The sequence below is a fragment of the Sus scrofa genome, chromosome 9 (assembly GCF_054392235.1).
Source record: "Sus scrofa isolate SSC_HxYL_T2T_F1_AM1 chromosome 9, Sscrofa_HxYL_maternal_Yorkshire_Landrace_v2.0, whole genome shotgun sequence".
NCBI classification, from domain to species: Eukaryota; Metazoa; Chordata; class Mammalia; order Artiodactyla; family Suidae; genus Sus; species Sus scrofa.
This window is the reverse complement of record NC_139391.1, coordinates 19,864,089-20,008,267: the sequence shown is the minus strand read 5'-3', so window position 1 is coordinate 20,008,267 and position 144,179 is coordinate 19,864,089. Positions and strand designations below refer to the sequence as shown.

General features: G+C 36.6%; 1 protein-coding gene and 1 long non-coding RNA gene across 42 annotated transcripts; both read left to right on the top strand.

Annotated features, from left to right (window-relative positions):
- Positions 1 to 31,847: 31,847 nt before the first annotated feature.
- Positions 31,848 to 142,884, top strand: PICALM (phosphatidylinositol binding clathrin assembly protein). 41 transcript variants are annotated; one of them, XM_084974279.1, is made up of 23 exons: positions 31,848 to 32,299; positions 65,601 to 65,743; positions 69,571 to 69,646; positions 73,012 to 73,114; positions 80,944 to 81,037; positions 86,565 to 86,676; positions 92,827 to 92,933; positions 94,959 to 95,000; positions 98,282 to 98,367; positions 100,219 to 100,342; positions 100,614 to 100,750; positions 103,430 to 103,533; positions 108,919 to 109,068; positions 112,440 to 112,520; positions 117,010 to 117,117; positions 119,110 to 119,226; positions 119,322 to 119,352; positions 119,512 to 119,611; positions 122,503 to 122,526; positions 123,883 to 123,942; positions 126,200 to 126,304; positions 139,715 to 139,817; positions 140,992 to 142,354. In XM_084974279.1, exons 1-22 carry the CDS (start codon positions 32,170 to 32,172, stop codon positions 139,805 to 139,807), a joined length of 2,127 nt encoding a protein of 708 aa, XP_084830405.1. In that variant the 5' UTR covers positions 31,848 to 32,169; the 3' UTR covers positions 139,808 to 139,817; positions 140,992 to 142,354.
- On the top strand, positions 53,736 to 54,902 carry LOC146399771 (uncharacterized). Its single transcript, XR_014814855.1, has 3 exons — positions 53,736 to 53,876; positions 54,392 to 54,531; positions 54,767 to 54,902. It is a non-coding gene; the product is annotated as an uncharacterized LOC146399771 (long non-coding RNA).
- Positions 142,885 to 144,179: the final 1,295 nt, after the last annotated feature.

Below are 144,179 nucleotides of genomic sequence, written 5' to 3'. Positions count from 1 at the left end.
ATCTTCTAACTCACAAACACAGAAAGCTGATGGTTCATCTTGCTCTCATCCATTGGAGTTAGTTTGAGAGCAACATGCTTTAGGACTATTAAACCAGATATTAGACACTTTCTAGAATCTAGATTTGTTTGTAAGTTGCTTTCACATTGTTTTTTAGTTATCTCCTATTAAAATAATTTTTTTCAGAGTTCCCATTGTGGCTCAGTGGTAAAGAACCCAACTAGTATCAATGAGGACACAGGTTCCATCCCTGGCCCCTCTCAGTGAGTTAAGGATCTGGTGTTTCTGTGAGCTGTGGTGTAGATCACAGACATATCTTGGATCTGAGGTTGCTGTGGCTGTGGCATAGGCTGGCAGGTGCAGTTTTGATTTGACCCCTAGTCTGCGAATTTCCATATGCTGCAGATGTGGCCCTAAAAATAATTATATTAATAATTATTATTTAATACATTTTTTTCTTCAGCTAGTTCCCTTCTATAATTTTTTCTATAACGTAGTGCCTAAGATAAAACAGTATGTGGAGAGTCCTAAATGTCAGTTGGAAGTGAATAAATTAATTGCACTATAGAGTCTTGTTGGTGACCATTTCTCTTCATTTGACGTTCAGTAGGAGACATTGATGAAGATTTCTGTAACTTAAAAAAAATCTGGCATGTAGTGCTTTAAGAAAGTTTTGAACTACCAAGCATATGAAAGTCCGAACATGGTCAGTAACTACGATCAATTATATTCCAAATGATTAGGGTATTCTTTTTTCTCATTCTGGAAAAATTAAAGAATACAGAAATATATGAGTTTGAAATAAAGGATTTCTGTTACTTTCATAACTGTCATGCATTTGTTTATATGTTCTTTGGAATTATTCTTTCTTTTCTATTGTTTGCATTTTGATGTGAAGTTTTCCACACCTGCTTTTATGCATCTGTACATTTTTCCATAAAAATAAGTGTACACTTCTGTTGTAGTTGACTAGAAGCATAAAATCTCTTTTTATAAAGATGCTTATTTTTGATGGAATAGTTGGCTGATGAGGGCAAGAGATAGAGATGGGGCAACATCTACAGTGAGACAACCTCTGATGAAGAACTTAGAATTGTTCCTCCGTTTCATAAATAAGGTGTCTCTGTTTTCCACTTGGCTTTAAATCCTTTCTAAGGTATAGACTGTATCCTTCACATCAGTGTTTCTTAGACTTTAAAACAGTTCATAACTGCCTGAGAAGCTTGTTTTTAAAAATACAGAAAACTCCCAGCCTAACCCTCATTGACTCTGATTTAATGGCTACTCAGGCCTTTGTCAGTTTTGACTAACTGGCACTTAACTCCACTTCCCATTCTCATCCTAATTTCTTTTTAGTGGAATAGCCCTTTGTATAGTCTTTGGAAGAGTCACCTGGGCCTGGGATGTAGGCCCTGTCATTTGGAGGCTGTTTTTCATAATGTTCAGTCTGGAGCAGGGATACAATGACTATGTTAGAACTGGGGATAGTTACAGTGTCGGCATGCAGACCCCATTGCTCCTCCATTACAATTTTTACGTGGTTCCTCTAAAGCTGCCTTGGTTCCAATCTCTGGTCAATTCTGTGAACCCTTCATATCCTTCCAGTCAGCTCCTTCTTTGTGTAAGGTAGCCCGAGTTAGTTTGTGTTGCTTGCAACAAGGACCTATAACCAACAGGGAAGATCTATACTAGTGAAGTCCAGGAACTTATGTTTTTAGCAAGTTCTCCAAGTGATTCTGATGCAGGTGGATCCTCAAGCTACATTTTGAGATATACTGTTCTATGCCTGAAGTATTCTACAGAGCTCCCGATGTCATGGTATTCATGAGGAAAGCACTCAATAGATACTCGCTAGATGAATGAATGGATTAATCGACGGATAGGTGATGGATTCCTTGTAAGGCAGCCTGACCTCAGGGCTACTAATGCTAGGCATTTGTCAAAAATAAATGTAGGGATATTGATGTTGTTTCCTAAAAATTTTCTTGTTAGGTATATGTGCTGATTTGACTTTACTGTAGTTGAAATCCACAATGCAGTTTAGAAAAGACACAGACAGGTGGAAATTGACAAGAAAGAATTCATGTTAGCATCTTATCAGTAATAAAGAAATGAGATTTTATAGGTGTGGCCTATAAAGCCTATTTATTTGGCTTTGCTTTTGTTTTTCTTTCTGAATGATGGCATAGGTCTTTGAAATCTTGTATATATCTTCAGTACTTTATATACTAAAGAAATATATAAATGTATGAAAACAGCTAATTAAAATCTCCTTTTCTTGCTTAAGTAGGTTGAAAAGTATGCCAGCAGTTAATGGAATTTTTCATGACTTTGACCTTGATGGCAACTTCTTCAAAAGTTGGGCAAAGGCCAAGCTATCAATAGTTTTCTTTGTAGGACTTTTCCATTTGGGATTTCCTCAGCATTCTAAGAAGTCCTTATAATACCTAGTGAAAGATCTTTGTAAGAATTTTCTTTCATCTAAGTATTGAGCCCTCTTTATCACTCATAGGTACTCAAGAAATGTGGATAAATACCTGTGCGACCCAAAGACTGAAGCTTAGTTGACATTAATTTATTGTTGCATCATATCATTTTGGCCATAGCTCCCCAGTACTAGTTTCTCAGGCCTTTTTTTTTTTTTTTTCTGCTTTTTAGTGTTATACCTGCAGCTTATGGAAGTTCGTAGGCAAAGGGTCTAATTGGAGCTGTAGCTGCTGGCCTACACCACAGCCACAGCAATGTAGGATCCGAGCCATGTCTGTGACCTATACCACAGCTCACAGCAACGCCAGATACTTAACCCACTGAGCAAGGCCAGGGATTGAACCCACATCTTCATGGACACTAGTCAGGTTTGTTACTGCTGAGCCACAATGGGAACTCCTCAAGCTTTTTGATTTGGGAGGCAGGGTGAGGTGGGGGACAGATACTGGCTTAAGAACCTGGACAGAGTTTGAGTCCTGGTTCTGCAACACTTTAACTGGAATTCAGATTTATTTGTCGTCCTTTCCCACCACTTGGACAGGGATCATGTTTCATTTGCCTTCTTATTCTTACCACCTGGCATATAGTTAGTATTCAGCTAATATTTACTTAATGAAGCTTGAATGAATTCCTAATCTTGGGCAGCTCATAGTCTTTCTGCATTTCAGATTTGTCATTTGTAAAATAGACCGGTTGTTCTCTAGCGTTATTTCTAGCTCTGACATTCTGCGATTATATGATCTGTGTATTCTGAAGCCAACTTCCCTAAGCAAGCTCTCTTGTTTGGGGCATTGAGCAATGGCATTGCATTACTTGCTTTGTTGTAAGTGGCTTCTTCATCTCTGAGTCATTCTTACTGAAAACAGTTTCAAAGAGCCTGCAGAATTGCTGTATATTTAGCATAGAACAACTTGGAGAATTGCCCATTCAGTATTTACTTTTATAGTTTCAAGCAAAGCTCTTTGCTCCATGGGGACTGTTAAGATAGTTCATGGAGCTTCTTAAAGACATCTTCTGTCTCAAGGAGTTTGGTGCTTAGCTGGTTAGACTGACTTGCCTGCATTTCAATAAATCTGTTGATCAGCTGCCAGGGCATCTCTCTGTCTATAACATATTACAGAATTTCTTTACCCCTTTAAAGTAGAGAGGGTTTGCATGAAGAATCATAGAAACTTAAGGGCTGAAATTATAACATCCAAAATGTAGAAAGTTAGAGTAGAAGGATCCACAGTTTGTTGGGAGGGGCTTCAGTGGCTGCCTGAGTAGGGTATAACGGGGCGGGGGTGGGGGGAGTCTATTAGACAGGATCCTGAGTTCTCCTCATTCCAGCTTCAACCATTCCAACTAAGAGCAAACCTGTCCATTTCACATGCTAATCTTCTGAATACTTTTATCTAACAACTTTTTCTGCTGCTAATTTTGACCTATCAATCTAGTCTAACTCATTATTTATGATAAAGAGGCTCAAGAGGGTAAGGGGTTTGCTTTTGAGAGAGGTCATTGAAAGATCTATACTGGCTCTTAGTTTTGGAAAATAAATGTCACAAGTAGATCTGAAACTATAGGTAGAAAAGACTTTAATCTTTATAGAGTACAAAGCATTCATATACTCACATCATTGGATCTTCACAACAGATTTGTGAACAAGCAGTGCACTTATTACCAACCTCTTTTACGAATGAGAACTGATACTGGGCAAGGTCAAGTGGCATTCCCAAGGCCAGTAAGTGTACGAGCCTGGCCTGGGGCTCCTGTCTGTTGACCTTGAACCCAATGCTCTTTGCATTACACCATGTAGCAGACTGGAGAAAGACACATGACAAATAAGTGTGTCAACATATCTTAGAGACATGAGTCGGTAGTGGATAGAGGACTCACATACAATCTGGTGCCTGGGGATATGATTTAGCAATTGTGTGCATTTCCACAAAGTCATTGTAAGCTGCCATTGCTCATTCTGAATCATACACATTGTTACCATGGGGGGGAACATCTGAACATACTTTTCCATGTGCTATTTTAACAAAATCCATTCACTAATTATAAAGACAAAATTATCTTATTAGAGCATAAAGAAGCTTACCTTTTGGTTTTGTCAGACTTTTGCTCCTGCTGGTTAAAAAATCTTTTGGTATCCCTTATTACAATTTTCTTAGCCAAAATGTTTAATGTGCGCTTCAGTAGGTTTTCTTCTGTGTTAAAAACCTACTTTTTAATTTCATATTCTTTTCTGCTCCCATCCTCTACTCTTTTCTACTCCCTAATAATTATTCGCTATTGAAAATGTAAAATATCTTTTCAAAGATAAAAAGCAAACTTAAAAGAAATGATTTTATAACCTTATGACATAGGGCTCAATATATAATAATAGCTTCAAAGACTTTAGAGATTAGATTATAAAAATGAGAGAACATTTGAAAAGAAAAACTAGGCTTTTGGCAGAAATGGCTCTGTGGTTCTTTTCAGTGTTATGTATAAATGAAGTTAAAGTTTGAGGTCAAAAGTCACATTGGCTGGCTTACCTATCTCAGTATTCTAGGAAAAGTTCCAAAGCCTTTAAAGGTGTAAACTTAATGACCTGTGTAAAGAGCAGGGAAATCATTTAAGCTGATTTCATAGAACAAAACCCAGAATATTTAATTAGGTCATCTTGGGAGACTATAAACACATTACTTGAGAAACTGCTACTATATTCATAAGTTAGGATTTATCTTCCCGAAATTTCATCTTCTTGAAGTTGTTTGGGTGTCTTTGGCTTCTATGGGCCGGATGGAAATAGGAAGATCATTTGGGGTGGGGAGTAGAAACCGCAGATGATCATGGAGAAAAGGTCAAACCCTTCTCTTTGCTTTGCCCAAGAGGGAAAAATACATGAGGACTTCAGTAATAGATCCTTCTGTGTCATATATCCTTCTGAATTTTAGGACTAGGTACAAGTGAGAAAGATGGAGAGCAGCAACTAATAGCATCTTGCATGGGATATAAATTCATTTCTTTCTTACACAAATGAAGTCTGGGAGTAAACAGCCCAAGGTTGGTAAGGCAGATCTGTGATCAGCCAAGACACAGATTCTTTTTACTCTCTTGCTCTGCCACCCTCAGCATGTGGCTTCTACCTGAAGTTCCAGAATTGGTGCCATCAAAATTTATTTCCAGTCCAAATGAGGGAGATAGAGATGAAGAAGGTGGCATGATTTTCCTTTAAGGAGATTCCCTGGAAATTCTAAAGGACAATTTTCCTAGCATCTCACTGATTAGAATTTAGTTAAATGGACACACTGCAACGGAAGCTTTTCTTTTTTTCTCTCCCTTTGAGTGGCTAAAAACCTAGCTTAAATAAAGTTTCCTTCACCAGGGAAGGATAAAAGACCAGATATTTGGGATTATGTCTGACACAAGTCTTCTTCTTCCACCCCCATTTTGGTTAGCTAATCACTTGGGCTTACACTTCATGAATTTATGTGAAATCCCCTTATTTTCCTAGTCTAGGCTAACGTGTAAATAAATAGCTGCTGGTCCAGTAGAAGAGAGGCAAACTTGAAAGTTTCATTTTTTTCCTCCTACAACTTGCTAGGAAATGCATCTTAAGATGTTGTTTAGTACTAGGTGCAAATTGCTCCTTGTAGAACTCCGGACAAACTGAAACTCAGAATCGAACGCTGTGGAATCATCACTGTGTCCCTAAATATACAAACCTAAATTTAAATGTTATTTAAAATGGCAGATGGGCAAATAACCACAGTCCAAGCTGGCGTGACCCTGTGTATACCACGAGATTTTTCTGAGAAAAATAGAGCCATATGCAGTTAGAATCTAAATAAGGAAAACATCTCCAAACATCCTGCAGTTTGTTTTCTAGCAAGAATCATGGGAATAACAGTGGAAGCCAGAAAGAATTTGGATTTTCCCAGTTTTCATTTCAAAAAGATTCATGGCAGAGTCAAGGCCTATACACCCTGGGTTAAAAATGTCAAAATAAGAACTAAGAGTGTAGAGATGACTGAACTTAAAAAATCATTATTCAATCATATACAATTTTGTTACCTGAAGCAGAAATAGCTTTGCAGTTATCTTAGTGAATCTATTTTAGACTATCAATTCACAAAATATTACAATTTTCCTAACCTGTTTTTGTCTCCAGAATAATATTTGTTTGTCAAATATATATATATACACAATATGTTAGTTTCTGGTATACAGCAAAGTGATTCAGGTATATATATTCCACACATACACACATATATACACACATATATATATTCTTTTCCATTATAGGTTATTACAAGATATTGAATATAGTTCCTTGTGCTATGTCATAGAACATTGTTGTTTATTTTATATATAGTAGTTTGTATCTGCTAATCCCAAACTTCTAATTTATCCCTCCCCTACTCTTTCCCTTTTGGTAACCATAAGTTTGTTTTCTAAGTCTGTGAGTCTGTTTTTGAGTTTTTTAAGTAAGTTCATTTGCATCATCTTCTAGATCCACATACAAGTGCTATCATGTGATACTTGTCTTTCTCTAGTTTGACAAGCATATGTGTTCCAGGCATTGTGCTAAGAGCTGAATAAAACAATCTGTGCCCTCAGGGAGCTCAAAGTTTGGTAATGACAAATTACTCATCATTTTCATCCTTAGAAATAATAGTACCATTGTAGTCTGTGAACTTGGAATTCAGGAATAAGAGACATGGTTGATGCATCAGGAACAAAGTGAAAAGAGCACAGACTTAGGAGTCAGAAAACGCCTATTTGAAGCTCATCCCAGTAACTAGTTACCTGTCCCTTGAGCAGATTAGTTAACTATTCTTAATTTCAGTTTCTCCCACTGGAAATTGAGAATAATGCTTACATCTCAAGATTATCTAAGGATTAAATGACATAATGTAAATTCTGTGATTGGCATATAGATGGCACTAAAAAATTGATTATAATTATTATTAATTATTGTATTATTTCCAAGAGTGAACTGATTCTACACAATATATAGAATAATTATATATATTGAATAATAAATGATGTCATATATTTACTAATATATCAATCATTGTATACTATTATATTAATATATATGTAGAACTTGCTATAATCCTATACTGTTCTCAACACTTTACTCAGTGAGATGAGTGTTTTTAAGTATTGCAACCATCCTTCAATGTAGTTATTGTTATCATCATCCCCATTTTACAGGTGAGGATACTGAGGCATAAAAAGTTTAAGTAACTTACTCAGGGTTACACGACTAGAAGCAAAGCTGAAATGTGAACCTGTCCTATGTCTCCAGAGTGTGTGCTCTCACTATCATACTATATCACTACAAATAACTTAATTCTTTAACCCATGAATCATATATGGAACTAGAATGAACTTTCTTTCCGTGATTGACTTTGGTGCAATGGTGCTACCAACCCTGCTCCCTGGGCAAGGTGGCCCGGTCTTAAGCTTTGTATTTTAGGAGGCCCCACTTATCATAAACACACACACACACACACACACACACACACACACACACAGAGTATTTATTAAATAGCACATGAGGACCTCTGGCACTTGAGCCCTGTGCTCAGTGTTGGCACAGTGTGTCCTTAAACATCCACTTTGATGTTGACAGTATTCAGACCCCAGGGAAATGCTTCTTTATGTCCCTTGGCCTCTGTCCTTGAATGAAAAGCCAACTGAATCTAAATACTGTGAAGTCCTGTGGATTGTATTGCCTCCAAACTTGGAGATGAACACCCACAATTTGGGCATTTCAGTAGCAGGACATCTAGGGAAGAGAAAAGACAAACTTTTCAGATACTTCTCAGCATAAACAAAAGAAATTCTTGCATAGCGCAGCATGACTTTCTAGTGCACCAATTGTTCGTTTTCTTGCTTTTCCTCACATTTTAATTTGTTTCCGGACACTCTTTTGAATTAGTATATTATTTGCAATAATCAAACATGATGGTAGAGGAACATTTTGCAACATAAAACAACTCATAGTACTCTTAACATGGGTATACATGTAGGCAGACATAAATGCAATGACGCATGGTATCTGTTCCTCAGGTTGCCACTGGATGGTCAATATGAGAATCAAGAATACTTTTATTTATTTATTTATTTTTAGTTATGTATTTTTAGGGCCGCACCCATGGCATATGGAAGTTCCCAGGTGAGGGGTTGAATTGGAGCTGCAACTGCTGGCCTACACCACAGCCACAGCATGGCCAGATTCTAGCTGTGTCTGCAAGCTACGCCACAGCTCGTGGCGACACAGGATCCATAACCCACTGAGCAAGGCCAGGGATCAAACCCACATCCTCATGGATACTAGTCAGGTTCATTACCACTGTGCTACCAGGGGAGCTCCGAGAATACTTTTATTTTTATTAAAATATTTATATAGTGCAAACAATTTCAATTTTTTTCTATAATTTTGATTTAAAATTTTGTTATTTAATAATTAAGCTTTAATTTTTTCCTTTTCAATTTTAAGAGAGATAATTTTGAATTCTCTAGAAAAATCATTTTTAAACATATAAAATATTGTAGGGCATTCCCGTTATGGCTTAGTGGGTTATGAACCCCACCAGTATCCATGAAGATGTGGGTTCAATCCCTGGCCTTGCTCAGTGGGTTAAGCTGTGGTGAAGGTCACAGACAAGGCTCGGATCCTGTATTGCTGTGGCTGTGATTTGACCCCTAGCCTAGGAAATTCTATATGCTGCAGGTGTGGCCTAAAAAGCAAAAATATACATACACACACACACACACACATACACACATATTATTCCATATTATTTCCAGTTTTCTTGAGATGTAATTTGCATGTAACATTGTATAAGTTTAAGTGTACAACACAGGGATTTGATACACAACCACTCCTGAACTGGTTCCCAGACTCCCTTGGATACCAAAATCCAGGAATACTCAAGTCCCTTACATAAAATGGCATAGTATTTGCAAATAGCCTACAAACCTTCTCCATATATTTTAAATCATCTGTAGATTACATGTAGTACCTAATACACTGTAAATGCTTTGTAAATAGTTGCTGGTGTAGAGCAAATTCAAGTTTTTCTGTTTGAAATGTTCTGGAATTTTTTTCCCTGTGAAAAAAAATTTTTTTTTTTTTTTTTGGTCTTATGTTTTTTTAGGCCTGCACCTGTGGCATATGGAGGTTCCCAGGCTAGAGGTCAAATCAGAGATGTAGCTGCCAGCTACAGCCACAGCCACAGTCACGAGGGATCTGAGCCATGTCTGCGACCTACACCACAGATCGCTGCAATGCCTGATCCTTAACCCACTGACCAGGGCCAGAGATCGAACCTGCATCCTCATGGATACTAGTTGGGTTCGTTAACCACTGAGCCATGATGGGAACTCCTTCCCTGCGAGTACTTTTGATCAATGATACAGAGGGCCAACTGTATGTATATATTGCAAAATGATCACTGCAATAAGTTCAGTTAACATCCATTATCTCACAGTTACAGATTTTCCCCATTTGTGATCAAAACTTTTAAGATCTACTTTCTTAGCAACTTTCAAATATGTAAGACAGTATTTTTGACTATCGTTGTCAGTCAGTACATTATATCCCCAGAATTTATTTATCTTATGACTAGAATTTTGGAGTTCCCGTCATGGCTCAGTGGTTAACGAACCTGACTAGTATCCATGAAGACATGGGTTCGATCTCTGGCCCTGCTCAGTGGGTTAAGGATCCAGCACTGCCATGAGCTGTGGTGTAGGTTGCAGACACAGCTCAGATCCAGTGTTGCTGTGGCTGTGGTGTAGGCTGGTAGCTACAGCTCCGATTCGACTCCCACCCTGGGAACTTTCATATGCCGAGGGTGTGGCCCTAAAAAGACAAAAATAATAATAATAATAATAATTTTGCACCTTCATCCAAAAGTAATTGTAATTTTTCAATTGTTTATATTTACTTTATGTTTTTGATGGACAGTATATTCAAAATTTGGACAGTTTAAATAAATACAATTATATTTTTGTTTTTTAAACTTTTAAAGCATTAAGAACAAGTACAAATTAAGGCCAGAATAGACATAGAAAATATAAAAGTGAAATTTAGGAAAGAAAAAAGAAAAGTTGTCAAGGTAAAAATATAGGATGTTCTTCTCTAAAAATTTGAGAACTTGATGTGCAACTTTTAAATATGTAGCTATGTGGGCTCTATGTACTGTCTCGTGCCCCTCCACTTAGGTTACAGGTGCACCTTTCAGGCAGAGCCCTTACTCAGCAAGTTCTTTTCTGCCTAACTGGGATTTTAGCCTTTCTAAAATAATATAATTAAATCAGTGGCCTCATGAATAGACAAGAGTCACAAATTAAGAAACTGGGAAAGCAAATTGACAACCCCAAAAATGTAGCACATTTCTGAAATGCAAAGAACTTGAAGAGGATTGCAGAAGGGATTTAGGCATTTTAAGTACTATACAGTTTTCTTGGGGAAAATAGTCCATGTGAAAAATCTCCGTACTATGTTCTGAAATCAGGATTGATTTCTGAGGCAAAATAATCTTCAAGGAGGAAAAAGCACAATAAATGGGTTTTTCTTGAAGAAGTGTTCAAGAGTAATTAATTTTGGCCAATCAGTAAATGTGTAATGATGCTCATGTAATGTGCCCCAACATGGTTGGCCAACACTGAGAATTTACACTGTAATTGAAGAGGTAAATAATGCATACTTTAAAAATGTATGCTTAGAGAACAGACACTAAGAATTTTGAACTGTGAGGTCCAAACAAGTGTTAAGGTGGATCAAAGTAAGGAAAAATCGGTGTGATCTTGAATCATCCAGCATGGAGGTCTTCATAGAGGGGCGCTAGAATGAAATCAATAATATAATCCCTGGAATGGACTTAGAGTCTTGTAGGTCCAGGAGAATTACATGAGCTGTAAACAGTATTTTAAAACAAAATGCTGTCCTTTTGTCTCCTTCCTCTCCCATAATAGTGCTGTAAAAATTCCTAGAGTTACCTAGTTTTATTTTATTTTATTTTTTAATTTTTAATTTATATATTTTATTTTTTATCAATGAGGGAACTGTGGGGGGGGGGGTGTGTGTGCGTGACTGTGTGTGTGTGTGAATGCTATTAATAGCACTCTTTTCCCCTACCTGACTTTGGAATCAGCTGAGAGGCAGATATAGGAGTCAGATAACTGAAGATTAAAATGGCAGCTTTATTAATGGTAAAAAGCTAAACTGGAAGATATGGCGTTGATATGTGGCTGCATTTCATCCCCAAACTGGGTAGATTTACTCATCAAAACATGGGTCCACTGAGACCCCAGGCCTCTCTAAACAGGTCCAGTCCCCTTACCATTTAGCAGAGAACAGACCAGACACAGGGTCTCTGCAGGCAGGCAGATCTAACCAGGCAAAGGCTACACACAGGGCTAGAGATAGAGTGGGGTGAACGGGCACCTGGAGTGCAAAATTAAAAAAGGCCCTCACTCATAGGCTCATGAACATGTCTGTCTCCTGGCCCTCAGAGTGAGGGTCTTCTTTAATTTTGTGCCCCAGATGCCTCCCCGGCCTTACACTGTCCTGGCTCTGGCCAGCATGTCCATTTCTTTTTTCTTCAACTCACCAATCAAATACATCCTTCCTCTTGCTCTAGGGAGAATGAGTATGGAGGAAAAGAGAGGCCAGGGGTGTTACTCTAGTGAATATCTCAGCACATGGGGAAAGCAGTTTCCCCTAAAAGAGGTCATAGAAGTAAAGCATTTTGCAAGGCTGTATCATTAGTGGCAGCTGGAACCCAGGATTCCTGATTCCTGTTCATTACTATTGTTATTATTTTATTATTATTATTTTGCCTTCATGACTCTCTTAGGTGACTTAAGAAAATTATATATTAAATTATATCTAAACTCACATAGCATGTGGTAGTTTGAATGGTGCACCCCCCCCCCAAAGATACGTCCACGTTCTCTGACATGTGAATGTGAGCTTATTTGAAAAAAAAGTATTTGCAGATGTAATTATATTAAGGATCCAGACATGAGATCATCCTTGATTGTCTGGACAGGCTCTAAATCCAGGTGTCCTTGTAAGAGACACACAAAGGGAAGACACATGGAGACGAGGAGAAGGCCATGTGAAAATGGAGGCAGAGAATGAAGTTCTCCCACTTCAAGCCAAGGAACACATGGAGCCACCAGGATCTGGAAGAGGCAGGCAAGGATTCTCCCCTAGAGGCTTAGGAGGGAGGGCAGTCTTGCCAATGCCTTGGTTTTGGACTTCTGGGCTCCAGAACTGTGAGAGAATAAAATTCCATTGTTTTAAGCCACCCAATTGTGGTAATTGATTACAGCAACCTTAGGAAACTGATATATAGGGTATATATGTACAAATTTTAAAAGGTCCAAATTAAGTATCATTATCCCCAAACATAGCAGCTTAAAACAACATCTCCCAGTTTCTGTGGATCAGGAATTTAAGAACAGCTTGGCTGGGTCGTTTTGGCTCAGGGTCTCCCCTGGGGTTGCAATCAAGATGTCGGTCAGGGCTTCTGAAGACTTGGCCATGGTGCCAGAGGATCTGCTTCCAAGATGGCCCACTCATGAGGCTGGCAAGTTAATGCAGGCTGGTGGCAGGAGGCCTGAATTCTTCGCCACATGGACCTCTCCATTGGGCTGAGTGTTCTCATCGCATGGTGGCTGACTTCTGCCAGAGTGAGTGAGCCAAAAGACAGCAGAGTGGAGGCTGCACTAGTTTTCACGATCAAGCCTGAGAAGGCACACACCATCATTTCCTCGATGTTCTGTTGGTTACACAGGCCATTCCTGTTCATTGTAAGCGGGCACCATACAAGGGGACGAACACCAGAGGTGAGGATCACTGAAGTCCATCCTGGAGGCAGGCTGACAAAATCCCAGATTTCTCCAGGAGTTTAGGGAACCAGAGTAGTTCCTTCACAGTCACTCAAACCGCCTATACTTGAAGACATAATGCAAAGCTATATAAAATACTCTTTGGAGTGATGAACTGGAGTTACTACGCATTACTCAAATATTCAGTTCAGTTTACTTTCATATATTGAATATTTCATATTTAATCACCATATGAAATGTGTAATTTTTGTGGGTAAAATAATTATGCAATATCAGCAATTTCATGTTTTCAAACCTATAAAGGTGAGATTATGAGCTCAGACACCTTAGGTCCATTTCTAAGCAGTTATAAATATAAACACACTTTTCTTTCCAACCATTATTTAACCATAAGTTTGAATGCACTAGAATAAACTATTTTTCAAGCACTCTGGTTATATGAAATGTTACCATGGTCCCCATCAAGTTTTTGCTACATGAGCCAATGGGTCTGTGAGGGCTGTCAGTGTGACTTTGCGAAAAGTAATTTAAAATCCTGGGACCAATTTTCCTCGTCCATAAATGAAGGAATTTGACTAGAACATCTAGACAGATTTTCTAAGCAGACATTTTCTTTTTTTTTTTTTTTTTTTTTTGTCTTTTTGCTATTTCTTGGGCCGCTCCCGCGGCATATGGAGATTCCCAGGCTAGGGGTCTAATCAGAGCTGTAGCCACCAGCCTACACCAGAGCCACAGCAACTCGGGATCCGAGCCGCGTCTGCAACCTACACCACAGCTCACGGCAACGCCGGATCGTTAACCCACTGAGCAAGGGCAGGGACCGAACCCGCAACCTCATGGTTCCTAGTCGGATTCGTTAACCACTGCGCCACGACGGGAACTCCTAAACAGACATTTTTAACCAGTCTTTATATGTTGGGTATGAGATACTACTAGTTCCTTTCTTAAACTCATGGCAAGAAAAACTGCATGTTTAATAGCGTTGTAGGAAAGTCTTTAACTAAATGTGTTTATTCATTAACATATAGCATTTTGGGGGGCCACACCCATGGCACATAAAAATTCCTGTGTCAGGGATGAAACCTGAGCTATAGTAGTAAGAACGCAGAGTCCTTATCCTCTAGGCCACCAGAGAACTCCAATATATAGAATTAATAGTTAAACTCAAAGTACTGGTCATTTTTAATAGCCCAGAGAGTCTTCCTTCCTCTTTTGTTCTCTAGAAAGCATAGACTGACCTTCAGTAAATCAATTTTCTTAATTTGACTTGCTATATTTGACAACATTTTTTGGGTTCACATATTTTTTTCTTGTGCCAAGTACTGCATTTTTCATTTCCCACAAAATCAGGACAAACTGTACATCCCCTGCTGTGTCCAGGGCAGATCTGGCTAAATGTCAACTATGTTAATTGGTATAGAGAAAACAGCAGCCCTATTTTTATCTGATTAAAAATCCCCACAAACATTCTCCTCTAAAGTAAAGCTATGTCAGTACAAAGTGATTTAATTACAATATAAAGTTTGGCAGCTGTATCCCTCCTGTCTTCATTTTAGTGTAGCATGCAAAAATGCTGCTGCTATTTCCTGGAATCTTTCAGTATCTAAAATTTTAATCCAGCTTTTGGAGGTTTAGAACTTGGTATGCAAAACTTTCTGTGGACTACCATTTGGAATAAAATATCTTTGCTTTAGAGTGATATTTTTAAACCAAAGATTTGCAGACCAATCCATAGATCCCAATTTAAAAGGTAGTTTAAAATATTTTATTATACTTAAAAAAAAACTCCATGTTAAAAATTGCCCCAGGATGAGAAGATTATGTAATATAATTGCTTTAGTTAATTGGGGTGTGGGAGGTGTGGGTGTAAAAGAATAAAAGGTAATGAACTTTGATAAATTTATATGAGCAATAACAAGGTACCAGAGAAAACTTAATATTATCAGAGAGTGGCTGTATCTTCAGTGCTCCTTCAAAATTGTATGTGGCCTCTTTAATGTTGGAATTCCCCAGGACTCTGTCTCAGTCCTGGGAGTTCACTTCCAGATTAGCTACATGTACGCCATGATTTCACCAACTACTTGTACACCTATATTGTTTGGGTCTGTATCTCCAGCTTACTGAAAGCTACATTAATATCCTTAGTGTTTTTTGGGTGTCTCATGAGCACCTCAAAATACACTCTTCTGGTCTCAAATATAAGGAGCTCAGAAGTCACCATTCTGTCATAACAAGCAAAAAGCTGAACAAATTGAAAAGTCAACTTTTCGTATATCTGTCAGAGAAGTGAGGGGGTTCCCTGAAGTCCTAGCAATTAAGGACTCAGTGTTGTCATTCCTGTGGCTCAGGTTTGATCCCTGACCCGGGAACTTCCAAATGCTGTGGGCTCATTAAATAAACAAACAAACAAACAAATAAATAAATAAATAAATGGTGAGGTCACAGAGAAAACTGTCCTCAGAGTTGGAGAGGTGCACACATAAATCACAATTTGCTAGAGCAGAAACCACAAGGAGAAACTTCCGCAGGAACCAGTATCAGGGTTGGGAAGCCTAAACTATAATGGACAGACTACTGGAGGTTCAGTGTGATCAAGTCTGAGAGCTAAAAACTCCAGGGGAACTTGGGCATAGGGTGCCCCCCACCTTTGTGCGTTTTACTTCTAGGAGCTTCTCCAGGCCCACAAAGTGAATAACATGGAAAATTCTCCTGCTGTTTCCAGCAAGGGGAGAGGAAAGGAACCATTTTGAAATACTCTAGTGCATTCTGTTTTTAATAAAATCTACCCTCAGGAGAAACTATTTAATCAGAGTCTAACCTGCTGGAGTTTTATCAGAGCACAACCTTCCTGGGGGAGGGAAATGTGCAACTCCAACCCCCTTGGTCCATCAAGTGCCACCCAAGGTGGGGGTAAAACTGAGAAGCACTGGTAGGTAAAGCTCACAATCCATGGGCACCGGCTTTCTAGGAAATGGAGACCTACACATAGGATTATAGAATGCCTTTCCTCCTCCAGTACTTTACCACCATACCACAAATGGTCTAGTCACTGCAGTTTCTTTCATCCAGTACCTCATATTTGGATTTCAACCAAATATTACAAAGGAATATGAAAAGATATAAACAGAGTTCAAAAAGACTAGAACAAACATTGGACTAGAGTCAGATATGGCAGGGATTTTGGAATTATCAGACCAGACTATTTAAACAACTATGATTAAAATGTTGAGGGAAAAAGTAGACGACACGCAAGAACAGATGGATAATATAAGCAGAGAGATGGAAATTTTAAGAAAGAATTAAAAAGAAATGCTAGAGATTGAAAACAATGTGATAGAACTGAAGAATGCCTTTGATGGGCTCATCGTTAAACTGGAAATGGCTGAGGAAATTCCATGACTGGACTCTGAGCTTGAGGATATATAATAGAAACTTCCAAAACTAAAAAGCAAAGAAAAAAAGACTGAAAGAACAAAACAAAATATCCAACAATTGTGAGACAACTACAAAAGGTGTAACGTATATGTAATGGGAATTCAGAAGGAAAAGAAAGAGAGGAAGGAACAGAAACATTATCTGAAGCAATAATGACTGAGAATTTCTCCAAATGAATGTTAGACACCAAGCTACAGATCCAGGAAGCTCAGAAAACACCAAGCAGGATATATGCCAAATAAAAAAACAACAGAACAAAACAAAAAAAATGACATCATGGCATATCATATTCAAACTTCAGAAAAATCAAGGATAGAAAAAAAAATTGTGAAGGAAGCCAGAGGAAAAAAACACCTTACATAGAGAGAAGCAAAGAAAATAATACTTTGGTAAGAGTTTTTACCATAAATGGATGTTGGATTTTGTCAAATGCTTTTTCTGCATCTATTGAGATGATCATGTGGTCTTTGACTTTTTTTTGTTAATGTGGAGTATGACATTGATTGATTTGCATATGTTGAACCATCTTGCGAACTTGGGATGATTCCCACTTGGTTGTGATGTATAATCTTTTTTACACATTGTTGGATTTGGTCAGCTTAACTTTGGTTGAGAATTTTTGCATCTATATTCATCAAAAATATTGGCTTATAATTTTCTTCTTTGGTAGTATCTTTGTCTGGTTTTGGTATTAGGGGTGATGGTGACTTCATAGAATGTCTTTGGGATTATTCCTCCTCCTTCAACCTTTTGTAAAAGTTTAAGAAGGATGGGTATAAGTTCTTTATATGTTTGGTAGAATTCACCTGCAAAGCCATCTGGTCCTGGACTTTTGTTTTTAGGGAATATTTTTATTACATATTCAATTTCATTTCTAGTGATCAGTCTGTACAATTGATCTATTTCTTCTTGCTTCAGTTTCGGTGGGCTGTAAGTGTCTAGAAAGTTGTCCATTTCATCTAGGCTGTCAAATTTGTTGGCATATAATTGTCCATAGTATTCTCTTATGGTTTTTGTATTTCTGCAGAATCCGTTGAGACTTCTCCTTTGTCATTTCTTATTTTATTTGGGTTCTTTCTTTCCTCTTCTTGGTGAGTCTGGCCAGAGGTTCATCAACTGTATTTACCCTTTCAAAGAACCAGTTCTTGGTTTTATTTATTTTTTTTTTCCTATCGTTTTTTGAATCTCTATTTTATTGACTTCCTCTCTGATCTTTATGATTTCCTTCCTTCTGCTGAGTCTAGGTTTTGTTTGTTCTTCTTTTTCTAATTCTTTTAAGTGGTAGGTTAACTTGTTGACTTGAGATTTTTCTTCTTTTTATGAGGAAATCTTGTATTGCTATGAACTTCCCTCTAAGAACTGCTTTTGCAGCATCCTATAGATTTTGAATGGTTGCGTTTTCATTATCATTTGCCTCAAGGTATTTTTTAATTTCTGTTTTGATTTCCTCATTGACCCATTGGTTTTTTAGTAGCATGTTGTTTAGTCTCCATGTAGTCAATTTTTTCTCATTTCTTTTCCTGTGGTTGATTACTAGTTTCATGCCATTGTGGTCAGAGAAAACACTCAAAATAATTTTTTTACTCTTAAATTTGTTGAGGTTAGTTTTGTGCCCTAGTATGTAGTCAATCCTTGAGAATGTTCCATGTGCACTTGAAAAGAATATTCTGCTTTTTGAATGGGAGAAAATCATTTCAAATGATACAACTGACAAGTACTTACTCTCTAAAATATGCAAACAGCTTATACAACTCAACAGCAAAAAAACCAACAACCCAATGGAACAATGGGCAAAAGACCTGAATAGACATTTCTCCAAAGAAGATATTCAGATGGCCAACAAGCACATGAAAACATGCTCAGCATCACTGGTTATTAGAGAAATGCAAATCAAAACTACCTGCAAATCAGGAACGACCTCACACCTGTCAGAATGGCCATCATTAACAAGCCCACAAATAACAATGCTGGAGAAGGTGTGGAGAAAAGGGTACCCTCCTTCACTGTTGGTGGGAATGTAAATTGGTACAACCGCTATGGAAAACAGTATGGAGGTACCTCAGAAATCTATACATAGAACTACCATATGATCCAGCTATCCCACTCTTGGGCATATATCCAGACAAAACTTTCCTGAAAAAAGACACATACACCTGCATGCTCATTGCAGCACTATTCACAATAGCCAAGACATGGAAACAACCCAAATGTTCATTGACAGATGACTGGATTAAGAAGATGTGGTATACATACACAATGGAATACCACTCAGCCATAAAAAAGAACAAAATAATGCCATTTGCAGCAACATGGATGGAAATGGAGACTCTCATACTGAGTGAAGTTAAGTCAGAAAGAGAAAGACAAATGCCATATGCTATCTATCACTTATATCTGGAATCTAATATACGGTACAAATGAGCCTACCTACAGAAAAGAAACAAACTCATAGACTTGTGGTTTCCAAGGGGGAGGGGGAGGGAGTGGGATGGACTGGGAGTTTGGGGTTAGTAAATATAAACTATTGCATTTGAAGTGGATAAGCAATGAGATCCTGTTGTATAGCACAGGGAACTATATCTAGTCACTTATGGAGCATGATAAAGTGAAAAAAAGGAATGTATACATGTATCTGTGACTATGTCACCTTGCTATACAACAGAAACTTGACAGAACACTGTAAACCAGCTGTAATGGAAAAAATAAAAATCATTATTAAAAAAACAAATTAAAGGAAAAAAGAAACAATTATATAAGGAAGATCCAAATAAATTACATCACATGCTTTCATTGTTCAGTTTTCAAAATCTAAGAATATGGCTTTGAAATGCCTTGCAAACACTAATAATTTTTGTCTTAGTGTCGTCTGCATTGCAGTTAGCAGATATATGATCTTCAGAATCTTAAATGCTTCTGCACAGCCACTGATACACTAGATGATTTACAAAGGATTGTTCAACAAAAAGAACAAGACAGTCTGATACTTATAGAGGTTGATATGACTGCCATGAAAAACTCGTTCCGTAATTGCAACTTGTTAAATAACAACGCAGATCTGGATTCATCATGTCCCCAGAAAAAGAAGTGTCTTTCTTCCACCTTAGACTAATGAGTGACCAAAAGAAGAGGGGCTCAGAAATGAAGCAAAAACTGTAGTGATTTGCAAAATGAACTGAAGCAAAAATTGAAATGTCTACTATACCATTCCATGATACATAACAAAAACTATTTAAACTCTTATTGTTTTAACAATAGCTTGTTTAGGCCCATTGTTATAAGACCACAAATAAACAGATTTAATTGTAACTGCACAGATTCATAGGTTCTAGCAATTCACTTAGTATATAGATTCTAGCCAATCCCTGCCCATGCTGCTAATATCCACCACAAGGGCACCCTATGATTAATACCAATCCCCTTCCAGATCCTACAGATATCTTTCCCTTACTACCCCCTTTTGAGGCATTTTTGAGACTCTTACTGTGAGGCTTCCCCTTATCAACAACTTTAACAAATCCAGATTTTTATGAAGACCAGTTTTTCTCATGATTTTTGCATGCAATGTGGCAGACTAAAACATACCACCTCCCACTGCAAAGATGTCCATGTCCTAATTTCCAGAAGCTGTGAATTTATTATCTTACAGGGTAAAAAGGATGTAGCAGATGTGATTAAGTTAAGAAGGGGGATGGAGTTCCCATCGTGGTGCAGTGGAAATGAATCCAACTAGGAACCATAAGGTTGTGGGTTTGATCCCTGGCCTTGCTCAATGGGTTAAGGATCCGGCATTGCCATGAGCTATGGTGTATGTTGCAGACATGGCTTGGATCTGGTGTTGCTATGGCTCTGGCATAGGCCGGCAGCTATAGCTCCGATTCGACCCCCTAGCCTGGGAACCTCCATATGCCACAGGTGCAGCCCTAAAAAGACAAAAAAAAAAAAAAAAAAAAGAGGGGGAGATTATTCTGGCTTATCTGCAAGGGCACAAGGCAATCACAGAGTCCTTATAAGAGAAAACAGGAGGTCAGCGGGAAAAGAAGACTATGTGACAGTAGAAACATTTTGGAGTGATGTGACACAAGCCAAGGAATGCCAGCCACTTCTAGAAGCTGGAAGAAACAAGGAATGGGTTCTCTCTGGAACATCTACAAGAACCAGTCCTATTGACACACTGAAGTAAATTCTGGAGGTTACAGGTCTAAATAAGACAGAAGAATAAATGAGGTCTAAAATAAGACAACAGAATAAATTTCTTTTGTGTAAGTCACTGAGTTTGTGGTAATTTTGTTAAAGGAACCATAGGAAACTAATACAGAGCTGTGGCAGGAATTTGGATTTTATTCTAAGTGAGATGAAAAGTCATCAGATGTTTTAAACAAAGGAAATAACATGATTAGATAGACAGACAGAGATAATGTACATTCTCGCTTTGTAGAGAACAGTATTTAGAGCAAGATTGGAAACAGCAATGCAAAATCCGAGCCGCATCTGAGAACACCACCACAGTTCAACAGCAATGCCAGATCCTTAACCCACTGAGCAAGGCCAGGAATTGAACCCACATTGTCATGGATACAAGCCAAATTCGTTTCTGTTGCACCACAAAGGGAACTCCTGTTTGTTTGTTTGTTTCTTTGTTTGTTTGTTTGTTTTAAAATCCTTTACTAGATGGGAGTTTCCATTGTGACTCAGTGGGTTAAGAATCCAACTAGAACCCATGAAGGTGCAGGTTCAATCAGTGAGTTAAGGCTGCAGCTCTGATTGGACCCCTAGTCTGGGAACTTCCATATGCCATGAGTGCAGCCCTAAAAAGACAAAACAAAAAAAAAGTCCTTCAATAGAGTTTGTGGTTTTCCTCATATAGACATTATAAATATTTTGTCAGATTTTCTTTGTTAAAAATCTAGCACTTTTCTGAGTGCTAATATAAATGACAATGTGCTTTTAATTTCAAATTCTACTTGTTCATTGCTGGAATATAGGAAAGTAGCTGACTTTTGTTTATTGATCTTGTATTTTCGGGTGTACTATAATCACTTCTTAGATCCAGGAGGTTTTTGTCTTTTGTTGATTCTTTCAGATTTTTTCTACACAGACAATTGTGTGATCCAAACAAATAGTTTTATTTCTTCCTTCCCAATCTGTATATCTTTTATTTCCTTTTCTTATCTTCTTCACTACCTAAGCTTTTTTTCTCTCTCTGCATTTTAACTGTCTTGCTCCACTTTCTTCTTGCTCACATGGTTTCTGAGAAGTCAGATGTAATTATCTTTTTTACCCATTTTATTTTTTTTAAGATTTTTATTTCCTCTATTATAGTTGATTTACAATGTTCTGTCAATTTCTGCTATACAGCAAAGGGACCCAGTCATATCTATACACACACACACACACACACACACACACACTCTTTTTCTCACATTATCCTCCATCACGTTCCATCACAAGTGACTAGATATAGTTCCCTGTGCTATACAACAGGGTCTCATTGCTTATCCACTTCAAATGCAATAGTTTATATTTACTAACCCCAAACTCCCGGTCCATCCCACTCCCTCCCCCTCCCCCTTGGAAACCACAAGTCTATGAGTTTGTTTCTTTTCTGTAGGTAGGCTCATTTGTACCGTATATTAGATTCCAGATATAAGTGATAGATAGCATATGGCATTTGTCTTTCTCTTTCTGACTTAACTTCACTCAGTATGAGAGTCTCCATTTCCATCCATGTTGCTGCAAATGGCATTATTTTGTTCTTTTTTATGGCTGAGTGGTATTCCATTGTGTATGTATACCACATCTTCTTAATCCAGTCATCTGTCAATGAACATTTGGGTTGTTTCCATGTCTTGGCTATTGTGAATAGTGCTGCAATGAGCATGCAGGTGTATGTGTCTTTTTTCAGGAAAGTTTTGTCTGGATATATGCCCAAGAGTGGGATAGCTGGATCATATGGTAGTTCTATGTATAGATTTCTGAGGTACCTCCATACTGTTTTCCATAGCGGTTGTACCAATTTACATTCCCACCAACAGTGAAGGAGGGTACCCTTTTCTCCACACCTTCTCCAGCATTGTTATTTGTGGGCTTGTTAATGATGGCCATTCTGACAGGTGTGAGGTCGTTCCTGATTTGCAGGTAGTTTTGATTTGCATTTCTCTAATAACCAGTGATGCTGAGCATGTTTTCATGTGCTTGTTGGCCATCTGAATATCTTCTTTGGAGAAATGTCTATTCAGGTCTTTTGCCCATTGTTCCATTGGGTTGTTGGTTTTTTTGCTGTTGAGTTGTATAAGTTGTTTGCATATTTTAGAGAGTAAGTCCTTGTCAGTTGCATCATTTGAAACGATTTTCTCCCATTCTGTAAATTGTCTTTTTTTTTTTTTTATGGTTTCCTTTGCTGCGCAAAAGCTTGTCAGTTTGATTAGGTCCCATTGGTTTATTTTTGCTTTTATTTCTGTTGCTTTGGGAGACTGACCTGAGAAAACATTTGTAAGGTTGCCATCGGAGAATGTTTTGCCTATGCTCTCTTCCAGGAGTTTGATGGTGTCTTGTCTTATGTTTAAGTCTTTAAGCCATTTTGAGTTTATTTTCATGCATGGTGTGAGAGTGTGTTCCAGTTTCATTGATTTACATGCAGCTGTCCAGTTTTCCCAGCACCACTTGCTGAAAAGACTGTCTTTTTCCCACTTTATGTTCTTGTCTCCTTTGTCAAAGATTAATTGACCATAGGTGTCTGGGTTTATTTCTGGGTCCTCCATTCTGTTCCATTGGTCTCTATGTCTGTTTTGGTACCAGTATCACACTGTCTTGATTACTGTGGTTCTGTAATATTTCCTGAAGTCTGGGAGAGTTATTATGCCTCCTGCTTGGCTTTTTTCCCCCTCAGGATTGCTTTGGCAATTCTGGGTCTTCTGTGGTTTCATATAAATTTCTGGATTGTTTATTCTAGTTCTGTGAAAGATGTCGTGGGTAATTTGATAGGGATTGCATTGAATCTGTAGATTACTTTGTACCCAAGTATGGCCATTTTTACAATATTAATTTTGCCAACCCAGAAACATGGAATATCTTTCCATTACTTTGAATCCTCTTTAATTTCCTTGATTAATGTTTCATAGCTCTCATCATATGTCTTTCACCTCCTTGATCAGGTTTATTCCCAGATACTTGATATTTTTGGGGTATAATTTTAAAAGGTATTCTATTTTTGTATTCCTTTTCTTTCATTGTTAGTATACAGAAATGTGATTGATTTCTGAATGTTAATCTTATATCCTGCTACTTTGCTGTATTTTTTTTTATCCGTTCAAGTAGTTTTTGGGTTGAGTCCTTAGGGTTTTCTATATATAGTATCATGTCATCTGCATACAGTGACAATTTTACCTCTTCTCTTCCAATTTGAATACCTTTTACTTCTTTTGTTTGTTTGATTGCTGTGGCTAGGACTTCCAATACTATATTAAATAATAGTGGTGAGAGCAGGCATACTTGCCTTGTTCCAGATTTTAGTGGGAGGGCTTTCAGCTTTTCTCCATTGAGTATTATATTTGCTGTGGGTTTGTCATAAATGGTTTTTATTATGTTAAGGTATGTTCCCTCTATACCCACTTTGGTAAGAGTTTTTATCATGAATGGATGGTAGACGTTGTCAAATGCTTTTTCTGCATCTATTGAGATTATCATGTGGTTTTTGACTTTTCTTTTGTGAATGTGGTGTATGATGTTGATTGATTTGTGTATGTTGAACCATCTTTGTGACCCTGGGATGAATCCCACTTGGTTGTGGTGTATGATCTTTTTTTACATGTTGTTGGATTTGGTTGGCTAAAATTCTGTTGAGAATTTTTGTGTTTTCCTTTAATTTGTGTAGAGTTTATTCAACCTTACCACTGTATGAAAAATACAGGTCTTGGGAATACCATGAGTAAAAGACATGGGTACTTATTAACTGTCTAGGACTTTAATCCAGAAGAGGGGGAAGAAAATAGCTGAGGAGATAAAGATACAAAGGGGATAAGCGCACAAAGAAGAACATGGTACCCAATGAGGTATTGTTCCAGTTGTTTTGGTTAGACGCCTACTTCATGCACTCATCAGGTTGTTCCAAGGATCTAGGGTAAGCTCTCTCTTCTCATGGGACATCTTCCTCTAGATATTTATCTAGACTTCTGTACATGCCTTATAAAGCCCTTCATAATGTGGTCACATCTCTGAGGTCATTTCCTAAGTCTTTTCCTCTCTTCAGTCTTTCTTTGGCAGCCACACTGTCTTACTGTTCCACAAACAAGTTACTCTTGTTCCTGTCTGAGAGCTGTTGTACTCATTTTTCCCTTTATGCAAAATGATCTCCTCAGTATTTGCACTGCTGACTCCCACAATTCATTTTAGTCATCTGTCACCATCTTAGAAAGGCTCCCCTTATTATCTAATTTAAAGTCCTCCCGCCTTGTCATTCTCAATTCTTTCACCCTGTTTACTTTTTTCTTCATTGCACTCTTCACTCCCTGTGTCTGTTTCATATTTATTGGTGTGTTATATGCTCCGCTTGTATATACACACCATTCAAGAATGCGGAAAACGTTTTTATTTTGTTCACTGATGGATTTACAGGACCTCGAACACTCTTCAGCCTATATAGGTGCTCATACATAACAGTGTATATAACAACTTGCTGACTGAATGAATAAAAATCTCACATACACTATGTTTCAGCCACATATAACTGCAGTCCCCCAATGGCTTCTCCTTTTGCATACGTGGATTTCCTCTACCTGCAATAACTTCTCCTGGATTCCTTCAAGAGTCCTAATCATCTTTTAAGACTCAGTTTATGTGTCCCTGGCCCTGATAAACCTTCACTGATCCCTTCAGGAAGAACTAGGTGTCATCTTCCTTTTTCTTACAGTACTCTAGGCACACCTCTATCATATTACTTAATACAGTTGACCCTTGAGCAGGGCAGGAGCTCCCCCTACACCCACTGCCAGGTCAAAAGTCCATGTATACCTTTACAGTCAGACCTTAGCATCTTTGGATTTAAGCAACCAGGAATCATGTAGCCCTGTCGGACATATTCACTGAAAAAAATCCATGTATAAGTGGACCCGTGCAGTGGAAACTCTATCATTCAAGGGTCAGTTGTACATTGCGTTACTATTTTGTCTAATCTATGTCTGTATGCTGAGACTCCAGCAGAGTGCTTTGGTCATAATAAATTCTAAGTAAATGTTTGCTGAATGATTTTATTCACTGAGTGACTACTGTGTGTCAAGCATTGTACTAGCTGTTTATGTACATTATTTTAATCCTGGCAAGAAATCTGTAAGATATGTGCTATTATCCCTGTTTTATATATGAGGGAACTGAATAACTTCGCCAGAGTTTTGAACCTAAGTATGTCTGAATACTGATCTGGTATTTCTTCCATTACCTCAAATGAATTAATAAATCTCCTTCATTTGTCTGATACTTACTGGTCAAAAGTGATATCCCAATTTATCATTAACATTAAAACTCTTTTAGTTTAGTGCATTTTTACTTGATTCAGCCTCTTTTTTTTTTTTGTTTGTTTGTTTGTCTGTTTGCCTTTTTAGGGCCACACCTGTGGTATATGGAGGTTCCCAGGCTGGGGGTCGAATAGGAGCTATAGCCGCCAGCTTACACCACAGCCACAGCAATGCCAGATCCAAGATGTATCTTTGACCTACACCACAGCTCATGTCAATGCTGGATTCCCAACCTACTTGGTGAGGCCAGGGATCAAACCCAGATCCTCATGGATACTAGTTGGGTTCATTACCACTGAGCCACAACAGTAACTCCAATTCAGCCTCTGTCAATTCCAGAGAAGAATGGACCCCAGGTATCTTAACAGCTCAGGTATCCTATTTTTATTCTGCTTCATAATTAGAGTTTTTGATGACAATTCAGGGTCAAGGTTTGTTTACTCTTTCAAGAGAAGGACTGTATTTAACAGCTAGTCTACATGTCATCTTTCAACAGGTATAAAAGGCCCAAAAACACTGTATGTCATAATGAAATTGTAAAATTAATATACTTGAAAGAAAGGAAGATGTGGCAAGAATGAGTTAAAGAGAGTAAGAGAGCCTCATGTATGGGAGAGAACATGATGGTTGCCCTAATTACTGCTTTTTTCCACATGCTGCGTGAAGTAGTGTCTATTAAAGGCCACATGGAATTTTATGACGTTTTTAGAAGTGTATGAAATAGTATCATAAGAAACTTAAGCAGTGAGTGCCCACGCTCTGAAGTCAGACAGACCTGAGATCTAACCCTGGCTTCCCCCACAACAGCAGAGCAAATTTAAGCAAGTTACTCAACCTTCCCTAAGCCTCAATTTCTTCATCAGTAAAACAGAGAGAAGAGTATTAGAAAGGGTACCTAATTACTACCATAAGACATGGCATCAAAATTTTAGAGGAATGATTTAAAAAAAAACAAGAACCATCCAACACAGGTGTTCCTGGTCATGCAGTTCTCTGGAGCAGGATTCCTCTAAGGATTAACTTTGGGCTCCAGGCTTCTTCCACTTTGTGGTTTTGACTTGTAGATACTTTGAAATCTTCATTCATCTGGTAGGTAGAGGAAAAAAAGAGAGTGTGGATCATGTGTAGGTGGTTTCAGAGGTTTGTGGGTCAAAGCTTGAATGGCTTTCATCATTTCTGTCTACATTCTGTAGGGCAGAGGTCAACCACATGACCCCAACTTATTACAGAGGAGGCTAGGAAACACAGCGTGTGCTCAGGAGAAAAGGAGACAGACTTTGGGGAATGCAAAACTGTCTCTGCCCCTTTAGGTCATCAGGTTGTTTTAAGGTTTAACTGAGATAATTCATGTTATGTGCTTAGCACAGGGTAAGTAATCAATAATCAATAGTAATTACATGTGATTGTGTTGAGAGCCTGAATAAAGGTCCCACAGTTGGAAGTGGAGTCCTTGTCTGGAGGATCTAGCAAAAGAAATCAGCTACATTTGAAAAAGTTCCTTACCTTTTTGTAAGGTTATAGAAGATTATGATCTTTAATTGATTTGGCAGCATCAGGAAGCATAAACATAGAAAAGTCAGGGATGAAGTGGTGGCCAAAATGTTCATGTCATCTCAGCTGAACGAATGTCAAAAGATTATAACCTAGATAACCCTAATGTCCAAGAAGAGTGGGAACAGGGAACTAACAGTCCCTTTGGACTTGGGAATGGGCTTAAGTCAAACAATAAAAGGTAAAAATTCTGGTCAATCCTCTCCGCCATATTCGTTTCCTCCCTCACTTTCTTACTTGAAAGTTACAGACACCATAAAGATTCTTCAGGTGCACCCTATTTTTTCCTCCCCATTTATTCTTCTCCTCTGTTGCCATTTAAAATAGCATTAAGAGCTGTGAGAAGAGACCATGTGAGTCTCACACATTGTTAAATCTTAGCTTCAAGCAATGTCTAGCATAGAGTATGCAGGAAAGAAGTATTTGTTGAATGAATTTAATCTGTATGGTAGTTGCCTCAGATCTTGGCTAAAGGGTCCAGATAAAGTAATGGAAAAATAATGAGTTTTTAAATCTTGCTTCTACCACTTGAGTATCTGTGGGATTCTGGGACTTCTAAGATTTAATTTTTTTAAGCAATAGAAAGCAGTATATGAGCATTTAACCTCTAAGACCTTTTCCCCTTGTATTAAGTCACGTCATATTTTTTAGAGTAATGAGAATTAAATGAAAAAATTTATGTAGTGATCCTAGCACACAGAAGGCATTCAAAAAACTGTTGCTCCCTCTCCTGTACCTCACACCTCTCTACAGTATACTTTTTATTTTGCAGAGCCTAGGAAATATCATGTACTATTCAAGTTTTTCCTTCTCTTTTTGCTTCTGTTCATTTGTAATTAAAGCACATAGGCTTTCAAGTTGGTGACCAAAGTTGAGCTGATTAGTTCTCAAAGGACTCATGGATTCACTGTTAGAACAGTATTTAGCACTTAGAACAACGCCTGACACACACTAGGCATTCAATATCTATTTTTTGAAAGGGTGAATGAATTAATGAAGTACTGAAATAAGGATGATGCTCCATATGGCTAATGATGGGATGGACATAATTATGTTTATCTGCAGACCATTATCCATAACCATGGCCCATAATCTGCCCATGCTCTAAGTGTGAAGAAAATGGGCAGGTTTTGTTAAATGAGAGGTTTGGAGTGGTGTTTCCAAATGGGTGACTTTGGAGTGTTTTCATTCATTCATTCAACTAGCATTTGTGTGTCTACTATGCATCAGCCACAATACTAGCAAGAAGATATTTCCATCAGCACCCATCCCTGCTAGTGCAATTAAATAATTAAAATAATTAGATAGAAGAAGGATGTATAAGATACTACATGAGTAACAAAAGGAAACTGCTAACTGCATGACACATTTAAGTATGGCCAGTAGTGTGATACTGGCTGTAGTGCATGTGGGGGACTGGGTAGAGATGAGGCTCAATGAGCAGCAGTTAAGTGAGGGCTACTGATCATAAAGGGCCTGTATGCCAGGCTAGAGTCCTGAATTTCATCCTCTAGACTAGTGATAGGGTGCTACAAAAGGGTTTTAATGAGAAGATGATCATATTTTAGGTTCAGAAAGATCTGCAGTGGAGGATTGAGGTATGAGAGACAGAGATATCAGGTAAGTAGTTATTAGAATAGTCTACACTGGAAAGAGAGTGTAAAGGCTGGACTAAGGCAAGAAAGGTTGATGTTAGAGAGAAGATGGGTTGGAGGGATATTAGGCTGGATGAGAAGAAGGAGAGCTAAGAATGAGTCACAGTTTTCTGACTTGGACTTCTAGGCAGGTAATGAAGACATTATAGAACAAGGAATAAAGAAGTTCAGTATGGATTCAGGATGTAAAACAGGCAAGGAGAAGAGTTTAGTTTTGGCCATAGTTTAAGGCATCTGTGGGATTTCAGGGGAAGATATTTCTTGAATACACCAAGTAAAGTAGAACACAAAGAAAACTTAAGCATATAAAATAGGGTAAGTCAGTAATTTCTATCCTTAGAACACTTCCCCATCATCTAAATTTCTTCATGTCTTAGTTCACAATTATACATAAACCTCTATAATGATCACTAATTGTTGACATATTTAGATACTTCTAAAATATACCCTTGAAAAAAGTAGTGATATTTCCAATAGAAGCTAGTTTATTAATAAGGTGAACATGTCCACAGTTATTTGAATAAAGGTGGCTTGTAAGAACCCCTTTGGCAAAAGTAACAGTGAAATACTTTCCTAGAAATTCATTCGCAGTAGTGCAAAAAATACAAGTTGCGTGGTGCGTGTTTAGGAATAACTTTTACATTTTCCCTAAGGATGAAATATGTAGCTAGTGATGATAGCTAGATGCCATGGTCCTGGGGACCTTAGAGAGTTTTAGCAGTGAAGCTCAGGCCAACCTGTAACTTATTAAGTGGAACTCATAGAAGCACAGCAAGTATGGCTGACAAGATGTCTTGAGAATTGGATAACTCCACTGCCCAATAGACAAAGGGCAGCAAACTGGGCACCAAACCACAGATGGATTGCAGATGCACTGAAGGAAGTCATTACAGTTTTCAGAAATTTGGGGCTGACTTGACAAAGATGAAGCCTGCTGGTTTAAGCACTTTATGTCCTTGGCAAAAACATGTTGCTGCAGAATTTCATCAGCCATAGTGAAAAAAAAAAGGGGGGTAAAGGGAATGGGAGGAGACCACAAAATTCACGATGCTACATAAAATGTTAACTATCTATTAGCTTTGCATCTTTTGAGAGTCACCAGATTGAAGCACAGTGTTTTGGACTGGCTGGCAGATGGTGTACACAGACTGAGTATGTTAGCATTTCATTCAAAACTAGCAAGAGTACATAGGACTATTACGGTAATTTAATATTCATGGAGACTTAAAAATTTATCTTTAAACTTGTGTTGAAAGTGGGGCCCTAATAACATTTAAAAAGACTTTGTTAATAGATCTGGATCTTCTTGAACAGAGCCACAGGATATAACGATTCCTCTAAAATGCCCACAGGACAGGGTCAGTGTCTTCTTTCACTGGAAATCTGGTTTACACAGAGAAAAAAGAGGCCAAAGAGAACAAAGACCAAACCAGGGGAGATGGCAGGTAGTGATGTCTGGGTTCTCTGAAAGGGACTTCTTCATTTACCACCCTCTCACTTCCTTCTATGGTCTGAACCTTTAATCACCACAGCAGTCAGCCTTGTAGGGTCAAGCTAATCTTTGTTGACATCATCCTACTACTTCCCTTTTCAAATTCCAGTGCAGCTATGTGTTTCCTGTCCTATTTGACACCCTAGAGGAACAATACTGGCTCACTGGTATCCAAATTTAGACTGGCAGTTTTCAGAGAAGGGATAAACAAATACAGGTGACAATGCCAAACCTCTCAAGAAAAAGGGGAAAAAGCCCAACCCTTCTGGGGGTAAATAAGCAGGGACAGCTTCGATATCCACAGCAGGGAGAGGCCTGGTGGCAGGTTCTGAGAGTGGGCCAGCGGAGACCTTCTCCTTCAAGCCTGGAGGCTGGCTTTGGGGGCATCCCTAAACACATTCTGGATCCCGCTAGGAACGCCCGGGGAGCTCTGACACCCCTTTCCTCAGCGGGAGCTGCGAAGTCAGCTGCATCTCCTCTTTGTCAAGACGTTGGTTCCAACCGCAGACACTAGGATACCCTTGGGATGGGAGAGGGAAGAAGCCATACGTGCCTCCCCAGCGCGCCGGACTCGCCGCCCCTCCCCCGCGTCGCCCCGCCCCCCTCTGTGACCCCCGCGAGACCGGCCTCGGGCGACCTGTTGGCAGGGAACGTCACGTGACGCGGCGGGCCGCCGCACTCCGCCCGGGAGGGCCTCCTGTTGCGCCCGCCGGGCGGGTTCCATCACGTAACGCGCGGGCGCCGCCCCGCTCTTCCCTCGCCGAGCGAGGGAGGGCGGGCGTCGAAGAGGAAAGAGAAGGGAAAAGGGGCGGGAGAAGGAGAAGGCGGGGCGGCGCCCGAGTCACGTGACCCGGGCAGCCCGGAAAGCTCCGAGGAGGAGCCTGGCGCCGCCATTTTCCTGCAGCTGCCTGTCCCTCTTGCCCTGCCCGGCTCCAGCTGACCAGGGAAGGGGTGGGCTGAGCTGAGGCGGGGGCAGGGGAGTGCCCGACACCGTGCCTGACCCCGCGGGTGACAAGAGCCGGTTCTTGCCTGGCTGGGTGGCAGCAAGCGGCCCTGAGCCCCGCCCCAGGCCGGCAGGCGGAGAAGGAGCCGGTGGGGGTAGGGGGTGCGGTGGGGGGGTGGGGGTCCTCCGGCGCTTGGGGGTCCCAGTCCCCGCCGGCTGCCGAGCGGGAGGGGTGGCGGAGGAGCCGCAGAGATGTCCGGCCAGAGCTTGACGGACCGAATCACCGCCGCCCAGCACAGTGTCACCGGCTCTGCCGTATCCAAGACAGTATGCAAGGCCACGACCCACGAGATCATGGGGCCCAAGAAAAAGCACCTGGACTGTGAGTGAAGCCGACCACGGCCCCCCGCGACCCGCGTCTGTCTTTCTTCTCATCTCTTTTCTTCTTCAGCTGCCTCTCACCTCCCTGCGTCTCATCCGGCTCGGCGGGTCCTGTGCGCGTCCGAGCTGTGTTCTTTTTGCTTCCATCACACCTGCCTTCACGGCTTCCGTTCCCTGTCTAAGAATCCCTGACAAGCCACTCCCCTCCGGGTTCCTCGGGGACCCTCGCTTCCCTGCCCGGTGCGCCGCGATACCCTCTCACCACCGACCAACTTGCCTCTCCCTCTGGCTCCCCACCTCCCGGCCTCTATCTCTCTCCTGCAGCCTTCTGCTCTTTCATCCCACCCGTCCGGTGCTGCCTAGCCGCCCTCTCCCGTGCGTCTCCCCGCTTGCTCTCCGTCTCACCGCCCTATTGTTTCCCTACGAGCCGCCTTCGGGTTTCCGTGAACGCCGGGTTCGGTGGACCCGGATCCCAGTTTCTCTGCCGCTCTGAGGGCTGCCTCCTTTGAAGCGATTCCCACTATCCGCCTCTGTCCCTGTCCTTCCCGGGTTTCTCATCCACCTCCCCCCCCCCCCGCCTTGGGTTACCTTTCTTTGCCTCTGTAGCTTCCGTTAGGTTCCGTCGTCCCATTTGAAATATCATGGTCAATGCCCGACTTTTATCCCAGACCACTTTTCTTCAAGGGGGGGGGGGTGGATGTAAAGGGATTCCGTTGGGGTAGGAAAAGCTTTGTGGAACGTTGGCATTTTTAAGTCACCTCTAGTGGAATTTAATCTTTGTGTTTTCCATGCTTTTGACTAGGATAAGTTGTGTCAGGCACCTCCCTCGCCCCCTTTCTTTCTAATGGGTATATGGAAAAGGGTTTGCTGATTTTTGCTGTCATCTCCTAGAGCTGTTAAACCTGACGGTTTGAATGTAGAAACTTGAGCGGAAGAGTAGACTATTGGCATTTATGATAGTCTACTATTTTAATAATCTGACCTACAGATAACGTACATCTTTTTAAAAACTGGTGAAAAGATACTTGGTGAGGCTTGAGTTTGGACTCCGTTTTAATTTATGCTGGTTATCTTTTGGAGGACTAGCTTTTCTTACACGGCATGGTATTACACCATTCACTAACTTGTATATACCATTACTAGAGCTAACTCCTCCCAACTTTTTCCAAACCTGGAAGCCACCTGTAATATCCTCCTTTTTCATAACACTCCTTTACCTCAAGGTACAAAGATCAGTGATTACTCAAGCTTTGACTTAGTGGAGTTTTGATCTGAAACTTTTCAAGGAAACATAGAGAAAAAGGCATAATAATAAGTTCTTTTAAAAAAAATGGCTGTTGGACACGTCCTTTCATTCTACATGAACGTTACTTTGCTTTACTATTTGAAGCAAGAGTGAGCATGTTCTGAAAGGGAATTCACTGATGAGAGAGTCCTGTTTTGATTTCTCGTTTGGACTTTGGCAGTAAGGTTTGCGCTTAAAAAAAAGTGTACAAAATGTGAATTCTTCCAAGATACTTTGCTCGTGAAGTACTGTTAGAACAAGTTATTGGTACAGACAAACCCATTATTCATTGTGACTTGTTCCTTCCTTGTGGAAAAGTTTAAAAAAACATCATTACTATTTGGTTCTTCTCTCTGATATGTGGATGAGGCAGGCTGCTTATTAACCATCAATCCTTGATTGTTTTAGATAATTCAGTGACACTCTTATAAATGGAAAATTCTTTAAAATGCATTGTAAAGCCTGAAGTGCTTTTTGGATTATCTGATATTTGGAGTAAACATTTCTGTTTACTTCTCTTCAAATGACTGCTTGGCTTTCTCTACCCAATCTGTGGTTTGCCCTAACACTGTTAATTCTTTTGTTAGTTGGGTTTTTGTTTGTTTGTTTATTCCTGATGCTGAGGGGTGGGTGACAAAACCTACTTGTGACTGTTACCCTCTTCTCTCACTTCAAAATGATAAATTATAACAATAGATTTTGCTTTTAAAAGTCCTTTACAAAGTTTTTGTTTTATTTCAAATGTTGCAGTTCTTTTAACACGTTGTGGAAAATAGGCTGGGTAAGTTTAGCAAAGTGATACTTCCTTGTGGATCTATAAATGTTAGTCTTTTCTCTTGTGGAAGCTACTGCAGATAACAACTGGGATTAGGTTTGGTATGGATAATCTCACATTTGTGGTGCTTTTTCTCTGCCACTCTTGTGTTTATAAATTTCCACTTCTTTAGAACTTGAATGTTCCTGGTAACATTTGATTTTTTTTTAATCCATATAAATAAGGAGCCACTACTCTATTTCTTTTAAATGAGGTTTTTTAAATACAGTAATACTATTTTCCGTATATTGTTGTTTAAAACACCTTTGGCACCAGTTCCAGTGATGAAATAAATTTAAGTAGAGCCTTATCAGTGAGTTGTTTTCCTAAACACCTTCTTCCGCCGTACACTTTAGCATTATTTGAGAAAATTGAAAAGGCTTTCATAAACAGTTCTGGGTCTTGACACTATGAAGTTTTAGGCCTTCAATGTAGAGATAATTTTTCCTCTGCTGGGAGAGTTTTTCCTTCTATTGAAGGATTAGTTCTGTTTCACCATTTAACGTCCTGAAAAACTGTTTCCTAATTGGTTGAGCCTAATGAAAATGATTTCATTTTTTAAATGTTAGTAGTTAAAGAAAATATGCTTAGGACTGTGTTTTCCTATAAGCCTTTACAGTGTAGAGGTGGTTTCTGTGTACTTTGCCAAGGTCTTTCCATTTTAGGAAATGGTTATTGTAATCCATGAATTACGGTTTAATTCATTGTATATTTGTTTAATAATGAGCTTTTGCTTTGCTTATGGGGTCAGTAGGTAATAATGTTAACTAGTGTCCCTAGAGTGAAATGAGTTGTCAAACCTGAAATTTATTTTTAAAAATAAACATGATTTACATAGAATTCCAGAACTATGATGGCCTCAAGATAGAAGAATAGTCAAGATACAAGGTAGAAGAATTGTATTTGACAGACTTTAGTTTGCTCTGCACTTATTAACCATTATCTAACTTAGTCCTTTATAGCTGTGGGAAAGATGAGTAATATGCATGGAAAGTAGTCTTTAACTCTTTATATTAAATAGGGTGTAGAATGGTGCTTAAAACATTAATGATTGAAGTATAGATAGAGCAGAGTTTTAAAATTTATAAATACTTTTTTTTTAATGGCCCCACCCACCGCTATGGCAGTTCCCCAGGCCAGTGATAGAATCCTAGGCAATGCCAGATCCACACCAGATCCTTTGCAGGGTTGGGAATCCACCCCACCCCTCTCCAACAACCCAAGCTGCTGCAGTCTGGATTCTTAACCTGCTATGCCCAGCAGGAACTCCCTAAAGTTTATAAACTCTTAATTTAAGAATGTTTTGATCTGATTTTGCAATCTACTATTTTTCTTTTTTTCTATATTAGCTTAATATGCTGTCCTTGGGCATTTATATTTTGAACTGTTTCACTGACACTGTGTTGTGGGAACCTGCTGAGCCACAATGGAAACTCCAGCTTCACTGTAATGTAATACTATTTTAATGGCTCTAATATTTTCACTTTTTTATCCGTATTTTTCCTGGTTAATTTCTAGGGACACTTTTTCCAGCTACCATCTGCCTCACATTCTTTACAACAAAATCAAGATCATGTTCTTTTTTTTAAATTTTATTTTTATTTTACTTTTTCTAAAATTTTTAAATGATTTTTATTTTTTCCATTATGGTTGGTTTACAGTGTTCTTTCAATTTCTACTGTACAGCAAAGCGACCCAATCAGTCACTCACACACACACATTTTTTTTCTCACATTACCCTCCATCATGTTCCATCATAAATGACTAGATACAGTTCCATGTGCAGGATCTCGTTGCTTATCCACTCCAAATGCAGTAGTTTGCATCTATTAACCCCAGACTCCCAATCCATCCCACTCCCTCCCTCTCAGCAACCACAAGTCTGTTCTCCAGGTCCAAAGAGTCCATGAGTGTTTCCACAGGTTCACTTGTGCCATATATTAGATTCCAAGATTGTGTTCTTATTAAGCATCCCTTATATCTCCAAGGTAGATACAGTGTGGGTATTTGTATGTTATGTACCAGATCTAGACGCTACCTTATTTTAATTGTGGAAACCTAAGTTTCTTGAAGAATTTGCGAATGTTTTGAATAGGTAGAAGGTGGAATTTGTATGGGCTAGTGGCATATATAATCATTGAAAGTACGTATAAAATATTGAAATATGCCCGAAATAATTATCTTTTTAAGCACATTACTGATTTTTAATGTCTTAGTTAATGATATCCAGTGAGTGCTTGGTTTACATATTGTCAGGGAAGTATCTGGTAACTGGAATCTGATTTGCAAGAAGGTGCATGTGAGGATGATAGTAAGTGGAAAATCTGCCCCTTGTTTAGAAGCAAGGTAACTGGGGCTTTCCAAATGAATCTTGTTTTTAAAGAGACAGTTATTTCGTAGTTATGTATGGGCTTACTGTTCTTTCCCATTAGAATTAACTGTATGATTTGTATTTTTATTTTCATTATTTGACCGTTCTGTTCCATACTACTTTAATAGTTCTGAAATTTAAAAAGTGGTAATAGTGAGATTTGACTGCTTTTGTCAAATGCTGGAGGTATATAGTAGAACTCCACAAATGCAAGTTTTTTCCTCTTTTATATGTTTAGTTATATTTCTGAATAGTATGTATTTAAAAGAGAAACCCTAAAGAGGATTTGACATATAGCCATTTTGGTAGCTGCCTTACTCGTAATTAGCAAATTAATTCTGAAATATTTTTGTAAAGTAATTAGGTGTCACTGGTGGACTTGTTATGTTAAGAAATACCATTTAGACTTCAGTCATCTATTTTTGTAGCAGTGCTTTTTATGTTTATATATTTTATATATCTGAATAATTTTTAGAGATGTTTTAGAATTTCAACTGAAAAGTAAGAAGTGAAACTTCATTGTGAAGTGACTTGCTTTTTTTTCTCATTTGATTTGCAAGGCATGTGCATGAAATTCTTGATTAGATGTTTTAAAATACAGTGTATAAAATAATTCATTTTAATTAATCATCAAGATTACTTTAATTTAAATAAAATTGTTTACTTTGATTTCATTTAGAATATTTAATGTGAAGGTTCACCGTAATGACTAGAAAGTCTCTTCTGTTCTATTTTCTTCAGTTTCAAAGTGCTTGGTTCCATGATTTCGCCCTTAAAGTCAAAGAAGAAAAATAAACTGAAAAGCTTCTTGGCGAGAGGTTAGAGCCCTACCAAGAAGAAGTGGGGTTAGGTTTTCAAAGTAAAGGCTTAATATTTGCTCTTCCTGTTCTTTTGGTGGCTGAAGTGGCATTTCCGTTACTTTGTGTTCTGTCTCAGTGTGTTCCCAGTTAAACAGCTTTATATATTTCTCTAGAGAATAGAAATTGTTGGATTTGACCTTTGGAATTTTGTGTATTTATTGTGTATATATGGTTCTTTTCATGGAGAATGGTTCGTAGGCAGTTAAAATTTACTAATGATATTCCTTTAAAAGGGAATTTTGATGAACCTAAACCTTTGTATTAAAAATTATATTCAGAATTGTAATTTGCCAGGTTATCAGAATATTAAGGATTTCTCAAGTTATGTTACAATAGTGGCAATACTCACAGCTAGGCTTGTTCTTTTTTTTTTTTTTTTTTTTTGTCTTTTTGCTATTTCTTTGGGCCGCTCCTGCGGCATATGGAGGTTCCCAGGCTAGGGGTCGAATCGGAGCTGTAGCCACAGGCCTATGCCAGAGCCACAGCAACGCGGGATCCGAGCCGCGTCTGCAACCTACACCACAGCTCACGGCAACGCCGGATCCTTAACCCACTGAGCAAGGGCAGGGACCAAACCCGCAACCTCATGGTTCCTAGTCGGATTCGTTAACCACTGCGCCACGACGGGAACTCCATAGGCTTGTTCTTATGCCTAGATTGTGTTTGTATTTATTTAACAAATATTTGTTTGTGCTTGCTTTGTGCTGGACACTCATATTACTAAACCCTTTACATTTATTAACTTGCTTATTCCTTTCAGCAACTTTGTGAGAGAGATTTTGCTATTATCACCATTTTACTAAAGAGGAAAGTAAGACACTGAGAAATTTAGTAATTTTCCCAAAATCACCTAGCCAGGAAGAGGAGAAACTGGCATTTGAACCCAGGCAGTCTAACATTAGGTCTGTGCTTTCATCTCAGTGTGACTTTTTATATAATACTTTTCTATTCCAGGGAATGAATAAACCATATTTATTTATTCATGGCAGTGTTTCTTACAGTGTGGTCCTAAGACTCCTAGAAGTCTCCAAGACACTTTTGGCATATTTGTGAGGTCAAAACTAATGTTAACGCATTACTTACCTTTTCCATTTTCATTCTTCCACAATTGTACAGTGGAGTTTTTCAGAGGCTATGTGAAAATGTAACACATTGAATGTAGTAGCAGATAAGAGAATCCACCTGTTTTCTATTAAGCCAGATAGTAAAGAGCAATCTTTACTCCTTTAGAATAGTATCTCTGTTCTAAATTCTGGTTTTGGAAAATACAGGTTTGTTGGTTTTTTTTTTTTATGAAAAATGCTAACATACAGTTTTATTACTTTAAAATGAATTAATGTTTAAAAATGTCTCAGTTTTAATTTCAAACGCAGTAAATATCAATAGCGGAAAAACCACATAAACAAAAGCTCTTTGGGGGTCCTCAGTTTTTCAGATTGTAAAAGTTCTGAGAATTAAGAAATACAGTTCTAAGGAGGAGTATATATTAAGAGGGGGGAAAAGGATACTCAGAAGTTAAACTTAAGTAGTCCCTTAAATTCTCGAGAGTAATTTTGCATTTGATATAATGGGTAATAGTGACCCAATCATTGTAGGAGTTTGAGCAAGAGATGTGACATAATCCTTTGATTATGTCATACTGTTGAGTAGGTTGGAAAGAATGCTCTGTGAGTTGGAAAGGAGACCACTGAGGGGCAAAAGAGTCTCTAACAGTAATAATCTAAATTTTCCTGAAAGGCCTTGATGAAGTGCATCATTGATAGACTCTTGATCTTGATCTATTTTTTTTTCACTATTTCTCCTCACTTTAAAAAAAGTGTGTATATATATGTGTGTGTATATATATATATATATATATATATATACACACACATATATATAAATTTCTTTTGAGCCAGGCAGACTAGCAGTTGTGCCAAAATAAGTTCTTGATCCCAAACTATTAGCTAGCCTTTGCAAATAAAAATAGTAGTCCTTGGACAGAAAATATCTTCATTTCTTTGCCAGTACAGATCCATCCTTCCTTTTAAACCTTTTGTAAACTTCTTTCATAAAGATGTTACAGAATAACCCCCCCCCCCCGTTCTGTCATTCCAACATTATTACAACCATTTAAAGTTTATGGGGTTTTTTTGGTTAAACTGTAGTGAGTATCATGCTTTTATATGTATTTTGGGTTCATGTGTGTTTTCTCTGTATCTCTAGTCAGTGATCCTTTGGTTCACAGTTAAGTTTTGAACAATTGCACGTTATCTCTCCTCACAGCTCAGACTATTCCGTGATTGAGCAAGGTATGAATGTAGCGTAGAGATTTCTTCCAGTAGGCATTTTGCTAATGTTTTTATGGCCATTATCTTAGTTGTAGTGAATGGTAATCTCCTGGTTACAAATTTATATGTAAAGTCAGTCAGTAGTATTGATTTAAAAAAACCATTGTAACAAATTGTTAATGTGTTTCATGGAGCCTGTGAGGCATTGAAGTTTAGTTTTGTTTAAATACTATATGGTTTTTCCAATTATTGTCATAGCAAAGAGTTTTTTGGCTACAGCTACTCAGTTTGAAAACTATAATAAAACTCATGTTTTTGAGGATATATTCTTGAAGGTAGGGATTAATTTTAAGAATTAAACAGGGGACCAGAATTAGACTTGAAATGATGATCAGAGCTGCTTCCTTGTACAACTCCAGGAAGTGCTGATCACATTATAATCTATATGTAGAGTGCCTCCAGTATATAACTGTATGGGAGCCACACTTTAGATATAAGGAAGGCTAAAAAGTACACTTAAAATGCAAAACAAACAAACGACTGTTAGAATGAAGCCTTATGAGGTATGAGGCAGGGGTTGGAGTGATGATAGTGATGGCTGTGATGATAAGACCACTAAATCTAGATCATCAGTTGATTCCAGGGGCTGGTGGGAATTGCTGAGAGTTTTCTCTGAATGCTTGGAATTCCAGCAGTGATTTCTGAAGTGAAATAAAAAAACTTGGTTGAAAAGTTGTAAAACTACTAAGTCAGAAAATTAGTAGTTGAAAGCTTGCTATGGGCGCCTGATTTTACTCAAGGGACACTTTTTCCAAGTAGTGGTTGAGAAAGCTAGATAGGCTCTCCAAACTTCTTCCCTCACTAAAGGTTGCAGGTGTACTTTACAAGCGACTTCATAGGATATGTATACTCAATTGCTATATTTTAATGTACTTGTTTCTGCCTCATGATGGTAAGATCTGAGAACAAGGGTCATAGTGTGTGTGTGTATATATGTGTATGTTAAAACTTTTATGTGCTGGTAATTGTGTTAGTTATCTTGTGGACGCTTGAGAAATACAAATGTAAACATTTTAAATACATCTAATATGCAAAAGTCTTATTTTAATTCATATATGTACCAAAAAGTAAATAGGGTAGTATTCACATTGGAAAGGAGTTGTGGACCTTTTTGGTGTATTTGAAACAGTTGTGTGCAGAAATTTGATTTCTACATGGTATTGACTGATTTGAAATGTTGTCATCTAACCAATCCAAAGCTAATGTGAAAAGAGCGTTGTGAGGTAAATGGATTTTTTTTTTGTATGTGTATAATCTTTAAATTGAGATGTAGTTCGCATAACAAATATATTCACAATGTTGTGTGTCTCTGTCATCATCATTTTACATGCCCAGCAGCAATGTATAAAGGTTTTAGTTTCTCTACATTCTTGCCAACACTTGTTTTATTTTTTCAAGGTTTTAAAAATTTTACTTAAAAGATACTTTTTTTTTAAATTGTAGCCATCCTAGTTAAAGCGGTATATCATGATTTTGGTTTGCATATTTCCCTGATGACTCATGGTGTTGAGCATCTTTTTAACAATGTTGAGCTTATTGACCATTTGTATATCTTTGGAAAAAATGCCTGTACAGATCCTTTGCCCATTTTATATATATACACACACACACACACGATACATATATTTCTTATACATATATTTTTGTTATTTTTCACGGTTTTAAAAATTTATATATAAAAATTTATCGTGTGTGTGTGTGTGTGTAAAGGCTGCCCTGAGGCATGTGGAAGTTCCTGTGCTGGGGATCCAGCTGTAGTCACAACCTATGCAGTAGCTGTGGCAAAGCTCATCCTTAACCCACTGTGCTGGGCCGGAATCAAATCTGCATTCCAGCGCTCCATATAGGCTGGTGATCCCTTTGTGCCACAGTGGGGACTCTGCCTTTGCCCATTTAGATCCTTATATGATTTGCAGATATTTTTTCCCATCCTGTGTCTTATCTTTCCACTTTTTTTTTTTTTTTTTTTGTCTTTTGTCTTTTGTTGTTGTTGTTATTGTTGCTATTTCTTGGGCCGCTCCCGCGGCATATGGAGGTTCCCAGGCTAGGGGTTGAATCGGAGCTGTAGCCACCGGCCTACGCCAGAGCCACAGCAACGCGGGATCCGAGCCGCGTCTGCAACCTACACCACAGCTCACGGCAACGCCGGATCGTTAACCCACTGAGCAAGGGCAGGGACCGAACCCGCAACCTCATGGTTCCTAGTCGGATTCGTTAACCACTGCGCCACGACGGGAACTCCCTTTTTCCACTTTTTTGATAGTGCCCCCTCCTCTTTTTTAAAACAACTTGTAGTTGATTTACAGTGTTAGTTTCAGGTATACAACATAGTGATTCATAGTTTTTTAATAGATGATAGTGTCCTTTGATGCACAGTTTTTAATTTTGAAGTTCAGTATTTCTGCGTTTTCTTTGATCATTCATGCTTTTGGTATATTTTAAGAAATCATTGGCTAATCCAAGGTTACACAGATTTATAACCTCAGCTACTCCTAAAAGTTTTAAAGTTTTTACCTCTTTTAGGTTTGACCAGTTTTGAGTTAATTTTTATACATAGTGTGTGGAGGCCAGGTGATATTAAGGAAAATTAAGGATATTTGAGTTTTCCCCCTTCTTTTGAGGTTGATATGGTCTGACTCTACTACCTCTGTGTACTAGGGAAGCAGAAATTAGCGAGGGAGAAGCAATTTTCCTTGATGGCGTTCTCCAGTGCTGGTGTAGTTCATTGACTATAGAAAATATGAGTCAAACATTCTTTCAGCTGGAAGAACCACTTAATCTAATCTAACAAAAAATTTTTATTTTAGGTTCCCAGGATCGAGTAAATGTGTGAAGAGATAATACATAGTTGCATGGGTATCAATACACAGTTATTTTGTTGACACGGAATGGTGTGTATGTTTCCATAGTATCTTTTACTTCCCCATAATGACACTTCATGTGGTGTAATTCTTTGTAGCTTCTATAATTGTGTGTTTATAGAACTTTACTGTGTCTCCTTTACTGTGCTGAGTAGATCATATAGCAAGGATGTAATAAACAGATGCTGAAAGAATGAAGGAGGTATGAAGTTTTCGTGGGGGTTTCTAATGTGTTATTAAACAGTATTTTAGGATTTTTTCTGTAAAGAAAGAGGAATATTACTCTAAGGGTAGTAGTCTTTGCTATAAGTTGTAGCTGTTTATTTAAACTTTTTTTGTGTTTCCATATAGTAAATTTTTAATCTTTACTTGTTGAAAATGTAATTATGGACATTGAGAAATAATTTTTTTTTTTTTTTTTTTTTTTTTGTCTTTTCTAGGGCTGCTCCCGCAGCATATGGAAATTCCCAGGCTAGGGGTCTAATCGGAGCTGTAGTCACTGGCCTATGCCAGAGCCACAGCAACGCGGGGTCTGAGCCGCGTCTGCAACCTACACCACAGCTCATGGCAGCGCCAGATCCTTAACCCACTGAGCAAGGGCAGGGACCGGACCTGCAACCTCATGGTTCCTAGTCAGATTCGTTAACCACTGCACCATGAGGGGAACTCCGAGAAATAAATTTTTAAAGTTAGATTATGTAAACTAGAGAAGCTTGACACACTAGAATATTATTAATTCCAGGGTCTACCTAATACTGATATATTTCACTTCAGACAAATATTTCTTCTGCTTTCCTTCTTTTTTTTCCCCTAGTATTGTTGTAAATATTATTTGCTGATGTATGATTATTCTAAGTGAATTCCAGGAAGTCCTTGGAGGCTTTGTGTTATCTGTGATAACAGAAGACCTGACAGCAGAATGACAGCTTATTTGCTAAATGTTTGTATATTTTGTTATAAGATGTTAACAAAACATGTAAAGTGCAAAGAAAGTTAGAAATGAAGTATACGCGGCGTTCCCGTCGTGGCGCAGTGGTTAACGAATCCAACTAGGAACCATGAGGTTGCGGGTTCGGTCCCTGCCCTTGCTCAGTGGGTTGACGATCTGGTGTTGCCGTGAGCTGTGGTGTAGGTTGCCGACGCAGCTCGGATCCAGCGTTGCTGTGGCTCTGGTGTAGGCCAGTGGCCACAGCTCCGATTCGACCCCTAGCCTGGGAACCTCCATATGCCGCGGGAGCGGCCCAAAGAAATAGCAAAAAGACAAAAAAAAAAAAAAAAAAAAAAGAAATGAAGTATACGACTTTAATAGGCTATAAGGAATGAACTGGATGTTGGCCGTGGTTGGCTTCTTCCTACTGCCTACTTCAGCTATGCCCTTTCTTTCCTCATTTTAGGACTCTGGTGAATTGCCTATGGAAATCCAAGTTAATTTTCTCTTGAAAGTGAAATGTAGAACAATCTTAATTCATTTGTGTACCTAAAGACCCAAGAGCTTATTATTTTGTGTGACTTTATTTTTCTTGGGTAGGCCTGAGTGGAAAAAAGATAATTATAAGATCAAATCTTTTAAAAATTTTCTTTTATTTTAGTAAAATTATCTAGGAGGCTGTTCGCTCTATGAGCGAGAGTATGGGGTGAGAGTTCTGAGATTGAGTTCTCTTAACATTTGAGCAGTGCTGGCAAAAACTCTGGTTAGAAGCAGTAAGTGGGTGCTAAGGTCTAAAAAAGAATGTAAAATGAATGACACTTGATCCTTACCCAAGAAAGGAACATGAGATCCAATGTTTAAAATGTGTAAACAGGAGTTCCCCTTGTGGTACAGTGGAAGTGATTCCAGCTGGTGTCCATGAGGATGCGTGTTAGATCCCTGGCTTCAATCAGTGGGTTGGGGATCTGGTGTTGCCGTTAGCTGTTCGTGTAGGTTGCAGATTCGGCTCGGATCCTGTGTGGTTGTAGCTGTGGCGTAGGCCAGCAGCTCTGATTTGACCTCTAGCCTGGGAACTTCCATATGCCATGAGTGTGGCCCTAAAAAAACCCAATAAAATAAAATGTGTAAACAAATAATTACTTAATACATTGAAATAAATGCATAATTTTTTTTGTATAAAGTATCAAAGTAGGGGCTGGAGTGATTAATTTTGAAGGAGTTAGTGACAGCTTCATAGAGGAGGTGACAGGAATTTTAAGGATGATTAGTGATTTGCCAGATGGACAAAGGGATTCCTCCTAAAAAGATTAGCACATGCAGTAACATAGAGGCAAGAAAGAACATTCCAGTGTGTTTGGGGAAAACTGGTCTCTTCAGCCCTCTTCCCTAAATATTCATTTTAGAATCCCCTTTCCTCCTGTTTGTTAGCTGCTTTTCCTAGCTTTAGATGCCAGTGCTATGTAACTGGAGGTGTACTCTTTGCTTTTTCCTGGTAATTTGTGGTAGGGCTGTTGGAAGGGATAGGAAGGAATGAATGTACAATCCTGTTGCCATTTGTGTAGGTGGCTAAATGAGCATTGCACCTCAGATCAGACCTCTAAATAATGTAATACGTGGTGGTTTGGGTCTTTAAATAAATTAAATCATGTACACTGATCTCATGGCTTTTGTGGGCTTGTTTGCAAGTGGAGTTTTTTTGTTTGTTTTTGTTGTTTTATTTTTAGTTTCAAAGTTAGGAATGTTCTTCAACTGTCTTTATCATCCAATGATGGTCATTATACATAGGAAAAATTTGTTAGGGACGTGTTTGATTATATGGTTTAATAATTGTTATCAGTTGATCTTCAAAGGGTATGTTAATTTCTTGTATCCTTGTTTCTTGTTTTTAAAGCCTGATTTAGTCTAGTGGAAATTAGTATGCTCGTTAGCAAATGCATATTGAATATCTGCTATATATCCAACTTACTGTGTTGAGATTACTGAGAAATCTAAATGTAAAATTGCTGATCATGTCCTCAGTCTAGTAAGGAAGATGAAGTACAAATAGTTGTATTACCAGGCAATGTATGATAAGCTTAGATCAAATGTCATTGAAAATTAAAGGGAGAGATAACTGCTTTTGATAAGGGGGAGAAATGGACCTTAAATTAGCAGCAGTAAGCATTTCAGATGGAGGAAAGAGCGTGAACAAACATTTGTCAGTAGGAAAACTGCAACTGTGTTTGGGGAACAAAAGGAATCTGTTCCTTTTGGATGGAACAGTAGATGGTAAATGGGACAGTTTGAGGCCAGAAGAAAAACAGGTTAGATGAAAGGAGAAAAATAGTTGGATCAGTTGTCTGAGGCAAGATCGTGGAGGGATTATGGATTTTAATCATATGATCTTTAGATAGATGTCATCTCCTAGTAGCTGTCGGTAAAGTTGCACCATAGTTAGAGCTGATTTTCAAAGTTGTGCTATATTTTCTGTTGCCAGTGATAGGGAAGGCAAGAAATTTTGTTGATCTGGAAGTGGAGAATGAGATTTTTACCCCTCTAGCTTTTTATATTTACTTGATTATTATGGACTGCATCAATAGTAGCAATATTTAAGGTTTTGGGGATTTGAAAGTCTGTAGCTTGCACAGGAATAAATTATTTTAAAAGTCTTCTAAACAATAATAATATATTCCTAATTTTGATCTGAAGATAGAGATTTTATAAAAGTTTAGGGGAACTTTTCAGTCTTCAGTGTTAGACAAAATCTGATCAAATCAATTTGGTTTAAGACATAACCTGCATAATGGGGATAATAGCTAAGATTTAAAGAATCCTTTCTGGAAGCTCCCTGGTGGCTCAGCAGGTTAAGGATCTGGCATTCCCTCTGCTGTAGCTTTGGTTACAGCTGTAGCCTTGGTTTGACCCCTGGCCTGGAAACTTTCACATGCTGTGGGCATGGCCAAAAAATAAAAATAAAAAGAATCCTTTCTGTCTTAAGCACTTGACATGCATTAACACAGTTGATCTTTATAAAAAAACCTACTGAGGAGTTCCCAGTTGTGGCTCAGTGGTTTATGAACTCAGCTAGTATCCATGAGGATGTGGGTTCAATCCCTGGCCTCACTCAGTGGGTTAAGGATTTGGCATTGTCATGAGCTGTGGTGTAGGTTGCAGACTTGGCTCGGATGTGGTGTTGCTGTGGCTGTGGCATAAGCTAGCCCTTAGCCAGGGAACGTCCATATGCCATAGGTGTGGCCAAAAAAAGCAAAATAAACGAAAAATTTAAAAAACCTATTGAACAGATAGAAGAAAATTCGCATTTTTGGCCATTTTTTCCGAAAACAAAATCACAGGAAACAATGCTGCCCCTCCTTCCCAATGACAGATATGTAAATTAGAATTGTTTTTCAAATAAAGATGAAGCATTGGTAGGTGAGCTCTATTGTACAGATACATAAACTGAAACATTACTAATAAAAGGAAACAATAAATTTGATACTAAAATGACAAAAACCTGAGTGGAAGTCAGGCAATCTGGGGGATCTCTTAGCTCACAGAGAACTTTTGGGGAATGGGCTATAGTTAGGAGAAAGCCTTTCTTTGAGAAATATAATTTCTATAAATATGTACGATTACATTTAGAAATGGCATCTTTTACTACTACTTATACTTTCAAGAGGAATTAGCCCTGAACTGAAATGTGGTGTGCTGGCCCCAGCTCCATATTACCTTAGGAAAATCTCTTACTTAGATTGCTTATTTTCTAAAGTACCTCCCTGTCCTGCTATTCTGTGATGCTATATCTGTGCCCCTGTAGCTTTTTTTGTTCTTGTCTTGATGTTTTGGAAACTAAGATTAAGGACAATTTCTCTATGAGCTTTTGCTTTATTCTCCTTTTTTTTTTTTTTTTTTTTGGTCTTTTTAAGGCCGCACCTGCAGCACATGGAAGTGGGCTAGGGGTCTGATCTAAGCTGCAGTTGTGGGTCTATGCCCCAGCAACACCAGATCCAAGCCACATCCATGACCTATTCTGCACCTTGCGGCAGTGCTGCATCCTTAACCCCACTGAGCGAGGCCAGGGATCAAGCCTGCATCCTCATGGATACTAGTTGGATTCTTAACCCATTGAGTCACAATGGGAACTCCTGCTTTATTCTCCATTAATTAATTAATTCTCCACTGTCATCTTTATCTGAAAAACAGTTTTAATTTGCATATCTGTCATTGGGAAGGAGGGGCAGCATTGTTTCCTGTGATTTTGTTTTCGGAGAAAATGGCCAAAAATGTGAGTTTTCTTCTATCTTTATTAAGAATATGTAAATTATGTACAATATTAAAATACTTGATAATGAAAGACTTCCTGTTAGCCTTTCCAACAATGTTTCAGATGCTTGCTTTTTTGAATTTTTCCCTTCAGTCAGCGAGATTGACCACAGGATATTTATCTTCCTTTCAAGTTTGTTCCCTTTGGGCATATATGTTTGGGTTGGGTACCCTTTTTGGTGAAGGAGTGTAGGACCCTTCTGCCCCCTTTCCCTTACCCATTTGGTCAGATGAGCCATACCTGGCAAGCCATTGGTAGCACTTGTAATCAGATTGTTCTTCTATCCCTCTGCAGAGGCCTTTTCTTTTTTCTGTTTTCTTTTTTTAAATTCTTGTAGCATCTTGAACATGTTTATTTTTCCTGAAAACAGAGATTCTGCTTTATTCATCTCTCTTGATATCCCCAATACTCAGAATATAATGCCTGGTGCATAATAGTATCTTAGTAGATACTTGATAAATCTTTGATGAAGATAATGGACTTAATATACTGGGGTAGTGAATGAATATTTAGTCAGCGCCTTTTTGTTTTATTTTTAAATGTGAAATTCTTGAACAGAATTAATATTTATTGCAAATATTCAGATATAATCTTGGTCTTTAGCTAGTTGGTTCACCTGATAAGTTCAGTGTTCATCCTAGGATTATGAATTTGATACCTGATAAAGGGTGATGGTGGTTAACTCTTGCCGCAAACTTAATTATCTACACTAGCTAATGGTGTTGCTTCTGTTGGCTGTTGGTTATAATGGGAGATCAATTGGGTGTATATAATGGAGCATTACTAATCCATCACCATGTGTTAATTTGCACAGTAATTTAAAATTATTTGGTTAAATGATGAGTTTGTGAATTAATGCCTGAAACCTTATTTTTATCCCTTAATTTCAGAGGACCATAGAAATATAAGCATTATCATTCATTATTTTTGTTACAAATATTCTTAATTTTTTTGTTGGTGGTTTATAGTTCTTGAAATGTGTGTATACTGTGGATAAATATTGTGGATAGGAGTTGCATATATTTACTTATTAGTGCCAGAACATGTAATAGGCATCAGTTTTTCTGACTATAATTGCTTTTAATGTTTGGCCTGCAACCTTTTGTGTACTTAGCACACCAATTAAGGGAAGCGGGGCAAAAAAGTTTGCTTTTCCATGCAGGTATGTGTACTTGTAGGTAGTTTTGAGTTAAGTAACTTGTCTAATACATTGTGAGCTATCTTTCTCTTTGGTCACCTTGTATATGATAAAAAATTATACCTAGGAAACTTGTTTTTTATATTTGTTGGTACCTTTTTTAACTACTAAGTTTGTCTGTTTTCAGAGAGCATTTTAGGAAAGAGATGGGCAAGATTTTAGAAATGTGTACACTTATTAGGTGAATAGAGAAAAAGCATTTCACTAATTGCACTTCCTAGCTGTATTTTTCAGGTGAGATGTTCAAGGGATATTGGTCTAGTTTTGATTTATCAGGCCATTGTGAAGATTGATTGGTAAATACAAAATTGGATTGATTGCTTTACAGTGAATTTGTTTTTAGAACCACATATACAAGAGGGTTATAAGATCACTGCATTTGATCTTCTGATATGAAAAATCAAGGAAAGATTTTTTTGTTTTTTACATTATCACCTTCTGTTTTCAGATCTTGAAGAAATAACCACATCCATATTCCCATTTGTGCATTTCTTTTTAGAGGTAAAACCAGCTGTTTAATGATGGAAGAATTAAGGTTTAGCAGGTAGTATTTCCTCTTTGATTTTTCTTTTCTCAGTATTAACTTTTGTAACTTTTCTTCACAGAGTTATGTAATTATATATTGTCAGGTTTGGAATTCGTGTTTGGTATCACTTCAGTGTGAGATTTTAGATTGGGTACAATGTAAACAATTTATTTTTGTTCTTCATATTCTTGCAAAATATTATTTTGATTTGGTGACCTAGAGTGGACCAAGATGTTATTTTCCAGGTGATTTCTGTAGCACATCCTAGAAACACTGCATAAACACAGCTCAGTGGCAATAAACTATATAACCATAGGTACTGAGTTAAAAATTAGTTTTAGAAAAAAAAGATTACAGAGTTGCAACTGTCAGTTAAGTTAGAAATCTATAAAGTAGCTCAGGAGACTGAGACTCTTCTTGACTAACTACAAGGAAAAAACTGTTTCTTCCTCTTAGGAGATGGAAACCTTTTTTGCTTTTTAGGGCAGCACGCACCCACAGCATAGGGAAGTTCCCATGCTAGGGGTCAAATCTGATCTACAGCTGCTGGCCTACACCACAGCCACAGCAACACTAGATCTGAGCTGTATCTGCAACCTATACCACAACTAGCAGCAACACCAGGCCCTTGACGTGCTGAATGAGGCCAGGGATTGAACCTGAGTTTGGTACTAGTCAGGTTTGTTTTCGCTGAGCCATAGCCGGAACTCCAGAAACGTTTTTTTTAAGAGAGAAGCTTAAACTGTTTCCTAATCTTTGGTTTGTAGACTTAATCTAGAAGTGCTTTTTCTTTGACTTTTTTTTCATCAGAGTTAGGTTTTCCTAACTTAGCCAGAGACCAACCAAGAAGATATTGTAGCTTTTAAGCGTCCCCTTTCCCCCTTTTTAAACATAGTTTACTTCTCCTATTATTTAGAATTGGGAATGATCACATCTCCAGGGCAGATGACTATAAAACTGCTTTATGTGTTCTTCTCATGTAAAATCATGTAGGCCCTACTTCACTTGAAATCTGATGAATTGACTTAGTGTGTTTTGTAACATTCTTGACTTTTTAAACCTTTGCTTATAAGTTAAGGCTTGCAGTTTCGGAGGTGCTTGGAGATGGGGATGCCAGAACTCTTGAAACATGTTCCTTGTGAACTTGGGTTGAATAATATGATGCCTTCTTTATACCCTGTCAACTTTAGTTCCTTGTGGTCAGGATGAAAATGAGGATGCCATTGAGTAGAATATGCCATACTAGACAAGAGGTAGTTACTGTCTGAACTAGAAATTAGACTTGTAAGGGTAAAAGAAATGCGTGAATTTTAGAATAATTAGAAAAAGTGATGCTAATGAGAGAATGAAAAGAGTGGAATGAAAAGAGAGAATTAAGAGAAAACATGTGAATGTCTTCATCCATCCATTCCTCTAGTGGAAAGATTATTGTTCTAAAGAATCTTAATTCCAGCTCAGCTACTAGTTTGCTTTACTTCAGGTAGGCATGTATTTAAATCTTTATAGTGGAACAAACAGATCATCGCTTGCCTTGTCACAAGGCTGTTGTAATAACTAAAGACTAAGGAAATAAAAGAAATTTGTTAAAAAATAGGAAGAAATCACGCATGTAAGAATTTTGCCACTCTTAAGATCAGGTGCAAGCAACTGTGGTTAACACTTCCCAGTGGAAGAAGTTGGGCTTTATAAACATTCTGATGAAAAGTTTGCAGACATCATTGAGTTTGAGGTGGCTTCATAGTATTGTATTGGAAAAGTGATGGAGTAGTAGTCTACTAAAATGAGGGAAAACTCATCAATAAAATATGATAAAATAAAATATGATACATTTTAGTAGTAGTTTACTAAAATGAGGGAAACTCACCAATAAAATATAAAAAACTCACCAACAAAAAACTAACAATATCTAATATTTAATGGTGCTTTAAAGCTTATAAAGTACTCTATATTGTCTTATGATGTATTGGGAAAATTAATTTCTACTGTTCCTATTTTTAAAATGAAGAAATTAAAATCGTAATTGTAAATAGTGAATCTGGAATTTGATTCTTGAGCCTTTGCTCATTCTTATATCACTTCATCCTGTGTACAGTCCTAGCACATGGCAATGATTGTGGCCATGAATGGGAAGTATTGGAAGGAGATCCTAGAGCAGAATTTTAGTGATGGTGGAGTTAGCATCCTCACCATTACTGTTTGAAGCAGATTGGAAATGAGTGGCACTTAGGATGAACTATCAAATACGTGTGAGTCAGAGAGAACTCTAATAGTGAGTAGTCAACTTTAAGGAATAGAAATAACTAAAAACATACCACTTCTTCCTACCTGCCAATCCCAGTCATTCTCAAAGTTATCCAGTATAGTAGTGAAAAGGAAAGCTACTTAATGTTCTCCAGTATTTGTCAAGTTTAGCAAAGATCATACCCTAAAAGGAGTAGTATTCAAAGTAGTAGTGTTTTAGATGGTTACCCTTGTCACAGTAGCAAAAGGGAAATTGGCAAAAGATTGGTACTGTAAAATGAAGAAAGGTGTTTAATATTATTGAAGCATGATTTACATGGAATCTTTAAGTTAAAAAAAGTTAACGTCTTCACTTCAATTTTGGCAGCTTTTATAAGTAGATTTTTATCTCAGAAGATATTATACCTTTTAAGAAAATCATTTGTCAAGGAGGTGAAATTTTAAGGATTTTTTAATGCTGAGAAATAGGCAAACATGGGTTATAGTGAATTTTATAATAACAGTTATATGGTTATGAAATGTGTGACTAGAAATTTTTTTTCTATTTTTTGCTAAAATACTTCTAGTGATTTTTTTTTTTTTTTTTTTTTTTGTAGAAACCTAAAGGCTTAGGTTTAAACTTACTAGGAAAAATATTTTAGCTTTATTTTAAGTTGACTTGTTAATGTATTGCTCACATTTTCCACTTAAAGAGTATTATTTTAAAACTTAAAGCTATGTAAGTGGGTTATTATTTGCTGCTTCCTATTTTTCACTATTTATAGCAGTTTAAAAAAACAGATTTTTTCAGAAATGGCTTTCACTTGTTACCCACGGGCTTAGAGGGGTCTGCTTGCCAAAGATGTGGCAGTTCATGAACTGTAGTAGATGGCTGGTGCCATTTTGACTCACTGAAGGTGAACATGTTGCTTTGATTTAATCGTGAAGTATGTGAATGAGTTAATTATGTACATAAAACTAGAGGCTTTGCAGAAACACCGAGAGAAGATTGCTCTTCAGCATGACTGGTTTGGTGAGGGTGATGAAGCAGACATTTGATATAGGATGAATGGTATGCCTCCAGTCTTACTGACTTTGTGGAAAATGGTAATTGATTATGGTGGTCAGTTCCATAGGCCTCCAGGCCACTGGTGACATACTACCTAATTGTTACTGTAATTTTCAAGTCTCTTTATCCCAGACTCCTGATTATCATGTATAATTAGCAACCTCCCCCAGGCATATGCCCCGTCCTTCATAAGCTCTAAGTCCTTAGCACTTCGCACTATCTGACGTATATTTGTTCATTTGTTTATTGATTGTCTCTCCTACTAGTATATAAGCTTCATGAAAGCAGGAAGTTTGTCCAGTATTGTGTATTTCTAGCTCTTAAGACTATTTGGCATGGTACATATGCAATGTGTATTGTAGAATAAATGAGATTTCTGTTTGTCCGTACTTAGGTTTGTAAAGTTGTGAGAAGATGAAATCTAAAGATTCTATTGTTCTGATTACACTGGGGACATGAAACTTGTGTTTTCTGGGTGAGGTAGATTCTGGCACAGAGGTCCTGCAGTTCATTATTATCTCTGTCTAGGCAGATTTAAATTTTTAAAAGAAGCCATGAAAATTCTTTTGGATTTCTACTTTTTAGATGTGGGCTTGGCTGTTACTGAATAACATTAACCTAGCTTTGGGGAGGACTTTTTACCTTCTTTTCTCTTCTCCCCTCTCATCTTAGAGTGGAGAAATGGACTTTTGTTTCACCTATAAAATCTACACATGCTTATACCATCATATCAACACATGTACGAGGAAGGCGCCGTGCCACACATTCTGGAAGATAAAAGGAAACAAGAGATTCCTGAATTTATTTTAGCAAGTAAAGAATGAGTCTTGATCACTTAAAAAATGGTGGACCAGTCAAGTTACAATTAAGATTATATTCTCGTTTTTTTTAAGCATGGGATATTTTGGACATAGGGGTGAAAATTTCTAGTATTTCCAACTCCCCAGAGAAGAAATTTGAGAATCATTTGCTGGGGTGAGAGCACAAAATAGAAAGGAAGCATATCTGTATAGGCCGGCTCGGAAAGAACCAGAATATAGTTCTCATAGAAAGAAGAATGCAACTACACCAGGAATAGATGGTGGTAGTGTATTAATTCCTTAGCCACATGTAGACTTTTATTAGGTCACTTATAACTAGGGTGAGATATAATTTATATTCCAAACTGGGTCACTTTTGAGAGTGAAAGTATGTGCTACCTGAATGAGACACTGGGACAACAGGTGTAAACGAGAACTGTTCCAGTAAAAACCGGGACACTTCATTACCCCCCTGCTAATAATATACTTTTCTCCAGACTTAGTCCCAGTTCTTGAACCTCTCCACAGGACTTGTTCTCCTTTAAAGAACTCTGATGTACATTTGCAGTCTTTCAAGCTTTGGTTCCTTTTTCCGGGTCTTGGTGAATGAAAGAATTCTTTCCATATTTTCTGCAACCTGGACTGTTCTGGTTACAGCATTGGTGGAGGTGAGTGAACTCTTAATATATTGTTTGATGACCTTTATTTTGCTTAGGAAATCAGGTGTGTTTCTGATCTGATGTTAGATTGTTTTTGATACTCTTGGTTATATCTCCTTAACTGGGCTGATGAACTGTTATTAAGTTCTTAGATTGTATTACCAAAAAAAAAAAAAGAATTTGTAATTTTGGCATTTACTCTTAAATTGCTTAATACATACTTCATGTCTTTTCTTTCCTACAGGTGGGATTGTAATTCTGAAACTGCTCAAAATGGAAGAACACCTTGTGCTCATGTGGACTTTTAATGTTGGAACACTGTAATGCTTGTATTTTGTTTTCCTGTTCAGTTTAAATAAATGTTAAAATTCTTATATTAAGTGATGTGTCTTTGTTCTACTAAGTAACTTTTAAATATCATCTTCCATTACCTGGTAAATTAAACATTAACACAAATAATAATTACCTTTGAGGTAGTGCTTACCAAAATATGATTCTCCTCAACCCTAAGATCCTTACTCGGAATCTTGGTTGGGCCTAAAGTGTCTAGGTTTGGAAATCACTGGGAATCCTAAACAATCTCAAAATTAAGGAGTTTGTTTTATAGCTAAGCTTGGACCCATATGTTCTTTCCAGAGCCCTGTTGTTTTTCTGTACAGTCTGCCATCTAGTGGTAGGAATGCAGACTACACCACGACATTAAGGAGAGAGCTCTGGGTTATCCTGGCTAAAACATTTTGATAATGGGAGGGGAAAATGACCCTTTCACTTGAAGAAAGAAGGTGGTGGCGGTGAATTCTGAGAGTATTCTAGGAGTATATGTTTTTCTAAGGAGTGCTTTCATGACTTAAATTTTCCTTGCTCTTGTAAGATTTTTATGTTTATGACAGATTTGTTGGCAAAGAGGCAAATGCATAAATAATAACAGATTATAAGAGACAATAGGTTGAGCTGATTTGAAAAAGATACTTTGCGTGTGATTAAAATTTTAGAGCAACGATATGTTGGTTCCATTAACTAAAACAATTTATTTTTGCACTTTTTATTTTTTTTTTTATCAATTTAAACTAAATTTAATCTTTTTTTCCCCCAATACAATTTTTTTTTCTTCTGTACAGCATGGTGACCCAGTTACACATTGTATTTTTGCACATTATCATGCTCCATCATAAATGACTAGACATAGTTCCCAGTGCTACACAGCAGGATCTCATTGCTAATTCATTCCAAAGGCAATAGTTTGTATCTATTAACCCCAAGCTCCCCAACCACCCCACTCCTTCCCCCTTCCCCCTGGCAACCACAAGTCTGTTCTGCAAGTCCATGATTTTCTTTTCTGTGGAAAGGTTCACTTGTGCTGTATATTAGATTCCAGATATAAGTGATATCATATGGTATTTGTCTTTCTCTTTCTGACTTACTTCACTCAGGATGAGAGTCTCTAGTTCCATCCATGTTGCTGCAAATGGCATTATTTTGTTCTTTTTTATGGCTGAGTGGTATTCCATTGTGTGTATATACCACATCTTCCTAATCTAGTCATCTGTCGATGGACATTTGGGTTGTTTCCATGTCTTGGCTATTGTGAATAGAGCTGCAATGAACATGTGGGTGCATGTGTGTTTTTCAAGGAAAGTTTTGTCTGGATATATGCCCAAGAGTGGGATCGCTGGGTCGTATGGTAGTTCTATGTATAGATTTCTAAGGTATATCCATACTGATCTCCATAGTGGTTGTACCAGTTTACATTCCCACCAACAGTGCAGGAGGGTTCCCTTTTCTCCACACCCTGTCCAGCATTTGTTATTTGTGGACTTACTGATGATGACCATTCTGACTGGCGTGAGTTGGTACCTCATGGTAGTTTTGATTTGCATTTCTCTAATAATCAGTGATGTTGAGCATTTTTTCTTGTGCTTGTTGACCATCTGTATATCTTCCTTGGAAAAATGTCTATTCAGGTCTTCTGCCCATTTTTCAATTGGGTTGTTGGCTTTTTTGCTGTAGAGTTGTATAAGTTGCTTGTATATTCTAGAGATTAAGCCCTTGTCAGTTGTGTCATTTGAAACTATTTTCTCCCATTCCGTAAGTTGTCTTTTTGTTTTCTTTTTGGTTTCCTTTGCTGTGCAAAAGCTTGTCAGTTTGATTAGGTCCCATTGGTTTATTTTTTGCTCTTATTTCTGTTGCTTTGGGAGACTGACCTGAGAAAATATTCATAAGCTTATGTCAGAGAATGTTTTGCTTATGTTCTCTTCCAGGATTTTGATGGTGTCTTGTCTTATATTTAAGTCTTTAAGCCATTTTGAGTTTATTTTCGTGCATGGTGTGACATTTTGCACTTTTTAAAATTAAAGTATGGACAACTCAGCAAACTTGGCTGGTGTTCCTCAGTGACATAAGAACTAAATTTCAGCCAAATATTAATGTAGAGTACTTTAGAGATGACTTTGTTTACCTAGCTCCATTCAAATTCTTTCTTAGATATTCCCTTTTAGGTTCTGCTGCTTTCCTTTGTCACAGATATGGAGGTCAGTCCTTTCTCTTCTGTTGGTTTTTAAAATGTTCTGAAGATACCCAACAGCTCCTAAATATCTTTTATTTGTTTTATTACTTTTCCTTAAGAAATTAACCCTAACCCTTGGAGTTCCCGTCATGGCGCAGTGGTTAATGAATCCGACTAGGAACCATGAGGTTGTGGGTTTGGTCCCTGCCCTTGCTCAGTGGGTTAAGGATCCGGCGTTGCTGTGAGCTGTGGTGTAGGTCGCAGACGCGGCTCGGATCCTGCGTTGCTATGGCTCTGGTGTAGGCCGGTGACTATAGCTCCAATTGGACCCCTAGCCTGGGAACCTACATATGCCGCAGGAGCGGCCCTAGAAAAGGCAAAAAGACCAAAAAAAAAAAAAAAAAAAGAAATTAACCCTAACCCTAAACCCTAATCCTAATTAGTGTAATTAGCACTGATGGAGGTGTTTTCAGGTTAATATATCTTCTTTAAAAAAAACTTTGTTTAAAATAAACAGAGCCAGATAATGAGGGAATTTGTAAAGGTTTATAAGCAGCTTTTCTGTCGAATAGTTTTTATGAGGGGGAAAAAAACTCTCCTTTTACATGGTGATTTAAAAAATAGTTAAAATGGAAGAAGAACTTACTACTCAATAACCCAATGTAACTGTACTGTACTATTCTACTGTTAATGTAACTATACTCAAATGTTATCAGATTTTAGCGCTCTCTACGTTTTTTAGTTTTCGCATGTGTGAATCCTTATTAGTTCATTGATTTTGCAGAAAAGTAGTGACAGAAATAGCATATCTAGTTGTGCTAACAGGTTGATTTTTACTGCAGTTGCAAATTTTTTTTTTCTTAATGAGAGCTTGCCTTGCTTCTTTTGTGGATTCTGGAGATTGCTCAAGACTCACCTTGCATGGTGAGAGATTAAACTTGTGTTCAAAATATTGTCTTAGCTCTGTAACAGTGGCTGCCAAATGTTACACCATGCAAATCTTATGCTTTTTTACCTCTTCCTCACATCCTTGAGGAAGTAAAGGGGCTTGTCTTTGCTGTCCTTTCTGCCACTGATTGCTTCAGAGGGTCTGGAGTGAATTATAGTAAAGGATTGGTGTTTGCTATGTAACATGAGAAGTCCTTACTGAAATTCGTAAAATTATGGACATAACAGTGATATAGTTCCCTTACGTATTGGTTTAAGTATGTATTTGTATATAACTTAGTTGCTGAGTAGTTTTGTTAAGTGTTGAATTCTTTTTATGTCACTGTATATTTGGACAAATACAGTATACATCTGTGACTTTATCAAAATGAAATCTTATTCTGTTGTGTTCCTTTTTTTTTTTTTTTTTTTTTGTCTTATTGCCTTTTCTTGAGCCTCTCCTGCAGCATATGGAGGGTCCCAGGCTAGGGGTCAAATTGGAGCTGTAGCCACCGGCTTACGCCACAGCCACAGCAACTTGGGATCTGAGCTGCATCTGCAACCCACACCACAGCTCACGGCAACGCCAGATCTTTAACCCACTGAGCAAGGGCAGGGATCGAACCCGCAACCTCATAGTTCCTAGTTGGATTCCTTAACCACTGTGCCACGACGGGAACTCCTTCTGTTGTGTTCTTTAATGTGGTTTTGATATGATATACCATGAGCGTTTTCCCCTCTCAGCTTTTTTTGCCATGTATTTATTGGCCTTATAGTGTTTTATTGTCAGACTAATTAATGAACTATTCCTCCATTATTGGATGCATCCACTTACATTGTGACTTATATACCTTATAGCTTCATAGTTCATCTATCAAAGCCATTTGGATATCTTTGTCATTTCAGTATTTTGAATGCCCCTTTCTCTCATCTTAAATTAGTTCAATATTTGTTACTGAGCATTCTGTATTATATGAGTCTTCCCCTAGTTTTAATTTTAACATCCAGTTAGAATGTTGGTTAGGAGTTCCCATTGTGGCTTAGCGGGTTAAGAACCTGACTAGGGAGTTCCTGTTGTGGCTCAGTGGTTAACGAATCTGACTAGCATCCATGAGGACGTGGGTTCAATCCCTGGTTTCCCTCAGTGGCTTAAGGATCTGGCATTGCTGTGACCTGTGATGTAGGTCACAGATGCGGCTCAGATCCCGAATTGCTACGGCTGTGGTGAAGGCCAGCAGCTACAGTCCAATTGGACCCCTTGCCTGGGAACCTCCATATGCTGCAGGTGCAGTCCTACAAAGACAACAGCAACAACAAAAAGAACCTGACTAGTATACTAGTATCCATGAGGATGATCTCTGGCCTTGCTCACTGGGTTAAGGATCCAGTGTTGCTGCAAGCTGTGGAGTAGGTCATAGATGTGGCTGGGATCCAAGGTTGCTGTGGTTATGGTGTAGGTAGGCAGATGCAGCTCCAGTTTGACCCTGGACCCAGGAACTTCCATATGCCACAGGTGCTGTCCTCAAAAAAAAAAATGTGAGTTAGATTTATTTCTTAAGATATTAATCAGTCTGTAAAAATTATATTTTTCAGTTAATTTTAGTGGAAATTAGGTGAAAGTATAACATATTTCTCACAGAGGACCCCACAGACTTTAAAGATAAAATTGTGACAGTTACATCTTAATTTGGACCATACTTTGTGACACTTTACACAAAAAACTGAATGGACTAAAATAAAAAACAGTTAATTCTGCTTTCTCAGACATCTTTCGGCTAAAGTCTGATATCAACTTGCCTTTTTCTAAGTGCTTTCAGTTTTTTGCTAAGTGAAAAAAATTATGCTGATAATTCATAGCAAAAGTTCAGAAACTATTTCCTTATCCTCTAGTCACTAGTTCTTGGTGAATACTTATACTTTGTATTTGTACTCCTACCCAGGAAAAATTTCAAAGATCTGGTCGGTGAAGCAACATTTGAGGAACCACTTAATTTGCCTTCCAAATTGAGTGCATCTTCAGTTTTCTAGATGATTGAAGAAATCAGTCTTATGTTACTAAAATTGATTCTTAAGGCATTGGGAACATCTTTCAAAGTGATTCTTTTGAAAGAGGTGTGACTACATGATGATTATATGTGTGTGTGTATATATATTTTTTTAAAGACTATTTTTAGGCAAGCTCATTTTTTAGAAAATTTACTTGGGAGTCAGCATACTTTTGATATAGCATAGTAGGTGCCTGTTTGGATGGGAATTTGAGGCCTCTACATTCTGCTAGAGGTGCCTGCCACTGGCAGAGTTGCCTGACTTAACTGCAAGTACACACCAAGGCACACAAATTTCTGAAATGGGTGAACTCTCTGGGGAGAGCTATACAGGTTTGTGGCCTGCTTTAGGAATATGACTGTAGGATTAATGAAACCATTTGATAGTGTTGTTTCTAAATTTTTTTGTACTTTGCTGAACAGTCTCCTCTGAGTACAAAAATACTTTTTTTGCATTTCACTCCTTTTCTGGTTTTTTTAAAGTTAGAAATGTAGGACTTAAGTTGGCTAGTTGGGTATTTCAAAGCACCCTTATCTTTCATGAAAATTTAATTCTCTTAGCAAATTTGTTACTTGGTAGTGAACTCCTCTGACCTTACCTGTGAGCAAGCACTTTATATGTATTAATAAAATTAACATGTACTTTATCTGCCCTAGATCTTGTTTGTTGGAGAGGCATATTATATATCGAATAATAAAAGAGCATTTTGTTTGTATAGTAGGAATTGGTTCCTTCTATCTCTGTATGGAAAAATGCTCTTCATTTCCATAGTAGGCCTTGTTCTTCCTGCCCTTAAATACTTGAAATCCTCATGAATTCTCACCTATATCTAAAGCGGAGAATCTGTATGCCATATAGTAGTTATTTTTTTGAATGTCAGATTTAGGATTTCTTTTTTTTTTTTTTTTTTTTTTGTCTTTTTGCCTTTTCTAGGGCCGCTCCCACGGCATATGGAGGTTCCCAGGCTAGGGGTCTAATCAGAGCTGTAGCCACCGGCTTATGCCACAGCCACAGCAACGCTGTATCTGAGCTGAGTCTGCAACCTACACCACAGCTCATGGCAACGCTGGGTCCTTAACCCACTGAGTGAAGCCAGGGATCAAACCCACAACCTCACGGTTCTTAGTCGGATTCGTTAACCACTGCGCCATGACAGGAACTCCTAGGATTTCTTAATAATATCATATTACATGTTTTTTTGGTTTTTATATTCTTAAAGTAAGTAATAACAAAATAAAATACAAAATGTGTTTCTACTTCGGAAGCCTTTTGATTGGTAAAGGAAGTTTAATGCCAAGCACCAAGTTTGTGCTTTTTGAGAAATGAGATCTGGATTGAGAATGAGAAAAGCAGTAGCTATCAAGATTCCCATATTATGCTCAACTTGTTTGAAATGATTCGCTTTTGGTTAGAGGTGGGGAAAATATTTTCCTTCCTGAGATTTTGGAGCTCAGACTTAGAAGCACTTTCAAGTTATTGCTGTTAAGTAGAAACATTGTTCAGAGAAGAATCACAGGTGGAGAAAATGACTGGTTGAGTTCAAATACTAGGGGGAAGAGTGTTCTGCAGAGTTTGTTACTGTGCAGTATTTTTTTTCTCCCAATAATGTTTGCATATCTTTGGTTTTTGCATTTGATCCACTCTGAACTCATGCATGTACTCTGTCTCATTTTTCCTGTTATATGTGAAGTGTTATATTTTGGCTTCTGGAGTTTTCCTTTAGTTTTTATGTGGTCATTTCTAAAGCATACTGTATAGTTTTCATACCATTATTTGTTAGATCCTCTTTAACTTGAAATTTGAAAGTATTCACATTTGTAATAGGCTCAGCTTTGTTTTTTCAGCCTTTTGGGAATAGCAGGTTGCGCAAAGAGTTGTAGATTTTTGGTTTAGTCTTTGTATTAAATAATGCCATTTTGAATGTTTTTTAAAAGTCCGGCTAGGACTATCCATATACATACTAAAATGAACATATTTATTGAAAAACTACGAGTGGCCATTATATGCGTTAAACTATTCTAGGCCTTTGGGGATATAGCAGAGAACTTAGTAGAGCCCTGCCTACATTACTTTAATTAGGAGACAAAGACATTAATTAAAGTAAGTTAGGTGATGATAAGTGCTTGAGAGAGAAATAAAGCAGAATAAGGGGGTATAGTGAGGGTTTGGAGGTAAAAAAGAGTGCAAGCCCTTATTATTTTTAATATTGAGAGCTGTTCATCTGCCTAGGATGTCATTTGAGCAGAGATCTGTAGGAATAAAGTTGAGGAGTAAGAGAAATGTGGGTTTCTGGGAGAAGACTGTTCTGGGCAGAAGGAACAGACACGCTGAGCACCTGAGGTGAGGGTACTTGGTTGATGGGAGGCATTGCAAAGAACACATCAGTGTAACTGAAGCAAAGTGTCCAGAGAAGAGAACTGATCACAAAGAGAATATAGTGTAGGTAGAATGAATATATATATATATATATATATATACACACACACACAGAATATAAAATACTGTGGTTGTTGGCTTCATTTGAAATCAGGTTCTGTCTGACTGATCTAGCAGTTTACTTACCTCCCTGTGAAATTACTCACAAAAGTGTTTGTGGTTCCTTTTAAGATCTCTCAATCTAGTAGAAGAGAATGATGTGGAAGTCAATAGTGAAAGTATGGGATCATGTGACAGCTTTAGTGACTGTGTGGCAGGTACTTTAGTCTGTGGAGGGAATGATTTCACAAAGGAGAAGACGTCATTCATTTTGAAGAAAAAGCAAGAATGGAAGGTTATGGGTGTGAGGCAACAAGGTACCTTACAGAAAACTGGAAAATGGTTCCATGTTGGAAGCCAAAATTCAAGGAGGATATTGACAAAGAGGAAATGTATGCCAATCCTGTAAGCAGTGGGGACATCATTGACATTAGTCAGTGACAGTCAGTGTTGTGTTATAGGTCATTCTTTGTCCAGTTTAGAGAATGTTTGGGAGTGTGGGGTGGGTGAAACCCCAAAGTAGATGTCCTTAGAAGTGAAGAGGACAGTCGGTCCAGCATTTTCTCAGTGGGGTTAGTGTTAGGTGGGGCAGGTTTTTTGGGGGGCGGGGGGCATACCTGAAGCATATGGAAGTTCCCAGGCTAGGGAGTAAATTGGAGCTGTAGCTGCTGGCCTATACCACATCCACAGCAATGTAGGATCTGAGCCATGTCTGTGACCTACACCACAGCTCACAGCAACGCCGGATCCTTAACCCACTGAGCGAGGCCAGGGATTGAACCCGCATCCTCATGGATACTAGTTGGGTTCATTATCACCAAGCCACAGTGGACACTTGGAGCAGTTTTTAATTCTGCAGTATTAATTGTGCATTGCCTGACAATCTCCCTTGTCCATGATGTTAAATGCCAGAAAAACCCTGCAGAGAGTATGATAATCTTTCTCCCCAATTTCTGCATGCTCCCCGAAGTGGTAACTTCTAGTTATGGAAAAACAGGATTTCAGCTCTGGCTTTGGGTAGTGATAGTGGGATGGAGAGGGGAAGGATGGATTGCTAGAAGTTTAAGAGACTTGGTTACTGATTGGCTCTAGGGAGTGTTTATGGACAAAGGCATTCAGATAGGAACACCCTTGGGCGGTATTGTGACAATTTTTTGATAGGTTCAATTTTGAAGACTAAAAAAAATAAAATGACTATCAGTGTCATTGTGAGAAAGTATTGAATAGCTTAAGATAGGATAGTTTCTGGAAGGATATAGAAAATATAGATAAATTGATAGAAAAAAAAAAGCTAGAGATATAATTAAATTCAGAACTTGACCAGTATGCTTGAAGTTTGAAAGGATTCAGAATGAGCAAGACATAGGCAGGCCTTGCACCCAGTACGTTATGTTTTGAGAGACACAGCAAACTTTAGCTTTGGGAATACGGCAAGCACAGTATATTAATTGCCGTAATACAGGTACAGAGTGCTATTCAAGAAGTTTCAGAGAAGGCAGAAATGAAATTCTAAAAGACCTCAAGTAAAATATCAGAGGCTGAATGGTACAAACTGAGTTGAATGTACTATTTAATTTTTGTTGCAAGTAGTCTGAATTGTGAAAGCCTTTCATTCTGTGGGCACTCTGTTCGGTGCTTTGTTCTTCAAGCCTTGTTTGCTAGGGTGACTGCTTATCTGAAATGCATTTGCTTATCAAATATTACTTTGTATAATAATTGGACCTGTTAGAACAAACATTTTTGAAGGCTTATAGGTATGGTCATAGTTATATTTATGTTTCTTGCAGTCACAGCCAAGTTAGGTCACTTGAATTCATATTTCATCATTAGGTATTGAGGATTAAAAGTGGAGAAACTGCTAATGAGGCAGAAATAATTTTTTCCTTTTATGGTAGTTATAACTGAGGGATTTATACATTTTGTTTCATGCATATTTTAAAACAACTCATTTCTTGGTCTTCCTCTTCATTCTCTAAATTGAACCATATTTTGTATTTTCTTCATTGAATTTGCTGCTTATATCTCTGAAGCAGATTGGAGGTGAGCCTGAGTCATATTAAGAATTCGTTTTCGGAGTTCCTGTCGTGGCTCAGTGGTTGACGAATCCAACTAGGAACCATGAGGTTGCAAGTTCGATCCCTGGCCTTGCTCAGTGGGTTAAGGCTCCGACGTTGCCATGAGCTGTGCTGTAGGTCACAGACGCGGCTTGGATCCCCTGTTGCTATGTCTGTGGAGTAGGCCAGCGACTACAGCTCCGGTTAGACCCCTAGCCTGGGAACCTCCATATGCCATGGATGCGGCCCCAGAAAAGACAAAAAAAAAAAAGAAAAAGGAATTCGTTTTCAGTTTTGGTGCTGAAACAATTGTATATTAGACTCTTTATGGTAATGCTTTACACTTATTTGTATTTTGAAATATAAAATTAGAACCTACAGTGTTTTAACTGTTTTCCGAATAATAATTGAGTATGGTTCTTGGATCATTTTTTATTTGGAAATTTATTGCACTGTGAAACTTTTAGTTTATTTTCAGCTTTATTTGTCAATGTAAGGTAGTTGATATTAAGTGAAAACTGAGCTAACTCAACAGAACTGAAGGGAGAAAAGAATGGGAATTTTATATAAACAGAATCTTCCCACTCACAGACCACATACCTGCTGTATCTTTCTATTAATGCAAACACAGCATTCTGGGGAGGATATTAGTAAGGGTGTTTGATACTCAGCTCGTTCATGCTTCCATTTATAGGAATTTTTAAGGTTTTTTAATGTGCAAATTATTAGTGTTGTAACTCTGAAGGTTTATGAGTAGTGAGAGAACTGAAAATTCCTCAAGGCTTTGAAACAGTTCCTTTTGAAATAAGTAAAAATACTCAGAAGGTGAAGGGAGTTTGATTTACTTTGGTATTATTGATCAATTATGTGATATTAATCAATGCCCTCTTTACTTCTCAGGTAGAAGTACTATTTCAATTGTTCTCCTGAGAGATTTTTTTAACAACTTCTCCAAACTATCTATTGTTGTTCCACTCTGTTAGATCTTTACCCCAATAGGATGTAGATCTTACATTAACAATAAATGAAAGCCAGAGTAAATTAATCTTCTTTTTTTTTTTAATATATTGCAGACTTAATTCAGTGCACAAATGAGATGAATGTGAATATCCCGCAGTTGGCAGACAGTTTATTTGAAAGGACTACTAACAGTAGTTGGGTGGTGGTCTTCAAATCTCTCATTACAACTCATCATTTGATGGTGTATGGAAATGAGGTAAGCAGTATATTTGGTTAACAGGTGTGCTTGTATGTTGACTGATTTTTCAGCTTCTCCCTCTGACACTTCAGGAATGGCTATAGCAACTGAAAAATACAGGTAAAAAGGAAAGGTACTTATGCGGAAATATAATTGTGGACCCACTACACCTTGAGGAGAGATGGCCTCTAAGTCAGAAAGCAGAAAGTGAGTGAGAGCATAGAGGACTTCAGTAATGGGATTAAGAAGCAAAGAATAATGCCTAGAGATGGATTCTATAAGTAGCACTTGTTTTTGCAGGCCTTTGTGTATAGATTGTCTGTATTCATTTTTTTAAATAGCCCAGTAAGATTTCATTCTGATCTCATATAGTTGTCCGTAGAAGCTTTGCCTAGTTCAGGGCTGTGATATTAACACTAAGATGGCATTTTGCTGAGAGTGACTGTTAGAAGAATGCCTTCTTCAGCAGAGAGTTGTGTTGAGAGTCTTTGTTGCCCTAAAGGGTAGCAAATAAGATGTATAAGCTTGTACAATTTAATGTTTGGCAAGTATCATCTTATTTTCTGTAATAGCCTAACAACTAATTTTTGAGTTCTGTTTTTGTCTTTTTGCCTTTTCTAGGGCCTATCCCGAGACATGGAGGTTCCCAGGCTAGGGGTCCAATTGGAGCTGTAGCCACTGGCCTACGCCAGAGCCACAGCAATGTGGGATCCGAGCTGCCTCTGCGACCTACACCACAGCTCATGGCAACACTTGATCCTTAACCCACTGAGCAAGGCCAGGGATCGAACCTGAAACCTCATGGTTCCTAGTTGGATTTGTTAACCACTGAGCCACGACAGGAACTCCTAATTTTTTAGTTTTTAAGTGATTTTCCAAGCCAAGTATACTGACTTGTAAAATTGTATCAAAAGGAAAATTTTAAATTGGCTTAAAAGAAAATTTGAGTGGAATTAGGTAAATCTAATATCTTGGAATGTGCCTTAGAAAAATGTAAACCGCTAGTTGCTGGGAGATAGCTCCCATGGAGATGGGGAGGAACTTTATTCATTGGTGTCAAACTGGGGAGCATAATGACTTTTTGACATCCATTATTTTACACATTACTTTGGATTTTTCAGTCATGAGACTGCTGTCAGCTTCGACAGATACCAAATAGAACATCATTCAAGCTCAGAATTGGAGCAGAAATTTGCCCACAACTCTTACATTGCAACAGTTTGTTGCATGTTTTGGTATTCCCTTCTGGTCTTGTCCAAAAGTGTTTTTTTGTAGCTATAATCATAATTTAGATAAAATATTATATTTAACTTTTCTTATATATCACATCTTAATAAGCATCTCCATGTTGTGTTCTTTGTATTTATCATCTTTAATGACTACATAATTGATTATATGTTCCACAATTTTCTTTACTCTTCCCTTTGCTGGAAATTTAGTTTTCTGGTTAGTTACTCATTGTTACGGCATTACATTGAATGATTTTATTTGTAATTTTTAAGTTTTAAAAATCATCCAGAAGTGTTACCTGAAATATGATTACTTAGGTAACACACCATGACCATTTTTAGGACATATGTTTTCAGTTGCTTTCTAATTCATTATTAGCAGTGTACAGAGTCAACAGAAAAATTTGGTTATACTAGCTTCAAACATTTTGATCTTAACTAGGATAATAGTTTCTGTTTTTATCAGGAATATATTTACCTAAGATCATGATCATTTATTCAGAGGAATTTCAGGCTTACATGTATTTCTTAGATTTTTTTTTTAATATGTAGTTTATTCTTTAAAAAGAAAACAACAGGTATAACCAGATATGCTGGATAAAGATGAAAATTATCAGTAGTGGCTAAGGCGATAGTACCAGAAGCAAACCCTTATAAAGACAAACAGAAAGTTGACTGCCATCACAGTTGCCTGACAGGAAGAGAAAGGTAGTGTTTCAATGTGGTTTTTAGATTAAACTCTTTTTTTTTTTTTTTGCATTTTGGGGCTGTACCTGTGGCATATATGGAAGTTCCCCGGCTGGGGGTCGAATCAGAGCTACAGCTGCCAGCCTACACCACAGCCATAGCAACACAGGATCTGAGCCATGTCTGTGACCTGCACCAATAGCTCGGGGCAATGCTGGATCCTTAACTCCCTGAGCGAGGCCAGGGATCAAACCCACGGATCAAACCCACATCCTCATGTATCCTAGTTGGGTTTACCACTGAGCCACGACGGGAACTCCTAGATGAAACTCTTCTTTCCCTTCAGCTAAGACAAATCTTATGCTCTTCTCATTTTTTTTTTTTTTTTGCTGGTTTGTACAGTCTTCAGGTTTTTTCATTGGCAATTGTTATTAGTTTGTGAGAGAACATGCATAGGATTTCAGTAACCTATGTTGATGGAAATTCCATGAAACAGTGGTTCTCAAATAGGGCAAGGGGAGGAGGCGATTTTCACCCCCAGGGGACTTGTCACAACTGGAGGGGATGCTACTGGCATGTAGTAGGTAGAGGCTACTGGCATGCTAAATATCTTATTATGCATAGGCAGGCCCCCACAGAAAAAGAATTATCAAAACTTATGAAAATCATAGAGTATAATACTATCTTAGGATATTTTAACACCTTTTTCAAACAGGTTGTTTTAGGATAAATGATGAAACATGGGTCATAAATTTACAGATTGCTTTTCAAAATTCTGGTTAGTTTGGCATGATCTCAGATGAGCAGCAGGATTGAGTCAGGGAAGTGATAGTGTACATAAAATTGGTAGTAACCCTCTGCATACGTTTACAAAAAAAGGTAATCCTTTTAAAGGAAATTGAAAGGAGTTGCTTTAGCTGTTTCAGAGGTTGTATGTAAAGGGAAGTTAAAGTAGAGTTTTATGGTAAGCCATTTGAGGACTGTTTTGACAGTATTTTGAGATGATGAACATAGGCTGGCCCAACAGTTCAACCTTAAGTATCTTGAGAAACTCTTGTATTCTTGCAGTAGAGATCAATACAAAGATGTCAGTGAAATATTATTAATAACAGTGAAATTGGAAAGAACTTAAATATCCATAAAGAAATGGATATATAATGATAGGGTAGTTTATTGAAATACTAGAACATTGTTTAAAATGAATGAACTAGATGTACATATATTAAATGGATAATTCTTGGGAAGAAGTTGTTAAAAAGCACATTGGAAAGAATAAGTATGGTATGATACTTCTGTAAATTTAAAGTAGAAAATAATTATGTACAGTTTAAAATAATGAAAATGTGTGTGGGAGTGATATAAATCTACTTCAGAAAAGTAATGCCTCTGAAGAGGGAGGGAAGGAAGGCAATGAGATTGAAGGCATGTGTCTGTAATTAGATTCTGTAAGGGGATCTAAAATGACTATGGTAATGTGTTTAATCTGTACAGTGAGTAAGAGGATGTCTGTAATACCGTACTCTTGTATGATTACAAATAGATATGTATCTTAAAGTCATAAAAATTCGGATCACCAAGTATCTGTTTAATATAAAGGTGCCACCTGAATATGATTGGCTATAGCTGTAATATGCTCTAGTAAAGCCAGATTTATTGGTTCTAGTTTGTTTAAAAGTACCTTTTTCTTTTTCTTTTAACTTTTACACCATAGCTGTGGGCATTAGGCTTTAATAAATTCCTGCATGCTAGTGGAAAAACATGTTATTACATTTTTGGGTTTGATAACAGGAAAGCTAAAGATGACAGATTTAAACTATAAGATTAATGGAGTGTGTTAACCATCACTTTCTCCCCTGATTTTTAAATAAGATTTTCTTAGATGCCAGTACTTAAATTTGACTTAAATTATTTGTTTTCTTTCCCCCTCAGCGTTTTATTCAGTATTTGGCTTCAAGAAACACATTGTTTAACTTAAGCAATTTTTTGGATAAAAGTGGATTGCAAGGTAAAGACAACTTATTCATTGTAGAGAATTGAGAGTGACCCATTCGGGGATTACTGCAGAGTTGAATCCGTCCTTTAGAATGTGTGTTATGGAGGAATATCATGCTTTAGTGATGGTTGTAGGGAAGGAAAAACTGTCTTTAAATGTGATTAAGATTGACTTCACTGCTTGACACGTAAAACTCTTTGACAGACAGTATAGGGTAGTGGTTTGAAAAGATGGATTCTGGAGCTGGAGTGCCTGGGTTTGAATCCTGTCTCTATCACTTACCAGCAGCATAAACTTGAGCAAGTCACGTTACCTCTCTGCATCTGTAAAATAAGAAATAATGATAGCACTCACACTATAGAATTGTTATGAAACTTATCCTGCTTAATAAATATAAAGTGTTTATTAGACTGATGCTTGGCACATAGGAAACACTATGTAGGTATCTGCTTTCATTGGTATCGTTATTATTCTATGCTTTATTCCAAGAAATGTATTTGGGGATATCATACGTTATAGTAGTAAAGGTAGGTATAATATGTTACTCAGATGAATTGCTCTTTGATACTCACTTGTTATTTTATTTGTTTTACTTTTAATTAACTTGAAATCACTACAATCTGCTATTGTACCTGTCCATGTGTATTGTCTTAATGAGATCTGTTATACTTATGTCTAAAACTAGACCAGGAGCATTATAGAGTGTTAACTCTAGGAAGAGCCTCATAAAGGATATGCCAAAGGACTTGGGAATATTCAGCAATAAGGTTCAGTCTGGGAAGTATCTTTAGAGAAGGTGAGATTTGTGCAGTGCTCTGAAATATGGATGGAGACATGAGTTGGCTTAAGCAAAGGTACATAGATGTACATAGACGCAAAAGAACATGGAGTACGTTCAGGGAGAGTTACAGAGCAAGTGAGTGTGAATAGAATGTAGAGTGATGATTGGAGAACATGTAGTTGCAGATAGCCCTCAAGAAATTTTCGGAGCCAAAATCATGCACAGAAGATTTTGATAGAGTTAGGATTTTTATAGTGCAGTGAGAAACCATCAGTCTTTTGAGTTGAGGGGAGAGGAGGAGTGTGTGTGTGTATTATAAAGAAAGCACCACAGCTTAGTACAGACTGCATTAGAGTGAATAAAGCTCTAAAGACCTCGAGACTGCTCTGGTCATCATTTTGGCTCTCTAGAAGAGGGTTAATGAGGGCCTGAATTGAGGCTTTTGTGGAGATAAAATCTTTGGAATTTAGTGGCTAGCTGTGTTTGTGTTTAGGAACTGTCCATTTCAATACTTATTTACTTTTGGCAGATGGAAATATTAATTGGAATGAATTGAATACCCAGTCTTCCAGAGATTTTGGAAAGTCAGTAATCTATGCTTTGGACCAAATGTTCTAAGATTGATTTTATGTTAATGCGAGATGTAATGCTCTAAATAGTTTAGAATTTTCAAATAAAATCTTAAATAGAAGCTGGATATATATAACAGATGAAACTGGAGCTGCTCTGTTTTCCAGGACCTGGAAAAAACTCTGCCTGCTCATCTTTTTATTTCTGCTTTCCCCCTTATTCAGTTAATTTGAACTTTAAGAGTGTATGGAAAATACTATTCAAGCCACTACTCTAGAGCAGAATATATGCATATGTCCAAGTGGGTTTTTTTCTGTCTTACTAACTACTCATTTTCTACTTTCTTAAGATGAAAACTAAGTACTTCTAGGGGTTAGGTTTTAAGGCTTTCATTTATGTAGAGAAACAATTTTTAGGCTTTTATTTAAAGCATTTTCTAAAGAGATTTTAAAAATAAGACTGAAATGATCATTAAAAGCATATAATTCAATGGTATTTTTGAAAAGTAATTTTGATTGCTAATGTATTTTGTTGGATGGAGTCTTGTGTGTTTTATTAAATACATACTGAGTGTTATACTAGGTATGTATAATATAAACAAGCTTCTGGTCTACTGAGATAGACATTGTGTACATCTAATAGCTTTGAGCTGTACTTGGAGTAAGATTAATATGGGAGCACGAAGAGATGAGGCAGAGTTTCAGAGATTGAGCCTTGATGGATAAGAGACATTTCCCTGTTAGGGAGGATGGAATAAAGAGGATTAGAGGGAACAATCTTATTAAAGAGATCTGAAGAATGTGGTATGTAATACCTTATAAAATACACTAGTAGCTGTGAGAATATCTGAAGGCAGTAATTTTTTTTTTTTTTTTTTGTTCACTGATTTTTCTCCAGTGGCAAATTAGTAGCCACTGAAGAAATAATTTCTGAATAAATTAATTGGTGGTTTTGTTAAATTCAGTCACTTTACTTTTGGGAGATTGTTTTGATATTGTCTTTAAAGTATTAGAGACCATCAATTAAAGTTAAATTTATTAGATGACGATGAACTAAAATAGAGTAGACCTGCTTTGACAGGAGCAAAATATAGTAGACTTCCTTCAGCTGGGCAATAGCTAAAACACAAATTTTGTTTTGTTTTGTTTTTTTAAACAATATTAATTAGATTTTATGTTGCTGAAGTTTTCAAATCTTATGATTGGCGATAAAACAAAACATTAGGAAAGTTTTGTTGAAAACATTCATGTAATTATTTTTTATTATACCTTAACTTGCATATTGCCATTTCTTTCATTGTACTGTGCAGTAATTTTCTTCATTGCTTATAATGTTGGCCCACATAAATTATGGTTGTTCTAAATAATATGCAATTAAAGATTCTTAAGTATGAAGGTTATTAAATCAATGATTTGAGGGTTGTAGTTCCATAGAATGTTAGGAGGTTATCAAGAAGTGTGAGAAAACATTTTTTTGGAGTTCCCATCATGACTCAGTGGTTAATGAATCCGACTAGGAACATGAGGTTGCGGGTTCGATCCCTGGCCTCGCTCGGTGGGTTAAGGATCCAGCGTTGCCATGAGCTGTGGTGTAGGTCGCAGACGTGGCTCAGATCCCATGTTGCTGTGGCTGTGGCGTAGGCCGGCAGCTACAGCTCTGATTAGACTGCTAGCCTGGGAACCTCCACATTCCACAGGTGTGGCCCTGGAAAAGACAGAAAGACCAAAAAAAAAAAAAAAAAGAAGTGTGAGAAAACATATTTTTCTAATTCCTGATAAGTGAAAGAGGAATGTTGGTCAGAAGTAAAGTAGAATTATTATTTTAGTGAAATTCTAGGTGGTGGTGGGGTTTCTAAGCCACATGATATACTTTAAACATATTAGAGATTTCAGTGTCACTTAATTTACATCACTAAATTGAGGGTGGATGTCGAGACATTATGGCCAGTGGAAGAAATGAGTTGGCTTTCTAAGCAAATTGGCGTTTTAATAATTTATGAAACCATTTTTTATTTCTTTTCTTATAGGATATGACATGTCTACATTTATTAGGCGGTATAGTAGGTATCTAAATGAAAAAGCAGTTTCATACAGACAAGTTGCATTTGATTTCACAAAAGTGAAAAGAGGGTAAGTTAAGCTTTCTTTGTCCCTTTTTTTGACATCTAATAGATTTGAATGTTTTAAAACATAAGTTATAGGAATTACTGATTATGAATTATGGAATTTCAGACCAATTTTAAAAGATGAATTTTATTCTTCTTCGAAGTATATCATATACTTTTTGCACTAAGATTTTTAAAGTTCTTTTAAGGTTCACAACAGCTTTTTTGAGGTAGAATTCATACAACATAAAATTCACCTTTCTGAAGTGTACAATTAAATAGGTTTTTAGTGTATTTACAAAGTGGTGCATTGTCACTGCTCTGTCATCCCAAATCATTTTATTGCTTCCCGTTTTCCTCTCCCTCTAAACCCTGACAACCACAAATCTACTTTCTATCTTTATGGATTTGCCTGTTTTGAACATTTCATACAAATGAACTCATGCATTATGTGGCCCTTTGTGTCTGGCTTCTTTCATTTAGCATAAGGTATTCAAGTTGTAGCTTCCTTATTGTAAGCATGTTTCAATACTTCATTCCTTTTTATGGCTAAATAATATTGTCTTTTATAGTTTTATACTACATTTTCTTTACTCATCAGCTGGTAGGCATTTGAATGGTTTCTAGTTTTTGGCTCTTAGGAATAATGCTGCTGTGAGCATTAGTGTATAAGTTTTTGTGGATTATATTTTCAGTTTTCTTGGGTACATACCTAGGACTAGAATTATTGGATCATATGGTAGCACTTATGTTTTGCTTTTTGAAGACTAGCCAGACTGTTTCTTTTTAAAAAAAAAAAAAATCTATTTTTAAAAAGTTGGAGTGTAGTTAATTGACAATGTTTTGTTTTAGGTGTATAGCAAAGTGATTCAGTTATGTACTCTTGTGTGCATGCACATAGTTCCTTTTCAGATTATTTTACAGTATAGGTTTTTACAAGATACTGAATATAGTTCCCTGTGTTTTACAGTAGGTCCTTGTTGATTATCTATCTTATATATAGTTTTTTTTTTTTATAATTTTTTTTATTTTCCCACTGTACAGCCAGGGGGTCAGGTTATCCTTACATGTATACATTACAATTACATTTTTCCCCCACCCTTTCTTCTGTTGCAACATGATTATATATAGTTTTATATATAGTAGTGTGTATATCATTAATCCCAAACTTGTAATTTAAGCCCCCCCAACCTCATCCCCTTTGGTAACCATAAGTTCGTTTTCTGTCTGTGAGTCTATGTTTGTTTTGTAAATAAGTTAATTTACATCATTTTTAAAGATTCTATATAAAACTGATATCATATGATATTCGTCTTTCATTTACTTAACATGGTAATCTCTAGGTCCATTCATGTTGCTGCAAATTACATTATTTCATTCTTTTTTGTGGCTGAGTAATATTCCTTTGTGTATACATTATCTTCTTTTCCATTCCCCTGTCAGCGGACATTTAGGTTGTTTCATGTCTTAGCTTTTGTAAATAGTGCTGCTATGAACACTGGTGTATGTATCTTTTCTTTCCTTTTTTGTTTAGTTTGTTTTGTTTGCATTTTAGGGCTGTACCTGTAGCACATGGAAGTTCCCTGGGCTAGGGGGAATTGGAGCTGCAGCTGCTGACCTGTGCCACAGCAGTGTGGGATCCAGCCTGCATCTGCAGCCTATACTGCAGCTCATGGCAACACTGGATACTTAACCCACTGAGTGAGGCCAGGAATCAAACCCACATCCTCATGGATACTAGTTGGGTTTGTACCCACTGAACCACAATGGGAACTCCCTATCTTTTTTTTTTTTTTTTTATAAGGGCCACACCCGTGGCATATGGAAGTTCTCAGGCTAGGGATCGAATCAGAGCTACAGCTGCTGGCCTACACCACAGCCATAGTAACATGGGATCCAGGCTGTGTCTGCGACCTACACCACAGGTCACAGCAACATCAGATCCTTAACTCACCTAGCGAGGTCAGGGATCAAACACGGATCCTCATGGATACTAGTTGGGTTCATTACGGCTCAGCCACGATGGGAATTCCTCTCTATCTTTTTGAATTATAGTTTTTTTCCAGATGTATGTCCAGGAGTGGGATTGCTGGATCATAAGGTAACTCTTGTTTTTAGTTTTTTTAAGGAACGTCCGTACTGTTCTCGTAGTGGCTACACCAATTTGCATTCCCACCGATAGTATGGGAGGGTTCCCTTTTTTGCGAGCCCTCTCCAGCATTTATTATTTGTAAATTCTTTAGTGATGATCATTCTGACTGGTGTGAAGTGATTCCTTATTGTAGTTTTGATTTACATCTCTCTTATAATTAGTGATATTGAGGATCTTTTCATGTGCCTGTTTGCCATCTGTGTTTTTTGTCTTTTTTTTTTTTTTGGAAAAATATCTATTTAGGTCTTCTCATTTTTTGATTGGGTTTATTTTTTTTTATATTAAGCTGTATGAGCAGTTTGTATATTTTGGAAATTAATCTCTTTTTGGTAGCATCATTTGCAGATATTTTCTGCCAGTCCGTAGGTTGTCTTTTCATTTTGTTTATGGTTGCTTTTGCTGTACAAAAGCTTTTAAGTTTAATTAGGTTCCATTTGTTTGTTTATATTTTTAAATTTTCATTACTCTAGGAGGTGAATCTGAGAAGATATTGCTGTGGTTTATATCAGAGAGTGTTTGGCCTATGTTTTCCTCTAAGAGTTTTAATGTATCTGGTCTTATATTCAGGTCTTTAATCAATTTTGAGTTTATTTTTGTGTATGGTGTTAGAGAGTATTCTCATTTCATTCAAATTATTTAATAAGAGTTATAATAACACTATTCTTTCATCATCATGAAGATATCTGATTAGGCATTCATTTTATATTGGTTGATTGACTAGTTATTGAATAGTTATATTTATCCTCTGTCTTTTCCAAAATGCTATCCATGATTTGTTAATTGCCTTTCAATGTGCTTTGCTTACTCCTCGATTCGGTTTTTAAAATTCTTCTCTATTTTGTTAAGAGTTCATAGGCTGTTTAGTCAGATAAATCTAGGTTTGATTTATAGTTTCACTCCAGTTAGATGAGGGATTTTTCAGCCAGCTTGGTAACTTTTTAAAAATAATTTTATTTTGAAGTAATTTCACGTCTTGAAATGTTGGGAGAATAATATAGATGACTCATACACTTTACTCAGATTCACCAAATTTAAACATCTTGTCACATTTGCATAGTTATTCTGTGTGTATGTGAGTTTGCACACTTTAAATCCATTTAAGAGCGGATTAGTTACCTCATGCCTTTTTTTCAGCTTGTACCCTTAATACTTCAGTGTCTCTTCCCTTAGAACAAATATCTTTTATTACTTATCCATCAGATTGCCAACTTTTTCCACATTGTGTCACACAAACTGAGGTTATTTATACAGGACAGTGGGTTACATGGAGAAGACTTCTTGAGGCTGAAGGGTTAGGGATTAATGTCTTGGCATACGTATAACCCATATTTACCATAGTAGTATATTGTGGCACATTTGGGAAGCCTTGACTTAAGCTCCAGGTTATTTCATCTGTCAGTATCTTTTCTTCTGTAAAATGGTGATGTTTTTAGCACTTATTTATTAATAAAATTTTTGTGAGAATTAAATATGTTGTATATAATGCTTATGATTTATTAGTACATGGCAAACTAACATGAACTTTTGATGTATTAGAAAAATAAATTGTCACGGGTTAAAAATATTCCCCCTTTTTTAGCATTATTAAAACTTTAAAATATGTGATCAAAATTATTATTTTTATGGCTGTTGTCTTTTAAGCAAATTTAGAGTTGGTTTTTCTATCTCAAAATGATCGATTAGCTATTCATGTTCCCATTGGATATTTTTATGGATTCCATATTTTATGTTTAAATTGTTGATTCATTTAGAATATATCTTGGTGTGAAAAAAGTGAAGTGGAGACTGACTGTAATTTTTAATAGAAAATAGACATTCAATATCAAAATGAATTATTATCCAGTATGGTTAAATGACTTTTCACTTACATATACTTTTTTTTTGTCTTTTTGCCTTTTATAGGGGCACTTGTGTGGCATATGGAGGTTCCCAAGGCTAGGGGTCCAATTGGAGCTGTAGCCGCTGGCCTACGCCAGAGCCACAGCAACGCTGGATCCGAGCTGTGTCTGCAACCTACACCACAGCTCATGGCTGGATCCTCAACCCACTGAGCAAGGCCAGGGATTGAATCCTCAACCTCATGGTTTCTAGTCGGATTCATTAACCACTGCACCACAACAGGAACTCCAAACATATGCTCACTTCTTTTATAAAGCCCTTTTGTATGTTGTTATGGCCAATTCTTAGCCATTCTTCAAGAATTCACTCAATCCTCATTTCTTTGAGGAATAAGGAAGTCTTATTTCTGTTAGATTTTATATGACATTGTCCCATCCATGAAGACAATATAGTCTTATACATAGTCATATCTTTAGGACTTTCCACAGTGTCTAAATGTAATAGATGTTTAATAGTCTTTGAAAAGATGTCTAGGTGAGTTTGTAAACAGAACATTAAATGGTTTTATGAAAAATGGAGCCAGTAAATTGCCTGTAGATTTGTCTTTTCATTTGCTTGTATTAAACATCGGCCCTTTCATTTTCTTTTTGTCAAACACTCCAGTTTTTTTTTTTTTTTTTTTTGGTCTTTTTGCTATTTCTTGGGCCGCTCCTGCAGCATATGGAGGTTCCCAGGCTAGGGGTCGAATTGGAGCTGTAGCCACCGGCCTACGCCAGAGCCACAGCAACGCGGGATCCAAGCCGCGTCTGCAACCTACACCACAGCTCACGGCAACGCCGGATCCTTAACCCACTGAGCAAGGCCAGGGACCGAACCCGCAACTTCATGGTTCCTAGTCAGATTTGTTAACCACTGCGCCACGACGGGAACTCCCACAGCATCTGCTTTAGAGAAGCAACAGAGGATGTAGAGCCAACAAAAGAGACTGAAAAGTGGTAGTAGGAAGAAAACAAGGGGTAAGGGATATAGGGAGAGCTACAAGAGTAGAATATTAGACAAATGAGGGGAACTTCTGAATGATGTTGATAGGTCTAGTGAGATAATGTTAACAAGTACCCAATAGAAAAGCATGGGGAAGTAGGAATGGTGCTTATACTGTAGTGAATGGAATAATGAATGAAAAGCAAGGTAGTGGCAACTCTTATTTTAAGAGTTATGCTTGTCTCTGCAGTAGAAGTGGTAGCCAAATGCAATTATGGGGTTAGTGCGTGTGTGTGTGTGTGTGTTTAAAATGTGATGATCTTGGCTTGCATGTTGATGGGAATGGTCTTGTATAAAGGAGATTAATGAGCTCCATTGTCCAGTGTAGTAACTACTTGGCATGTGTGGCTGTTTAACATGAAATAAAATCAAAACTGCCATTTCCTCAGTTGCATCAGCCACATTTCAGATACTCAGTAGCCACATGTGACTAGTAGCTACCATATTGAATGGCGCAGGTGTAGAACATTTAGACCATTGCAAATAATTTTATGGGACAGTGCTGTGTTAAAAGAAGACAGCCAAAGATTGTGACGGAGTGGGACCTGGAAGACCTGTGTGAGTGGTATTTACATTTGACAGAAAGAAATAGACTTCCTCCATTGTAATAGGAGCAGACCAGATAGATGTAGTTTTGGCAGCAAAATGGTCTATCTCTTTTTGTCATTTTCTATTTCTGAATGGAGTATTTGAGAGTTACGAGCTGAGCGAGAGCTTGTTGTTGGGTATGGGAGGCGGGGAAGGACAGGTGGGAGAAGGTGGTTTGAAAGTACTCAGAAGGAACTCACTGGACAGGCTAAGAGGTTTGCTGGCAATGCTGAGGCCCCATTTGAGGTTGATGATCAAGAATTTGTAGTTTTACCAGTTTCTCAGTTTTCTTTACAGGCATTCAGCTGCATGTGTAGTGTATAGGCATGGGGAAGGTAAAAGTGTGCTCACTTAGGATTAGGAGTTTGCCAGGTGACTGCAAAGGAATAAGAGGTGCAAAAGGGTATTTGCAGAGGAGTATAATAATGATCTGTGGAATCATAAGGTAGATGAAAGAAGGAAAAGTGAAAAGAGATCAAATGTGGATAGTGGTGGGGGGTAGATAGAGTGAAGTGTATGATCAAGTCAGATAGTTTTTGCCATGGGGGAATACCAAGGCAGCTGGAAAGTTAAAAGGTTATTGTCATAGGATGAGGTGTCTGAATTTTGTCTTTTTCTCATGGTGCGGGGGAGGGGCAAGGGGTGGGAATAATGTGCTTGGCAGGGACAGTAAGGTCAGGATCTGATTATGAAAATAGAAATTATGGTTAAGGGACTTTGAGATCAAGATGTTGGATTTGTTGTGCATATAAGATGATGATGTTAACCAAGAAAAACTGAGCCAGTGTTCAAGCCTTCTGTGATGGAGGGGAAGTGATAAGGTCAAAAAGTTACTTCAGCAAGAAGAGGGAGGGAGAACTAAAAGGATACTCACAGTGACTAATAAAATGGGAGTGTGATGTGTGTGAGAATAAAGAAAAGGTTACAAAGAGGGAGTGTTGTCCTTATCCCAAACTCCAGCAGCTGCTACCAGTCAGTATAGTTTAGTACTTGAGAGCATATAGGTGCCAGTGGGTTAACTTATCTTATTTGGGAGAGTTGTTGGGCTAAAGCTGGTCAATAATTGCCTGCTTAAGGTAGTTCCGTGTTTATTCTTTTAACTCATGTTTTGTCCCTCAAAGCACTGTTTTTGCTTTTCATTGCTTAATTATTTTTCTGGTATCTGGGGTTGTGGTTGAAGGGGTAACTTAGAGCAGCCTTTTTAAAGTATAGGTTGTTTGTAAATTAGGGAAAGCCTATACGTTTCTTGAAAGGGCCTTTTTACTCTGAAGAAAGCTTATGGAGAGCACTGATTTGTAGACTCATACACCAGGGTTTACATCCTGACCCTAATATCAGTTAGTTTTCTGACTTTAGTTTTATAATCTCACTGAACCTAAAATTTTTCATCGTAAAAAATAGGATAAGACTGTAGGATTTTTGTGAGGATTTGAAAAACATACATCAGGTACTCAATATGGAGCCTGATATATGACAAAGATTTAGTGTTTGTTGTGTGCCTGAACCCCAATACCTCTTTATCTAGTGTTTTCGGTATCAGTTTTGTAAAATTCTAGTTTGTTTGGTACTGCTAATATTTGTCTATATTTAGAAATATGTAAAGAAATATTTAAAGACATTTTTGGGGAAATATTTAGCAGAATATTTTATTAAAAACCATTCCTCTTAAGTATCACTTATTTTAATGGCCAGATTAGAATGACTTGGTAACATTGTCCTTTATTTTGTAGTAAAACAATTTTATTTTGGTTTGAGCCATGAATAAAATACCTTAAATAAAATGGTGATTACCAAGACTTGAGTTCAGCTGCAGACCACATTGTGTCCTATTTAGTGATTTGAGGCAAATTATTTTTTAAAATTTGTCACTTAAAAAAAAAAGTCTGTCAATCTGTCCTTTACTCATGTGAGTGGAGTGAGGATCAGATGATTTTCTCATGTAAAAAGTATACTGTAAACCTGGCTGTATAATGTAAGTTTTTATTTTTATGTCTCATGTTTTACATCTTCTTAGTTTTAAATGAGCACCTTGATATTGGGCATATGGTGTTTCTTGTTTTTGTGGGGGTTTTTTGGTATGATTTCTTCTTGAGGTTTTAGGTTCAATAATGACTTAACAACAGGTGATGTTTCAAACCAGCTTGTTCTCTGTTTAAATAGAGAACCAGATGGGAGTTAGAAATGTCACTTTTATAACAAATTTAATTGTTTGCCTTTTTCTTTTTGATAAACAGGGCTGATGGAGTTATGAGAACAATGAACACAGAAAAACTCCTAAAAACTGTACCAATTATTCAAAATCAAATGGATGCCCTTCTTGATTTTAATGTAAGTTGGTTGCATAAGTGCTTTTGTAAATTTGAGATTTAAAAAATTATATCATTTTAATTGGTCAGAGTTTTTATTCCCAAATTATCATCGACTAATTTTTTTATACTAATATCCTGTTTGGCTAAGGATTTTCTGTAAATGTGTTCCCAAATCAGACTACTTTCCATCTTTATAATTGTTTTAGGTTTGCTCTGATTTCTTTGGTGCGACTTCTCTAGCACCCAAAGTGTGGTGTATACAACCTAAAGAAAGTGATGGAGAAGTGAAGGGATTGATGTGAAAATCTGCTTTCTTTTGATAATGTTTTTTAGATACAAAAGATGTATAAAAGATATTCTATATGACCAGCTTACTTAATATTTCACTTTTTGTCTGCTTTGTAGGACTTAAGCATGACAGTTATTAAGAAATAAAGGGAAGTTCAAATACACTTGTAACAATATGTTGTGTAGCTATTGCCTGGGGACATTGTGTTCCTTGAAATTTTTGTTATTAGCTTTGTCATTTATTTATAATAGGTTAGGTGTTAGCATTTTCAAGTCTTTTCTTTTTTGGTGCATCTAGCTTAAGATATTTTATTTTAGAGCTTATAAGTGTAAGTGAATGAAACTATGACAATTTTATGCTGCAAGTGATTTTCCTTTAATATGTGCTGTAAATTGATAGTCTTTTAAGTTTCTTGAGGGCAGGGAGCAGGTCTTCTTTTTACTTGCTGTGTCCCTGTTGTCAGTAGTGTGTAACAAATTGTATTCAGTAAACATTCAATAAATGAATCCTATAGGTACTTTATATACTAGAACAGGTTCTCAAATTACAGCCTGCTACCTGTTTTTATGGTATGGCTTGTGAGCTAAGAATAATTTTTACATTTTTAAATAGTTGCAAATAGTAAAAAAAAAAAAAAAAGTATATATTTTAACAGTTGAAAATTATATGAAATTTATTTTTTCAGTGCCTGCAAACATAGTTTAAACCATAGTTAAAAACATAGCAAGGCTCCTTGGTTTACTTATTTTCTATGGCTGCTTTTATCATGTAATGACAGAGTTGAGTAGTTGTGACAGACCATATGGGCTTTGAAGTCTAAAATACAGTCAGGCCCTTTACAAAAAAGCTTGCTGTCCTCTGGTCTAGAAGGCACAGGTGATTGGTGTAACTACTGAGATTTATTTTATAAATAACTCTCTTTTTGGATAGAAAGAGTCCAACAGTGAATTTTTTTTCCACTTACTTGTAGGTACTTATATAAAATTATTTTCAGCGTCTGTTATACTTCATTGTATGTAAGAATTTATCTGATCCTCCTGTTGACAAATATTTAGAATATTTTTGTTTTTTAATCCAGAAGATAAATGAGAAAGGGGGAAGGACACACTAAATACTCTCTGTGTTAGATAATATGTGTATCTACACATCTATAAACCTATTCAGTAGAGTTAATGTCTAGAAAAAGAATTTGGTGGTTCATAAACATTTACATTTTTAATAAGGGTACATTCCAAAAGGGGTAGAGCCATTCACTTGTAAATAGGTGCCTATTTTTCTTCATCCTTATTGGTACAAAATAATTAATACCTTGGTTTTGATTATCTTTTCAGTGTGGGGTGGCACACCTGAGGCACATGGAGGTTCCTAAGTTAGTGGTTGAATTGGAGCTGCCACTGCCGGCCTATACCATAGCCACAGCAATGCCAGATCCGAGCTGTGTCTGTGACCTATACCACAGCTCACAGCAATGCTGGATCCTTAACCCACTAAGTGGGGCCAGGAATCAAACCTACATCCTCATGGATACTAGTTGCATTCGTTACTGCTGAGCCACAACGGGAACTCCTGGTTTTGATTATCTTGGCACCTACTAGTCTCATGCTCAAGAAAGGATAGTTCAGAAATTTAATTTGATTATTTATTTTAATTGATCAGTGAAGTTGAACTTCTTTTCACATGTTATTAGCCATATGTGTTTTTTATTTTGTGAGTTACCTGTCATTTACTTTATTAATTAGAATTCGCTAAAATGAAAGTCACCTTTGTCAGGTATCTTCAAATATTTACCACTGTCTTGCCTACTATTCAGCTTTGTGCTTCTATTGCTCTATACCTAACAACAAGTTAATTATGTACTTAGATATCTAAAAAGGAACAGAAGTTAATTTGGTTTTTCCCTTTGATTCATTCCTTGAGATAAAACTAAAGATATTTCTAGTACTTTTGGTAGATAAATAAGAGCAATATTTTTGTTAAAACATGATTCAGTATTAATAATAGATATTGATCATATATGTGTAAAGTACTCACCAGTCTCTTTACACTCAATGTATCATTGAATTCTCCCAGTCACTATATCAGGTAGAAATACTATTTTAACTATTTTGAAGGTGTGTTTGTTTATAATAATGGGAAAAGCTTTATTATATTTATTAAATTTAATTGGGGTATAGTTGATGTACACTGTGTTAGTTTCAGGTGTACACAAAGTGAGTCGGTTATACATAGACATATATTCAGTCCTTCTCAGATTTTTTTCCCCATATAGGTTACTAGAAAATATTGACTAGAATTCTCTGTACTATAAGTAAGTCCTTGTTAGTTGTCTGTTTTATATATAGTAGTGTACATATGTTAATCCCAAATTCTTAATTTATCCCTTCTCCCCATGTTTTCCCTTTGGTAACCATAAATTTGTTTTTGAGATTTGTGGCTCTGTCTATGTTTTGTAAATAAGTTCATTTGCATCTCTTTTTTTTTTTTGATTCCATATATTGGTGATCTCATGTTTGTCTTTGACTTACTTAGTATGATAATCTCTGCATCCATCTGTGTTACTGTAAATGGTATTATTTCATTCTTTTTTATAGCTGAGTAATATTCCATTGTGTATACATGTAACACATCTTTATCCATCCCTCTCTTGATAGATAAAGCAACATTTAGGTTGCTTCCATGTCTTGGCTATTGTAAATAGTGCTGCACTGAACATTGGGGTGTATATATGTTTTTGAATTAAGATTTTCTCTGGGTAGGTGCCCAGGAGTGGGATTGCTGGATCATATGGTAGTTCTACATTTAGTTTTTTAAGGAAACTCTGTACTGTTCTCCATAGTGATTGTACCAGTTTACATTCCCACCAACAATGTAAGAGGGTTCCCTTTTCCCCATGCCCTCTCTAGCATTTGTTTGTAGACCTTTTGATGATGTCCATTCTGACTGGTATGAAGTGATAGCTCATTGTAGTTTTGCTTTCTCTGATAATTAGTGATATTGAGCATCTTTTCATGTGTCTTTTGGCCATGTGTATGTCTTCTTTGGAGAAATATCTATTTAGATCCTGTGCACATTTTGATTAGGTTGTTTTGTTTTGGTTTTTAGTATTGAGCTGATGAGCCATTTGTGTATTTTTGAGATGTTGAGTTTGCAAAGTTTTTCTCCCATTCTGTATGTGTCTTCTCATTTTGTTTATGATTTCTTATGCAGTACAAAAACTTTTAAGTTTAACTTGGTCCTGTATGTTTATTTTTGTTTTTATTTTAATTATTTTAGAGGGTTGATCAAAAAAGATACTGCTGTGATTTATGTCAGAGAGTATTCTGCCTGTGCTTTTCTTCTAAGAGTTTTAATGTTATCTGGTCTTAGATTTAGATCTTTTTCCCTCTTTTTCGGGCCTCACCCATGGTATATGGAAGTTCCCAGGTTAGGGGTCAAATTGGAGCTGTAGTTGCCAGTCTATACCACAGCCACAGCAATGTGGGATCCCAGCCACGTCTGTGAACTACACCACAGCTTGTGGCAGTGCCGGATCCCAGACCCACTGAGCAAGGCCAGGGATCACACCTGCATCCTCATGGACACTAGTTGGGTTTGTTACTGCTGAGCCATGACAGGAACTCCCACATTTAAATCTTTAATCCACTTTGAATTGGTTTTTGTGTATGGTATTAGAGAGAGTATTCTAATTTCATTCTTTTGCATGTAACCGTCCAGTTTCCCCAGCACCAGTTATTGAAGAGACTGTCTTTTCTCCATTGTATATTCTTGCCTTTGCTTCCTTTGTCATAGTTTAGTTGACCATCAGTGCATGGGTTTATCTCTTTCCGTCATGTTCACTGATCTATATTTCTAGTTTTATGCTAGTAACATCCTGTTTAGATAACCGCGGCTTTGTTTGAAGCTGTAGTCTGAAGTTAGGGAGCATGATTCCTCCAGCTTTGTTTTTCTTTCTCAAGATTGCTTTGGCTATTTGGTGTCTTTTATATTTCCAAACAAATTTTAAAATTTTTTGTTTCTAGATTGTGTTGAGTTTGTAGATTGCCTTGGGGGTAGTATAGTCATTTTGATGATACTGATTCTTTCAATCCAGCAACATGGTATATCTTCCATCTGTTTGTGTTGTTCTTCTCTTTCTCTCATCAGTGTCTTATGCTTTTCAGAATAAAGGTCTTTTGCCTCCGTAGAGAGGTTTATTCCTGAGTATTTTATTTTTGTGATACGATGGTAAATAGGATTGTTTCCTTAATTTCTCTTTCTGATCTTGTTCGTGTTGTTCGTGTGTAGGAATGCAAGAGATTTCTGTATTAATTTTGTATCCTGCCACTTTGTCAGATTCATTTCTGAGCTCTAGCAGTTTACTGGTAGCATCTTTAGGATTTTCTATATTTAGTGTCATATCATCTGCAAACAGTTAGTTTTACCTTAAAGAAATGCTTTTTTTTTTTTTTTTTTTTTAATATTTTTACCTAGCTTAACTCAGTGCTTTGGTGACTCTAGTACCCCTTTAATAAATACTTTCTTATTTAAAAATATTCAGTAAATTCTTTATGACTCAAAAGTGACCTTCTACCTAGAAATGGACTTTATTTTGCAATTAGAAACATTAATGCTGAAGTGAACTTGAAAGACTTTTGAGATGTAGCTTAAGAATTTCAAGAGTTAAAGGATACTTTTGTTTTCAGTGACTTATTTCTGAACTAAATTGTTGTAGGATTTGTATTTGTGACTTTGATTTATATTTGTGACTTTTAAGTAAATCTGAAGTCTTCGATCAAGATTTTTGAGGAGTTCCCATTGTGGCTCAGCCGTAATGAACCTGACTAGTATCCATGAGGATGTGCATTTGATCCCTGGCCTTGCTCAGTGGATTAAGGATCTGTTGTTGCCATGAGCTATGGTGTAGGTTGCAGTTGCGGCTCAGATCCCATGTTGCTGTGGCTGTGGTATATAGGCCAGAAGCTGCAGTGCTGATTTGACCCCTAGCCTAGGAAGTTCCATATGCCACAGGTGTGGCCCTAAAAAGAGAAAAAAAGAAAAGATTTTTGTGCTATTTGGCTGTAACTCCAATTGCTAGAGAGTAATGTCTTTAATGACTTTTTCTCTGATACCTAAATATTTGAATTCATTGCATTTTTTAACTCAATGAATTTTATTACATTTATAGTTGTACAACCATGAATTCATTGTATTTTAATTTGAAGGAAGTCATTGTCATTTTAAAACAAAAGATTAGCTAATATTTCTATTTTTTCTTCAGGTTAATAGCAATGAACTTACAAATGGTGTTATAAATGCTGCCTTCATGCTCCTGTTCAAAGATGCCATTAGACTGTTTGCAGCATACAATGAAGGAATTATTAACCTGTTGGGTAAATATTTCTATAGTTTAATAACATATTCTTATCTTGTATCATATGGATAAATAATATTGTCTTAGTTGTTATTTAAAGCTGCCTAAAAATTCATTGAGCTATATTCATTTATTCTAACACTTTGGAGAAAAGAATTTTATATCTGATTGCACAAGTTAAATGAGTAAATACTTACATAGCTAGAATGTTCAGCTAGATGAAATTTGTATTTTTTAAAATATGTATCTTTTTTTTTGCTATCAGTTTTACTGTTTCTGGAAGTCCAGTAATTTCTTTAAAATTAAGTTGGACTTTGCTGTCCCAGGAAAATCTTATTTCCTCACAATTTATTCCAAAATGGACTTTAACTGTAAAGTTGGTATTTTTTCCTAAACTTAATTTTAAAGTTGGTAATTATTAAATATGTGTTTTGAAGGATGCTTTTTAATATTGAAGCACTTTAGGAATATGTGATGCTTTATTATGTATTTGGTATATTTAGAGCACAGTTATTTTGCCTAGAAGTGCTAATTTTTTTTCAGTGGGATTTAGATAGAATAGACAAGTAACAGTCTGCAAAGAGTGCTGAAGCATCAAGTGTCACATGTCAGATGTGTTTACTTCAGTGTGCTTGTTCTCCCTTCCCAGTACTTTTTCTTGTTTTAGAATTTACTTAAATTTGTTTTTCATAGGCTGGGGTAACATAAACTTATTGAGGGATTTTTTTTTTTTAATCCAGCGAAAATATTATCTAAAAATTTTCTGAAAGCATTCTTGTGAAATTATAAAATATTTCCACATTAAGATAAAATAATTACAGGTTGTTATTTTGAGTGGAAGAAGAATATGTGGTGTCATCACAAATCACAACTTTTTTTCCGTTTTATTATAGTTGATTTGCAGTGTTCTGTCGATTTCTTCTATACAGCAACAGAGTGATCCAGTCAAACATATATATACGTTCTTTTTCTCATATTTTCTTCCATCATGTTCTGTAACAAGTGATTGGATATAGTTCCCTGTGCCATACAGCTGGACCTCATTGGCTATCCATTCTAAATCTAATAGTTTGCAACCACTAACCCCGAACTCCCAGTCCATCCATGCCCTCCCCCCACCCCACCCCACCCCTTGGCAACCACAAGTCTGTTCTCCATGTCTGTGAGTCTGTTTCTATTCTATAGATAGGTTCATCTGTGCCTCAGATTCCACATATAAGTGATATCATATAGTATTTGTCTTTCTAACTTCACTTAGTATGATAATCACTGCTTTTGTGGCATCCCATAGATTTTGAATGGTTGTGTCTTCATTATCATTTGTCTTGAAGTATTTTTTAATTTCCTTTTTGATTTCCTCATTGACCCATTGGTTTTTTTAGTAGTGTGTTGTTTATTCTCCATGTAGTCAAGTTTTTCTCATTTCTTTTCCTGTGTTTGATTTCTAATTTCATACCCTTGTGGTCAGAGAAGATACTTGAAATAATTTCTGTACTCTTAAATTTGTTGAGGTTAGTTTTGTGCCCCAGTATGTGGTCAGTCCCTGAGAATGTTCCATGTGTACTTGAAAAGAATGTATATTCTGATTTTTTTTTTTTTTTTTTGGATGTAATGTCCTGAAGATGTCAATTAAGTCTAACTTTTCTCTTGTGTCATTTAAGATATCTGTGGCCTTGTTGATTTTCTGTCTAGAGGATCTGTCCATTGATGTGAGCAGGGTGTTAAAATCTACTATTATTGTATTCCCATCAAATTCTCCACTTATGTCCGTTAGTATTTGTTATATGCATCTGGGTGCTCCTGTATTAAGGGCATACATATATATTGATTGACAAGTGTAATCTCCTCTTCTTGAGTATCATTAAATAGTGTTCTTCGTCGTCTTTCTTTGTGGTCTTTGTTTTAAAGTCTATTTTGTCTGATATGAGTATTGTGAGTCCAGCTTGCTGTCATTTCCATTCATGTGAAGTATCTTTTTCTCTCCTCTCACTTTCTGTTTATGTATGTCCTTTGCCCTAAGGTGAGTCTATTATAGTCAGCATATTGTAGGCTCTTGTTTTGTTTTGTTTTGTTTTAAATCTATTCCGCCATTCTCTGTCTTTTGATTGGAGCATTCAGTTCTTTGACATTTGGATAATTATTGATAGATATGTATTTATTGCCATTTTAAACCTTGTTTTCCAGTTGATTCTATGTTTCTCTTTTGTTCCTTTCTTTGGTCGGATGATTTCCTGTTTATTTTATGCTTGTGTCCTCATTTTAGTTCTTGTGAATGTATTTTTTTGGGTTTTTTTGTGGTTGCCTGTTTTTCAGGTATATTAACCCCTTCCTGTATCTGCTTGCTTTTGCCTGATAGTCACATAGGCCCAAACACATTCTTAAAAAAATTAGAATCTAGGAGTTCCCGTTGTGGCGCAGTGGTTAACGAATCTGACTAGGAACCATGAGGTTGTGGGTTCGGTCCCTGGCCTTGCTCAGTGGGTTAACGATCCGGCGTTGCCATGAGCTGTGGTGTAGGTTGCAGACGCGGCTTGGATCCCGCGTTGCTGTGGCTCTGGTGTAGGCTGGTGGCTACAGCTCTGATTCAACCCCTAACCTGGGAACCTCCATATGCCGCAGGAGCGGCCCAAGAAATAGCAAAAAGACCAAAAAAAAAAAAAAAAAAAAAGAATCTAGATTTTTCTTCCTTTCCTTACTCACATTTTATGATTTTGATGTCCTTTTTTATATTTCATGTTTATCCTTTTGCTGTTCCTTGTGTTTATCATCACTTTTTCAAGTAGGTTTTTTTCTTTTATTTATTTATTTATTAAAATTTTTTTATTACTCAAGGAATTTATCACTTCTGTAGTTGTATAATGATTATCACAATCCAGCTTCATAGGCTTTCCATCCCACAACCCAAGCACATCCCCCCACCCCCCAAACTGTCTCCTCCGCAGACCATAAGTTTTTCAAAGTCTGTGAGTCAGCATCTATTCTGCAAAGAAGTTCAGTCTGTCCTTTTTACAGGTTCCACATGTCAGTGAAAGCATTTGATGTTGGTGTCTTATTGTTCTTTTAGATTTTTATACTCGCTTGAATTCCAATTGTGATTTCCTCTATCCTATATCTTCTTACTTCTTTCCTATTTAGTGAAGACCTTTAAGTATTTCTTTTAGAATGGGTTTAATATTGCTGTATTCTTTTAGTTTTTGTTTGTTTGAGAAGTTTTTTATTTCTCCTTCTGTTTTAAATGATCTTGCTGGGTAGATCATTTAAAAGATCTTTGCTGCAAGTTTTTACCTTTTAGGAATATGAATACATCTTGCCATTCTCTTCGGGCCTGTAGTTTTTGTTTTGGTTTTTTTTGTTGTTTTTTGTTTTTGTTTTTGGTCTTTTTGCCTTCTCTAGGGCCACTTCCCGCGGCATATGGAAGTTCCCAGGCTAGGGGTCTAGTCGGAGCTGTAGCTGCTGGCTTACGCCACAGCCCCAGAAACGCGGGGTCCGAGCCTCATCTGCGACCTACACCACAGCTCATGGCAGTGCCGGATCCTTAACCCAATGAGCAAGGCCAGGGATCGAACCCGCAACCTCATGGTTCCTAGTCAGATTCGTTAACCACTGAGCCACAATGGGAACTCCGGGCCTGTAGTATTTCTGTAGAGAATTTTGATGTTAGCCTTTTGGGGTTCCCTTATAATTAACTCTCTGTTTTTCTCTTGCTGCTTTTAGAATCATCTCCTTATCTTTAACTTTTGCCATTTTTATTGTAATATATATTGGTGTATGTCTGGGTTCAACTTGTTTGGGATCCCCTTTGCTGCCTGTATCTTGATAACTGTTTCTTTTAGATTTGGAAAGTTTTCAGCCATAGTCCTTTAAATATATTTTCAATCCCTTTTCTTTTTCTTCTCCTTCTGGAATCTCTATGTAGATTAGCCAGCTTTATATTATCCCATAGATCTCTTGTATTGCTTTCATTTTTTTTTTCCACTTGATTTTCTATCTGCTGTCCTTATTGGGTGATTTCCATTACTCTATCTTCAAAGTCACTTATTTTTTCCTCTGCATTATTCATTCAGCCCTTAAGTGCCTTTAACTCGGCTTGTGTCTCTGCAAATGAATTTTCTAATTTTTCTTGGCTCTTCCTTATAGTTTCTAGTTTCTTTCTGTTCATATTTGCTTTTACTTCCTTCAGTATTTTTCATTACCTCCATTTTACTTGGTGTCTGTTAGATTGCAGAGGTTTATTTCATTGTTTACTCCTTCAGGGGAATTATCCTTTTCTTTTAACTGGGAATGATTCCTGAACTTCTTCATTTTGCTTGTATTTTTCTTATTGTGCAAGTTTAGGGAAGACAACTATCTGCTGTAGTCTTGGAAGGTATTTACATGTGAGAGTGCCCTTGGGTAGCTTGTGAGGGCTTACAGTTTTGTTTGTTTTGGTGTGAGGGCTGCTTTTGGTTTGGAAGCTTGCCGTCTCTTTCCTCAGTGTTTGCAGGCTATTATCCCCTTAATAGGGGATGTGCCAGTGAACAGCCTACTTGTGCTTCCGTGGACATGGGGGTAATGGGTGGAGCCTGTAGTGCCTTATTGCTGGACCCTTGACCCTTGACAGTGGCAGAAACCTGCGGGAAGGTGGGGATGCATGCTGCTCCTGGTTTCTGGGCCCTGGGCAGTGGCAGTGACCCTCAGGAAGGTAGAAGCAGTGCCTAGAGCCTTTGTCAGGGGCAACAGCAGGACATGTGCTTTCCATATGAGTGAAGACAATGGGTGACACTTGGTTGTAATGCCCTCTTTGGTGGTGACCCCTGAGGTGACTGGGGCTGCTGGTGCTGCCTGTTCATGGGACTTATAGTGGTTGAGTGCTGCACCCACCTCTGAGGTGGCTGTGGTGGTTTGTACCTGCTGCCCGTATCCCACCCAAGAGGCACCCCACTGCCGGAAAGCCTGTGTGTGGACAGATTAAGATGTTCCTATGGTGGTCCTGCCCCTCCTCCTTTTGCCCACCCAAACAGTAGCACCTTGCTTCTCCTGTGGGCCTGATCCTCCTCCCTGGCTCTCTCATCTGTGGTGCTCTGCTCCCCAGCCCCTACACACTGCTCCTCCCTCCCCTCAGGCTGTTCCCACACATCCAACCCTAGTCCTCCTAGAACTGAGCTCTCAGTGCCCAGCCCCACTTGAGGGTCTCAGGCTATATTGTCCTGGGTGGTGGTACCCATGGTCTCTCTCTGCTTTGCCCTCCTCAGTGCAGCTGCTGCACCTTTCTCCAAGGCTTTGAGGTTCCCCTTCTGTACTGGCTGACCTGCCTGTCAGTTAGGTGGCCTCCCAGGGTGTGGATTTCTTTCCTCTTTTTCAGCTCCCTCTCAGGACAGCTGGTCCTGTCCTGTATCTTTTTTCGTCTTTTCTTTCTTTCTTTTTTTTTCCTTTTCTTCTACCCAGTTGTGTGGAGAATTTCTTCTCCTTTTTGGAAGTCTTAAGGTCTTTTGCCAGCATTAAGTAGATGTTTTGTGCTGATCGTTCTACATGTGGATGGGTTTTTTTTTTTGTTGTTGTTGTTTTTTTTGATGTGTTTGTGGGAGAAAGTGAGCGTCACATCTTCCCCTCTTCCATCCTGATCCTGCCCTTCTGAAGGGTGTTTTAATCCATGGAGATAGAGAAATGGTTGGTTGGTTGGTTTTTCCACATGTGAAAAATGGAAAGTTTTCTTTCCTAAAAAGCTTTAGAAGCATCGTCTGCCACCCTGTGATTGGTATAAATTAAGTTTTTGACTGCTTTTTATGTACTTATTTAAATTAGCTTTCCAAGTGACATTTGGACATGGAAAAGTTGCCGTCTTTTTTAACATATTATTAGTAAGAATATTGGGAAATAAACATTAGCAGTGTTTTTGGTGGAGTAAAATGTGATCCGTACTAGCATGCAGGTATGTATTTAGGGCATTGTGAGGCAAGAAATATTGTGGAACAAACTAGTAATAGGAGTAAAGTCATAATTCCTCAGTTTTTAGTATAATAGCGTCTCTAATTTGCTTTAAATATCTAAGGTAATTCTGATTTTTTTTTTTTCTGTAGGGTGAATGTGTTCTCTAAGATATTTGTATAATCTCTTTGGAGCTATTACTTAATCTTTTTCATTTTGAGTTTAGTATTTTGATGTAAAGTATTTTTACATCTACTTTTGGCAGAAAAATATTTCGATATGAAAAAGAACCAATGCAAAGAAGGTCTTGACATCTATAAGAAATTCCTGACTAGGATGACAAGGATTTCAGAGTTTCTCAAAGTTGCAGAGGTAAACTGTCTTTACATCTCTTAACTTGCTTTTTTATCTTTAAATGTGAGTTTCAAAGAAGTCAGTTTTATATCTAAATGAGAGAAGTGTATTAAAGATAGTAAGGTATATACTCAGTTATAGTGCTATGCTGTATTGAATTCTGTGCTATGGTATGAATATGATATATTAGTGAATAAAAAAGATTCTGTGTAATTTAGTATTGAATGGTGAAAGGTAATCTTTTTAAATTATTTATTTCTCTCTAAAAGTAGGTAAGTGGCAGTCATTTTTGTGATTGGAATTAGCCATGTATTTTAGAAAATTTATTCTGTTAAATATGCTAGAGAATGTTCTATGTTAGTACAAGTCTCTTTCCTCCAGTGAGACTTATAATTGGAACCACATGTTCAAAATGTTTTGTTCTCTAGAGAAGTGAATTTAATGCATTTGTTATTTGTCATTTATTGTGAAAGCCATGAATGTAGGTTATAGGCTAATTTAATTTTGCAAATCTATTTAAAAAATAATTTTCTGAAATCTTCACAGAAGGTAGTTGTGGTAATACTTGTGGGTATTGCTTGCATGGAGGCAGCACTTCAAGTGTTTTTGTTTTCCTATTCTCTACTCTCTAACCATTACCATCGGAGATGTCCTGCTAGTATAATTCTAGAAGATGATATTGATCAATAATATCAAAGTAGTTAATCTAAAACTAACAAGTTGATTATTCTAGCCCTATTACCATGGTGACTTTTTATTCTGTAGCAGATGAAATAGGATAGGACAGGATAATGATACTTTTGAAGAAAACAGTTTATGTTGTTAATCATGTGTCTTACGAAGTGTCCTGAAATTTAAAGTATCTCTCAAGGAGAAATCAGTGTTTTTTTTCTATTTCTCTAGGGTCAGATACATACTGAAACCACGAAAAGGTGGTGTTTATGCTGTAATTCTAGTAAATTATTTAAATAAATTTTAATTTCTTCACTTTTACATTTGGCTTCTTTTGTTCTTTGCGTTTGGCAGTTGTAGTTACTGACATAAGTTTTAAGCCCTTGTTTACTTCCAGATCTGCTGGTCTTACTCTGAGATGGAATAGACCATCTGCTCTGTATGATCTGAGAGAGAGGAATATACTCCTGCTCTAAAAATATTCTTTGATGAGCCTGTCTGTGGGCTAGCATTTTCACTATGAGACTTTAGTTCTTGGAGTAAAGGCATCAGTAGCCTTCTCAGATATGTTTGAAGAAGACACTATATCTTAGTATCTTTTTTTGTTTTGTTTTGTTTTTTTACCAAATTTTATACTGGTAACATTCTGGGACTGGCCCCTGAGAGGTTGAGAAGAAGAAGAGAGAATGATTAGAAAATGAAATATAGTCATATAATTTTTTAATTGGGGTGTTAGAATAAATGGGAATGATGTTTATCTTTTTTGCTGGAAATTACTTAGTATCTAAACATCATGAAAGTGTGTTAGAATTGCTTTGTGGGGACACTTATATCCTGGGTAAATATCACTTGGTGTTTGTGTAAAACCTGGCTTACTTGAGTGAACATAGGTTTTAAAAATTGTTGACTGTGGTGATTGCCAGGGAAAGCATACTTTATGGAGACAGAAAAGTCATTGTTACCAGATTTGTTCCTTAACTTCTTTTTATGCTTCAGGGGACTCGTTCATGGTCAGGCATTCTTATTCTTGTTGTAGTGTTTTTTTGTTATAGAAGCGATGGATTTTTCAGATTGTGATAAGGTAGCTTATATAGGTACTTAGGAGATGTGGAAATGGTTCTTTAATAGCTTTATTGAATTTCCAACTTTAAATCCTCTCCTGTTAGAACTTTTAGAGCCATGAGTTAACATCTAAGTCCTTGGAAATGTTGAATGATATCTGTGGGGATTAAATATTCTTCTAATTTTAGGGAATTTTACCTAAAATATTTTTATGGTACTAGCCATAAAAATGCTGTTTTCTAAACTTTATTTATAAAACATCCTTTTTATAATTTTATCTATTAAATATCATGCTGCTTTTTCTTACAGCAAGTTGGAATTGACAGAGGTGATATACCAGATCTTTCACAGGTAAGTAGTATTATATCAATCACTTTCTTCTGTGTATTGCTAGGTGTGAAGAGTACAAAGATAAATAATATGCAGCCTCAGCTGTCAAGGAGATAGGTTTAATTTTTCTTGACAGATTTTTAACATTTTGGTATGTTGCTGATGATATTTCTAACATTATGACCATATAAAATCTATATTGGTAGAGCTGGCCACTACGCTTTCATTTCTTTAGTTTACTCCCTTTAATCTCTCTTTGTTTCTCATCATCATTTGGGGGGGGGGAAAGAACTGAACTTAAAGAATGGTATTTAAAAAACCTAATTTTCACTTTACTATTGGTATATAAGTACACAGAGTTTATTTTTCATATTTTAAACTTTCCACTTTGGCTATTTGATTCAGGCAACTATATTAAATTAGGAGTAAACCTCAAAACATGATACTAGACTAAGAGAACAGGCTTTGTCTTGTCTGTCTTTTAAGTTTGAGTCCTGTTTGTGCCACTAGCTGGCCCTGTGATTTGGAGACTCTGTGCTTCACTTCTTTCATCATCTTTAAAATGGAGATGTTATAATACCTGCCCCTTAGAGTAGGTGGGAGGATTAAATGAGTTAATACTTAAAAAATTTAGAACATTAAGCACTTAATCTTAGCTATGATAATATTATTTTTATCATTATCTTCAAAAAATAAAGAAACTTTAAACCTGCAGTTTGTTTCTGGCCTTCTTTGTTTTTTTGTTTATTGAGTATTAAGAATGAATGTACCTGGAATAAACTCTCCTTAGTTGACATCTTTCTTTACCTCATTTTCAGTTGTCCTGGGATGTCTTTTAAATACTTTCTTGTTAATGGTTCTAATTGTGTTTCTCTGTACTCACTTGTTCTGATTGATCCCTTTGATCTCCAGGCTGTGAATATGCACTAGATCTGGTTATTGGTTATACATAAATAAAAAATACTTGCATGTGCCCACATGAAGTAATTGACCTCATTAAGATTGATTACATTATTGTGGGCTAAATGTGAGAAGAGTCAGTATTTGAACAATATGTAGTATAAGTTGATCTGTCAGTTTTAGATTCCCCATTACCCTGTTTTTCATGTCAGGTTCACCTACCTATCTTTTGTTTTAAAAGCATCTGCCTCATCCAGATTATCATCTTATTGCTGTACTTTAATAGTCATGTTATTGTAATTGAATAGAGTTGGCCAGCCTCTGATTCCTCTGACCCTCTTCATTGATGATCTCTGAGTGATTCAAAAAATTTTCAAGTGAATTAAAGTTTTTTACACTTTAGGGAAGATGATAGTTATAAACGAGAATGGAAATTTAAGATTGTTCATCCTTTTTTGTTTGTTATAAATTGCTGTTTTTAGAATGTGAAGCATCACGTTTCCTTCAGTTTTTGTAATGTAGCACTTTTAAAGAATAACCATATGTACTTAGAAGGGATTTGGAAAATGGTTTATTCATTATCCTAATGAGTGATTTAATATTTGTAAGCACAGCTTAAACCCTTCAGGAAAAGAAAAATAAACTACAGTTTAAATAATGACAGTTTTGGAGTTACTGTCATGGCACAGCAAAAACGAATCCGACTAGGAACCATGAGGTTGGGGGTTCAATCCCTAGTCTCACTCAGTGGGTTAAGGATCCGATGTTGCTGTGGCTGTGGTGTAGGCCAGCAGCTACAGCTCCAATTCGACCCCTAGCCTGGGAACCTCCATATTCCGTGGTGTGGCCCTAAAAAGACAAAAACCAAAAAGAAAAAAGAATCCAGCATTGCCATAGCTGTCCCCCTCTGGTCACTCCCTGGTCCTCTCTACACAAATTACTATTTTGAATTCTCAAAGAGTAATTTTTATCAGATTTTGAATTTACTGTAAGTGGAATCATACAAGTATTTCTTTTTTTCTGCTTATCATAGTTTTGAGATATGTCTGTATTGTTGAATATACCGTTAATTAATTATTTTAAATTGCTGAATGGGATTCTATCATGTGAATTTACCACGATTTTTTTAATCCATTTTCCAAATTGTGGGCTTTTGGATTGTTTACAGTTTTTAAACTATTGTATATAAAGCTGCTTTAAACATTCTTGAACCTTTTCTTGTGGAGATACCTTTTTCTCTCACTTAGGTAAATAGTTAGGGATGAAATTAGGTAATTAACCTTACTTTAAAAAAAAAATCCGTATCTTTCTTCAAAGTGAATGTACTCCCACTGGCACTGTTTATGATAGTTGCATTTGTTCTATATCTTCATCAACATTTGATGTTGCTAGTCTGTTTAACTTTAGCCATTTCTAGTGGGTAAGAAGTTGTACCTCATTGTGATTTTAATTTGTGTTTCCTTAATGTTAGTCTTCAGATTCATTTGTCAATAACTATTCAAAAATAATGTTTGGGAGTTCCCGTCGTGGTGTAGCGGAAACGAATCCGACTAGGAGCCATGAAGTTGAGGGTTCAATCCCTGGCCTCGCTCAGTGGGTTAAGGATCCAGTGTTGCCATGAGGTGTTGAGCTGTGGTGTACGTTGCAGACGTGGCTCAGATACTGCGTTGCTGTGGCTCTGGCGTAGGCTGGCAGCTGTAGCTCCGATTAGACCCCTAGCCTGGGAACCTCCATATGCTGTGGGTGCGGCCCTGAAAAGACAAAAGACAGGAAAAAAAAATGTTTGGACACTTTCAGTTAATCAGTGGGTATTTATTAAGCACCAGGACCATGCTCAACAGAATGTCTAGCTTTTAGGAGTTCATTTCTATTTAAAATTTAATTAAGGAGTTTCCACTGTGGCTCAATGGATTAAGGACCTGATGTTATCTCTGTGAGGATGTGGGTTTGATGCCTGGCCTTGCTTAGTGGATTAAAGATCTGGTGTTGCATAGGACACAGATTTCTGCAGCATAGGACACAGATGTTCAGATCTGGTTTTGTTATAGCTGTGGCATAGACAAGCAGCTGCAGCTTGGAATCGACCCCCTAGCCCAGGAACTTCCATATGCTGTGGGTGCAGCCATAAAAAGAAAAAAAATTTTAATTAAGTAAAATATTTTAAAAATTAAATATAGTATCCTCTTAATATTTCATGTTCATGTTGTTTTTATATATTTGATTGTTTATTAATACTCCTTACTGTCATACAATAATAATGTCATTCTTAGGTGGTTAAAACTCCACAGTTAATTAGTTCATGAGAAATATATATTTTATTGCTTTCCTGTGTTAGACGATACCTGATTTATTTTGACAAATAGTCTGATTATCATGAAAGTCTTAAATTTTTACAATTTTAGGCCCCCAGCAGTCTTCTTGATGCTTTGGAACAACATTTAGCTTCCTTGGAAGGGAAGAAAATCAAAGATTCTACAGCTGCAAGCAGGTGTGTTTTTCTTTGTGGGGCAAAGAGCAGTAGTGGTGTTCCTGAGAAAGTACATGAATTTAGCTGAAGTTCCAAGTTATTTAACTTCTCTTTATCTTGATTTAACCATTTATAACTGAGTTTAAGAGTAGTATCAATCTCAGAGAGTTGCTGTCAAGGATTAATGTAAATTTGGGGGATGTGTCCTTATTTTCAGTAAATGTCAGCATCTGTTAAGATGATCCGCAGTGACTGTGGTTTAGAATGGTGTTCATAGTGTCTGTATTTCTCTTAAAGATGAAATGCATAGATTCACATGGTGTTTTATAATTACAAAATGGTTTTTTACAAATTTGTCTAACCCTCACACTAGCCTTGTGAAATATGGAATAGTAATTCTGGGACTCAGGCCTGGGACATCTGATGTAAGTTTTCATCGTCTTTCTATAATGCCAGTTCATGGGGTTTATTGATGACATATTTTAATCATTCTCTTAGACTTTTAGCTGATTTCCAAGGCTAAGACCAGTTAATCTAGCAAATTAAAAAATGACATAGATCATTTCTTATTGACCTTGTGATGTAATTTTTGTGTTAACTAGTAACTTGAGTAATTCTCATATTTTCTTACGAAGATTTCCTTTTAGCAGTATGAAGACAGAAGTTTGTAGAAAATATAATGAGACCTTTCCTTCTTTTTGATTATTGTTTCAGAATTTTTTTTAAGCAGCAAAAATTAATTTGTGGAGGAAAATGTCATTACTGGATTTTAATACTTTTAAATTGTAGATTTTCTCTTTGAACTTTCTAGTAGATTTTTAGAAGTATAAGCCAAAGTTATAAGGCCCAATTATTTGAGAAGTAATGTAAAATATAGCTAAGTAGATCAGGTACATCAATTTATCACATGTTTTTTATCATATGTGTTTTTGGGTTTCTTATGTTTCTTCACAACAGTGTTTCTCTTCCCTTTTCTTAGTTATATCTTTGTATTGGCTCATTTATAAAATTAATTTACATAAAACTTAAATAATAGTTTTTCCACTTTTGTGCTTAGAGTAGAAATTAATCATCTTTGGTGTTTGATAAAAGGAAAATGAATAACAGTAGCTGAGAGTAGTTTCCGATTAGAATTCTTTACCAAGGTGTTTATTTTACCTAGAATTAACATTTGGGAATTAAGTTTTGGGGTTTATGATATGATAAGATTTTGATGTAAGGGAAAGGAGGTGGCTTTCTATGAGTCAATCAGTAAAGGATGTTTGGAAAGGAAATTCTAGCTTGGCAAAGAGTAGCACATAGAAAAGAGGTACCAGATAGCCTGGTTTCTTGAATGAAACTGATCTTCCTTTGAAAGGACCTTTGGGTCCTCTGGGAATGACATCTTTTGGATGTTATTATAAGGGAAACATACCTATACCTACATTATTTATCACCGGTACTTATGTTTTAGTGTTCTACAGTAGTACTGCTAAAATCCAGCCTACAAATTAGCAAAAGGTCATTTCTTATGAAAAACTCAATACTTTTTACCCATCAGGATTTTCTTAGAGGTATATGAACTCTTTTCTAATTGCATTGGTTGCCTTCACTGGGGCTTGGAAGAGGCAATGTCTCTCACCTTTCTTATGAACCCTTTCTAGAGTCTAACACTTATTTGAAAATAATAAATGTATGTCTAAATCAGCTAATTGCTAATAATCCTCTAGGTCAATGAGTAGACTATTTCCTCCGAAGTACTGGTTTTAACTCCGTAAGTTCAGTTCATGATTATAATGCCAATCCATGGTTAGGTTGGTTGACCATTTCATATCCAGGTTGTAATGTGAAACGTTTGGCAAAATACAGATTGTCTTTGTCTGATTATCCTAGGGCAACAACACTTTCCAACGCAGTCTCTTCCCTGGCAAGCACTGGCCTGTCTCTTACCAAAGTGGATGAAAGGGAAAAGCAGGCAGCATTAGAGGAAGAACAGGCTCGCTTAAAAGCTTTAAAGGTAGATATGTGTATTCTCTTTATTTGGGAAAACAAGTACAGGTATTTATAATGTACTTGAAACCGTTACACAGACTAATAATCTTTATATATTTATGCAAATGGGTAGAAATTCAGTAGTCTAATTTTTCATCCTGACATTGAATGACTGGTGTAACAGTCAGAGGATACCTTTCTACCATCAAAACAAAATTAGAAAATGCTTTTTTTTCTGAGGCTGTACAAACAAACCTGATTTCTGGATTCCTCATGGTAGTTTCTTTTCGCAATAGGAACAGCGCCTAAAAGAACTTGCAAAGAAACCTCATACCTCTTTAACAACTGCAGCCTCTCCTGTGTCCACCTCTGCAGGGGGTATAATGACTGCACCAGCCATTGATATATTTTCTACCCCTAGTTCTTCTAACAGGTAGGTGGAGTGGTTAAAGGTTACCATTGAATACTTAAGTTTAAAGGCTTCTAAAAGAAATTTTGCAGGACTTCTCAGGCTTAGTTTAATAATTTTGTAGTCATAAATTCGCACAAAGGAGGTAGTGATAAATGTTGGTAGTGGTATAATAGCTAAATATAAAGCAATACAGTTTTATATTCAAGAAATGAGAGATGACTAAGTGATACACATACCAGTTGGAAGGTAGTGGGTTGTCTGGGCAAATGTTTCATTGTAAAAAAATTAATTAGGAGTTCCCATCGTGGCTCAGTGGAAATGAATGTGACTAGTAACCATGAGTAGCCTCTCTTAGTGGCTTGAGGATCTGGCATTGCCATGATCTGTGGTATAGGTCACAGACACAGCTCAGATCTGATGTTGCTGTGGTGTAGTCCAGCAGCTATAGCTCTGATTCGACCTAGCCTAGGAACTTCCATGTGCTGCAAGTGCAGCCCTAAAAAAAAAAAAAAAAAAAAAAAAAAAAAATTAGTTATAATTAAATGCATTTGTGAGGGGTCTAATGGTTCAAGATCTTGTATATAACTCTTGGAAATGTATATATGACAGGTATTTCAGAATATCCTTTCACTGGATATTAAGTGTTTTTCATGTCTAGTCCCTTGTGTTAAACTTAATCATTTGGATTGCAGTGAGAATAATTTAGTTGCCAGATTTCTGTGGTATTGAAGCTTACCAGACCAACTTCAGTACTCTTGTTGCATAATTTAAGCTGCTTAACAATAGAAATATGTTTCCAGGAAAATTAGAATAACTAGCTTTTTCTAAATCTCTCCTTTTACCTCAGAGTGGTTTAAAGTAGAAGTTTAGAAGTCAGATTTCTGGTTTGCGTCTTAGTTCATTTATTTCTTAATCTTTTTTTTTTTTTTTTTTTTTTAAACCTCAGTTTCCAAACAAGGTAATATGGTATAAGTCATTGGATCTCACTCTTTAACAGTCATCAGAATCACCTGGAGGGCTTTTTAAAAACACAGATTTCTGAGCCCTACCCTAGTGTTTTGGTTCAGTAGGTGTAGGGTGAGGACAAGAATTTTCATTTTCACCAAGGTCACAGATCACTAGTATAGAATTTATTAACACAGTGCTTACTTAGTGCATGGTCAGTGCTGCATAGAGAGTGATGGAGTGTTTGCTTATTTTTCTTTGATTTTGTTGTTTTTGCTGTTCATTTTATTAACTCATCCTTAAAAAGTCTTCTCTTCCACCTCCTGACTCCTGTCACAATTCCATGTAACTTTTACTGTCTCAGCTGTTACCTGCTCCTTAGTCTTAGTAGATCTTGAATTTAGTTGTTTTTCTTTCAGTTTTATCTTTTTGATTGTTTGTTTTGATTTTTGTATAATACCTTCCTTAATTCCCAGCGATATTGAACCCATTAAGTGGGGACCTTGGCAAGAAGTCTGTCTTATTTAGCACAGTGGGGGGATGAAGCTAAATGGAAGAGAATGTGGAGTATTTGAGAATGAAAAAAATTATTAGATAACTAATATTTCTATTTCAATTAAAACACTCAGCATTCATCTTTTTAACAGTAATTGAGGATAAATCCTAACAGTCTATTTCAAATGATCATTGCATATTCTGTACCTTTCCTCAAAGCACTAAATGCATATGTATTTTTATTCATCTATCTATAAAATCTAAGTTTTACATATAAAAGATATTCTTGCAGTTCTTGTCATGGCTCAGCAGTAATGAACTCAACTAGTGTCCATGAGGACGAGGGTTCGATCCCTGGCTTTGTTCAGTGGATTAAGGATCCAGTGTTGCTATGAGCTGTGGTTTAGGTCGCAGACTCTGCTCGGATCCCACATTGCTGTGGCTGTGGTGTAGGCCAGCAGCTGCTGCTCCAGTTCGACCCCTAGCCCAGGAGTTTCTATATGCTTCTGGTGCATCCCTAAAAAAAAAAGATACTCTTTAAGACTTTTATTTTTGAGTAAGTGTAAGTTAATAATGATCTATGTTATGTTACACTTAATGTCTCAATTCATGGAAACTCTGGGATCTTTTTTCAGTTGTATTCCCTTATCACATAACAGTTTTGTGGTAAGTGTATTACGAAAGAGGAACCCCCTGGACTTGTGTAATGAGGTGACTCTTATAAGTTTATATTGTATATGCGTATGTACTTTTTTCCCTGTATTGTTGATTTGTTGTTTGGAATTTGAAGCATTAGAGGTAAGGTTAGCAGGCATTTTACTTTGTAGAAGAATTGGTATTGCAAATATAAAGTTCTTTGAAAGTTAAAAGTAAGAAAACAAACTTCTTTTAAAAAAAGTTAAATTGCCATGATGTTTTGTATTTTAAAATTATATTGTTTAGGTTCTTGTTCTTTTCAATAAAGAAATTAGTAGGGCAGTCATTGATTATTTCCTGAAGGGCTATTATTATTTGAATTCGGTATAAACTTAAGATACAGTACTTGAATAATTTTCTAGGCCTCCTTAGAAATAGATTGTTACATGAGGGGCATGTAACTGTTAGCATGCTGAAACTATTCTTCCTTTTGATATTTATATTAATGAGGCTTTTTCCTCACCTTTTTAATTTTTTATTTACTGGGGGCAGGGGGAGAGGGGAATGGCTAATGTAACAAAATTTACCTAGTTAATAAACTGTCTTTTCAAAATATCTTCCTAGCACATCAAAGCTACCAAATGATCTGCTTGATTTGCAGCAGCCAACTTTTCACCCATCTGTACTTCCTATGTCAAGTGCTTCTCAGGTAGCAAGTACATGGGGAGGTAAGCATTAATGAATCTGTTTTGTGTGTTGTACAGGCATCTCCCTTTCCCATCCTATGGTGTGTTAGTTGTTTGTATAGTTTTCAGTTACACCTGATACCTGAGAACTTGAAAAATAGTAAAACAGTGAAATCATTCTGTTCCTTGAAGACATTTTTGTTTTTAATTGCAATTTTGGAGTATTTTTTCAATTAAATCACGAAATGAGGTTTAATGGGGATTGAGGAAGGACCAAATGTATGTTTAAATGTGAAATCATTCTTTCAGTGTTGAATTTTTATTTCATTATCAGAAAATGCATATGGTTATTTTACTTTTGGTATAGAAAAATTACTTGGGGAATTAAAATTACGTGGGGAAACTCTAAAATTCTAATAAAATTCACATAGTATTACCAGGCAGTGCACTACCTTCTGTGCAGGAATGTCATATCAAACTTTATGCCATATGTATTTAAAATGGTTGATTTAATTCAGACCTATAGAATTTTGGCATTCAAAGAATTTTCCCCTAGTACTAACTAGAAAGTTTGCTGTCCTTGAGTAGTTCTTTGATCTTAAGGTGACCATATCATGATCACTCCTGCCATTTTTGACAGAGTGAGCCTAGTCCATATCAATTTTTAAGCATTTTTGCTTAGACATTTGGTATGTTTTCAAATCATTTACTTTGGTTTTTGGCACTTCTGTTGTATTGATGTGAGTATTGTTTTATAGACATTTAAAAATTATCTGGGAGGGAAAGGAGATATTCTGTGAAAGGATGCTGTCTAGAGAACTATTAGAGAAGGGCAAGCTCAAGCTACCTTAAAACTCATGTTGGCTCACATGTAAAATCTGAATTGATTGGCTTACCTCTCAGATTATTTACTCTGTGAGTTTGTATGGTACATTAGACTTGTTCATCTTTATTTTAATGATTTGAGTTTAATAATGTAGTACATATTTGGTATTCTAGTAGGGAACAATACTTTTGTTATTCTTTCCAAATCTCTTAGGCTTTACCACTCATAGCTAGGCCTTCAGAGCTATTTCTAGTTTTATGGTGTGTTAGACTTGTTCATCTTTATTTTAATGATTTGAGTTTAATAACTTTTTTAGTAGTTATCTCTTAAGACAGTCAATGTTAAGGGAGGAGGTTTAAAATATTTTGTTGCGTGATATACCCCCTTTGCCTAGGAGAATATGTCTTGATATAAACAGGTACTTTGCAAATGTTTGTTGAATGCATGGACATTTTGTTTTTGAGGTGACTGGTTATTTCTGGTTCAAGACAGGTCAGGGAAAAGGAATAGTGAAACACTAAAATACTAAATTTTTGAACTAATTTTGTGAGCCATAAGTTGATTTAAAAACTAATTGATTTTGAAAGCTAGTTTAATTTAGCTAGATCTTAAGGTCTGGGAGGAATTTCTAAAAATAATAAGCTAGTTTCAAGTCAGTAAATATTTTAGAATTATTTATATGAATGATCTGTAGACAGCAAGTTAAGGTTAAGAAAGGAGTTTTTCTTATTATCCTAATGATAATTACAGTTTTAGGATCTGCAGAAACTTGAATGCTTATCCCATGCTTGTTGTGAATTGCTTTAGAAAAGGTCATTAGAAATAACATGACCGTTTAAACAGTTTTAACTTACCTTTTAAAAAAAGAAAACAAACTGGTTTTCTAAAATTAAGTCTGAAAAGTTGTATTTCTAAATAGAGGGAAAATTTTACAGAAAACTTAATGAGGTCTAATATAACATTTCATAGATACTGAACTGTGAAATTGTTTTATGTGGCTACTGTGTATAATTAATTCTAATAATTATAAGGTAAACTTTCTGCTTGGGATTCTTGAACTCATATATAAGGGTAGATCATTATTGTGAGAGAAAATTGTAAGTAATTTCAGCCTATAAAAATTGTTCTATATTTTGTTAGAAAAAATAATTCCATAGCAGTCTATGTGTGAATACAATGTTGGAGTACATTTAATCGTGTTTTCTTTTGTAGGTTATTTTGGTTTATGTAGTATTTTCATCAAAATTTCCTCCATATTTTTATCATTAGGCTTGTGTACAAGTGACACTGTTAAAAGTGTTTTAAAAAGTATTATCAAGTATGTTGGGAACAGAGGCAGTAGCAGTGGACATTCAGATTAAAATTTTTTACTTTATTTTTAAAATTAAAGTTACTAAGATAAGTAAATCTTTCATATAAACCTTTAATTATAACAGTAAATTCTTAACGATCTTTTATTTATTTATTTTTTTTGTCTTTTGTCTTTTTAGGGCCGCACCAGCGGCATATGGAAGTTCCCAGGCTAAGGGTTGAATTGGAGCTATAGCTGTTGGCCTATGGCAGAGCAACGCCATATCCGAGCCGAGTCTGCAACCTACACCACGGCTCATGGCAGTGCTGGATCCTTAAACCACTGAGCGAGGCCAGGAATCAAACCCGAAACCTCATGGTTCCTAATCGGATTCATTTCTGCTGCGCCACAATGGGAAATCCCGAGTAAATTCTTAATGATTTTTTAAAATTAACCATTTACCTGAACATTTGAAATATGTAATATTTTACGTCATGCTTTAATAGCATGTGACAAAGGTATGATTTTTGATAATTCTAAAATCTTATCCTGTGCTTTTCTTGTTCTCGTTTGCTAAAAGTGGATGTTAACGACAGACTTGGTGTTTAATATAATTCTTATCATAAGCACCATTGAAATGATGTGTATTCCCAGTCACAGATCAGTGATACAGAGTTATGGGAGTTTATGTGAGAGGCATTTAAGATTTCTACCTAAAAATGAACACTGAAAAGAGAGAACACGAACTCTCCTGTTTGTCTCGTTGCATTATTAGTGAGTCTTTTATTTTTCAAGAAAATGTCTGGAGTCTAAACAAGCACTTGGTGTTGAATACTATTATCTGAGATTTCAGTTTTCATCACCTTGAAAACTTTGAGTTACAGCAGATCTAGAAATATACAGTATTATCAGCTTAGTACACTGTTGTATATTTTAAGCAAAATTTAATTCAGGCAAAAAAGAATTATCCATTCTGAAGTTTAATTTGTTTTACTCAGAGCTGACATGAAACACAACACCTCATGAAAATATTCAAGTGTTTTGTGTATAAATGTAGATATCAAATATTTAGGACCTCAAGACTGCAATACGATTGGTACTATTTTAATTATTTTTCTATGACTCTAGCATTACAAAATTTAACTTTAAAATAAATAATGATAAAAATAATGGAAAGGTATTTATTAAAAGTATAAGAACTTAGAGTTGCCAGTCTGGTAAGTAAAGTTTAAGTTGAAATAGCTGAAACACTATTACTATTTTTTTAATCTTTAATGACTTTGAATTAAGCATTTATGGTATGGTGGCTACAAGTAGATTAACATCATTTAGATTACCTGTAGTGTTTTGTCAAGATAGAAAAAGAGCTGGTTTTTTCTTACAGTCTGATTTCAATACATACTTGTGTACATTTCTACATACTCTTCTTTAGGATGTTTCATATCATAGGAAATGATTGATATTAAGTGCTTAGGTAAAAGGTATCAGTCAGTACAATAGTAGATTACTAGTAACTTTTCCTGAACAAGTCTTCTCTCATAAACCTAGTGGATATGTTATAGAAATGTATGTACTTTTTTTTGAATGACTTCTTTCATGGCTCCTTTTGCATGAAAAACTAGAGAGATGTTTTGTGTTACTTAACTTGTCCAGCAAAGTATGATGTACTTTAAAAACTCAGTGCCACTGTCAGATATTAAAAGGTGCTATTTTCAGGAGTTCCCTGGTGGCTCAGCAGGTTAAAGATCTGGCGTTGTCACTGATGTGCCTCAGGTTGTTACTGTGGCATGGGTTTGATCCCTGGCCCTCAAACTTAAAAGTACTGCAAAATACTGTTTTTAACCAAACTGTTAACTCTAAACTTAATGCAGCTCCTTTCTTAAGCAAGAAGGAATTAGAGTGGTCATCATTATATTTTGATTTTTGTACAAAAATGCATCATAATTTGACTATTTTCTACTTTTCTGCATTATTTTTTTGATTCTTTTCCCCCATTGTTCCATTTATAGAGAAGTGGAGGGGTGGGAGAGATGTTATACATGATCATTTGAGTTTGAATAAGCACATCAGTGAATTTTGATGTGTTTGTGAGGCTTTATTTTTAGGTGTGAATTAATATTCCATAGGAATGCTTAATTCCTAGAAAGGGTCTTATGTGCTACAAAATTTTTAAAGTTTATTATATTTAAGCCAATAACTTCAAGATTTTCTTGATATTTCCTTTTTAAAGCAGTTGCGAGATTTGTGGAACATTGCTTTGAGTTAGTGACTTTAAGGAAAGTGTGCCTATATTGTAACACAGAAGCTGATCCTTAGGCTATTGCTTCCTTATCGTTCTATCCTACAGTCAGAGTACAGTCAGAGAAACTGCAGTGCTTACTACTGTGTTCTTAAGTAAGAGTCACAAACTAGACTAGACAGGACCAGGGTGTTGGTTGGAAGTACAGGAGTGTCTTTGCGTTTTGTGTTATAAGAGAAAAAATTATGACACTATATTTTTGCTTCTTTTAAATTTTTCCTTTCCCCATTTACTTGAAGTACAATGAATGGCTTTCAGTCATTAAAATGACTGTTAGCTTGAATTAGGTATAGGTACAGTGAATATCTGATTCTAAAATAACTTTAGATGTAGGATTTGATAGTAGTACAAAATTTGGTACCATTCCAGTAGGGAACACTACTTTCGTTGTTCTTTCCAAATCTTTTAGACTTTAAAATGCATACCTAAGCCTTCACAGCTAATTCTAGTCTACCAAATGGCCAGTCTTTTGTCTCTGCTCTTAATTTTTCTAAAATTCCTTCCCCATCATTAGACCTGTTCTTCATCTTTATTATTTTGTTTCCAATATCTGAACCTATGTGAGTTAAATGTACCCCTACTTCCCTTTGATTTTTGATATATTACATATTCTATACACATCAGTTATTTATATCAATTATATGAGTAAACATAACTATGTCAGCAAAGGCAATACATTCCCACCTTGGGCAGGGAACATGCTTCAAGGTAGATGGCTCTTTTATGGAAACATTTTTGTTATTATATATTCTGACTGTTGGCTTTCTGAGGTTGTAGAGCAGATAGAGCCTTAGTATACTCTTATTGTTATGGACACATAAATGTTTTTTTCTGAGGATTTATTTTTAAATATGTTAAATGCATTTCTTCCATCTTAATTAGATTTAATCATTTGCATTTAGATTAATAATAACATAGCTACTACTTTTCACTTTGAATCTTTGACTAATTACAATACTAATTAATTTACTTCCTTTCTTCATTTTGCTGTAATGCACTTGGACTGCACAGATCCTTTCTCTGCTACTGTAGATGCTGTTGATGATGCCATTCCAAGCTTAAATCCTTTCCTCACAAAAAGTAGTGGTGATGTTCACCTTCCCATTTCTTCAGATGTATCCACTTTTACTACTAGGACACCTACTCATGAAATGTTTGTTGGTAAAGTACCATTTAACCTTTCTTTCCAATTAATGTTTATACTGCCTAATTTTTTTAATGTTCCATTACTCTTAAAGCACTGCAATAATAACTTTGAATTTTAATAGCAAATTTAAAATAAATAAATAGCAATAAAGTAAGATTTTTATACCAGTATCCCTAATTTTATTTAATGTAGGTTTTTAGGAGAAAAATTGCCTTTGTGGCTGGACTTTTTAAAGCATTTTGTTCTCTATCATATTATAGCATCATAGGCTACATACTGTTTATTATTAGTTCAGAGAGTTATTAGAGTTGATTGAAGAGTAACATCTCTTAAACTGATGTTTATGTGTGCTTATATTTTTTCTTCTGTGCTTGAGAGAGAGGGTGGTTATCACTCTTAGTAGCCTTCTTGGCCTTCCCCCTCCTCCTTTGTAATTACAAATAATAGTACAATTTTAGATCATCTAAAAATCAAGACATACCTGTCTTTGTTCATTCTTAAGGATCTCACTTCATTGTTAGCCTGGAGGTAAACGAAAAGTAGAAAATGAAAAGCAACTTGACTGAATAGCCTTAATTGCAATATAAAAATCTATAAAAGGCAAGAGTTTCATACCAAAGTTATACAAGAAAGAATAAGTTTTTACGTATATACTAAAATGAAATGTTTATGAAGCCTGCTAAAAAAGCTACTAAATCCCCCTTAAAAGATGATGAAATAGCTTGTATTTAATTCAAAAAAAAAAAAAAAAAGCGTGTGACACAAATTTAAATGTTTGATTAAAGCAGCATGCAGACATCATCTGTGTACCCTAACTGTATTATACTATTACATGTATCTGAGAGAGGAGCAGGAAGAGAGATGACTAGAAAGCAGTAGTTGAAGATATGAGAAAGTTTCAAGCCAGGTGCTCTAGTTATATAACTAGTCTGATAGTTCCCAAGTGTAATCTTTGCAGTAATTCCTTTATTATATTGTAATACTTTTAAAATTATGTAAAAAGTAATTGAAACTAAATTTCACATTTAGAAATTTGTCAAATGGAGTAAGTACCTTTTCGCATGGTAATAGGGGATAGCGAGTTATTTTTAGAGTGTTCTGTTGCAGTTTTTCACAGGTTTGTCTTCATACTTACTGGATATGAATAGTGTATATTTAGTAAATATGACTCATTTTAAGTCAGTTGCCTTAATTTGGGAATATAAAACAGGTATGTCTTTCTTTTGAGGCTATATGATATTTCCATCTTTTAGGTCAGAACAATGCATGGGCTTCAGGCTGTCACATCTGTAGCCATTAAAAAGGAGCAGAATGGAGGGCAGTAGCTTTAGTGGTAAAGGTTGTAGCTATTTCACGTTGAAACAGAAACAGAGTAAAAATATTTAAAAGTTATTGTGAGAGAGCTAATTATTATTTTGAAAGCTCGTAATAAGAGGGATGTATGTATATACTAGAATTGCCATATTCCTAAAGTTTCTTAAGTTTAAAGCCTGTGGAGTTGGGGCAAGGAAGAAGAGCAGAAAGCAAAGCAGATTAGTAAAGTTGATGGCTGTATACTCCAAAGTGAGTAGGTCCACTTGAAGATTTAAAATCAGAGGATTGGTGATTGAGAGTTTGCAAAAACCTCCAGAGAGTATTTGGTTCAGCTCTTAACTCTCATAATGGTAAGAGGATATTATAACCATTTTTATGGATGCATTATCCGAGTCCCAGAAAAGTTAAATGCACCAAGGTAACCCAGCTAGTGGGAACAAAGCCTGAAGGAGGAGACCAGCAGCTTTGCCCTGCCGCGTTCCTTCCCTTATGGAAGTGCAGACTTTCATTTAAACCCTTATCTTTCTCTTTCTGAGGGTAAGTAATACAAATGAAAGTTGAAGTATACTTTTAAAAAAAGGCACATCTACCAAGTTTTGTCATTAGAGAAAAAAACTTAGCATTAAATACTTTTTTAAAAAAGTAAAAATGAATGCAGAAGGAGAAATTAAAAACCACTGATGTTAACCATTAGGCATTAGTCTAGAAAAGGGGTCAGCAAACTTTTTCTTAAAATGTCAGATTGTAAATATTTTGGGCTAATGAACTGCATGATCTCTGTTGCAGCTACTCTGTTTTGACATTATAGGGTGAAAGCAGCCATAGACAAGATGTAAACACATGTGCTTGGCTGTGTTCCAATAAAACTTTATTTACAAAGACAAGCAGATGTAGCTTGTTGATGTCGGTCCTAGAAGAGGCTTTTTAAAAATAAGTTATCCAATGCAAGTTGAAAGTTCCCAAGAAATAGAATTGTGTAATAAAAATTCTGATAGTTTCTCACTTAGAGTAGCAAAAGCATGAAAGGATTACACAAGGTGTGCCATTCCTGGCACTTCATTGTCTAATTAGCCGCTAGCCACATGTCAGCCTATAAAATTTGATTAATTAAATGTTAAATAAAATTAAAAATTTACTTTCTCAGTTGTACTAGCCACATTTCCGTTGTTCAGTGGCACATGTGCCTAGTGGCTCCTGTGTTGTACCATTTGCACATATTGTGCAGATTTATAAAACATTTCTGTTACTAGAAAACTCTTTTGGATAGTACTCCTGTAGAACAGTGGTCGGCAGACTTCATGTAAAGAGCCAGATGGTAAATACTTTAGGCTGCTACAGGCTGCATAAAATCTGAATCATCTTCTCTTTTTTTCATTTCTTTCATTATTTTTTAAACAACCCTTTCAAAATATAAAAACCATTTTTAGCTCACATGGTCATATAAAAATGGGCCATAGGCTGTAGTTTGCCAGTCCCTGCTCTGTCGGATTAGGACAAGAGAAATCAGAGAATTAGGTATGTAGATACACTCTCCAACCCTTCCAGAGGAGGACCTGGGTGTCATGACATGATACTTAGTGTACTCGGTAGCTTCTCCTCATTAAAGCTATAAGAACACTGAAATTTGAAAGTTAAGGGAGGGGTTGACCCAGCAGTGCCATTTTTGTGACCTTGCCTAAGCCTGCTTTCTCATCTGCGAAAGAAGACATTAAAAGACAGGTTGGTATTGGCTAAAAAGCCAGCTGCTTCATGTTTCTTTATCTAAAGAGATATAGTATTGGATTTCTAAAAAATTTTATTGTGAATATTATATATATATATGCACTTAAAATATAGTACTTGTAATGGAACCTTAAGTGCTTTTTTTTTAGTAAATTATAATTTGAAAAACACCAAGGTCTTGGACTCCTTTTTTTTGTTTGTTTTTGTTTTTGTTTGTTTGTTTGTTTTCGGTTTGTTTTTAATTACTCCATTCCACTCTTTACTATTCCTCCTCACTTTCTCAAATTTCTTTTTTTTCTTTTTTTCCTATCCTTCCCCCTCTTCCCCCACCCCTTATATGCCTTGTCAGATTCTTTTTGTGGCACGCAAGCTTATCCTAATACTACTTTTATGTGCCATGAACCTTCTACTGTAGCTGGTTTATTTGGAGGTAGGTAATGATAATCTCTTAAGATTTATCAGTTTATTTATGCAAGAGGGATTTCTTTTTGTTCTTTTCCTTAAAATGAGTTGGTGGTAAGAAAAACAAATACTTCCTTTTGAAGAACAAGTAGTTTTTTGCCCAATTTTGCTTTCCTTGATTTAAGCACATGATGTTTTATGAATGGATGCCTGTCATCTTCCTACTTTAATTCATTTTCAAAATGTTTGAATTTTCAGAAGAGTTTATAACATTTTAGTATAACAAGCTTATGGAATTTAAAGCTCTTTGTATATAGATCTTAGTGATAGAAGAGTAGGTAATTTTGATTTGAGCAGTTGTGGCACAGGTGTAAGGAGATTATACAAGAAAGAAGCATGCTTTCCCAGCACTGTGCAAAGGATAGAAATGGCAAGTAGTTTCCAGGAAGGCATAGCAAATCTGATCTGTGTCTTTCCAAATACAGTCTACGGCCAGTGAAGTATCAATAAGACTTCAAAATCTAGCTGAATCTTTTATGTATAGGAATTGTTACATTGGTTAAGTTGGCATTAAAAAGTAGGTTTGACACAACTGACGAAATAGGTTCTTGACTGTCAGTAAGAATTGGACATAGTTAAAAGTGTTTCAGAATGGAATAGTTGAAGACATTTGATGGGAAGAATATGTTTGGATTCCAGTGAGTCTGCATTTGAGTTCCAGTTACACCTCTTTACTTGTGTGACTTAAGTATTTAACCTAAGTTTATGAAAATTGGGATAATAATGTCTTAGAGGATTGTCATGCGGTTTACGTATATGCCTTTATAACATCTAGCACAATGCCTGACATAGAATTGTCATTAAAATTACTTTTATTAAAAACTATCTTGTGTATGCAGATCATTTCAGACTTAGAATGTACTTCTTACCTAAATTATTTAATCATCATGTATGATATTAAACTCTGGTTGCTTTTGCATTGCTTTTAGATTTTTTTTTTTTTTTTTTTTTTTTTGTCTTTTTGTCTTTTGTTGTTGTTGTTGTTGTTGTTGCTATTTCTTGGGCCTCTCCCGCGGCATATGGAGGTTCCCAGGCTAGGGGTTGAATCGGAGCTGTAGCCACCGGCCTACGCCAGAGCCACAGCAACGCGGGATCCGAGCCGCGTCCGCAATCTACACCACAGCTCACGGCAACGCGGGATCATTAACCCACTGAGCAAGGGCAGGGACCGAACCCGCAACCTCATGGTTCCTAGTTGGATTCGTTAACCACTGCGCCACGACGGGAACTCCTGCTTTTAGATTTTAAAAATTTCCAAAGGCTAATTTTTCTTTTTTGGCCCAACATTTCCTATTCCAAGCAAGAAGTTCATAAAACTTGAAGAGTCCTCATAAATAGATATAATTATTTTAGCTATAGTCATAAAAATTTATTTTTTATACTTACTAGTTTATGTAAGATGAAAGACTCAGGACAAACCAAAAATCCCTAGTAGATTCTAAAATCAAATAAATTGGGGTTTAAGTCTTGATTCTGCCACTTACTAGTTATTTGACTTTGGATAAGTTATTTAATCTCCTAGTTTCCTCATCTGTGAAATGAGGATAATGATGACTATCTTATAGTGTTGTAAGTTTTAAATAATAGCTTGTTCATAAAGCTCTTACATAGTGTTTAATAAGTAGCAGCAGTTATTTTCACAAAAAAAGTATGAGGTCTCTTTATTACAGAACTACCGCCAAAATCTATTATCAACCCAGCCAGTTTTTCTCACAGGTGTTTGGAATGCCTGTCTATCCCCAAAGCTAGTTCTTCTTGTACCTCTCTGTTAACTAATTATTGTCTTCCTGAGGTTCGCCCTGCATTGCATTGGTTTTTAAATATTACTCTATAAACTGGAGTGAGTAAGCAAAAGAGTTTTCTCTTGTCCTTGGTGAATTTATCAAAGAGGTAGGCAATTCAGTGTAGTGATTATTTCATAAAATTAACCTTAACTTGTAAAGCCTATTTGTCTTTTTTTTTTTTTATCTGTAAATCTTCTCTTTTGAAATGGTGGTTTAAGTTTTCTACTTTTGCTTTAACTGACTTTTACAAATAAAGGTTGACAGTCCAGTCAGCTATTCTAATTTATTGAAGATTTCTCTTTAACATTTCCCTTTGCTAGGTTAGAAGCTTTTAAAATTTGAGGTACTAGTTCTGGGTTACTTTTTATCTTTTCAAACCTTTATATTTTTAGGCAGTAATATTATCATTTCACAGATTGATGCCCCTAGAGACCTCAAGAGATGGCTCCTCTCTTTACAGAAAGTAATGAAGTTGTTTTTGTATTATTATAAAGGATAGGCTCATCTCTGATGTCAGCCAAATTCTGGAAAGGATTTGGGAGACGATATCTGAGACAAGAAGGCAGGGGAAAACAGAAATTTTGTATACTGTCCTAGTTATAAATTACTATTTCCTGGAGTTCCCTGGTGGCCTGCTGGTCAAGTACTTGGCATTGTCACTACTGTAGCTTGGGTTACTGCTGTGGCTTGGGTTCGATCCTTGGCCCTAGAACTTCCAAATGCTGTGGGTGTTTCAAAAAAGACCCAGCCAACCAACCAAATAAAAACCAAAGTAAATAAATAACAGTTCCCTGTGTTTTCTAAGGTTTAATGACATCATAACTAAGATAATGTTTCCAGGATGATTTAAAGAACAATATATACTTCTTAAACCGTGGTGATGTAACACGGGCATATAATTAAGCATGATAGATTTTTGTCTTTTTTGAGTAGATACATCTGTTCTTTTTGTAAGGCGTTACGAGAAGAACCGGTAAGCCCATGGTATATTTCTTATACAGTTTGTACACTTTAAAGTGCTATTAAATTGATATATCTATAGAATTCTAGGACTCTTTTGATGGATGGTCAAATTTATATGCTGTTATTTCATATTTTGATAGTGTTTGTATTTTCATTGTATGACCAGTGTCATACAGTGTCAAGAGTTAAGAGTATTTTAAGGGCCAAGTAATTATGGAAGAGAATCAAACTTTACATTCTAAAATTTTGTGCCCTATGGAATATTCGTACTATGTTGTAAAATGCTACTTTTTAAAGTAGTATCATCCAGCTTGTATGAGTCATTGCTTTCTGGCTTTTCTGCGTTTGAGAAACTTCTTGGACTCTTCACAAAATCTTGTCCTACTTTTTATGTTTTTCTTTAATATCAGTCTTTTCGTACAACGTCATTGTACTTCTTTATATCCTGGTGGTATACATTAAGAATTCAAAGTGAGATTCTTATGGGACTGAAAGTCCTTTAGTAGAAAGTTGGGAGAGGAAGAGAGAGCCTGTGTCTAATGGCTCAAAAGTTTTAACGTCTAATGATATAGTTGTTAATCTTCTAATAGAAGAGTTTTGTTTTTGTTTTTGTTTTTTTCTCAACATTCTGACTTTAAAGAATTTAGAGTTGGAAGAGAACTTAGAAACCATTTATTACAACCTTCCCCAAAGTACAAGAATTTCTTCATTGTAAACCTTGCTGGACTGTTCTTTACTTGGATTATATACAGTGATTGAAAGTTTCCCCAGTCATGTAACAGCCCTAATAGTTTTAGATGATTTTAATTCTTCTTGTCACCCTCTAGAAATTCAGAACCTCACCTCACAAAAATAGAACATCACACACTTGAAAATCTTACATATTTGTTTCCTCAGCATAGTCTGGTTTCAGCAAGATGATCTGGGTGTCTGTTGGCTTAATGCCACTAGCATAGAACATGGACAGAAGAGAATACATTTTCTTACTAAGTAATTAAGTGAATCAGCATGTTTGATTGTATATGTGTCAGCCCCATTTTTGAAAGTAAAGTTCAAGTTAGAAGGTGGTTGGAGTTGAAAATAGTTTTTTCTCTTACATTTGAAAACCGTCTGAACACCAGGGGGACATGAGGATTAATGGCTTATAACTTTCAGAATCCTGTGACTTCTCAAATGAACTTAAACTATATAGCTTTTGATTAACCATTTAAGGAAGGAAAGGAGAATGGAAGGAAGGAGAGAGAAATATGGAAGGTGAGTAGGTAGAGGGAGAAAGACCCTTGGGATACTAAGTAGATTCATATTTTTTTAAGGTACCACAGAATACTTATTTTATTCCCAAATGATCCCTCAAATTAAATTTTGGCTTCGTGCAAAATCCTAGACTTTTAGATATGTTTGGTTTTTTTAAAAGATCATTTGCATATAAAATTAAGGTAAAAATAAGCAAAGATTTTATTTCTATAATGAAACAAACTAGTAGTTCAGCTTCACTTTTTTGTTAGTTTTGTCAGTGGGTTGATTTTGTTTTGGAAAATGTAATCACCACAAAAAGATGTGGTGATGTTGGAAACATTTCGCTTGAAGGGTTGGCTTTGTTTTTTGTTGTGGGAATTTACTGCATTTTCCATTCTATTGTCATCATTATGAAAGAGCTATAAATGTAGAGTTATTAAAGAGTTGAACTTTTTCCATTTTGGTTTTTCTTAGGATTCACTCCTTCTCCAGTTGCACAACCACATCCTTCAGCTGGCCTTAATGTTGACTTTGAGTCTGTTTTTGGAAATAAATCTACCAACGTTATTGTAGATTCTGGGGGTAAGAAAAAAATTGCTTTATTAACATTACTGTAATGTTCAAATTTAGAATCTGCGTAAGGACACATAAGGTCCTTTTAACATGTGTAATAGATGAAATTGGGGTAGCTAAAGAAATGGGTTCTCCTCCCCAACCGCTAGATGAAAACCTCACATGACAGTTAGCCTTCACTCATTTGTTAGTGGCAGTTTTAAATCTTGGGAAGATTTTGTTTCTCCCGAAGCTATTAAATAAGAGAAAAAAGATTTTGCTCAGATTACACTGCTAAACTGCTAGTGACTGTGTAGAATGTTATGCCTTTTAGTCATTACAATTTTTTACTTTTCTGAGGTGAAACTAGCTTTTTTGAAAAGTGGAAAATTATGACCTGTGGTACATTGGCTTGTGATAGTCTGTGTAATAAACAGCTAGAACATATTAAATGTCAGAGCCGTGGGTTCAAGGCCTTTTTAATGTTTTAATGATGATTGTTATTATAGTATGCTAGTTCCTTTGAAAAGAATTTTATAAATCTGTAGAGCCAGATTTCCACTTAATACCTTGGTTTTGTTTGTTTTTGTTTTGTTTTTTAAAGTTTTATTGAAGTGTAGTTGATTTACCATGTTGTGGCCCCTTAATGCCTTGTTGATTTGAAGTTTATAAAGAGTAAGGATTCAAAGTTGACCCTAAGTTAAGTTCTTAATCATAGGTTTGTAAGTGTAGTAATTAAATTCAAACCATTTAGAAAAATATATTAAAGTGTTCTTAATTTTGTAATATATAATTAATTATCATCCCAAAAGTAAGAAGCAAGCTGATGAAGAATGTATGTGGAAGTTTGCTTTTTTTGTTTTTTGTTTTTTTGGGGGCTCTGCACTAGTAGGCTTATAATTATATTTTTTGATGCATTTGACTTTTTCTTCTTGAGTTTGTCTAGATGGGGAAAGGGATAAAGAAAATAGAAACTAAGTTGCATATTTTGTATACCACCATTTTTTGGTGACTTTCTTTTTCAAATTCTCCAGTATTACTAAGTTACGCTATTGAGTCCTTTGGTGGTTTGGTTGATTAGACTTGTTTTATCTTCTACTCTTTGGTAGACAACCCTATGGGATTTTATTTTATTTTCTATTTTATTTTATTTTTAGGCAATGTCCTCGTTTACTAGATAGTTCTCTGACTTAAAATATACTTTGGCTATTTATTTAAATTTTTTTTTTCTTTTTGCCTTTTCTAGGGCCGCTTCCCATGGCATATGGAGGTTCCCGGGCTAGGGGTCTAATCGGAGCTATTAGCAGAGCTAATCCCAGAGCGCGTCTTTGACCTACAGCACAACTCACGGCAACGCCAGATCCTTAACCCACTGAGCAAGGCCAGTGATCGAACCCGCAACCTCATGATTCCTAGTCGGATTCGTTAACCACTGAGCCACGACAGGAACTCCAGGCTAGCTGTTTTTAGACAGAAAAAAAAGATAATCTAATGATTTATTTTGTTTCTAATATACTGTTTATGTATACACCTTATTCACCACTTTGAACAGTATAAAAAGGTCTATAAAATATTATTTCTGAAAAGGAACTTTTTTTCAAGTTTAAGTTAGAGATGTATTTTTTACCTCTATTGCTCCAGAAATAAGTGAGTCTTCAGGAAATTTTGTCAGCTGAAGGGAAAGATGAATTCATTCTCTTCTCTTTCACAACTTTGGGATAAGAATAGTTTACTTAAATGCCACTTTCTTCATCCTCCTTAACCTTAATGTAATTTTGTAATGATATGAGACAAATGATTAATGCCAAAGCACATAGAACCTTCTCAATCAGTTTACTTTAAATGGTGAATTTCTCCTTTTTCCACTTAAGAACATTTATTAGTGCCCATTTTCTCTGAGGACTTTCCCAGTAAACAAACAAGGAGAAAAGGCAGAAACTTCCTTTAGAAAGCTGTAGCACCATAAAGTTCCTTATAAATCCTATTTCGTCTGTTTGTAACTTTAAGGCTTTGATGAACTAGGTGGACTTCTCAAACCAACAGTGGCCTCTCAGAACCAGAGTCTTCCTGTTGCCAAACTCCCACCTAACAAGTTAGTGTCTGATGACTTGGATTCATCCTTAGCCAACCTTGTGGGGAGTAAGTATTCTTTGGATTCTTTAATCTTCTTTAAAATAAGTTGTTTTATAAAAATGAATCTAGTTTTTCAATACTTTCTTTTTCTCCTGTCCTAGATCTTGGCATTGGAAATGGAACCACTAAGAAGTGAGTGTTTTATTTGTATTTTTTCCCCATGTGCCATTTAGAGGTTGATTTGACTTGCATCTTGAGAAACTGTGTGTAGAGATGTCATCTACATCTTTCATGCTCAGAGAAACTTCATAATTATAGACATTTAATATTCTCACTTATATTTATTTAAAGTGATGTAAATTGGAGTCAGCCAGGTGAAAAGAAGCTGACTGGAGGATCTAACTGGCAACCAAAGGTTGCCCCAACAACTGCCTGGAATGCTGCAACAATGGTGAGTTGGGAAGTTCATGATATATACTAACTAACATGAATAATTTAGGTAAATATGTACCATGAAAATGTTTTTAAAGTGAGTGCTTAGGCATAAGTGGAGATGTTGTTACCAAGTTTAAAATTATAAATAATTTGTATTTCTTTGAAAGGAAGCTTGGTTGAGTATATTTACCAGGTGCATTTAGTAGCTAACATTTATTTAAAGGTTACTTTGTGCCAGGCATAATTCTAACAAATAATACGTAGTTTTGTTTTATATAATCCTCAAATTAACCTTACATGGTAGTAACTGTTATTATCCTGATTTTACTGAGAGGAAATGAAATGCAGGATTATTAAATAATAGACCCAGGTTATAGAGGTTTCAGGGCAGGGGGTTAGAACACAGGCAGCCTTACCTCAGCATATGCTCTTAATCGCTATTCTTTACTGCTGTTTTCAAGTCTGCTATTTCTTTATCTACAATATAAAATCTTTAGTTTTTTCTGATCTCAGTATTAATAAAGAAACACACTTGCTTAGCTTTTGTTAATATTGTCATAAAATTTTATAGTTGATTCTCCTTATTTGCTATAGTTATGTTTTTAAAGTCACCTTACACTGAACCATTGCTGGGTTCATCCACACACACATATTTCCCCTAACAATGGCTCAGTGTTTACTAATTCAGTGTTCTGGTGACTAATTCAGTGTTCTTAAGAACCTAAGTGCAACAGATAAGACAGATGAACTGTGTGTGTGCTGTATGTGTATGCATATACACACATCTCATGTAGATTATAATCGTAAATACTTAAAAACTTAAATCAACTATACTTCAATAAAACTTTAAAAACAAAACAGAACAAACAAAACCAAGGTATTCTTTCTCTAGGAAAGAGAAAACAATGTTCTGAAGTGTTAAGTGACTTCCCTGAGGCCACCCCAGTAATAGGTGCCTGAGTTGAGATTCTAGCCCTATCCTTTTGGCTTTAGAGCCAGACTTTCTTGCAGTACACTGCACTGTTCCCTCCTTTTTCCATCCTCTGGTCATCTGCATGTCAGAACTGAAACAAGGCAGAGCCCCACCTTGTTCCATCTCAGCTGGGAGCAACTGCATGGATGACAAATTTTTGTATCACTCTGCACACATCTGTGAATGACCTCAGGTACCACAAGTATTGATTTTGGGTTCACAAATAAATAAATTTTAATGAGTAGCAAATTTGCAACTACAGAATCCATGAATAATGAAAATTAAATGTATATGATAATGAGTTTGCATCTAGTACTGAAGAAATTCTAATGGTTTTAGTTACTATAAGGTATGATTGTCCCAGAGTAGTTTTGTGACCCTATCCTTGGTCAGCTGCTGTTTTATGTTTTACCCTTTCAGTGAGACTCCCTGGGTCAGAGAAAACCAATTCCTTCTCTTAGAAAAATTGGAAAGTGGCTTTCTTGCAACAGTGTGCTAACAAGTAGCAATTTGATTATACAAGGTGCATATCATACCTTTCCTGTTGTTGGAGACCCCATTATCCTTGTTGCAGCTACTTTTTGTTACTAAGTCTCTTCAAGAGCACTGTGCTGTTTTGCTCTTTTCCTTGGGTTAATTCTGTGTTAAAATGAACAGGGCTGAGCTAAAAAATAATGTGCTATTAAAATTTTCATGATATTGTCTAAAGAGATTTATTCATTTCAGTCTTCATTGATGGAAAGTAATGTTGAAATTTAGCCACCTTTTTAAGGCAGTCCCTTTTCTCTGGTCATGGTCATTACCATCCCAAGATGGTAAATGTTACGATAAAACCTCACGATTAGTTTAGGTTTTTACACACACACATACACACACACACACAATCAGGTCTGCAAATAGTGCACTCTTGGGGGAGTTTGAACAGCTGTCATTCCAGTTATAAGGATAAAGTTAGGTTGTGTTTTTTTTTTCCAAGTGCAAAACAAATTGAAATTGAAATCCATCTGTTCTGACTCTGAATCCAGTGTTTTCCCACTCTAACACATCTATCTTTGAGTAGGGATGGCACGGGCTTAAGTTAGTAGATTTTATAGCCTCAGATATGAAGTATACATTGATAATATATGAGGAACGGTATAAATCCAAATGGTGATATGAAAATACAGTGAAAAATTGTAATGAAGATGAAAATATCATGAATATTTTATTATATTAAATGAGTATTAATCTATATGAAATATTAGAAGTGTATGGCTAACACTTAAGATTGACACCTAACAGAACTTGTTGATGAGAATGATATCTGTGGTACTGGGTTGAATATGGTAATATGTACCATCTCTTAAGGATTTTGTTAAATCATTTGTATGTATATGTATTTTACAAAGGTTCTTTTTAATGACTAACATTAATGATGTGATTCACTACTTAGATAAACTGCTGCTTATGACATTTCTTTACATTTCTAACCTTTTTATTAATCTGTAAACACTGTCAAGGTTTTCAGATATTTTAAAAGTTTTAAACAAATTTATTGGTATTTTATTAAAACATATAATGTTACACTACCAACTCTTTGAATTACTCCTTGTTTTTTTCCTATCGTAGACATTATACAATGGAACCCTGTTTGACATGCACTGAATTTTGCACTATTGATGCTAACTGATAGATTTTATGCTTTAATGACACTTGTAATCAATAAACTATAATATGTGTAAGGTGATGGTGCCAAAGACTAAATTTCCCTTGTCAACCTTGATAGTGTTTTAGTATAGATGTTCTTCCACTAGATACTGGAAATACAGGGGATTTTAGGTAGTTAATATATGTACATGTGAACTAAAATGCTCTCTATGTATTTTCTGTTGTGTAAGTACTTGTTCTAATCCAGTGTTATTGCATTATGTAATTGTTCTCCCTGGGAAAAGCAGAATGGCATGCATTTTCCACAATACGTAAGTGACCAAAAACTAGCCTTTTTTTGCAATAAATTGGCATGCTATTTAACCACTGCTGTAGCAGAACCTCATAACCTTCCAGCTATTACTTTTCACATTCGGATTTTCAATGTGCCAGAAATTCTTCCTAGCATCTACTGATTTCATGGGTGTTTGCAGAATTGATTCTGATGGTGGCATGGGAAATACAAAAATTTTTTCTTGCTTAATATTCTGCCATTTGCTGCCAGATGGCTGGGTGTCTGTGTCTGTATCTGTGCTGCCACTATGCACTTGATGACTTATGAATGAAGGGAAATGTTGATTGTGGTAATGTTGAAAATAACAATTGCATGAAATCTTACAGGCTTCTGCTGTACTTGGCAGTTTGTCTACTGCTCTTGCAGCTCTTGGTTTTTAAGTAGGGAGAGACCAATAAGTCCTACATGCTCACCCAAATACTATACTTTTATTAACTATTCACTTTAGTTATGCTTCATTTAACTTCTCCATATGTATGTTCAAATTGTCATATAATTTTTTTTTTAACATTTTAGCAGTGTTATTGGTCTTTCACCTGTATTCAGCTTCAGTTTTTATTATAAGACACACAGGGAATGTTGTTAAGACAGCAAATATATCTAAAATGATTCTATGCTGAGATTGTTATATCAAAGCATGAGTTAAAGTGGGAGGAGGAAGAGGGAACCTTAAACAGTGGTAGATGGCTCTTTAAGCATTAAAGTATAAATGGACTTAAAAATGTATTGCTCCTCCAAATTGGTGCTTTGCAGAAGACAGTTTAAATAATTTTTGAGATAAATTAGAAGGGATGCTAATATATATACTCTTTGTAAGAACTTGTGCTTCTCAGAAATAGTCACACTCCATTAGTGGTTTGAAATCTTTGGGGTTCTTTGAAAAGAGTGAATTAAACTAATTTTTTTGAAGATCAGATTGTTACTTGATTTGGGATCTTTCCTTCGCTCAGAAAATTAAGTACTTAGGAAAGCAGGCAGTAATATTACTTTTTCTGGGCAAACATTTTTTATGGTAGTGATAGACTTTAAATTTTAAAACTGAATATTTTTTTAAAATCTGAACATTTTTAAAGCTGTAAAAGCATGTTGAAATCTTAGATCACCATTTTGTCTAAGTTCAAATGGTATTTTTTTGCTTTCTAATAATTCTGCTTTTCTGCTAATTTCAAGACACTTTTTTCGAGCTTTAGTTGACACAGTTATTAATGATCACAAATTTAATCATAGCTGTCTTAGCAATTCTTTTTAGTGGAACTACAGCTATTAATTCCTTGAACTCTGTTAACATACATGAGTTACACTTCCTTCTTTATTTTTTCTTTCACCATGTCAGGCACCCCCTGTAATGGCCTATCCTGCTACTACACCAACAGGAATGATAGGATATGGAATTGTAAGTATTTTTCCCAACACAGCTCTTTGAAAATAGGTTGATTCACATTTAATTTGCATTTATTTTCAAACTTGGCTGAGAAAAGATTATAGTGTTACATATATCCTTAGTTCCTAACACAGAAACTTGTACCATGTCATTGGTTTCATAAGCATTTCTAGAGTAGTCATCATACAAATTTATTAGTGCCCACTGTATTACTTGGTATATTTTCCCCCTCATAACTTTGCTAGGCATTTTTATACTTGATTATTAACTCATGTAAGCATTAATGTTAACTCCAAGTCTTTGTTGCTGTGACCTTACTTTGATAACAGTGAGGTCTTAAAACCTTTATACTACTACAGGGGAAGGGAAGAATTAACATTTCTTGAATTGTGTAGGGAGTAAATTTAGTCTCATAAAAGCCAAAGAGAATTTTTCTGTGACATGACTGGTATGGCACAGAAACAGTTCTTTAACTTTTAAGCTGCCCGCAGCCCACATTCTCCATTGCCTCTCCTCTCCCAACTCTCAGTATTCAGACTCACTTAGACAAGACATGAAGGTAGTGGCTTCCACCCACTACACATTTTGAGGGGCTGTTGCTGGTTGGAGGCAGCACTCCATTCTTTGGTATTGCTACTGTGGCTGCTTCTGCTACTTTTCTATTTACATCTTAATGGAAGTAGTGCTTTTCCTGCATGTAAAGAAGTTTCACAGCTTTTGGATTGGATTAGTAGTCATTATGTAAAAAAGGAGTCTGTACAAAAGCTCATAAAGTGAATCTTTCACTATAAATAGGATTCTTTTTAAAAGGTTAAATAGAATTCATGGAAAGATAGGATTTTAGAATATTATATTTTAACCAAAATAGCATGGTGGTCTTGTGTGCTCTATTTTGTCACTTATTATTGTTAATTTTATACCATGTAACGGTAAGTTTTTAAAGAAAGATATATGCTTGGTTGAGATTTATTTTCAATTATTCAAGAATGAACAAACCTCTCTGTATGTAATTTCAGCTTCTTGGTTTTCTCTAAAAATGTCTGAAATAAAATGAAAGAACCAGAGAAAGTAAACTTTTTCAAAGAATCAACTGTTTTCATTTATGCTTACTTGCATAATGGCATAAGAACTTGATAAAGGCAGTTTACTTTGAAAGGTCTTAGCCATTTAATTTTTTGTTGTTGTTGTTGCTATTTCTTGGGCCGCTCCCTCGGCATATGGAGGTTCCCAGGCTAGGGGTTGAATCGGAGCTGTAGCCACCAGCCTACACCACAGCTCACGGCAACGCCGGATCGTTAACCCACTGAGCAAGGGCAGGGACCGAACCCGCAACCTCATGGTTCCTAGTCGGATTCGTTAACCACTGCGCCACGACGGGAACTCCTTTTTTTTTTTTTTTTTTTTTTTTTTAATGTTTACACCCTTGGCATACAAAGTTCCTGGGCCAGGGATTGAATCCAAGCCACAGCTGCAGCAGCTATGGATCTTTTAACCCACTGCACCTGCACCTGGCTGTGGGTTGAACCTGCACCTCCTCAAGAGACCTGAGCTACTGCAGTTAGATCCTTAACCCACTGTAGCACAGCAGGAACTCCTAAGCCATTTATTTATTTACTTTTTTTTTTTTTTTTTTTTTTTTGTCTTTTTGCCTTGTCTAAGGCTGCTTCTGCAACATATGGAAGTTCCCAGGCTAGGGGTCCAATCGGAGCTGTAGCTCCTGGCCTATGCTGGAGCCACAGCAACACGGGATCCGAGCCGCGTCTGCAACCTACACCATAGCTCATGGCAACGCCGGATCCTTAACCCACTGAGCAAGGTCAGGGATCGAAGCCGCAACCTCATGGTTCCTAGTTGGATTCGTTAACCACTGAGCCACGACGGGGACTCCTAAGCCATCTTATGGTTTCGAATTTCCCTGTGTCTAAAGCTGGCAGACTTGCCTGTTTACTGTAATAAGGTTTGAATTTTATATTTCATATAGAAAAAGTTAAGCTTTCTGTGAAACTTTTAAAAAAGAGCACATTAAAGACTTTCCAATAGCAACAACAACAACAACAAAAAGACAAAAGACAAAAAAAAAAAAAAAAGACTTTCCATACAAAAAACAATCAAAAATTTGTATAGAAGTCATGTCTGCATTTATAGGAATTTTTCCTTTGAGTTAGTGCAGAAGTATTAGTACTGTTCATCTCTGTCATCCTTGTTTACATACTCATTATAAGAAAAATGTGAGTCAACATCCTTTAACTTGATATTTTTGTTTTTTTAGCCTCCTCAAATGGGAAGTGTACCTGTAATGACACAACCAACCTTAATATACAGCCAGCCTGTCATGAGACCACCAAACCCTTTTGGCCCTGTATCAGGAGCACAGGTACTAATTAACATGCTACATGTAATATTTTAATATCTTGATGTGGAAGGAATATAATACTAAACAGTCCTTTTATACAACTTTTGAATCAAGTTAATAGCATTTTTTTCCCTTCATAGTGAATGTTACTTGCTTTGCCACGCTTACTCATCTAGGAGTTTTTAGAAATAGTGATTATTTGGAAGGAAAGGATAAGCAGATTACAAATTATTAAAGACGGAAAATTCTTGATAACTTATAGTTAGTGTGTCCAGAGGATTGTTTTTCTGAGGTTAAGGAGCCTTCTTTCTGTTTACGATTCTGATATACTCTCTTTTGTGGGGCTTAGAAACCTTCAACTCACTGCCTTGGCTTCAGTTGTGCTGTAATACAGGTGTTACTCTTGAGATGTTTGTGAAACTTGACAAGTCTTCAAAAGCTATGAATGCTGTATTTTCATTAGATAACTTCCTGCCACTAAAGATCATATTTAAAGACAAACCCCTCAAAAGGGCAAAAAAACTTGGAAGGCCATGCTGACCTAACTTTTTCACAGGGAAGACTTTCCTCTTCAAATGTTTCCAAGGCCTTCTTCGGTTCATAAAATTCACCCTAAATATTTTCTCTTTCTCTTTTTCATCTTATTATTGTTAGCATTAGGGAAATCTGGATATTTTAAAAAAGCTTCTCCCTGTGGTAAGGAAAGTAGAGAGAAAAATGTCTTATTTACTTCTTGGTGGCGCACCATGGGATGAGACCCTCATGAAGTGATGGGATGACATATCCTCTGTATCTGTGGCTCTGCTCATGTCATTTAAGAGTTAGAAAGAATGACATGCTTTTATTAAATTAAAGCCTCCTTTTCTTAAATTGTTTCCAATGCCAGCTGCTTGGTTACTTTATGGTTTTAATGCCATTTAAAACCATGAAAACATTTGTGTGAGCATTTGGTAATGAACCTGTATTCCTTTTCCACTTGAACACATGTAGATTACGCTTGCCAGTGCATAAAGTGTTACATTGCCAAAGTTAGTTTGTATTGATCCAGTTGAATTTAGTCTATATGTATCTCATAGACTGGTGAAGCTTAGGAGATCTTTAAATTTTTCAGCCTTTTTGAGTATTGAACTCATTTAATAAATTTCCATCTCGAGAAGTACCAGTTACAGAGTGGAGAGTGAGTTTAGTTTTGATGAGAGGTAAAATCCATGTTCTTTGAAGGTCATGTGTTTCCCCACATGGTTCCCCTTCCCCCCCCCCCCCCCCCCCGCCCACCCTTGTCCATGTTAAAATGACCTTTTCTTCATGTTCCTTAATCAGTTAGATATTTACAGTGACCGTAGCTGGGAATCAAGGTAGTTGGTAGAGTTGTTAATTTAATTGGTTTTTTTTTTTTTTTTTTTTTTTTTTTTTTTTTTTTTGTCTTTTTGCCATTTCTTGGGCCACTCTCTCAGCGTATGGAAGTTCCCAGGCTGGGGGTCGAATCGAAGCTGTAGCTGCCAGCCTAGGCCAGAGCCACAGCAACGTGAGATCCAAGCCACGTCTGCAACCTACACCACAGCTCACGGCAATGCCAGATCCTTAACCTACTGAGCAAGGCCAAGGATTGAACCTGCAACCTCATGGTTCCTAGTCAAATTCGTTAACCACTGAGCCACGACAGGAACTCCGAGTTGTTAAATTTTTATGCATTTGTTTTTATAAATTAAGAGTATGGATATTTATAGTTTCTTTCTCATCCATCCTTTTACCAGTAGTAGTTCTTTTCTTTCTTTCTTTTTTTTGCTTTTTTAGGGCTGCACCCTCAGCATATGGAAGTTCTCAGGCTAGGGGGTCCAGTCAGATCTACAGCTCCCGGCCCCTACACCACAGCCACAGCAATGCTGGATCCTTAACCCCCTGAACAAGGCTAGGGATCGAACTCGCATCCTCCTGGATACTAGTCAGGTTCGATACTGCTGAGCCACAATAGGAACTCCTACCAGTAGTAGTTCTGAATGCTGGACTACCTTCCTAAGGAAACATTTAGATTTTGGTCGTCTTTAAGATGATGATTTCCCTAACTTTTGATGTACAAGTTTTCTTTAGTTTAATATGTCCTCCTGATGTTCTTTAGCTTTTTCTTTGTTACTCATATACTTAACTAAAGATATATATCATTTGGTTTTAAAAATTAGTTTTTTTTTTTTTGCTGTAAGAGACTTAAGTGGTAGGAACTTAAATGTTTTTAGGGGGAAAAAAAGCTATATTTTAGAGCTATAACTTTACCAAGAACCACTGACTATAGAAGGTTTTTCCCTGATTATGTGGCTAAGTTTAGGTCTTGTCTCAGAAACAGTATATTGTTACCTTAAGCCTGGTTGCTGCCTGACAGTTTCCAAGAACTTTCACATATCTTATCTCACCTTATTCTTGAAATATTCTTTAAGGTAGATGGACCTTCTACCAGCATCCCGTTTTATAGATAAAGAAAGTTGAGACTTGGAGATGTTCTCAGCTAAATAAGTGGTGAAATGCAACTTAGCTTCAGAAATTCCTCATTCCTGGTCCTGTGCTCATTTGTGCCACAGTGCCTTTCTCCGGTGGGACTTAGCCTGTCCAGCCATAACAGTAGCACTGTCTTCCCTTTGCCAACAGTGAACACTCTAATTCCTTGGGTTTCCTCTTGGAGTATAGACCACATTTATATATTCAGGATATAACTACTATAGTTGTCAAGAACATTCTCTTCAGTTCTAGATAATACTTTTAACTTTGAAACACAAAGCTTTGTTTATTAAATATGGTTTAAAAAAAATCTACCTTAAAATTGCTGGCTCCCTGTCATCTGTTCTTAACACAGGTTTTATATCCTACTTCTTTTAAAATCCATGTAACTTTCATTTCAAACACCAAAAAAATGCAGGAATTTCCATGTGCATGAAATCAAACAGTGGTAGAAATGCTCTTTCTTTCTCTCTCTCTCTCTCTCTCTCTCTCTTTTTTTTTTTTTTTTTTTTTTTTTGTGGGGCTGGGTGCCGCACATGCGGCATACAGGGGTTTCCAGGGTAGAGGTCCAGTCAGAACTGTAGCCACCGGCCTACACCACAGCCACAGCAACAACCAGATCCAACCTACACCACAGCTCACGGCAACACCAGATCCTTAACCCACCGAGTGAGGCCAGGAGTCAAACCCACAACCTCATGATTCCCAGTCAGATTTGTTAACCGCTGTGCCACGACGGGAACTCCAAACTGCCCTTTTCTGATTAACTTTGTGACAGAAGAAAAGAGAGTGAGAACATAAAGGTAATAAGTTTCTAGTTGAAAAAAATCAAATTTGAAGTGAGTACTTAATTCTAAACATTACTCACTGATTGAGAAAAGCACTTGAAGGAAGCAAATTGATAAAAAAAGGAAAAGAAAATCAGCTGGCAATGAAGTGCCTCAAAGAGGCTTTCCTTTCCTCTCCTACTTGAGTTAACTGAATCAGTTGAAAGTCAGAATCTTAAGTCATTTCATGTTACTCTTAATTCCTTTCCCCCCTTTGTTTTCCATATGTCCTGTCACCAAGTCCCACTAATTGTTCCTGTGCTATTGTTAGATCCACCCTTCTTGCAGTCTATATTCTCCACCCAAGTTGGAACCTTTTTTTGCAAGGACCTCACAAAATCTCCCTCTTTCTAAGAATAAGAATGAGTAAGCAGAATATTCAGGTTCTTCAATGCCCTTGCCGTTACAATTCTCAATTAAGTGTCCATTATTCTGCTCTTTGTCTTTTCCAGAAGTCCTTTTTCTGTCATAAAGTGAATTTATTACTCTTTACTCATTTTTTTGTCCTTTCTTGTCCCTTTTCAGTTCTTGAGATCTCAAGTTCTTTTCCTTATTCTGCATAATTTTTCTTTATAGAGTTTTTCCCTACCTGACATCTCTTGGTCCGTCAGTCTGTCCGTCCATCCATCCATCTATGCCATCTAGCAAGAGACACATTTACTAGGCTGTAACCTTCATAGAGGCTTGTATGTGGCTTGTTTACTTGTGTATTCATGGTTCCTAAAACAGTGCCTGGCTCTTAATAGTTTTTGAAAATTATTTTTCCAATGAATTTGGTTGAAAACTTACTTTTTCAGTTGTGTAACTTTGTTTCCTACTGATTTCTCTTCTTACTTATAACCGTTGTAATAATTTATAGCAGTGTTCAAAATTGGTTTAATTTGTTGGCTAATGGTTACGGTAAGCTAAAATGTTAGATGACTGTCACCTGAGGAATGAAAACACCTTTAATATCATGATTGAATATTTTTAATAATATTAAAATTAAGCTAATTATCTTTGAAGTAGGAAAGATTTTCCCATGCTTTGCTTTTAATGCTTCTTAGTCCCTTGGATTAATTTTGACCATTTGTGGTAGTAACCAAAATAATTTTTCTTCATGAACTGCCTTTTAGTTCTCTCATTATTTAGCTCCTTTTTCAATTAGATTAAAAATTCCTTGAGGAAGAGACATCTGTTGGTACATTGTATAGTAAATGGTAGTTAAAATATAAAGTGAAATCCCAGAGTTCCCTTGTGGGATAGTGGGTAAAAGACCTGGCACTGTCACTACCGTAGCTTTGGTCTCTGCTGTGGAGCATGTTTGATCCCTGGCCTAGGAACTTCCACATGCTGCAGGTGTGGCCAAAAAAAAAAAGTGAAATCTTATCAAAATAGAATTTTTAAATCAAATCCCAGTTCTAAGTTCTTGTCAAATAACTTTTCCTGTTCCTTGAAGTGTTTCTTTTGGGAACCCTTACTTACCAAAGGCATAACTTGTGGCTACTGGTCTCTTGATTACTATTAAACCAAGGTGGTAGAGAGTACCTCAGTCCTCCCACATATTTATCATTTTACCATTAGTGATGTATTCCAGTTTTTTGGCTTTTTTTTTTTTTTTTTTTTTTTTTGCCTCACCTGTGCCATGTGGAAGCTTTCAGACCATGAATTGAACCTGTGCCACAGCAGGAACCAGAGCCACAGCAGTGACAATGCCCAATCCTTAACTCACTGGGCCACCAGGGAGCTCCAGTGACATATTCCAAACAATGTGTTGTGTGTTCTAAATTATATCTTAGTTGCTTTTAGTGCTGTGTTAGTGCCTGCTAGTGAGAAAATACCTAGTACCTTCCAGATAGCAGTTAGCTTAGACTTTGTTTTGTTCTTTAGGAAATTGTCTTCAGTATAGCTTTAATTGAAGAGGCTACCTTGTAATGTTGAAATTATGCCTTCTTATCCACCTATGTACTTATTATTCTGTTCCCATTTCTTGTGCTGGCTTGTTCTGTGTGTGGTTTTTTTTTAAAGATACTTCCATATAACTATTAGATACTTAGAGATGGGGTGTTACGTTCTGTTTCATTCCTAAGATTATACCTTTTCTCTTGAATATTCTCCATGAGTGCATTTTTTGACTACTTGGAGAATACTAGATCCTTATGGTTAATGCTTTTTTTCTTCTTCTGTGTTTCCTCCCACTATTTAATTCCTTGTTATTGGTTACTAGTGTGTTTGTTTATTAACTTGGAGAAAGTGGAGACTCTCAACACCTTCTTTTACTTGTGCTTTATTTAAATCTTACTGGTACTTACTGGTATAAAAATTGAAATGTCCGTTTCTGGTCAATAGTTTGTTAACTCATTCTGCATTGCAATGTGCAACTATTATGTTACTAAACATGAAGATGGCTTAGTTTTATTTTTCTTTTAAAAGTTACTCTGATGTGAAATAACATTCTTTGAATGATTGTTTATGAGGCAGTTTAGATGTTGAAGATCTTTGTGGAGGAGAGTTGTGTTTGTTATGTTATCATCACTTCCTTACTTGAGAAACTCAGACTGATCCCATACAGTGTTTTCCGAAAAACGATATGAAAACTATAGAGTGTTACATTTGGGGATTGAATTTTAAAAATAAGCATATTAGAAGTTTTGTTGTTTGTCTTGGTTGGTATTGGAGTTGGAGGTTTCTTAAATGGAGGCTGTGGCTAAAGATGCAAAATGGCTGTGTTTCTGTTTGTATCAGCCAACTTTAAATAAGCACGACATCAGTTAAGTGTCTGAAATGAAACAATGGCTTGTCGTGAGTGCTTTTTACCCATCTAAATGGGGGCACTGTTGACTTTGGAATTGGAATAATTCAAATCTGACCAAAAAATGGCCTTTTTTAATGACTTTCTTGTATGTAAGAACGACTGGCTCTCTGCTTTTTTTTTAGGCTTAGCTTTTTGTTGTTGTTGTTTAAACTTTCTTGGTGTATTAACTGTGGGTGTTGGCAGTGCCTGTCTGTCACCTGATCTGCCCAGCTGGATTTCTGTAAAGGCCTTTTGCTTTGTCAGCAGTATGTTGTATTTCATTCATCCTTGCCTAGTAGATCCCATGAGGGGATTTAGTTTGGGAGATGGGATTTAGTATGTAGATGGGGATGGTTCTGTAATCCCCAGGGCATACCTGAATCAGTCAGAACAGGTTTGAGGAGTCCCATCTGCTGACCGTTATTGTTAATAAGACAACATGCAGAACCAGGCCTTTTCACTGGGTTTTTGCTGAGGACATTTTTTTCTAGGTGGTAGAAATCTAATTCTTGTTTTAAACAAAACTGTAACATTTTTATAAAATCCTAGGGGACTGTGAAGTGTTACAAAATCTTCAGGTTGAGCATCAATGACTATACAGCAACTGTGTATATAGAAAGCACACAGGTGCACTAACATTTACTAGAGAAACCTCTTTTAAAAGTTATTTCTCTGAAGCTTTTTTCTGAACATTAAATACAGCTATAAATTCTAGCTGAGTCGAGATTAATTGAGATAGCAGATTTTAGAAAGGAAGCAAAGCATCAGCCTCGGATTCAGCAGATCTGCTTTTGAGTCTGTTATTAGTTGCAAAGTGCTGCTGCTATAACAAAGAGTACTGCAGATTTGATGGCTTAAAACAATGGGAATTTAATCTCTCACAGTTCTGGAGGCTAGAAATCTAAAAACAAAGAATCAGCATGGCCATGCTTTTTCTGAATTCTCTAGAGGAGGATCCTTGCTTTTGATAGCCCACTCCTTCCTTGGCTTACAGCTGTAGCACTTCAATTTCTGCCTCTTTCACATGGCGTCCTCGTGTCTCTGTCTTCACATGGCATTTCCCTCTTCTAAAGACATCAGTCATTAGATTAGGGCCCACCCTCATGACCTCACTGTAACTTGGTTACAGCTGCAAAGACCTTACTTCCAAATAAGCTCACATTCATGAATACATTTATAGGGGTCAGGATTTCACTCTCCAGGACTGTATCAGCAGCATCTGTATTGGCTCGGCATTTGTGGAAGTGGTGTTACTCTAAAATACCAAGCTTTATTTTATAATAAAGTCTTTATTTGGTCCAATTTAATACAGTTTATAAGCCATCCAGTCGCTTTTTGGGGGAGGAGCAAACCTTTTGTTAAAATGTCTAAGTCTAAGGAACTCTCTCCTTAGACATTTTTAGTGGAAACCCAATAGATCAGGAAAATGCAGGTAGCCTCAAGCTCATATATGAAACATAGTTTGGAAATTTTTTTAAGCCAAGCAAAAATGCCGTATTTTCAATAACTAGCAAATAAGTCGTGCATTTAATTATTACTTTGTCTCCTTATGTACCAATTGATGTAACCCTTAGCTTTTCATTCTTTTTTGGTTTTTTAGGAATAAGGAGTTAAAATCTAGTATGAATCAGCAGTGAACATTTAACTCAGATAAACTGAGCTGGTTTTCATGTTTCTCACCCATCAAATAGAACTTTTAAATGAACTTCTCTTACCCTTGGGAACACTTCTGATATATGAAAATTTTATTTTTAGCTTAGGTCAGTTAGTAATATTTCCTTCCATATAGAAAACCTTGTGGTCTATTTCCCTTTCTCCAATTTGGTTTTCTTTAATTCTGTAACTTTAGGTCACCATAATTCTAAGGAGACGATTTCAGATGCCATTTTTGGATAACATCTAACTCCTATGTTAATAGTTTTAAGTTATTGTAGACTCTAGCAGTAGTATAGATTCAGAAAAGTTTAGAAACAACATACCTTCTAATTGAAATCCTCTTAGATCTCTGTCTAGTGCTCCTAAGATAGGATGGGTAGTGCTTTGAGGTTGACAGAAGAAATGTTGGCAAACTTTGTGTTGTTATTGGTGGGCATTAGCCTAAGATGAGGTTATGTTGAGAGTAAACTCAAGAACAAGTTATCAAAGGCGCTTGGCTCAACCTGTAGGACAGGCCCTCTGCCTTATAAAATAGAGAAGTGTTTTAGGCATACTTCACAGAGACAGCTGAGAATAGTCTTATCTTTAGTATAAAATATTGGAATGCAGCATTGTATGTTTTGACCCCTAGGCAGCTGGTTCAGATGCAACTCAAGTGGCCTGGCCATGTGCTAAACATTATTTAAAAACAGCTTACCTTTCTGTGGCTTGTTTTTATAGCTAATGTCTCGGTAAAGTCACATTAAATAGAGCTGTGTTTCTAAATATTTAAATTGTACCACAATGTCAGGAAAATATTCTTTAAGCATATACTCTCAGTGTGTTTTTAGTTATGTATTCCTATAACAGTATGCTAGGAACATTAAAACAACATGTAGGAGTTCCCACTGTGACACAGTGGGATTGGCGGTGTCTTGGAAGCACTGAGATGCAGGTTCAATCCCCAGCCTGGCATAGCAGGTTAAGGATCTGGTGTTGCCGTAACATGGCTTAGGTCACAACTGCAGCTCGAATCAGATCCCTGCCCTGGGAACTCCATGTGCCGTGGGGGCAGCCAAAATAAAGAAAAAAACATGTAAGAAGAGAAATCCTAAAAGGGCAAAAATAGAGAAGTTTTAATATTTTCTTGTGATATCCAAGTTTGGTGACCATTTTTGTACAGAGATTGTTTTATCACCAAAAACCATTTTAATTTAGCATGTTATAGAATTCTTATACTATGTGTAAGTCACTGCTAGTTTCTGAACAAGGGACAGGGAAAGTATGTTTCTTATATCTGAAGAGCCTAAAGGTGAGAATAATATGGAAGCACAAGTGACTGGTTGATGGTAAAGTAAGAACTCTTGTAAGAGAAATACATAGTGTTGAGAACACAGTGGAAGAGCAACAGCAACAGAGATTCAGTGACATTTGAGCTGGTCCTGTCATATAAGAGTAGATGAACATTTGTTTATAGGTAGTAAGGAAAGTTGAACTAATATTTGAGTAACTAATATACACCAGGCAATGTGCTAGGTGCTTTTTGCGTATTTTAATCTTTAAGACAGCCATTAAGGAGGATGTGGGTATTGGGTCTAGATACTGGCTTTTTTAGAAAAAAGCCAGAATCAGATTCATTTCCACCTTTCTGTAAAATGGTGCTCTCTCATCTCAGGCAAAAAAAGTTTGCGCATTTTTCTCTTAAGATGTTGGCTTTTTTTCTTCACCAGAGACAAAAAGAGTCTCTACAGCAATTGCCATCCAGGCTTTTGGGTGAATGAAAAGTTCACATGTAAAGTTGAAATTCAAATGATATGGAAGAGTTGCTGCTGCTTTAAGAATGTTAAGCACAGTCAATATATCAGAAGTTTATCCTTAAATACTCAGTCCTTTATTCTCCCATAAACTTTCAGTTGCACTAGTCTTACTTTCTGGGACTGCTATTTTCTTTTTCTAACCTCAGGTTTTCTTTCTTTGGTATTAAACAAGAGTAGAGTGAAGGAGTAACCATTTTTATTTTATGATCTTTAGTGTTTCAGAATTCTTTATTAAAAATTCCTCTATTCTCAGTATATTGCCTTATTTTTAGAGTTAACTTGTGATTTCTGTACTCTTGTCTTTACTACACACAAACTATGGTCCCCCCAAAAAATCTTTGCTCTGGAGATAAAAGCAAAGGTTTTTAGTAACATTAGAATTTTTTTTCATTTCAACATTTTTTTGGAAGGTTCATTAGAGGGGATGGAAGAATTTCATCTGAGAGTTACTATCATCAATTAGTTATAAATTTTAGTATTTTATTTATATGCACCCTTTCGCTTCTCATTTTCCTTTAAAATAAGAAGGTAAGATTAAATATATTCATATTAGAGTAGTGAGACTGACCACTTTAAGTGGCATATTCAGTTATGATAGAGGTTGATTTAATTTGAACAAACTGATAGTTTTACTAATTTTTTTAGCTCTATGGGAATTTTGGTATAGAGGACATTATTGAAAATAACTGAGTAAAAGGCTTTTGTTTTGTTTGGGGGGGGTGTGTGATGGCATATTTGTAGGATTTGATCGGAATGGTTACAGTTTGTCTTATGCTGGCTTGTAAAATATGGTGGTTTTGCAATTAATGACAGTTATAGGATTTTTTTTTTAATTCCTTACTCTCCAGTATTTAGCAGCACTACCTGTTCTTTAACCTACCCCCAAGAATGATAAGTAAAGGAAGGTTAACCTTGTAGTTTCATGTGACTTTCTCAGGCTCTTTAAATCCTGCTGCTTTTCACTCACCAAGATCCTGCAGCCCCTTTGTGCTCTTTTGTTCTTCCTTCTTTCCTTGAGTAACTGGGTTGTTGCAGTGTATTTCTTTTCCTACTCTTTCCACATTATTTCTGAGCTGACCTCTTTATCACCACTGCCTGCCGTGCCTGTGCTTTGGTACAGGTGCTGGGAAGGGGTAGGACTGTAGAAGATAGTCGAGGGCTGCTGTATGGCTCAGTCCTTGGCACACTCTGCAGTCAGCCAGTCCGGTCTGGGCCATGGTTTCATTTGCTTGAGATGGGTGTCAATGATATGAAAGTTACTGCAGGGATAGTAAGTCTTATTTTCTCATTTTTCATTTTTAATTTAACTATATATTTTTTATAGGTATAAGACATATGTAGGTATCAATTTAACAGAATAGTAGAAATATTAGTTAGAAACTAGCACGTTGCTCCCCAGGGAACATTGATCCTCTTGAACATTATTTTTAAGCCGGTAGGACTTCTCTCTAGCAGTATGCTTACATATGGAAAAGAATGGAATTCTAATGTTCCCTTTGACCGTATTCTTCAGGGGTATTTTCCTCTCCAAACTGCTGCCTTCATGAGAATTTGATTTAAGAAGATGTTTTAATATGGGACTCTCATAGGTGACTTGTGATTTTGGGTGCTGGCTCTGCATTAATCAGGGGGAAGCTTTGTTTTTGTTTTTTAACTTTAAGTGAAAAAGGAAACCAGTTATGGAGAAAGACCTAGTTAATCTTAAACTTCTTCCAGCTCAGTGACTGATGATAATTTTACTTAAAACTATTTTGCTTCTGAGTGGTCATTCTTGTTTTGAAAGGTTAGGAGGAAATGTCTTTCCAGTTGAGTTGTACCTTCTTCTGTCTCCACGTGGATGATATTTGAATTCCCAAAACCAGACCTGGTGTGCTGTCCTCCCATCTGTAGCTTCTTGGGTTGTAATTCCATCAGCCTTCCCATTGTCTCTTATTTCTTATTTGTCACTTATTTCTTTTCTTTTTTTTTTTGGTCTTTTCGCCATTTCTAGGGCCGCTCCTGCGGCGGCATATGGAGGTTCCCAGGCTAGGGGTCGAATCGTATCCTCCAGCCTACGCCAGAGCCACAGCAACGTGGGATCCAAGCCGCGTCTGCAACCTACACCACAGCTCACGGCAACGCCGGATCGTTAACCCACTGAGCAAGGGCAGGGACCGAACCCAAAACCTCATGGTTCCTAGTCAGATTCGTTAACCACTGCGCCACGACGGGAACTCCCTGTCACTTATTTCTGAGAACAAGGTATGGATTAAGAAAATGGTTCAACTACTAATACAACTGAAGATGATTTCTAAACCTATAAATTAAACAGGAGTTCCGGTCATGGCTCAGTGGTTAATGAACCCGACTAGCATCCATGAAGACACGGGTTCGATCCCTGACCTTACTCAGTGGCTTAAGGATCTAGCGTTGCTGTGAGCTGTGGTGTAGGTTGCAAACACAGCTCAGATCCCATGTTGCTGTGGCTGTGGTGTGGGCTGGCAGCTACAGCTCCAGACCTCCATAAGCCATGGGTATGGCCCTAAAAAGTTAAAATAAATAAATAAACCTATAAATTTAAAAAAAATGCACATACTAGTGATGCAGAATTTGCTGAAACCCAATGGTTATTCTCTCTCTGTAGTGCTTTTCTTTCTTTTTTTAAAAAAATTTTTTTTTGGCCACTCTGTGGCACATGGAAGTTCCCAGACTAGGGATCCAGCCTTTTCTTCAGCAACACCCTAAGCCACTACAGAGACAACTCTGTTCCTTAACCCACTGCACCATAGTGGGAACTCCCTCTGTAAGTGCTGTTCTTAAAAAAATAAAAAGGTAAAAATGAGATCACTTTGAACCAACAAAGGTGTATTTCGAGCTCTTGAAATCCTTTAGAGGCATTTGAATGTTGAGATAATGAATTGAAACTACTTCCACTTAGTCAACTTGTTTTAATGCTCAGTGGAACATCCCTATGCTTGTGTGCCTTTTGCAGCTTTATGCAGGAGGAGGGAAAAAAATTAAAAGTTTGTTCCAAACTAAAATGGCTCATATCTGGTTTAAAATGCTCTTATAAAAATAGGTTTAGTAAAGGAGATATATATATATATGAAAATGAATATCTTGGTATTCAGGAACTGTCTTTCTTTGAGGGAATACTGAAGCTATGTTATTGAGTTCAGTAGTCTACTTGTCTTATTGTATATTCAAATTAAATGATAGGAGCAAATTCCAAGAATCAAGCAAATGTATTCTAACAAGAAGCTGAACCAGAGATCTGAAGTATTCTTCATATATAGGACAGTATGTGGATAGTTAGACTATAAAACCTCTAAGCTCACTTACACCTCCCAGGGTCTAAGCATCAGCGACAGCATGTCCAGATAAACAGGCAGGAGACAACTCCATGTCAAAAATCTGTGAACACTGAGGACAGGACTTTCCACCTTGTATGAGGAAGGAAGGAAAGAACCTTGCAACCAGATGTGTTGGGTCTAGACTGAGGTCAGATTTTACACACTATTTGATAGCCTGCACACAGGAAGCCATCTTTCCTCGATTTAAACACACACACACAAAATTATACACTCCCTTCTTTCCCTCTCCCATACACACATACAATAAAAGTCTTGACCATAGGTCAGCTTATATCGACCTTTTTGGGTGAAAGACTATACTCCTTTGGAATTTCAGAAACAATTTGTTTTCTGAAAAACACATGCCATTGATACCCTTTAACTTAACATGTGACAGAAACTTTTGTTTTAATAATTTCACTTTCTACAAAGGCTGCCGTTATATTTATTAAAGACGACAAAACAGAAACCACTTCTTCTTTCATTACATTTTCTGCTTTCATGTTCTGTCATTCTGAGATCTTTTTTTCTTTCCCTCTCTCTGTCTTCTTTTCCCCCAGCTGTCGGCAGCATCCAGCCCCTCCAGTCACAGTCCTCACAGAGCTTCAGGAAAGGACCCTTTTGCAGAGCTCTCTTTGGAGGATTTCTTATAAATCACTTTAGGTATTGCTGCTTGCTTCTTTAAAGGACCCTGCGGTCCCTCTCTTCCTCCTTCTTCTCTATTCTTTAGGTGAAGAATGAAAATAGATCAAGATAGTGCATAAGAACAAACAACTTTTGAAAAATGTCTTTAACATAACTAGAAGGTGTGAAATAAAGGGACCACCTCACATGTGTACATATAAGCATCCACTGCTCACCGCAGATGGATGAGATCAGATACCACCCTTAAACACTGGGTGTTTTGTTCAGTCTTAAAGATTATAGAAAACAGTACAGTTTTACACATTGAATTCAAGCTTAATTAATTAGGAGCATCCTTCATTTTAATGTCATGGCCAAGATTCCTTGTCAAGAATTCATTAAGGGTTATATTTTTATATATGCCTTTTTTATTTTAAAATAGTAACATTTTCCCAAAAATAACTTCTCTTAAAAAATTAAGGGCAGGTGACTGCTTATGCCCTTTTTGGTAGAAGGACTCAGCTTGTGATCCACACTGCCTCAAGAAGACAGCCATTTGTTCTTGTTGATGCTCTAGCCCCCAGTGTAGGTAAACCTTCTGGATCTTTGAGAGTTTTTACTCTCCTGATCTGACAACAGTTTATTAGCACATCTATATCAATAACATCTTTGGATGAGCTGTTTAAAGCATATCATGATTGAAGTGTCTTGAGTGAATAGTGACACCTCCTGAAAAGTATCTTTTGTAGATCTTTCAGATTTTGATTTATATTAGTAAAGAAATTATTTGGTAAGCATAATACTATTGTTCCCTTACTTACCTCTGATTTTACTATATTATTTGGAAATAATATTTCAGATTTTGCTTGTTGTTTAAATGAGATTTTTTTATGGAATATTTGTGTTCATGGAGAGATTTTTTTGAACTTGTCATGGAAAAATTGTTCATCTTTTTTTCTTCTCTTACCCTTCAGTTTTTAGTAATTAGAAGATATTTTGAAGGCCCTATAATTAAAATTCAGCTTCAGTTATTGAGTTCTTGCTCATAATAGGCTGATAATACTGACTTTGTTTTATAATCAGGGTTTATGATAAGCATGCTATGTACACTTCTGGGCAAGTTGAATGGTAAAAGGCACAAAGCATTATTGTTTATGAGAGACATCCTACAATGAGCTGAATTAACTTAAACTCTTTTTTTTTTTTTCCCCAGATACAGTTTATGTAACTAGATGGAAGAGAATGGAATTATTCCAAAAAGACAAGTGCTCAAGCAGCAAATACTTACTTCCAGCAAAATCCAAACTGCTGTCTCTTAAACTCTCTTCTTCCATTAGAATGCTACAGTAACCCAGTGAAGGCCCATGAAGGAAATTGGGACTAGTTTATAGGAGAACGTATGAATACAGTTTATAAAAGCCAAGAATTGCCATGTTTTCAGACTAAAAAATCCGTCTTTTTGGTGACTAACCCGTCAATTCTTTCAACTCCTATTAATACCCGTAATCAGTAACCTACCAAGAAAAGCCCTTATTTGGAAAGTATGAAATTCATATTTGGAAAAGCTGCCTGGAGAGAAGAGCTGTGTCCTTTACTGTAATGCAACAGGACTCTTTGGGGAGGATCAAATCATAATTCTTAATTATGCAGTATCTTTCTTTTCTCCAGTCCTCACAGACACAGAAACAGTAACTAAAATTAACTTTTCTTTTTAAAAAATTATATATTCAGTTTGCAGTAGACATTCCTTAAGTATTTGTATTTATTTATGATTATCAATTTACTTAACATTAATATTGTATCAAACCTCCTTAAGAAAATGAGTATGGATGTACACAGTATGTTTGATTTTTATCCACAAGAATGAATCTGATTCAGAATGCTTTTCAGCTGACATACAGAGCACTAAATATTTTAAGGCAAGTCCATAGGTCTGAATCGCTTAAGAATTCTCAGTCTCTATGGGATTTAGGGAAGCATTATAAATGCATTAATCCTTATAGTCAATTCTGTGCCTAGGATTTTGCAAGGGAACAGTTCACTGACTAGGAAAAGCACTACATTTTAAATTCAGCATTAGTGCATTGGGAAGGAACTTTACTGCTTTGTGCTTGGCATGTCATTATTTTCCATTTGACATTAGGGCCTTTCCAAAATGAATGTGAGGAATTGCTTTCACTTCAAGACTTTCCTTCTTTTCAGTAAAACTCTAGGAGGTGTTATGGGGGGGAGGGAAGGGGACAAAATCCTTGAACCTTTTATTTGGCTCATGCCATGTTATGATCATGTACCTTTTAAATAAGGGGAAATAGTATCTTTAAAGTTAATGTCTAGCCAAGAGTTTAGTTAACGAAGAATTAAACTGCACTGTTGATCGGTGCTTTGTGTAAATACATCTTAACGTTTGGGTTGAGCGGGGCCTTAAGAAGGACAGTTCATTGTAGGAAAGCAATTCTGTACATGAGTTTAAGCATACTTGTTGCATTGTCTCTGCAGATTCTATTTTTGTTTACAATATTAAAATGTATGTTAGCAAAAATGGGTGGATTTTCAAATAAAATGCAGCTTCCACAAAACTTTCGTTATGGTATTCTGGTCTGAGGTGCATTTTCTTTTTCTCTTTTTTCTTATCATTGGTATTATTACTTTTTGCTAATAAAAGTATACCCAGGTGATTATATTTGATGATTTAATAAAATGTAAAATTTTTTTGTTTTAACTTAATTTCCAAAAGCTTTATCTTTGTATTTTTGTTAACCTTCTAGACTCTTATTGGTAAACTGAACTGCTTATTAAAATTGTTCATTTTGTCTTTGATCAGATGCCTTCAGTCACGTAAGTATAAGGGAGAAAATGCTTTTGAGTTTGACATATTGATGCATGTGATTATGTCTGCCAAAGAAACCTCTGAGTGTGTTATGTTTCATATTGAATAATAAGTAGTATTCAGAGTACTTGATAGTGGGACTAAAAGCTTTGCATTGATAAATGTCTGCATACTGTTTGCCGTGGTTGGAAAAAAATAGTCTTTAAGCAATATACTTTGTTAATTTTACCACTTTTTAAGTTTCACCAATATTAAACCAATTTCATATAAACTGGAAAATGTACTTTTGTAAGGTAACTTTCTTAACATCATCACTGATTTCGATTTGTCTCTCCTGGTGTTTGAGTGGATATTATATTTGAGGACTGTGGCTTGTTCCTTTTACACTACCTTATTTTGTTTTCTGATATATTCCAGTTTTTGAAGGTGCTTCATAAATATTTCCATCTTATTGTTCAAACTTTTGGACTTGTTGGATTAGCATTATCTACATTTTACCCATTTTGCAGATTGGAATAAGGAACTTTCTGAGGTTGATAGGCTAACAGGCATTGGAGTCAGGTCTTTGATTTCATGCTCTCTATGACTTGCTGTTGTTTAGTCAGATGTATAAACTAAAAAGGGAATTATTTTCTTCTGTGGTCTGAACTCATGACCACTCCTTATTCTCAAATGGTCTTCTCCTTCTCTTCTCAGTACATTTCCCACCTGTTCTGATGTCCAGATATCCTTGACAAGGAAAAACACAAAACATATGACTTTAATCAAAACATAACAAATGAGTTAAGTCACCTGTTTAATACATAACTAAATCGGGTTATAAACCTATATATATGCCCACACCATCTTTCTACCCAGCTAGCAAGTTGGTAGTGGCTGCAGAGAGAGATTAAGGTTGTTAGCAGAGGGCAGCTAATTCACCCCAAATCATTTTCAAAATAAATAATTTTTTGCTTTTAACATATTATCATAAAATCCACTTTTTAAGATACTTTTTAGAACCAGTGACCATGAGAGTCCATATTTAGGCAGAAATGATCTGTCAGAGTGGGAATCTTTTACTTCTCCACAAGCCAGTAAAACTTGATCCCTGGAGGATAGGCCTTTATTGAATAAGATTCTCCTTGAACTAAAGTAATTTCAAGGCTTTTTTCATTGTCATATTTCCAAATTCTGAGAATTCAGAGTACTGATGTAAGTGCTTATTTTTCAGCACTCCATGGAGAGAAATAGCGTCTCTCGACTGAGCGGGAGGGTGGCTCCTGTGTGTAGTTGTGTTACAGTATATGGAGAGGCCACAGCATTCAGCCAGATGAACTTAGTTAATCTTACCTTCCAAGAAAGATGGCTCCACAGCTTCCATCAGTAGCCTTTGCTTGAAATTTCAGGTGATAGAAGTGTCTTTTGTTCTAATGGGGCAGCTCTTGGTAAGTTCCTAGATAGCTTCAGGAAGGGAGCTGGTCACCAGAAAGACTAAGGAAGATTAGATGCTTGGAACTTTCAACCCCATCCTCATCTTCCAGGAAGGGGTAGGGGGCTAGAGACTGAGTTAATGATCAGTCATGCTCATGTGA

Coding starts and splice junctions, on each gene's coding strand:
- PICALM (XM_021102073.2), top strand. CDS start 32,170: ATGTCCGGCCAGAGCTTGACGGACCGAATCACCGCCGCCCAGCACAGT. Junction 98,368..100,218: donor GATTCTACAGCTGCAAGCAG/GTGTGTTTTTCT, acceptor TGATTATCCTAG/GGCAACAACACTTTCCAACG. Junction 103,534..108,918: donor GGTAGCAAGTACATGGGGAG/GTAAGCATTAAT, acceptor TGGACTGCACAG/ATCCTTTCTCTGCTACTGTA.